Genomic DNA, 116,079 nt, shown 5'->3' with positions numbered 1-116,079 from the left:
TTAGAGATGAACCAGTAACTTGAATCAGTAAGGGCTTTGGATAATTGAGAGTACACGTCTCTAGAGGCTTGTGAAGAAATTTAACTCTGCTGATATTGATTTTAAGGTCTCAACCTTAATCTCTTTTATACTTATATGGTACATCAAAGTTATGGCATAAGAAAAAATTGATCCTTTACAATGGTATCTGATTCTTTTTGCAATCTGTTTTTTCAAAGTTCTGTTCCATAAAAGTTAGGGATTTCAAGTTCAGTGTGTACGCAATTCAAATTTTAATGAAACTACATGTTTACTACACCGAGAATAACTAACAGATACTTCTGTGTGATAAAAGTGCAGAGTATTTTCATAACATGAATAAAACCAAGTTTAGGTTTTATGTGAGTTAAAATGAAACATACCACATTGGACACTCTAAAGAGGGCCAGCAGGGGTAGATACCATACATACAAAAATTCCACTTTTTACTTTTCTGAGTCATTAACTGATAATTTAATTGGGATTCATACAAAAAAAAAAGGATGATTGACATCAATAGTAGTTGTGTCTGAGGTAAACTGAGATGGCATTTCTTATCTGAGATTTGCTGTTCTTCTGCTAAACTAGTTTTACCATAATTAATGTGCATCTAAAAATAAAACAAGTTTCATTGTGTGTTTAAACTGATGTTTACCATGAATGCTACTTCTCTACAGACTTCACATTCTAGTAAGACATGATATATTGAAAATGAATAGGTGCTATGTTTGTACTTTCTGCATTACTTCTTGTTATGTTTATACTTGCGACTGATATAGTGAATTGCTAGTCCAATTTGTTCATTGTTTACCCAGTCTGGGAATCTGTATTGTTCCTCAGCCCATATTTATTTGCTAGTCCAAATTTTTACAGCTAATTAAAATTGGTTTTCACGGAGAATAATAGAAAAGATTGTAGAATTCAAGCAAAACTAATTAATTTACTTTTCAAATTAAAATATCTATCAGATTATTATATCTTCTGTTGATGAACTCACATGTTATGATCAGAACTCTTAACTGATTATTAGGTAGTGCATTAAGCAAAATAAACCAAATAAGGAAATGAATCTTCTCTGGAACTTTAAGTTTCCAGATTCATTTCCTATTTTCTGCACTCCCCAAATTGTTCAGGTCATTCAGAAGCCAAGTATATGTATGCTGAGGAAGCAGTGTAATGACCACTACCATTATTTATCCACACCAAATGATAATTTACACTCCAAGAGGATTTTAATGTTGGTGAACAACTGATTATGAGGTTTTTTTCAAGAGGATCATGTAACTCACAGTAGAGTGCTTAGTTAAACTTAGGCTATTGCAAAACTTGGTACTGGAAAACGTTTATAATATTACTTGAAAAGGAAATGCAGTTTCAATAGTTTCTGCTGTCAGCAGAATCTCAAAATTCCTGCTTCTCTCCCACTACTGAAAATAGATTCTGCATTCACAAAATCAAAAATTGATTACTAGCCAAAGCCAAACATTATCAACCTATCAGTAATGTGACCTAGTGTTGATTGTTCAACTTGGCAGAACCTCAAAAGAGAAGGAAGTTGTCACTTATCATGCACAAGCTGGAATTTGTACGGATAAATATGTTGAAATTATGTCTCAGTAGCTGTTTGAATTTCAAATTTAAGTTGTTAGTTTGAAGTTGTTATTTAAATTTGAATAAGTCATAATTCTGTTAGGATGATTAGTTAGACTATCTTTGAATTTGTTTAGAGTATCTTCTGTTAGTATTTCAAATCTAGCAGATTTCTAGTCAGTTTGTTAGTTACTCTTTGCCTTTAAAAGAGCAAAGTTCTGATCAATAAAAAATTGCTTTCCATCAGAAATATTTTCTTCTCTACATGTTAAAAAAACCAACAAAGTGGTATCTAGAGCCATCTTCTTACGGACCTGTGAACATGGATGCCGAATCAAATTTCTCCAAAGTTGCACCTCCAGTCTTTGATGGAGAAAACTACGATCTATGGGCTGTCAAGATGGAGGCTTACCTAGAGGCTTTGGATCTTTAGGAAGCTATAGAAGAGGATTATGAAGTTGTTCCGCTGCCTGCCAATCCTACCATGGCCCAGATCAAGAGTCACAAGGAGAAAAAAACCCGGAAAGCAAAGGCAAAATCATGCCTTTTTGCTGGTGTTTCATCAACCATCTTCACAAGGATCATGAGTCTCAAATCAGCAAAAGCAATTTGGGATTATTTGAAGGAGGAGTATGTTGGAGATGAAAGAATAAGAAGCATGCAAGTGCTGAATTTAATGAGGGAGTTTGAGTTGCAGAGGATGAAAGAGTCTGAGACCATCAAGGAATACTCAGAAAAATTGTTGGATATTGCTAACAAAGTAAGGCTGCTTGGAAGTGCGTTTGCTGATTCAAGAATTGTTGAAAAAATTCTGGTAACAGTTCCTGAGAGGTATGAAGCGTCTATTGCCTCACTTGAGAATACGAAGGATCTTTCTAAAATCACTTTGGCAGAAGTGATGCATGCATTGCAAGCCCAAGAACAACGAAGGCTGATGAGAGAAGATCGTGTTGTCGAAGGTGCTTTTGCAGCCAAGCATCATGACAATGGATCCAAAAGAAATAATTCTTTTAAGAAGAACCAACCAACCAGTTGTGAGAATTTTCCAAACAGCCAAAACAATGACAGAGGTAGAAAAAATTATCCATCTTGTCATCATTGCGGAAAGATGGGTCACCCACCGTTCAGATGTTGGAGAAGGCCAGATGCAAAATGCAGCAAGTGCAACGAGATGGGGCATGAAGCTGTAATTTGTAGAGACAAAATCCAGGAAAGTGCAGATGAAGCAAAAAATGCGCAAGAGGAGGAAGAAGACATGCTCTTTGTTGCTACTTGCTTCTCTAGCAATAATTCTTGTGAATCTTGGTTGATTGACAGTGGTTGTACTAATCACATGGCCAATGACAGAGTTGTTCAAGAGTTTGGACAACACCAAAGTCAAATGGGTCAAAATCGGGAATGGCGAAAAAAATCCAGTAAAAGGCAAGGGGACAGTAGCTATAGAAAGCTACACAGGTACAAAAATTCTCTCTGATGTTTTGTATGTACCTAAAATTACTAAAAACTTGCTTAGTATTGGACAGTTGCTTGAGAAAGACTTCAAAGTTATCTTTGAAGATAAAAGCTGCATAGTTAAAGATCCAGAAGGCCTTGAAATGTTCAAGGTAAAAATGAGGAGCAAGACATTTTCATTTGATTCAATAAAGGAGGAGAAAACTGCATTTCATGGTGATTTGGCCAACGAGCCTGTCACACTTCTTAGTGAAGGTGACAACGAAGAGAAAAAGAAAGGGAAAGCCAAGTGCAACAAGGACAACATGGGTGTTACTGTTGAAGATGATGGTGGTGTTTTTGCAGCCACTGGTGTTTTGGGTCGCCAGTCAAAAGATAAAGAGCCTCAAGGTCATGTTCATGTGCCTGGACCTCAAGGAACAGATCAAAATCCAAAACTACCTAATGAGAGTCCTCCATGTCATCACATGTACCCTACACATTACTATGTCCATCCACTTCCTGCTTTTATTTACAACAACTATAGTGTGGCGTATTTTGCACCTCCGCTACCATATTCTTATGCATACGTGATGTGTCCATGGAATGGAAGAGAACCTGCCGGAGCACATATTCCAGTATGGTTGACTTTTTGAACTTTGAGAAGTTAGAAGTTTGCTCCTACTGATCCAAGGAGGAGTGTTGAAATTATGTCTCGGTAGCTGTTTGAATTTCAAATTTAAGTTGTTAGTTTGAAGTTGTTATTTAAATTTGAATAAGTCATAATTCTGTTAGGATGATTAGTTAGACTATCTTTGAATTTGTTTAGAGTATCTTCTGTTAGTATTTCAAATCTAGCAGATTTCTAGTCAGTTTGTTAGTTACTCTTTGCCTTTAAAAGAGCAAAGTTCTGATCAATAAAAAATTGCCTTCCATCAGAAATATTTTTTTCTCTACACGTTAAAAAAACCAACAAAGTATAACAGGAAACTAAGGATGAGAAAGTCTGCTGCAAAGCATTTGCTTTTCAAGATAAGGAATTCTTGCTATTTGAGCAGAGATTCAGTATCTTATATATTATTAATTTATTTATTTATTTAAATACATGTTCATAATCTAAAATGATGCATTTCAATTTTTTTTTGATGAATTGATGGTTAATTTAACCACCTCGGATTTATCTTTGATCCCATTTTTACTCCTCATATTAGGGGCTAGGATTTTTTTCTTTCTTTTTGCACTTCGAAAAGTTAACAGCAAAAGAGAAGAAAAACTAAGGCACGCCTAGACTATCGTACAAAGCACATGAAAAATATTTTTATAATGATTAGTTAAAACTTGGTAATAATTATTTTAAATATTATTATTATTATAGAATTAAAATAAAATAGATAAATTTAATATTTCTATGACGATGTCGTTATCATGTTATAATTGTGAGAGATACCTCTCACACCATAACATGTGATTATAAGGATTGATCCCCCAGTAGACATGTCTTTTATTAGCTCAAAATGCCTGATTTGAGGGTATGAAGTAACGACAACGGCCCACGAAGGTGAAATGACTGATGAGGGTATGAACTCACACAATGGTTTATTAATGACGCTGACCGATATAATGATCAGGTCGTCTGAATACAGAAAGCTAGAGTCGGAGGAGAGACCTATAAAGAGGCCACCAACCAAAGAACGAAGCACACAACCCTCATCAGTATCACTCATACTCAAGTTCTTTAATTCTAGAGCAAAAGAAGGATTGTAGAAATAAAGTATGTATTCAGAAAAAAAAATGAAATAATCATCAAAAGATAAAAGAATCATACTATAATAATTGAAATAAAAATAGTAGCAGATTTAAGATTTTTTTCAAATTTAAAATTAAAAGTTAAACCTTAAAATTCTAAAAATATCTGAATTTAAATAAACGTATAGGGAGAATCTCATGTGCATAAAAATCGCTGAAAAAAGGGAGAAAATTGAAGATAATCTTACTAATTAATTAGTATTAAAAGAATATAAACCCTGTAACTTCACCCCCAAGTAAGGGTATTCTGGTATTCTAACAGAGTCTTCTTCTTCTTCTTCATTCTTCATACATCAACCACTGTAACGCTGCAAACCAAGCGAAGCTTCATCAATGGCGATGACAAGAACCTTGATTACGAGAAGGAATGTCACTCTCTTCTTCCCCTCTCTCTGCTCCTCTTTCAATACACGCACAATGGCAACTCTTCTTGGCCCACCTGAAATCTACACCCCTATACCAACCACCACCGCCGCCACCACCACCACCGTGTCTGACCCCTTCATTGACCAAATGGTAGCCAATTTCAACACCTTGTCAACCAAACCCTTACCCCCAATGGGGTTTACAGAGAACAATTCCCCTACATTCCTCTCCTCTGGGAACCCCTGTCTCGATTTCTTCTTCCATGTCGTTCCCGACACTCCCCCTCAAGCCGTCACCGAGCGCCTTCAACTGGCGTGGTCCCACGAGCCCCTTACCACCCTCAAACTCGTCTGCAACCTCCGTGGCGTTCGCGGCACCGGCAAGTCTGACCGTGAAGGCTTCTACGCCGCCGCGCACTGGCTCCACCACCACCACCCCAAAACTCTAGCCTCCAATGTCCCTAGCCTGGCTGAATTTGGTTACTTCAAAGATCTTCTTGAGGTTCTCTACCGCCTTATTGAAGGTCCTGAAGTCCGCACAATCCAGAGGGAAGAGTGGAAGCAAAGGAAGAGATCCTTTGGCTACTATCATCACAATCCAGAAACACCTTTTGGAATAAGAAAAACAACAGGAGAAGATGCTAAGGCGAAGAAAGAGAGGATTCATGCTGCAAGGGAAGAGAGGAGGCTTGCCATGGCCAAGAAGCTTATTGATCGTTATAATACTGACCCCGTTTTCCGGTCCCTTCATGATTGCGTCTCTGATCACTTTGCTGAGTGCCTGAAGAAAGATATGGAGTTTTTGAAATCTGGGCAGGTGACAAAAATCAGTCTTGCTGCCAAGTGGTGCCCTTCTGTTGACTCTTCCTTCGACCGGTCAATACTGCTGTGTGAGAGCGTGGCGAGGAGGATGTTCCCTCGGACGAGTATGAGGGGGTGGAGGAGGCGCATTATGCCTTCAGGATTCGTGATCGGTTGAGGAAGGAGGTGTTGGTGCCCTTGAGGAAGGCGCTGGAGTTGCCTGAGGTGTACATTGGTGCTAATCAATGGGATGTGCTTCCTTATAACAGGGTTGCCTCTCTGGCTATGGAGTTTTACAAGGAGAAGTTTCTGAAGCATGATAAGGAGAGGTTTGAGAAGTACCTGGAGGATGTGAAGTCAGGGTCAGGGAAGGCCACTATTGCAGCTGGTGCTTTGCTTCCCCATCAGATTATAAAGTCAGTGTGGGATGGAGATGGTCGGGAGGTGGCTGAGCTGCAGTGGAAGAGAATGGTGGATGACTTGCTCAAGGAAGGGAAGATGAAGAATTGTATTGCTGTGTGTGATGTGTCTGGGAGTATGGATGGGACCCCCATTCAGGTGTCTTTGGCATTGGGGATGTTGGTGTCTGAATTGAGTGAGGAACCTTGGAAGGGAAAGTTTATTACTTTCAGTAAAAGACCACAGCTTCATTTGATTAAAGGGGATGATCTTTACTCCAAGACAAAGTTTATGGAGGATGTGCAATGGGACTTGAACACTGATTTCCAGAAGGTGTTTGATCTCATATTGGAGGTGGCTGTCAATGGTAACCTGAAGGAGGATCAAATGATTAAGAGGGTATTTGTATTCAGTGATATGGAGTTTGATCAAGCTTCATTAAACCCTTGGGAGACTGATTACCAAGCAATCACTAGGAAGTACAATGAGAAAGGCTATGGTTCTGCCGTGCCTCAGATAGTTTTTTGGAATCTGAGAGACTCTAGGGCTACCCCAGTGCCAGCCACTCAGAAAGGAGTGGCACTCGTAAGTGGGTTTTCAAAGAATTTACTGAAATTGTTCATCAACAATGATGGGGTTTTAAACCCTGAAGAAGCCATGGAAGCTGCCATTTCTGGTCAAGAATATCAGAATCTAGTTGTGCTGGATTAAATTCAGTTCCTTCTGTTTACATAATGAAACATTAATATTAGAGGAATGGAAATAGGTGATACTGTTTATGAAGTACAACTTGATTAGATTGTTGGAAACAGTTTCATGATGTTTTTGGTTTAGATGATTGTTGATATTATCTTACTCCTTAATCGAAATGGCAGATGATTGCTATTTCAACCAAAATGGGTCATCTTTTTTCCTTTATGTTACCCTTTTTTTGTCATCCACGATCTTCACCCCTATCTTCTTTATGATGTTTGCAATTTGATTTATGTTTTGCTGTATTATAGTTGAGGTGGATCTATGTCGGGCTAGATAAGAGAATAAATCATTTAAGCTTAAGCTCTTTAGTTAATATCCATATCCGTGAAGGTGTACTCTTATAACTTCTGCTCTCTTTTTGCAGTGATTATGGAAGTTGAGTTATCTTGGTTATGGGAGATCTTTTTGTTTAGTTAGGTTGAATAAAGCTTCTTGATAAGAGAGGCACTCATTCTCACTTTATCACTCTGCATAAATTATGCTGCCATTTTCTTTTTGGCTTTCCTCCAAAATCATCGTAGTATTTAACTGCATACCTTTTGGTAATTTATGCTTGTGTTCAAGTCATGATCTAATTGCATGCCTTTTGACATGTTTGTCAATGCAAGTATGGAATAAATAGAAATGATAGTTTACACTCCAGAGGGTGAACAACTGATTATGAGATTTTCTTCAAGAGGATCATTTAATTTACAGTAGAGTGCTTTTTTTAAACTTCGGCCGTTGTAAAACTTGTTGCTGGAAAAAACGTTTTGGTATTTCTGTGAAAAGAAATGCAGTTTCAACAGTTTCTGCTGTCACCAGAAGCTGAGAGTAGATTCTGCTTTCACGAAATCAAATTTCATTTCTAGCCAAACACTGTCAACCTAACAATAATTTGGTTTCTCATCCATTGTGAATTATCTTTTTAGATGGGAGCTTAAAAGGTGGCGCCGCGAGCAGTGGCTATTTTAGGAGGCTCTCGTCCACTGTAGAGAAAATACTTTCATCTTTACCTTGTGTTGGTAGTTCAACTTAGCAGAACCTCAACAAAAGATTGTTATCATGCACTAGCTGTAAGTAACAGCCCATTGAAGATGAAAAATTGTTCTGCAAAGCATTTGCTTTTCAAGATAAGGAATTCTTGAGATTTTATAGTTTACATTTATGTCAAACATAGCATTCTTTGCATGAGTCAACTTCATCTGTGCAGAGAATCAGTGTCTTATCTATTAAACTTAGAGTCTTTGGTATTGTAGGAGTGTAAGGGATAGAGCATTGTTTATCACTCCATTTATGCACCTGGCAGGCAATGTAGTGCCTATCTCATTCTTAACATCATCAGATATATCAGCTGTTGTACATGGTTGTGACTGGTACACAATGTTTTGCTTGTTATTTTCCACTTTCTGTTGTAGTCTATCCAAGACACCCTAGAATAATAGGGCTTAAAAGGCTTGAACATATTTTTGGGTAAATTATTATAGTGCATTTGCACATGTCTTTTTTTTGGATAAAAATTTGTACCTTCTTTAGGCACTATATGATTCTTCTATAATAATGTGAGGAATTTGTCTAGCATAATTTCAATCACAACAGGATGGACGTGTTCATTAGTTTCATTAAGTGATTACATGTGGATTCATTATTCAGGATTCAGGCCTCGAGCACATTGGTGTAACTCCTCATCAACCACTGCATTGGTATGGACTAGAGAAAATAACAATGTATTGGGCCTTGGATATCCATTGCTCTAATATCCAATAATGATTTTCTTTCTTGGTACCCTCATTGATACATTGACAAATATTCTGTCCTTCTTATGATAATTGTTAAGATTTTTAAATAACAAGTATTACATGTGATAATGCAGTGAACAGGAAGAATAAGCTTTAAGAAAATTCCAAACTCAATCTTTTTGTATTTCAATGAACATGAGCATTTAGATATGTCTTTCGGGTTACATGTAGACGAACCTTAAACCCTAATTTAACCGTCTTCCATTACCACGTATCTAACAAATGTCGCGATTCGAGGGATGCGGAAAAAGACATTAATAAATCATCTTAATTATTGACCATTTTACAAGATTTGAGACTGTCAATCGTTAGTGGTTGCCAAAGGTCATAACAGGAGATTGGCTCGAGAAGTTTCATGGAACACATCACCCCCATATAATCCAAGTCAAAATTCTCTGGTTCATTCACCAGTAACGTGACCCAAGATAAGAATGCTAATTCTGATCGCTCCATTCCGTCCAATATGAAAAGTTGATTTTTTATGAGTACATTTTCATGATATAAAATGGCGATGAATTTAAAATTTAAATAATACATAATTTAATGTCAACACCAGTTTATTTTTCATGGCACTTTTATCTGCATATAATTAAGGTTATATAAATCATAGTTCTATGAGTGTTGACGGTGTGAAACGAAACGAAACATTGATGGCTATAGCCAATGGTGAGAAGTGTGATCAAAAGAATTGACATAACTATGATGTGTGGATTTCATTCAAGTTGTTGTTGGTTTTGAAGCTTGCAAAATACCTTGATCATTTTAGCCCATGTTTAGGAAGCTGAAATGCACGTAAGTTTAGGCTAAATAGAGGAGGGTTTCACTCTTGATTCTTGTGTTGTGCATTTATTCATCCCCGATTTGTCTTTGATCCCATTTTCACTTGCTCGTATTAAGGAACTAGTATTTTGATGGCGGATTTGTAGTGGATTAACAGGAGGCGTCTCGATCAGAGTAGCATCAGAGTACGTGAATCTATCCCCCTTTCGGGCCAGCCAATCCGTAGCTTTGTTACAATCTCGCGGGATCCAATGAAAACCACATCCCAATCCCGCCGGATCCAAGATTTTATCTCCCTGAGATTACTATAAAACCTGTATGAGTTCTCAACTTCCATCGCAAATACTAAATCTTTACAATCCGATTCAACCTCTACACACCAAAAGCCACGATTCCAAGCATAACATAGCCCATGACGGAGAGCTAGGGTCTCTGGCTCTCTGCTACGAATGGATTGCCGCCATCCTCAAGCCCTATGACCCCAAACAGTCAACTGCCAATTTCGTCCCGGCATAGACACCCAAACCCCATTCCCATGTTGTCATCAACATAACTGCCATAAATGTTCACCTTCATCTCGCCAGTCCTCTGCGGAGTCCAAACCGTGCTTAGCTGGTTTTTGCCATTCACAAGACTCTCAAATTATAAAAATGAAATTCCCGTAAAAAAAATTATAAAAAAAAATTTAAACATATATTAAAAATAATAAGCATAATTTTTTTATGGAAAAAATAATAAGCATAATTGAAATAAAAAATAGTTAGAGATTTTAAATTTGAATTTAAAAGTAAAAGTTAAACATTAAAATTAAAAAATATTGAAACTTAAATAACAGTTTAAGAGAATCTCATGTGTGTAACTAAGAATCGAAGAAAAAGGGTAGAAAATTGAAGATAATCTTATTAAGAGTATTAATTAATTAGGATTAAAAGAGTAAAGACCCTGTAACTTCAACCCCAAGTAAGGGTACTCTCCAATAGACTCTGATACGTCAAACGACGAAGCTAACAACAATGGCGTCGCCGGCGACGGCAACAACCATGATCACGACGCCGACGACGACGAGGGTTGCCACTCTCAACCCAAACAACCTCTTTCCTCATTCTCTCTCCTTCCCCCCTTTCAGCTCCTTCAACACACGCCTTCTACTCACCACACGCACAATGGCCACTCTTCTCGGCCCACCGGAACTCTACGCCGGTAAACCAACCACCGCCACCACCACCGCGTCTGACCCCTTCATTGACCTAATGGTTGCCAATTTCAACACCTTGTCAACCAAACCCTTACCCCCAATGGGGTTTACAGAGAACAATTCTCCTACATTCCTCTCCTCCGGGAACCCTTGTCTCGATTTCTTCTTCCATGTCGTTCCCGATACTCCCCATCAAACCATCACCCACCTCCTCCAATTGGCCTGGTCGGAGAACCCTCTTACCGCACTCAAACTCGTCTGCAACCTCCGTGGCGTTCGCGGCACCGGTAAGTCTGACCGTGAAGGCTTCTACGCCGCCGCGCATTGGCTACACAACCACCACCCCAAAACGCTAACCTCCAACCTCCCCAGCCTCGCTGAGTTTGGTTACTTCAAGGACCTGCTTGAGATCCTCTACCGGGTTCTTGAAGGTCCTGATGTCCGTGAAACCCAGAAGGAAGAGAGGTACTGCTATGGAAGCAGAGAATCCAGAGATCCACCACCAATCTTTGGAATGAGAAATGCAAGACGGGAACAAGACAAGAAGAAGGACAAGAGTGAGGAGTCTTTGGAGATGGATGCTGAGGCTGAGAAAGAGAGGCGTCATGCTGCGAGGGAAGAGAAGAGGCTTGCCATGGCAAAGAAGCTTCTTGATCGTTACAATAGTGACCCCGTTTTCCAGTTCCTGCACGATCGCGTCTCTGATCACTTTGCTGAGTGCCTCAAGAGAGATATGGAGTTTTTGAGTTCTGGGCAGGTGACAAAAATCAGTCTTGCTGCCAAGTGGTGCCCTTCTCTTGATTCTTCCTTCGACCGGTCGATATTGCTGTGTGAGAGTGTGGCAAGGAGGCTGTTTCCTCGGGAGGAGTATGAGGGGGTGGAGGAGGCGCATTATGCTTATAGGATTCGTGAACGTTTGAGGAAGGAGGTGTTGGTGCCCTTGAGGAAGGCGCTGGAGTTGCCTGAGGTGTACATTGGTGTTAATAGATGGGACTTGATTCCTTACAACAGGGTTGCCTCTCTGGCTATGGAGTTTTACAGCGAGAAGTTTCTGAAGCATGATAAGGAGAGGTTTGAGAAGTACCTGGAGGATGTGAAGTCAGGGAAGGCCACTATTGCAGCTGGTGCTTTGCTTCCCCATCAGATTATAAAGTCAGTGTGGGATGGAGATGGTCGGGAGGTGGCTGAGCTGCAGTGGAAGAGAATGGTGGATGACTTGCTCAAGGAAGGGAAGATGAAGAATTGTATTGCTGTGTGTGATGTGTCTGGGAGTATGGATGGGACCCCCATTCAGGTGTCTTTGGCATTGGGGATGTTGGTGTCTGAATTGAGTGAGGAACCTTGGAAGGGAAAGTTTATTACTTTCAGTGAGAGACCTCAGCTTCATTTGATTAAAGGGGATAATCTTCATTCCAAGACAAGGTTTATGGAGGACTTGGAATGGGACATGAACACTGATTTCCAGAAGGTGTTTGATCTCATATTGGAGGTGGCTGTCAATGGGAACCTGAAGGAGGATCAAATGATTAAGAGGGTATTTGTATTCAGTGATATGGAGTTTGATGAAGCTTCGGCGAACCCTTGGGAGACTGATTACCAAGCAATCACTAGGAAGTACAATGAGAAAGGCTATGGTTCTGCCGTGCCTCAGATAGTTTTTTGGAATCTGAGAGACTCCAGGGCTACCCCAGTGCCAGCCACTCAGAAAGGAGTGGCACTGGTAAGTGGGTTTTCAAAGAATTTACTGAAATTGTTCATCAACAATGATGGGGATTTATGCCCCGAAGAAGCCATGGAAGCTGCCATTTCTGGTCGAGAATATCAGAAACTAGTTGTGCTGGATTAATTTTCAGTTCCTTCTGTTTACATAATGAAACATTAATATTGGAGGAATGAAATTAGATGATACTGTTTATGAAGTACAGCTTGATTAGATTATCGGAAACAGTTTCATGAATGTTTTGTTTATATAATTGTTGATATTATCTTACTTGTAGAGTTATGATCTCTGGATTCTTCTTCAATAGAAATGGCAGATGATTGCTATTTCAGCCAAAATGGGTTATCTTTTTCCTTTATGTTACCCTTTTTTATGATCCACAATCTCCTCCCCTATCTTCTATAAGATGTTTGCAATTTGATTTATGCTTTCCTGTATTGTAGTTGGGATGGATCTAAGTCGGGCTAGGGAATAAATCATTTAAGCTTAAGTTCCTTAGTTAATATCCATAACCGTTAAGGTGTACTCATATAATTTCTGCTCTCTTGTTGCAGTGATTATCTATAGGGTAGTTTAGTTATCTTTGTTGTGGAAGTTTTTTTTTTTTTTTCGTTAGGTTGAATAAAGCCTCTTGATAAGATGAGAACTCATTCTCAATTTATCACTCTGCATAAATTCTGCCGCCGTATTTTTACTTCTGTCGTTGCAAAACTTGCTGCTGGAAAAACGTTTTGGTATTACTGTGAAAAGAAATGTAGTTTCAACAGTTTCTGCTGTCATCAGAAGCTGGAAATTCCTGCTTTTCTCCTACTGCTGAAATTAGATTCTGCATTCATGAAATCAAATTTTATTACTAGCCAAATACTGTCACCCTAATAATAATTTGGTTTCGCATTCATTGTGAATAATCTCTTTAGGGATGAGAGCTTAAAAGTTGGCGCTGCAAGCAGTGTCTATTTTAGGAGGCTCTTGTCCACTATAGAGAAAATACTGTCATCTTTACCTTGTGTTGGTATTTCAACTGAGCAGAACCTCAACAAAAGACAGTTATCATGCATTAGCTGGAATTGGTAGTGATATATGTAAGTAACAGCTCATTGAAGATGGAAAAGTCTTCTGCAAAGCATTTGCTTTTCAAGATAAGCCATTCTTGAGATTTCATGTCTACATTTATGTCAAATATAGTATTACCTGCATGAGTCACTTCATCTGAGCATAGAATCAGTGTCTTGTCTAATAAACTTAGAGGCTTAGAGATTTTAGGAGTATAAGGGCAAGAGCATTGTTTATTACTCTATTTTTGCACCTGGCAATGTAGTGCCTATCTCATTCTGAACATCATCAGATATATCAGCTGTTGTCCATGGTTGTGACTGGTAAACAATGCTTTGCTTGTTATTTTCCACTTTCTGTTGTAGTCTATCCAAGACAGACCCTAGAATAATAGGGTTTAAAAGGATGGAACATATTTTTGTAATTTTGTGTAAACTATTATAGTGCATTTGCACATGCTTTAGGCACTATATGATACTCCTAGTCGTTTACAGTAATGTGAGGAATTTGTCTACCATAAATTTCAATCATAAGACGATGGATGTGTTCATTAGTTGCATTAAGTGATTATATGTGGATTCATTTAGCAAGATTCAGGCCTCGGGCACATTGGTGTACCTCCTCATCAATCATTGCATTGGTATGGACTAAAGAAAATAACAATGGATTGGTCCTTGGATATGCATTGCTGTAATGTGCAATCACGATTTTCTGTCTTGGTACCCTCATTGATGCATTGACAAATATTTTTACGAATTTTAAAATAACAAGTATTATGCGTTCATGCGGTAAACAGAAAAACCAAGCTTACAGCCTTAAAAAAATTCCAAACTCAGTTTTTTTTTTATATATTGAGTAAAATACACTCACCCCCCTCAAGATTTGCAAGAATGACACTCCACCCCATTCTTTTTAAAAATCTACACTCCACCCCATTTTTTATAAAGGCAAAATTTAGTGGCGAAAACAAATTCGTCACTACTAAAAACAAATTACTAATTAGTAAAAATTTAAATAAATTTAATGCATATACACTATCATACATTAATTTATGAAAATAATTTTACTGAATTAAATTAAAAAAAAACCATCCACTCTGTCTGTTAAGTCCACGTCCCATCTATCTCCAAATCATATTTTTCACCACAAACGGCCACCACCAAGCCTTTACTCCCTTTAACACGGCTCCACTGTCCCACAATGTGAAACCACATGGCACCACCATGCCTTAAAGTTTTGTTGCGACCTGAACCCCAGAACGTGAATCGCACATTCCTAAAGTCACTTGTTCAACTACTTCTTGTGAATTTCACCCCTTTAAGTTGTGAGCGAACGCTCGGTTGGTGGATTTCACCCCTAAAGATATTGTTGGATTTTGTTAAAAACGATGCTCCACCGCCTCGTTGGGCTCTAATAACCTCAGATCCACTTCATATTTTCATAATTTTGTTTCTCTATTTTCTTCACCCATTTGTGTTGCTTTTTTGGCCTACAACCCAATTTTGAAAATTGGAGGTATAAAGAGATTATTTTGATTAAAATTGAATTATCACCAAATATGAAAACACAAGCATGTTTCACTATGTTCGAGATATGGTTTGTAAATCGGGCAGGTGTGCTATTGCATAATTTGCATTGTAAATTTACGGAGGAAAAACGCGATTGAGAGAATGAGGAGGATTGTGATGTTTTCATTTTTAAATTTATTGGATTATATTGAATTTTTTTTTGAAATTATTAATTAACAATTTAAATAATAACTAATTATTAATGAAGAATATTTTTCGTCACTAAATTTGCCTCTATATAAAATGGGGTGGGATGTAGATTTTAGATAAAAATGGGGTGGAGTGTAATTCTAACAAACCTTAAGGGGGTGAGTGTACTTTACTCTTATATATTTATTTCTGTGAATTTAAGCATTTACACGAGCCTTTTATGCACATATAGATGCGTCTTAAACATTAGTCTAACCGTCTCACCTTATCACATAGCTAACTAATGTCGCGAATTGGGGGATGTGGAAAACAACACCACATAATAAAATATTTTAATTTTTGACAATTTTACAAGATTTGAAATAACTAATATAAAAGACGAATAACGAGTGTAGGTTGTCCCAATGCTTGAAATCGTCAAGCTCTGGAGGTCGCCAAAGGCCTGTAACAACAAAGATTTGACCCAAGGAGATTAATAGAACGCATTATCCTCGTATAATCCAAATTCTCCGGTTGGTTCATTTATCAGTAACGGCTAACTTAGATCGCTCCATTCCAACCTAATATGCAAAGGTAGTTTTTTTCAAAATTTTCATGATACAAAATGAGCATGAGTTTAAAAATGAATATAAATAATTCCTAACTGTATATTATATTAAAACTTGATGGATTTTATATTTTGAAATCCACACTAGTTTAGCAAATAAGGGTATTACATATATAAATCACAGTTCAGCAGTTGTGTGTTGTGAGTGTTGACTGTGTGAAAACGAAACGAAGCATCGATGGCTATGGCAAGAGGTGTGATTACGAGGGTGAAGAATGTTGTGGGTGCTGCTCTTTTCCTACGCTCTCATACAACACCGCTAAACCCCCACCTTCACGCCTTCTCCTCCGTCTCTCGCCATACTCCAGGTTGGTTTGCTTGCTTCATTCTTCTTCTTCTACATTGAATCTTAATTGGCATATCTATGATGGGTTGATTTCATTGAAGTTGTTGTTGGTCTTGAAGCTTGTTCAGGAAGCTGAACTACGCTTAAGTTTAGGTTAAACAGAGTAGGATTTCACTCTTGATTCTTTTGTTGTGCATTTGTGTTTTGGGGTTTTGCAATTCCTAGTTTCTTACACGTTGCTTTGATCAGAGAAAAAATCCACCTTGAGAGTTGAAAACGTGTTGGTATACCTCACAGTCAACACAATCCATCATGAGAAGAGTTCCGTTTACTTTTTTTGCCTCGAAATGAGTGCTAACGCCCGTCAACATTGACAACAATAGATATCTAAACATACCCTTTGTAGTTTAAAAGCCTTGTCTCTGCTGACTTAGAGGCTGCTAAGCTTACATAGTGCATCATGTCCATTTTTAGTTTGCAAACCAAGATTTCTGACTGTTTTTAGCAGCTTGGGAACTACTTGTTGAAGTTGGCTATTTCAGATATTTGGTAAATTTTTATCAATTTTTGTGTAAAATCATTTGACAATTGACACCCACCATCTATGTCACCGGATTGTGTCATTCTCCCCTTCCTCACTTATGTGAATATCTTGTTATATTTCAGATGTTTCTTTTTTGTGCACCATTTGTAAGATCATTAATAGATTTGTGTTATTTGAATAGTCCTCTCACCAGTAACTACTTTGATATTTATCGGTTCAACCAGTGACTCCTTGGCTCGAATAGTGACCCATTAACTTACTCTGTGCTTCGTCCGAGTTGATGACCCCTCCATGTGTTATAGCATTGTATTTAATGCCTTTGTTTTGAAGGGGTTTCTGTCCTTTTTTGTTCTCTCTAATAAAATTCCATCGCTTAGATATCTAGGAGCAATTCATTGACTAGGATTCTAATAATGACAGGCATTTTATTGTTACAATTAGTTGACATTGAACTGTTTTGCTTCGCAAGATCTATTATCTTCACGAGGTGCTTATTTTTTCTTTTCTATTGCATTAATAGATGTTCCTTGCAAAAAAAAAAGGGCTGTGTGAAGCTATATATCTTATTTTTTTACCAGTGTTTTCATGAAACTATCATCTGATCAGATTCAAGTATTTTAAATTTGCAGAGGAGAAGGAGACAAGTGATGAAGGTGCAACGACAGATGGATGGGAAGAAGAAGATGAGGAGACTGAGCCTAAGGTGCCATGTCTTTAACTCAAGGATCATTGTTTGTTTAATGTAGATCTTTCATTTCAATTATATAATTTGTACAATCTAACATTGCTAAATCTTGGTGCTATATCTTCGTCTTACACATGTAGATTGGTGATGGGGGAAATGGTGGTGGAGTTGCCTTGCAAAATGTTCCCTGGGGCTCGCGAGCCCTCTCTATTGCTGAGGATGTTCTTACGCAGTTCAATGAGGACATCAAACTATATGCTTTCAAGACTAGTCCTCGTGGATATATTTATGTGAGATTGGACAAATTAACAAATGAGTAATGTTTCAACTTTTATCACAAGAATTTGAAGAAAATATTTACATCATTTTAAATAACGTATTTGGGGACTGGGGGGCGGTTAGCAAACTAATAGTGTGTCACTAGTCTAATTAATTATCCAACCTCTGGAAGGCTTGGAAGAGAAGAATAGAGAATCTCAAGGAAGCTAGTCAGGGTAAGGTAGGCAGATAATTGAAAGGGCCTCAAGAAAGTGGGAATAACTCTGTCTGAATGGCTCAGGGAGGTAACAGCTATCCCCGAGTTAAACTTAAGTGTAAATTTCCTAGCAATTTGAGTTGCCTAGAGCTGTCTGAAATATGAAGGGACCTGCTGTTGGTATTGATTCTTGAAAGCTTCAAGCCTTCATTGAACTAGGACTAGCGGTTCATGGTTAAATAATAGCTGCAGATTTGGCAAGGATGTGGAAGTGTGCTTTATTGTTAAGGTCGGGTGCCTTGAGCACTTAAGAAAGACCTCCTCTCTAGTATACTCAAAACAAGCAGTGAGGGGTCCTTGATGGCCATGGAATCCTGCACGAATGCTAGGGCATTATGACTTATGAGCACTCGTATTATGAACTTTCCAGTACTTAAAATTGTTGATCTATTTGTGAAACTTAAATTCCTGAGAAAATTATTTCCACATTCATCATTGTCTGAAGTTCTAAAGTTTTGGTGCATTGATGATGTTTCTTTTGTAGAAGCTGAACTTTGAGAAGCTGAGTTCATTTCATTTTTAAGATAAAATCCATTATTTACAATCCACATTCCTACTTAGATCAGTCAGTGATGCATGATTTACTATTTTATTTCCTTATCTATTTGATACTTAAGCTGTACAATTTGTTTTCTGTTCAAACTTCCATTTCTCTTATTCAGATATGGGTGTCCAAGCATGGAAGAGCTTGAAGGCTACAATCAAGAATACAAGAAAAAATTAGATGAAGTTGGAGCACTTGGAGAGATACCTGATGATTTGGCTCTTGAGGTAATGGAAGCCGTGTCCTATACTTTTGTATCTATGTGATTTTGTTCAGTAGAAAATGTCTGTTCCTCTGAAGCATATTTGGTACCTAACAAAGCATAACTTTCTCTGAAGGTTTCATCTCCAGGTGCTGAGAGGATAGTTAAAGTTCCGGATGATCTTAGTCGATTCAAAGACATGCCTATGAGAGTCTACTATACAGAAAGTATAGAGTCCAATTGCCCAGAAGTGGATGGAGTTTTCTTGTTAGATTCTATAGAAAAAGAATCAGAGATATGTGTTTGGAAGTTGGCGGATGTTAAAGAGAATCGAGATCCTCTAAAGAAAGGCAAGCCTTTAACTCGTAAACAGAAGGATTGGAGATTAAAATTGCCATTTAACTTGCATAGAATGGTTACTCTGTACCTTGGATATTTGTAAAATCTTTCATAGTTTATTCAGGAACATAGAATCTCTCTCTCCAATCCCCTGTGCCACCTAACCATCTTTATTTTCCTTGTTACAATGACTAGATATGATATTTGGAAGAGCTTTCGGAAAAGGATAGTTATTTTTGTTTAAGCTTGGTGTCAGTACACGGTGATTTCTGGTTGTCAAAATTTTACATGAGATTTGAATATACTTAGCTATTTCTTTGGATGTATGTTTGTGGTCTAAGTTATTCTGCAAGAAGTTCATAGATGAAGCTCTAAACATTTTAATATTTAGAAAACAAAGCTCTTACTGTAAGCATAGGTGCATAGCTACAAAGTTTACTGTGAGACCTCAACCTCTGCTCAGACATTAAGTTGTTTATAAGTACAATACCATTTTCATTTGTAACTGTGTCCATTTATTTATATTTTAAGACTTCTCTACAAGATATATCTGATTGCTTGGCTTGAAAGCTTATCCATTGAGGGACCATTGTTGTTACTTCCCTTTTTACATGTCTGTAATTCTTTAGTGTGGCTTGTTAAGTTTAGCTTGATTCCTCTCTCTACCTGATTTGATGTCAATAACATGACTAACTTCATGAGTTTTTCATTTGTTACCATTTTTATGGCTATCAGACTCTACACTCAGAAAAATTAGATTGTGAGTTACATGTTTACATTTATCACTTAATCATACAAGTCTTTTACTTCCTTTGCTTGATATAATGCATATTTTAATCAGTCATGAAACTATCCATGGAGGAGCTTGTTAGTTTTCCCTTTACATAATTGCTGTAGTGGTCCTCCTTTTAAAAGTAATGAACAGTGACAAGTAGATTGTAGGGTAACGTGGCTCAAGCTGCAGGACCACACCTACAATCTATTGATTGGTGCTTGCTTTGTCTTGTTATTTATCCCTCTCATGTTGTCATTATTTTGAATTTAGTTAGCATGGAACTATGTTTGTAGTTAGGGGGGTGATTAGTGTAATAGTGATATCTGTAAAGAATATAACATAATGGAATGTTTGATTTATATTTTTCATTACATGTTATTTTCAACTTTTAAAAGTGAAGTAGCTTTATCTGTTCATACCATCAAGAACTATTCTAGGGTGGAGTACTAGCTTTTACTTGTTTCACAAGAAGGAAAACATTAGTATAGTGATTTTTTTTGTTGATTTTAAAGATCTGTGCTTCATTCATATATCATTTTCGTGTAAAATTTGCCAGCTAGCATCATCCCTTCTTTTTAAAAGTTGATGTTTTCCAAGATAAGCTATATTTGGAGCATACCAAAATGCAGTACTTGTTATTTTTGGTCTATCTTCATTCTAGTCTTGTTTGGCCATGAGATAACATGCTTACCTTTGTTTCTCCTAATTATCAATTTCATTACCTGGTGTTTTTCACGAAGAGTGGATTTTATTGTGTCTCAAGTGTGACAATACAGTGTTGATCTGATGGTCAGCAAGTTGTCAGTGAACTTAAGAATTCATAAGTGGGAAGAAGACAGTTGAAAGCAAAGCATGATATTGAGAAGTTGTAGTCAAATTATGGTGTTTGTTTTTAGCCAACTAGTTGTCTTCTTTTATTTGCACTTATCATGTTCTAACATGTTTTCTTTTTTATTTAGAAATTTGTCTTTGCGCCACCAATCCTAGAACAAGGGGAATATGGTGTTGTCTAATATGATTCCCAAAATTTTTTTTCCCAATTCTCGCCAACGTACAATTAATAATTATCGATAGATATAATATATAATATTTAAAAATTATATAGTTATGATTAAGAGTGTAAATTATTAAAATATTTTAAAAAATTGTAGTGACAAGAAATTCAAAATTATATACATAAAAATATATGGATACATTAAAAATAATATATTTTTTAATATAAACCTCATGACCCGAACTAAATCTCCCCAAATTTTAATTGATTTGGTTTGAATATTTACCGATTGTTTTTTTTTAAACCAAACCAATTAAATTTGATCGGTTTGGAGTCTATTTTATGGCAAAATCAAACCAATTCAACCCGTGAACACCCCTCCCCATATTAGGAGAATGAAACTATCACTTTTGGTTGGAAATGGATGGTTTGGCGCGACTAAAGTGGAAAGTGCTTAGAGATGGGAAGTTGCATGCCTTCAAATTGGTTGAAAATGACGTAGGAATTTGAAAGCATTAACTGGAATTGTATGGTTTAAAGCTAAAGGTTAGAATCAAAGTATGAGCTAGGCATAAGATGGGTCCGTTTATGGCTCTTGTCTCTCCATTTTAAGACCCCATAAACCTCTTATGTTATTATACATACATTGCAAAGATTCCTGACATGCACTGGCAGACCAAGTCCTAATTAACTTGTCCTGTCATACCTAATGCATGTATGTGTTTTGTGGGGTTCTAACTGGTGTGTTTGTGTATTGCATTTTCCTCCTTCAGTTAAAGCTCTGGACCCCTCATTTGTTACTGTAGTAGCATGATTTGGATTGAATATATAGATTCAACCAATTTTCATCATTGGTTGATTCTATGGTGGTGGAAGCTGAAGAAAATGATGGCTGACATGATGCCAACACTGTGAAATAATATATACGACACAAAGTTGGTTATCATAATTACAGGATTGAAATGGCATAAATTAAACTTCCAATCATGAGAAGGAAAATACATACAAGACCAGAAGGGATGAATCGCATTGCAGGAGCAAGTCTATTACGTTGTGCATATCAAAACTTCAGGATAGTGATAGGCTTATCAAAATTATGCCAAACAAGTAATGACCATATGTATTTGAGCATCAACTTTTGAATTGCCCATTCAAACATTAAAATCTCAAGTTTGTAGACATTCTTATGATTTTTTGGCACGCTTCAGCATGTTATTGGAGTGAGACTCTGCTGACCTTCACAAGGGGTAATAGAAGAGACAATTCTCCCGCACCGATGATCCTCAGTATGTCATTGACATTCTGTCTGTCTCGTACGAAAGATGTAACGGCTAATATTTTTTTTAAAAAAATCTTCTATATGAAAAGTTATTGTTTCTCGATAACTAAGAATGTTTTGATGGACATATTTTCATATGTTGCTAAAACAAAAATATGAGACAAATAAAATAGATATGTGATATATAAAAACTGAGAAAAGAGATAAAATGAAGTGGAAAAAAATTAAAGTGCTTACGAATCAAAACTCTTGCTAAAATTACAAAAGTCAGAGTCCTTATCATTAGTGTTTGTTAAAAGTTGGCATTTGGCCCAACTAGATCATGATTTTCTAAAGAAGGATTTTCTCAAAGGAAGTCTATGAAGACCTTAATTCTTAAGGTGATAACTCGGAATGTTTTTAATGAATGGGGAGAGATTGATTTTCAATTACACAAATCAATATATGATTTGAGAAAAGCCAACATATATGAGGCCATAATGCTATTTATGTGTCAGTTTGGATTTATAAAACTAATTACATGTTCCAATTTTAACTCTCATATTTTCGTAGGTTTTTGGTAAATTCTCAGATGGTGAGTCTTTTCAAAGGATCTCCCGACACCCCTACTTAAAAGTGAGCATCTATTAGTCTTTTCAACATATTATTGACATCCTACTACTCAATAGTCACTTAATTTAAATGTATTAATGGAACACTATCTCTAACATTATTTCTTTTTAAAATTCATTTTTGAGTTCCACTAAAGACTCCATAAAATTCAAATAATTAATGAGATAATGTTGAAAGTTTTATAATAAAATAATACTCTTAATTAACTATAGACAATCCAAATCCTGACACATTTTTTCTTTTATATAAATAAAACTTGGTGTTCATATCATTATACCATACCATACCATACCCATCTTCAACATTCATCAGCTTCTTCTTCTTCTTCTCTGTGCCACCTCTCTTCTTCTTCCCTGTAAGCATTTCTCTCTTCCTTTCCCTTCTTCTCAAACGCACCGATTCTCTATACAACGCTGTTTCCACTCACCTTAACCTGCATGAAACTACCATTCACCTTCAATTCATAATTTTCTTATTTTTCAAGCTTTTGCTGCATTGAGGGTTTCAATTCGACATTTTTATGATCTGGGGTTTCTTTATTTCCTTCTGTAAATTTTTTCTGCGATCATGCTTTGTTCCTGCATTTTTTTTGGCATCGATCCCTGGAAATTTGGGTTGTGGCGATGATAATACCTTTTGTTGAATTTCATTTTTTCTTGATAATTAGACACTACACATGCAAATTGAATTTAGGGGTTGAAGTATATCAAGTAGTACCTTAAAGATTTATTTTTTATACTATAGTGTCATGTGGGCAATTGAGTCATGAAGTCAAATGAATAGTAAAATTATCTATGCATGTACTAATTGTCTTGATCGCCTATGAAGCAGGATCTTGGACAATTTTGGAATCCCATTTGTGTTTTTGGTTTAAGAGGGCTTATATTATATCAAAGCTGTTTGTGTTGTGAATTTTGTGCTACTGCTAAGCTGTTTGTATTTCAATTTTCAATGTCTTGTTATTTCTATGTGACATTGTTTTGATGCTATGTTTTTGTGCTTTTGGGTTTGTTGGTGTGAATTAGAGCTATCGGACTCGTCCAAACCATGGCTCTTTCGGATGGTGATAATAAGATTAGACGTGAGTTGAGGATTCATGAACGTTTGGATGACCTGAGGGCTGATTTGGCAGACTATATTGCTGAAATATCGGACGCGTCCGTGCAGGCGCGGGGAGTCTTTTCCATTGCTATATCTGGTGGTTCTCTCATTGGCTTATTGGGGTATCTGTATCTTATCTTTTTCATATATGTTTCTATGCTTTTAGAATTTGGTGTTGGATTAAGAATTTGTTGTTGCAAACAGAAAACTCTTGGAAGCTCCTTATAATAAGATAATGGACTGGTCCAAGTGGTATGTCTTCTGGGCTGATGAACGTGTTGTCGCGAAAGACCATGCTGATAGCAATTATAAGCTTGCTAGAGATGGACTTTTGTCTAAGGTTGTCCCTGCAATTCAAACATCTCATTGATTTATTCATTTATATAAGGAATAGTTTCGAGCATTAAACTGTTCTTTTTGAATTTACTTTCTTTCCTGATCCCTTCTCAAAAGGGAAAACCAAACAAAATGGGATTCACTTCTTCTGTTTTTGGCAGTTGACTGAGAAATTTGAATAACTTGTTTCAATTTTGAGCATTTACTAAATAACCTTTACAAAATTCTCATGGTCGGTCACATGGAACATTAGTTTATTGCTTCAAAGTTCAATGTGCTTTATTTTGAATGTCTGTTTACTTATACAATCATCATGAGCACTTCCAAGGAGGTGCTTAGCATTGGGTTTCATTTTACTATATTGAGATTCAACATTTACTCTGGTGTGGAAGTTGAACTGTTGCAAGTTGATATTTAGTTAATCCTTCATGGAATTAGTGACATATGTAGCAGTTTGCTACTAATTTCTTCTTCATCCTCCTCTGTTTCCTTTTTATTTTCCTTTTCCATGGAACAGGGGAGAAGGCGAGAAGGACTTAGGGTTCCATTATAAATATAAACCCACATAAGTTTGAAATATCAAAAGGCTTCTGGCCAAAACTTGTTTTTGTAGAGGAAATAATTGTGCTGAAACATGGAATGGTATTTAGTTTCCTTCTGAAAAAATTCCGACAAGCCTCTGTGCGAGGAAGATTTCCATATATGTTGAGAATACATAAATCTCGGGATCTCATCTTGATAATTTGATTTGGGTAGTTAGTATTCCTTTTTAATCCCTTGGCATTCTCGGATATCCTTTTATTCATTTTTGAATTATCAATTACTTACCTGGTCTGAACTTCTCTTTAAATTTTGATTGCTCTGAATTGAATGGAAGGAGATCAAGATTTTAAACACACCAATACCTCTTGGGGTCTCTTCTGGACAACCGTGATTGAAGCATGATAGATACGTCTAGTTGTCCTATAGGTGTGGGTTGTCTATAAAACTGGGGGTCTTATATGAAAGCTGTAAAATCTATCTTGGTGGCTGTGCTTGCAGAAAAGCAGGTTGATTTGAAATGATAAGGGTAGAAACAATGAATCCCAAACATCGAATCCTTGTCTAAAGGAATCTTTGTTTGTGAGGGCAACTGGGGAGCTCTAGCAAGACCGGATCGATTTTTTTGCGGCTATATTGCCACATGAAGCAAATACTAGGTCTGACCTGCTGAAAACCATGGACCAGAGTATTGGAAGTGATCACCATGCATTTGATAATAGTTACTGGTTTCACCTTAGAAACTACAGTATCCATCTTTCTTTGACTGAGATTAGCATTATATCCAGAAATTGGTATTCCCGGTTAGAGTTAATTAGTAGTTCTATGATGGACACTGCTGTATTCACTTTATGAAAACGATTAATTATCATGTATCTCTTCATAAATACTCTAGCTATCCGCTATCATTTGCTGGTTTATTTTCTCCCTTCTTTTCGATGACTTATTTGGTTCCATGAATTTCTATCTTGGCTCCAAGTTCTTCCCTTGGTGCTTTTGTTTATCACCTTCAGGTTTGTATATTAGACCAATAATACTGTACCCAGGGTATATTGGGCAGACAAAGGATCATACTGGGTTATTTTAACAACAAACAGGGGGATAGTTGCAATCAGGATCTAACTTTTGTATTTACGCAAAGTTGTCAAATTCAAGAGTCTACGTAATCTCATGAAGTGCCCGTAGACTTGTAAATTTGTAACATTTTGCCTAATATAAAAAATACATTTAAAATCCTAATGGAAGAACTAGAAAATCTTTCTTAAGCAATATAATTCTGTACATAATGTGCTTACCAGCTGGGTATAAAACTATGCAATATTATGTACAATGCATTTAACAAGCTTACCTTTAAAATAAGACTCCAAGTCCCCTACAATTTTGAACATACAAATATGAAGACAAAATTTACAAAACAAAATCTCTGCACAAATAATTGAACCCTAGGTATAAAACAATTTGCTTGACTGAACACAATTTATAAGTGAAATAATAGTTTGTGGATGAATTGATAATATAACAAATTTGCAGAAAACAATCTGAATGTGTGGTTTGGTTTCAAGAGCAATGACCTAGATTGTCGGGTCACTATTTGTGTAAATGAATTTCCTAGGTATGCAGAAAAGATTCATGTTGAATTTTTGGGCTACAAATGTGTAGCTTAGATTGTGCTACAAACATGTTCCGTCACGAGCAAGAGCTAAGACAATTAGGACCCTAGGGTTTGAAATGTGTTTTTTTATTGTCTTTTCAGTTGATGCAGATCAGTGTGTTGAAGGGTACAATCAAAACATGTCTTTGTTGGGTAAATTTGGGGTAGACTTTGATCCAAAATATAGGCTTGTTGACTTGCTATCGACTTGGCAATTTTATGCTACATTGAGACGTCTACTGAATTTTGCATTGTAGCAACATAAGATGCATTACAATATGCCAGTAGTGAACAACTTGCTGTTGATGCATTCACCTCAAAAGTTGTAGATTGTTAAAAGAAATGTTTTAACTGGGGTGTTGTAAAACTTTGTTTATCTAGGGTGGTTCTTTAAGCTTTATGTTACATATGGTATGTTGTGGTTGGGTAATTAGGATAGCCCTGTATATTTGGATTTGTAACATTTGATAATCACTTAATCAGGCTTCAGGTTTTATGTCTTTACTATCATCTTCTGTGCAGTTGTGTTCTTGGGTGGTTCTGTTCTGAGATTTGTAATTTCAAGATATCGTTCAACTTGTATGTAAATTTGTGACTGGTTCCCCGGTTGTTGAAGGTGCACTTTTTATGTATGGCACCATTTGGAAACCTCTGAATTGCATTTTTTGCTCTTCTATAAAATACTAAAGCTGCTTGTGGATAATTTTCTTCCCAATGATAGAAAGAGATGATTCAAAATTTGCTTGCTTTCTATTTAAATGTTGAGTCCAACAAATGCGACACGGGAGCTTCTAGTATAAATGTTATTCTTTGATATGTAAAAGTTACCTTTTCTGTGTCTCTCCATGTGTCTTTTAATATTCCATGAGATTTTTTCTGGTTCAGTTATTTCATTACTTAGTATTCACTTATATTCCTCTCCTAATATGTTCGTGACATTAGCAGGTGCCTGTCATCTCCAGTCACGTGAATTCTATTAATGATTCCGTATCAGCAGAAGAAGCTGCAGATGATTATGAGTTTGTCATCCGACAATTAGTGAAAACCCGTGTTGTCAGCGTGTCTGAGGTCAGTGACTGCCCAAAGTTTGATCTCATTCTGCTTGGATTGGGTCCAGATGGCCATGTTGCCTCTTTATTTCCCAATCACTCAGCACTCAATGAAAGGGAAGTATGGGTAACTTTCGTTACTGACTCTCCCAAACCCCCACCTGAGAGAATCACATTTACCTTGCCTGTTATCAATTCTGCATCCAATGTAGCCGTGGTCGTCACAGGCGACAGCAAAGCAGAAGCTGTACACTTGGCAATAGATGATGTTGGACCTGACTACCCAGTAATACCAGCAAAAATGGTCCAACCAGCTACTGGGAAGTTGGTGTGGTTTTTGGATAACCTGGCTGCCTCAAAACTTGATGATTCCAGTTTAATCAAATAATATGAAGTCCCTTGCTGAGGTGTTTGTATGTAGTGCTGTTAAGGGATTTGACAAGTGTTGATCCTGATCCTGGTATTTCTTTTCTCTTGGATAGGAAGTCTTTGTTTTGCCCCTTTTTTCCCTCTCTTGGGAGGTTGTTTGGGAGAAGTATGGTATAGTTTTTGCAAGCAGGCAATAAAAGATGAGAGCATCATAAAAACTTCTTTCTTTCCTTTCCAATTCCTCATTGGGTTATTGGTTATGGTGGTACTGATGGTCTCTCCTGTTTGCAATTTAGAAAGGGAAATTCAGGTTCATGTAATTCCAAGAGTTCACTTTTATTCACCCTCCCAATCTCTTGTTTAGCTATTTTTGTTTAAATTTCCAGTGTAGTCTGTACCTGATGTAAAATTTTAAATATTGGGTTGGGAGGTGTTGATTGATTAAATTTGAGGAATCTTTTGCCCCTTGGGAGAAGATGTCATGTGGCATCAAGTTTTCCCCCCTTTAAGCATTTGAAGCTATTGATAGATGCAACATGCCCCATCAAGAATGAGAAAAGACACTTGAAAAGATTTTACCATCTACAAGTTTCATATTATTTAGTAACATATAGCCTTTTGGGGCATATAGGTTGACATGCATTCATATTTACATTTAGTTTGGATGGATGGAATATAGAAAAGATCACATTACTAAGGAATGTAATAAAATTCAGATGCATATCATCGTTCTATCATTTGGGTAGCATAAGGAAAAGAAAGTGTTAGTGCAACTATGAGTTGGAAAACAATAGAATAAATAAAAGAATGAGTAGAATTTTCATGTTTATTTAAAATTTATATTTTTCCACTGAGGGATAAACTTAGAAATGAATGAAATTCCATGGAAGAAAGTGCTAGTTCCTGTTACATGCTATCTGCTACTGGAAGGAAAAAAAATATGTATGGATAATGGTCAAGTACACGAGAAAAGTCAGTGCAATATACAACGTCACTCAATATATAATAAAGAATTGGGTCCAGACAAGATTTTATTTCTTTGATATTCTTTTCTATCCATATCATTATATAATGCATTCAAACATGAGATCGAATTGGTCTTGTTACTAATCATTAAGCATTTCATCTTTTAAAAGGAGCCGATAAGGAAACAAAAATCTAAGTTCACTGGGGAAGGTCGTCAAGACTAAAGAAAGGTTTAATAAAGAATTCAAAAGATGAAAACCAATTGTGTGCCAAATAAGGATATATTCCTACACTGTTTTGAAACTATCTGCATCACAAGACAGAATCCTAGCAGCATCTACGAAGGGTGCGGGATTGGCAAATATCTTAACACTATGGGACAGAGTTAAAAGAATGCTTGCCTTTTCATTTAGTCTCAAATAATTTTAGTATTTAGTCAAACAGGTTCAAAAACTGAGGTTCTAAATATCACGTTACTACCAAACTAAAAGACATGAGAAATGAAGATATAGAACATTAGTGAGAGTTTTGAGAACTCAATATTAAAATCTATGGGATTTGATTGCAGTATCATCACAGCAAAAATATTCATTTAAGTCTCTTATTTTTTGTTTAAATTTTAAATTGATGCTATATTTCATTTCATGTAATATGGATGAGTGTCCCTGTTAGGGACTCCCTACCAAGTGGTGTTTGTAAAAGTCTCCCTGTTGGCTTCAGTTTACATGGACGGTCTTAAGAGCCTTAAAAACACTGTTATAGGTTCCAGTATTTATACTTTTTATGTTGGATATGATCATAAGATTCATAACCTTACATATAATTGACCAAAGTTCCGCAAATTTATTAGTGAAAAACAAAGATGCTGGAGAAAAATTAATAGAACGTCAACATTTAATAACATCTCATAATGAGAAACGACATAACAAGCCACAGGGACAGGAGAAACGACATAAAACTGCCAAAACAGATGATAAAGTGGAATCTTGATCTTTGATTATAATGGCAATGCTACAACCCAAAAAATTGGAAATACAAAACCCTAAGCACTAAGGTAATATAACCTCTAGCAGTGGATAACACAGAAACAAACAAATCACTAAATAAAACACTCAGTTATCTATACAAGGAATGAAGGCTTCACTATGAGAAATACAAGGTACAAAACTTATGTGACTCGGCGAATCACCTGGATTAACTAACAGGTTCTAACACCGTGCGGTACTCTGTTTCTGTAATTGACTTTATACCATAAGGATCAGGAGTAACATCCTCCATATCTTCACGTGGAGGAAAGCCACGTACTCGGCCGAGGATCCATTGATCTATAACACCACAATCAATTGCGTACTTAATGGTATGCTCCAGGTACCCTTTATCAGTTATCAATTCAGGTTGAACTGACAGCATCCGCATGATAGCTGAATACATAAGAAGAGAACTTAGAAGTGGGGCTTAGTTTGGAGATCCTGTTTCATCTTAAAAAGCCAGTTAAGCAAACTCAATCATGGTCTGAGAAAAAGCAACTGAGATCAATTTTCCTATATGTGAGGTGAGGTGGCTCATGCCAATTTACTCACCTATTATAAAACTGTTTTAATGCTATCAAAGTCAAATTCTAGATAACAGATTCCCCTTGATAGATTTTTAGAACAATAAGACAGCAGAGTGACCAAAGTCTATGAAATTGCAGAGTTAATAAACAGGCGTTTGTTGCGTTGCTTCAGAAACCATCCCCATTTCAAATGATTCTTCTCATAATAGGAGACATGATTTCAAACAGGTTTTCTTTTTATTTTTCTAATAAATCAATGCTTTCTTTGGAAAAAAAAATGCAGGGCTATGATTAAAATTTAAGATGTAAATTCTCTATAACGTACCTGCAACAATGCCATCTCCAGTTGCTGACATATCAGAAGTGAAAGGGGTAATCGGGGGATCCTCCATCCCACTAACAGCACCATCGAGCTCACTAGTGTAGTAATGTATCTTGGAAGTTCCATTAGTCACAAACAAAACCTTGAGATTTTCATGCCATAGTGGTGCAATCACTTCAGGTTCATAATGGACAAACTTTGACCTGGCATTACTTTTTGTGTCAAATTCTTCAGATGGTGTGATCCCACATAAGAACTCCAGTTCTTGCTTAGTGACCTCAATAATGTCTGCAAGATTCCACGCTTGCTGAATGAACATCTTAGTTTCTTCCAGAGAGTGCCATAATGGCATAGGAAGGTTTAAATCGTAGAAAACAACCGCTCCAAAATGCTTTGCAATCTTAATGGCTTGCATTGTAGTTGATCTCATGTTACGATCAAGCAGGGAATGAGTGTTGAAGTAGAACATTTTTGTCTGCATGAGATGTTCTTAAAATACTCAATAGCGTATGGGAGTAATTTAAATTCTCAAGCAGCTAAAACAAATTAATTAAGAAGCATACACCTAGGCGAGGAAACATGCTCAAACATGTTAAATATAAAACCATTCATATACTTTTACCTAATAGCTTAATTTCATAGGATTTTTGGTCGATTACATGATATTAAAACCTCAATGCCTAAGTGGTCTTCAGCATAAAGTAGGGTGAGTCTGTGAGTTGCCCATGTTTCAAGCCCAAAGCAACATTGTATGAGGTGCAAGCTAAATATACAACTACCGAAGTGCTTTAACTCAATAGCCTAGCTTTCAAAATAGCTAGTTCATGACGGAATGGAACATAGAACAGAATTGTCAGTGTTTTTATTTTCTACTCAAATGCAGACATTGCTGTATTAGTTAACAATGCACCATTTCAACAGATGACATGGCTGTAAATATAGAACAGTAAAATACAAGAAAAGTAGAATGATGAAATAGTTTATTGGTTAGACTTTCCAATTTTGTGACTAGTAAAGCACATATCAATTCAAGCTCAATATTGTTGCTATAGTAACAATCATGACTTTACGAGGCTAGAACCCATCCCTTAATCTAAAGAAATATTTATTTACTTCTTTTAAATCCTATTCTTCAATGGGTTTTAAGTTTCATACCTCTTTCATCACATCCATATTTATCTCTGGCTTTGTCAAGCAATCTTCAGCACATGGTTTTATACAACTCATTTTAAGTCGACTCCGTTTACCAATCTTCATCTGTGATACGGCTGTTGCCCTTTTACCATCAATACAGACTGATCGGGTTTGAACATTATTTACATTCATATAGTACAACATTGCTTGACCATATTCATCATCTGCAAGTTTTCCCATGAAAGCAACCTTGCCACCCAAGCTTGCAAGAGCAATGGCAACACTACCAGCAGAGCCCCCAGGAGCCCTAACAAATTTTTCAGGGCTCCACAGGGTTTCCTGCATTGTTTCATGGATTTCATGATTTATAAGCCTATTGGAAGGCCTCCCTGAAGGCACAAAAGCATGCTGTGCAGATCCAAAGCAACAAACAAGGGGAGGCCAACCATAAGTAAAGCTAATGTCCTCTCCATCGTCTTTTATCAGTTCCAAGCCGACGTCACTCTCATCCTCCACGTGATCAATAAATGAAGGCTCATCTTGGTCATTGACCTCAACCTCATCAATTTTATCCTCTAAAACTATGTTCTCCTCTTTAGGTTTCCTTCCTCTTCTACTAACCTTTTTCTCTTCCTTGAGCTCCTTCTCTTCTTCCAAGTCAGCAGAATTAGACGTATCTATAAATGACAGCAGGGCTTAGCTAGCACTTATAAGCACAACACATTTTCATAGATAAAATTCCCAGCTTAAGATTTAAGGCAGGGATCAAGGATTACCTTTTCTTCGAGTCTTTCGAGTTTTCTTCTTAGAATCAGCACTGGAGAGAGACGAGCCTTCTACAATATCGGTGTCATCTCCATCAACCAACAAATCAGTATCCCCCTCAGGAGACTCAGCTACTGGTTTTTTCTTTTTCCTCACAGTGGCCTTCTTAGTTTTAGTTGCCTTCTTTTCCACAACAGATTCATTTTCACTGGGTTCTTCTACAACAGAGTCTAGAGAAGCTGCTTTCTTCCTTGCCATTGCCACATGACCAGATTTACACCTAGACCTGAGTTCCCCAAGCTTCACTACATTAAAAGAAGCATAACAATAGGACCATGTCACCTGGCACCTGCACAATTGCATAGACAAGACTATCACATTCACACTCACCCTACACAAGAATTATCATCTAAATCCAACTAAAGTTAGATTCTAAAGCCCAGCAAACAGAAAAATCCATCACCAAAGCTGAAACTCATTACATGGTTTAGCAACACTCATACACACTAAAAGAGAAAAATTGGATAAGAAATAACTTTTTTTAGAAAAATGATATTCTTTGCAGAATATAAGCAGAATGTACTAACTTTTTTCAATAAATTCACTAAATATCAAAGCTTTCCCTAAAACCCATTTCATGATTAAACCATAGAAAGTAAAAATGAAGAAAACTCAACAAAATAAACTTGTTTAAAGTGAAAATTTAATATTCTTATGAACAACAAGCAGAGTGTTTTTCAGTGTATATATAGGGAGAGAGAACCTGGTAGGTAAAAGAAACTGTGGAAAAGAGAGACACGCCATGGGAATGAGCTCAAGTTACAATCACTGATGAGTTCTTCTTGCTTCGGACATGTCAGAAAAACACTAGCTAAGGTTTGGCAGAGATAACAGCTCAAGAGTTAGAGAGAGAGAGAGAAAGAAGGTGAAGGGTTTAACATGTCTCAAAACGACAAGGGTTTTAACGTAAAACGACATGAAGGGACTAAAACGTCATCGTTTGCGTCACGCTCGAATATTGGGAAAGACACACATATAGTTATTAATAATAATCCCTATCACAACTCGAAAACTGTCGTGTCTCACCACGCGCCGCTAGTCTAGACGGCGAACGCCGCCGTGTCTCACTGCGCCGCGCCTCCACCAGTCACCGTTCAGTTAGAAGCACATTTGAATAAGGATTCAAGGATCCAAATCAGGTAATTTCAATTGCAAAATCTATCTAAGTTCATCAACTTCATTGCTGATTAGTTTTTTTACCTTGTGATCAATTGCAGGTAGTGTATGTATTGAATAATATCAATGCATCAGGTCTAGAGCTTTAGGATATTTGCTTCATATACATTTTGGAAAGCTCTCCTCAGATGTGTATTCTGAAGTATCTAGGGGCTCCCAGGAATCAGCCTTCTGCTGCCAGAAAGTACCTTAAAGGTAAGTGTTCAAATGAACTCAATCAAACTGCTATATTGTGTATCAGTGAATCTAATGGTTGGTTGTTTTAGTAATAGTGAATTGGTTACCCAGATCAGTGAATTGGTTACCATCAATTGATACTTAGGGAGTGAATGGATTTAGGGGGTTTGTAGAATGCATTACTATATATAGTTGGTTATTTTAGTAATAAACTCTTTTAGCTTTCTGGGTCGTCGACGCTACCTAAACCGTGTATTTGTGTTACCATATGTTACCATATCGAAACTAGAATGAAGGTTGCAGAGCTCATCATTTTTGGATAATCCAGTCATCACCAATCAGGCTTTCTTTGAACTTTTCTTTTCTTTTTTGCAGGATTGGGGTTTTCATCTCTTCACACAGCTCCAAATTCCTCTGTTGAACTTCACTCACAAGATGAGGAAGTAGTGATTGCTTTGGGAAGTAATGTAGGTAATAGGCTCCTTAACTTTAAGGAAGCCTTGAAGATGATGAGAAACTCAGGCATAAACATCACAAGACATGCTTGCCTTTACGAGACAGCACCAGCATATGTTACTGACCAACCTCGCTTTATCAACTCCGCAGTAAGAGCTATTACCAAACTCGGGCCACATGAATTATTGGCTGCACTCAAACGAATTGAGAAGGACTTGGGCCGTACTGCTGGTATAAGGTATGGTCCAAGGCCAATTGATTTAGACATTTTATTCTATGGTAAATATAATGTCAGGTCTGATACTCTCATTATACCTCATGAAAGAATTTGGGAAAGGCCATTTGTAATGGCCCCTTTGATGGATTTACTGGGATCAGCTATTGACAATGATACAGTTGCTAGCTGGCATTCACTTTCAGGTCATTCTGGTGGACTATCTGCATTGTGGGAAAAATTAGGCGGTGAATCCCTTATTGGAGAGGAAGGTATGTATAGGGTGATGCCCTTTGCTAATGGCTTACTTGACTGGTCACGAAGAACATTGGTCATGGGGATCCTTAATTTGACTCCGGATAGTTTTAGTGATGGGGGAAATTTCCAGTCTGTGGAGTCTGCTGTGTCTCAGGTTCGGTTAATGATATCAGAGGGCGCAGATATGATTGATATTGGTGCTCAGTCTACTCGGCCGATGGCAACTAGGATCTCTGTTGAAGAAGAATTAGATAGATTAATCCCTGTCCTGGAAGCTGTGATGTCAATGCCAGAGGTAGAAGGAAAGCTCATATCTATTGATACTTTCTACTCTGAAGTTGCTTCAGAAGCTGTGAGTAAAGGGGCTCATCTTATAAATGATGTATCTGCTGGGCAGTTAGATGCGAACATGTTTAAGGTCATGGCAGATCTTGATGTTCCTTATGTTGCGATGCACATGAGGGGGGACCCATGTACAATGCAGAGTAGCGAAAACCTGAAATATGATAATGCGTGTAAGGAGGTATCCTCAGAATTATACTCACGGGTTAGAGAGGCAGAAATATCAGGAATCCCAGCATGGAGGATTATTATGGACCCTGGTATTGGATTCTCAAAGAAAACTGAAGACAATTTAGATGTCCTCACAGGATTACATGATATCAGAACAGAGATTTCCAATAAAAGTATCGCGATCTCTCATGCTCCTATGCTAATTGGACCCTCAAGAAAGAGATTCTTAGGCGAAATTTGCTCTCGTTCTGCTGCAGTTGAGAGGGATCCTGCTACCATTGCTTCTGTCACAGCTGGTGTGTTGTCTGGGGCTAATATTGTTAGGGTGCATAATGTCAAAGACAATCTAGATGCGGTGAAGCTTTGCGATGCAATACTAAGACAGAGAAGTGCTCCCGTGAAATTTAGACAATGAATTTCAATTTGTCTTGCTTGGCCAGTTCTAGTGCTGATAAGTTTCGCCACGCTGCCCCTTTGTTCTGAATTTGGCTGTATGCAAAAATTCTGTTACAGTTCTTTCCGGTGTCAGAGCTAGCTTGCCTTGTGTTTAAAACTACCTGTTTAATAATTTAATAAGCAAGGATTGATCTATTATTGTATATGACAAAGATATATTAAGTTGCAAATGAGGGTTGGAATTAAATCTGTGAATCAAATACATCTCAAAGAATGAAATAAATACGACACAGTTTAGAATTCAAAAATGGTAATTGAATGACAGTGATGTCAATTCAATGTACTACATGCTTCTTTGCTCTGGAAGTGGCAGCAACTAGTACATGTTATCATTCCGATCATTTGTGAATCCAACCTAATAATAATCAGGTTCCCACCATTCTAGGTATATGGGGATAACATGTACTAGTCTTTTAACTATCACTAAGCGTCCATGATTAGGAGCATGATTTACATAACAAATTATGTTAAATATAACTTGCGAACCCTTATAAGACCAATAGGTGATTGGTTCAGATGCTATATAGGTATGATTCCATTGTTTTAATTACTAATGTGCTATTCTTTATTATATTTTTCTTGTATAATAACCAATACATTTGTTAATATTGCAATTTAGGGAGGGACCAACTTATACCGGTACAAGACTTTAATAATCTTAAACTGTCTATGTAACTTAAAATAGAAAGTGTTCTTTTGAATCCAACCATTGAGTTATAACTATTTATCATTCTGATCATTTGTGTCAATTATACCAGATTTATAGCATGTGTGCTTTTGTCTCGTGGAAGCCGAGAATCGGCTACGGAAGAGGTTTGTTTACGAACAAGGAAGTTATAAGTAATGCAACAAGGAATCTCATGGAGAGTTCGATCCTGGCTACTTTCGGTAGATTATAATATACACACTCAATTTTGGAAGATTTTCCAAAGAGTGAATAGCCAAAGGGCTGTAGAAGTTGGTGTATGTCTGTATGAATTGAAACTCAGTAGGTTTCTGCAGTAGGAGAAGAACTGCTTTTTTTTTAAATATACTGATGTAGCTTCTATAAATGGACAAATGATTGTGAAAGATCTTAAGGTGCTTGTAGCTTCATTCTAGAATTGATTTAAGAGCTATAATCTAACTCCAACAAACATGAAACCAAACATACACTTAATTTCATTCTTCATCTTGATTTCACAATCATCCAAAACATGTTTGAAATCAACCATCCTAAATTCTAGAACTATATCAGAAGCTATCTGTTTCAACTTTCAAGACACAACTATAGTAGTGCAGTTCCCATGCTAGAATCTTCACAATACAAGCAAGGCAGAAAAACAGGGAAGAACACACAATTTCACTGGGAAGCAAGCCCCTAGCAATTATCATCTTGTATCAGAATCATCTACAGCAATTTCTATTTCTCTGATCAGATTGATCTCACAAGCTACTGATTCTGTTGAAGAACCTCAGCTTCAGCCTTTGCCATAGGATCAACCTCCATTGCATCATCTTTCTCCCCTTCTCTATCCTCAACAGCTTGCTTCCTCCGCAAATCCTCAGCAGCCTGATTCGCCGCTCGACTCTCAGCTTCCAACCGCCGCATCTCCTCCTCCTGCTGCTGCCGCTCAAACCACGTATCCGCATCCGCCCAAACTGAACAAAAAAAAATCCCAATCCCCAAAAACTAGGTCAAATCAAAACAAAAACCAGTTAGAGAATCAACAATGGTAGTTAGGAAGCAGTTACTTACTTGGCTGCGCAGCCCAACCGTGTTCACCGCCCTTGATTTTCTCCGGGAGGGCGTAATTCACGGTGAGGACGCGGCCGTAGAGCTCGGCGGCGTCCATGTTGTCCATGGCGGCGGCGGCGTCTTCTCTCTCGAGGAACGTGACGAAGCCGAACGAGCGGTGCTTCTGTGTGGCCTGGTCGAGCGGCGTCTTCACGTCTTTGATGTCGCCGAAGGGGATGAAGGCGGCGTGGAGGATTGACTCGTTGACCTCCTCCGCTAACCCTCCGACGTAGAGAGTGTTCTTCTGCACCCCTTCCATCATCGCCATCTTCTTCTTCAACCGGTGTTAGGGTTCGCTGAATCTGAATCCACCATTGACGTTAACCTTCATCTTTTTTTGTTTGTTTCGTGTGTGGGCTAATGGGCTTTTCCTTGTTGGGCCTCAGAAGGTTTTGGGCTTTACGGAAACATGTTCTTTAGCCCAAAATCCTTTTAAATGTATGAAAACAATTACTAATAGTGATCAACAAGGTGTAGCACAACTGCACAAATATATAGTTAAGCTCCTTAAACATCTAGTCCATGGTTCGATCTCTGAGCGGTGCGTATGAAAAAATATTTGTTGGGAGAGACATATTTATTTAACATGATTTCAAAGTCTCGGGGAATTGGTCTCATGACTACCGAATGTGAGAATACCTCGGGGAAAAAAAATATGTTAATAATGCATTTCAATAGTATAAATGTTATTTATTAGTTGAAATTCATTTGAATCTTGTTAAGTTGAAAGTGATTTTCATATTTTTAGCAGAAATCACATGAATTTCAATTATTTAGAAAGTGAGTGTTAAGAAGAAATATTCAATGTTGATATTTGTTTTTTTTTTTTGACAATTCATTTTTATTAATAGATATGATTGGATGCCCCATTTGGGAAGACACTTTGGCACTTAAATGTAGTAGGACAAGGGACCAAAAATATGTTGGACCTGACATTTGACATGTGGTATTGTGGTAAGAGTTGTGATATACTCACACCTTCCTTTCTCTTACATATCATTTCCACCTTATTTTCTTCATTTCTTTCTCTGCATTTTCTGTCACATCACCTATCATATCACTCATTTACCTCTCTTTTCTTCATAATTTAATGAGGTGGAGGTGGAATTGGTTTGTGAAAATATTTTTACTCATTGTGGTAATGATACACCCTATATCAATGAGCTATGAGTATAGGAATGCAATTTTTTTCTATTATGGAATTTTTTATTATACTACACTACATGTCACATTTATTACTTATTTCTTATCACTTTCTATTTCTATTTCTATTTCGTGATTTACATTCGTTGTCGTGCATACAACAATCTTTTATTGATATCAAAACCAAGAAGACTTACAAACAAAGAACAAATACTCCACATTAAATGAGATAACACTCACAAAGAACAAATACTCCACATCAAAACTAAGAGGACCAGATGAAAGAAGAAAAAATTCATAAAATATGTGGATGAGAGGTAAAAATATTTTCACATTTTCTTTAACTCACGTTTTTAAATATTTAATTTTATTAGAATCAATTCTATAATCCAAACACACATTAAATTTAATATTAAAAATTCAAGAATGAGATAAGGAAAATGACTTGTGCACACTTGTCCACCCCCACTTAATGGAGAAATATATGAAAAGAAAATAGAGAATTGAGAAATATGATGAGTAATGCGATCAATTTTAGTTCTACTATTTAGACCTGTTGTGACACATAAGTGATATTAGGAATCACAATTCATTTTTGAATGCATTTTTAAAGTTAATTATACTCCACTACCTTGAGGTATTCCCATATACTACTGAACTTCAAACATACTCAAAAACTAGTATTAATCTCGCGCCATTCACGGATGAAATAAGAGTACTTTGTCGGCATACATCAAATATTTTCAAACTTCCTCTCTCAGCTTTCTTTTTTAAATATGTATATCACCTATCTAAGTTTTTTTTCTTTCTAAGTTACTCCTTCCGTTCCTTATTAACTGTCCACTTTGAAGAAAAAAGTTTGTTCATATCAATGTTCTGAAAACCGGACCGGTCATCAAACCTGTTGAGGCACAAGTTCAAGGTTCAAAGATCGAACCGGGGTCAAACCGGGGTTCAACCGTGGTAATATAATAATACATAACATATATATTAATATAGATAGTATATGTTATTTTAGTGAATAATGAATAGTTTATTGATAAATTATAATTATTAAATATAAAAATAAAATAAATATAATATTGCAAATTCACTCAAATTATTACTTAGTTTATGTCATTAATATGTACATACTTGTAAATTTATTTTTCTTCTATATAATAATAAATAAAAAATTATAATATAAAATATATATTAATGTTTGATAAATAAAAACAAATATATGTTAAGTAATATGCATATATTGTCAAAAATTGTTACTTAAGTTAAATATGTGTCATGAATGCATTTGTTTCCTCAATCACTATGTACTATCATAAATATAAAAATACACAATTTATCCCAGTAGAACTTGTGGCCTAGTGGTATACGAACCTTTTTGGAACTCCAAGGTCCCAGGTTCAACCCATAGTGAGGACAAAATTTATTCTAAAAATAATTTTTTCTCAAACCGTTGACCAGCCGGTTTAGACCGGTTTTCCCGGTTCTTCGGTCCAGAGACCGGTTCAGTAATCCCTGGTTTAATTACCCGGACCAAACCGGCCAATGGTCCGATTCCCGGTCTAACCTGTTCGGTCGGTCCGGTCCGGTTTTCAGAACATTGTTTCATATATATATGTCCACTTAGAGTTTCAAGAAAGCATTAAATGATGTTTTTCCAAGAAATACCCATGCAGGAACAATAAATGAGGAAAGATAATACACATTTCAAAGAGTGAAATAGGAAATCAAATAATACTTTTATGAAAAGTAACAAAATTAATTGCACTCCTTAATATGTGTGTTTCTTCTCTTCCTGGACAGTTAAATAGAAACGGAGGGAGTACATTCTAATTCTTTTTTTTTTCTTTCTAATTTGTTATACTTTGAATCAATATACCAAAACCATTTTAATCTTCTAGATGTATATACCAAAATATAAAATACAAAAATTTTGAGTTAATTTTCAAATAAAATCTTGAAAACTATTTGATATAATTTTTTGTGTCATATTTAATATCATTTTGAACGTAAGATATTACATTTAATTTATTTATTTTTTATATTGTTAGATAAAAAATAATCATAATCATTAAAAAAAATACTTTGTCAACATATATTTTAATGGTAGAAAAATCACAATTGACTTTTATTAATTATTTTAATGTCATTAAAACCATTAAATGTCAAATTAATACAATAGTTATTTTCGAAAAAAGTTACAATTGACTTTTGTTAAATATTCTAATGTCATTAATAACTATTAAATGCAATATAAATTTATTTATTTTTTATATTGTTAGATAAAAAATAATCATAATCAATTAATCATTAAAAAAAAGACTTTGTCAACATATATTTTAATGGTAGAAAAATCACAATTGACTTTTATTAATTATTTTAATGTCATTAAAACCATTAAATGTCAAATTAATACAATATTTATTTTTGAAAAAAGTTACAATTGACTTTTGTTAAATATTCTAATGTCATTAATAACTATTAAATGCAATATAAATTTATTTATTTTTTATATTGTTAGATAAAAAATAATCATAATCATTAAAAAAAAAGACTTTGTCAACACATATTTTAATGGTAGAAAAATCACAATTGACTTTTATTAATTATTTTAATGTCATTAAAACCATTAAATGTCAAATTAATACAATAGTTATTTTCGAAAAAAGTTACAATTGACTTTTGTTAAATATTTTAATGTCATTAATTTCTATTAAATGCAATATTAATACATTAATTATTTTTAAAAATATGAAATTATTTAATATTTAAATTATTCAAAAATCAGAAAATATGAATATGACATCATTTTCCTACTAATCATAGTAAGAGAGAGAAAACTTATGGAGAAAGACATAAAATTAATGAGGAGGCGACATTTGTCAGAGTTACCACTTTTTGGTATCACTTTTTGGTTTCAAAAATAGTATATATTATAGGATTATACTTTACTTCATTGTTGTTAAGTAGGTAACCATTTTTCTCAACAATATTCCCTTAGAGAAAATGAGGTGGAAATAAAGTGTAAGTGTGTGAAGTGTGAAACTATTATTATTCCATTAGTTTTAAGATATTCACACTTTCATTTTCTTTAACTCAACCTTCATTTTCTTTCTTTCTCACTTTTCTTATTTTAACACATCATTTATTAAATCTCACATGTCTCTCTTTTGTTGAAATGAGATGTATATGGATTTTTTCCTTATTCATTTTTTCCCATTTAAGGGCTTTATGTGTGGATTTTAGCCTGTTCTCACTTCTAAACAGCAAGCTAGCTCCACAACTTGTAGCATGAAACTCCTAAACTTCTTCTTCTTCATCTTCTTCCTCTGCTTCCAAGTAGAATCTGGAGTTTCTGTTACACCTACGCCACTAGCACACCCATTTGACCCTCTAACAAAAGAGGAGATCACTCTCGTCCAAACCATAGTCCTCAACAAATATCCCAAGGCCAACTTCCACTATGTTGGCCTAGATGACCCTGAAAAACCCACAGTCCTCAAATGGCTATCTTCTGGCGTCCAAACCTCGCGAAACGCCTTCGTCATCGCCATTGTCAACAACAACCAAATCCACGAGATGTTAATAAACCTTACATCCTCCACCATTCTCTCTGACAAACTCCGCATTGGAAACGGCTTCCCAACCCTGACCCTCGATGAAGAAGGCAAGGCCGGGAAACTGCCCCTGAACTACGATCCGTTTATTGAGTCAGTGAAGAAGAGGGGTTTGAACATTTCTGAAGTGGTGTGTTTTGGTTTAACAGCTGGGTGGTACGGCGAAGAGAAGAACCAGAGGGTGCTGAGGCTGGAGTGTTTCATGAAGAATGGCACAGCTAATATATTTGTGAGGCCTATTCATGGAATAGTAATGGTGGCTGATATTGATCACATGAAGATTATTGAGTACCATGATAGGTCTATTCAACCTGTCCCCAAGGCAGATAATACAGAATTCAGAGCTTCACACATGCGACCACCATTTGGTCCAAAGCTTCATGCCTATGGTTCCTATCAACCGGAGGGACCAGGGTTTACAATCAGTGGCCACACTCTCAGGTCAAGTTCACATCATCTCACTTAGCATATATGGTTCAAAATTGTTTTCATATTTTTTTCAATATTCTGTTGAGATATGATTGTGAATGCTTGGTTTTATATATACAGCAACTTAATTACTTAAAAAGAACATATCTGAACCTTATGTTTGGCTTTATAAAACAATCTATTATGATGATGTGCTAAATTCGAAAGAGCTATTTATTTATTTATTTTTATTTAATTGTTTTAAAATTCAAATGATGATGTGGTGAGTTTTTGGAGCAAAATATTTTGTTGACCCATCCCACTTGCGCATTTAGAGATAAATTGAAATAGAAGAGAGATCAAAAGATACATGTGATAAGATATGTAATATAAGATAAGAAAGAGATAATATGAGAATTTTGATGGAAATTGGATGTAAGAGAAATTATGTGTTAATATATCAAAGCTAATTGGCCAAAAGTTGTGGAGGTGTAGAAAGGGAATAATTATATCTTCACACCTATTTTTGAGGTGTAAAGAAGTGGAAAAAGATGGAAAATTGAAGGACTAAAACGGATGTAAAACAAAGCACTTGAACACTCTTGACCTGACTAGGTCTACCACATATGGTTGGTCACTAGCTAGTAAAGACCTGCTCATGTAAGCAAGCTATGTCATCATTTATCTTTTATTTAAAGTAATTTTTTACATGGATTAAAAGCTATGAACTTTAGGTCTTTGAACTTAAAATAATTTATAGGTCTATGAACTTTTTCCATAAACCAATTTAGATGCGACCTTAAAATAATGCAATTTCTTGTTCTCATTGATTTTATAGATAAGTAAGTTTTTTTTGTAAGAATTCTTTTAATCTTGAATATATAGGTCTTTGCTTTGGTACCCGTATAAAAATTAATTGAGTTTGATACCTTTTAGTCTATTGTTGAAAATATTTTAGGACTAAAATATTTTAAGTTATACAAATTTATTTCAAAAATAATATGACACATGCATCAAGTTAAAAAGGTAGGGAACCCCTCGATTTTAAATGGGAACTGGACAAATTACTAGTAAGCATGAAAAAAAAAATAGATGTTGTAAACTGTAAAATAATTTATATTTTGGAGAAAAAAACTTATAAAAATTACTTATAATGAAAGATGGAGTGAGTGTTGTATAATATTGATATCGGTTTTTTCAGGTGGGCCAACTGGAAGCTCCATGTGGGGTATGATATGCGAGCTGGGGTGATAATTTCAACTGCGTCAATTTATGACCCTGAGGTTCACAAATTTCGTCAAGTGTTGTATAGGGGATACATTTCTGAGCTGTTTGTGCCATATCAAGATCCCAGTGAGGAGTGGTATTATAAGACTTTCTTTGATGCTGGTGAGTTTGGGTTTGGTCAGTCCATGGTTTCTTTGGAGCCATTGCATGATTGTCCACCACATGCTCAGTTCCTAGATGTATACTATGCGGGGAGAGATGGTAGTCCACAACACTTGGAGAATGCATTTTGTGTCTTTGAACAATATGGTGGTATCAGTTGGCGTCATACAGAAACAGGGATCCCCAATGAAGAAGTAAGTATATCTATAAAATTTAGCTACATTGACGTCCAATCATTTCATGTCACATAAGCTTCAATAGTTAGCAAAATAAATATTTGATATCACTGCCAAAGATATTTATACTAAGAGCAGATATGCATTAAATCTTTATTCGTTTTATTTATGGGATAATATTGAATAATTTGAACATGTTTTTTATCAGATACGAGAAGTAAGATCTGATGTGAGTCTAGTGGTTAGATCAGTGGTTACTGTTGGCAACTATGATAATGTAATGGATTGGGAATTCAAGCCAAGTGGTTCAATTAAGCCTGCGGTATGTACTGCTAACTTCCTTACATTACATGCATTTTTAATTATATTTGTCATATACATGCAACACTTTTATTTAATATGAGGCCTTAATTTAATTCTATGTGCTTTGTGCAGATATCATTATCAGGCATGTTGGAAATTAAGGCAGTGGATATTAAGCACAAAGACCAGATAAATGAGGATCAGCATGGCACTTTGGTGTCAGAACAGAGCATTGCAATTTACCATGACCATTTTTACATATACCATCTTGATCTTGATGTTGATGGTGTGGACAATTCATTTGTCAAGACCAATTTGAAGACTGTGAAAGTCACAGACAACAGTTCCAAGAGAAAGAGTTATTGGACAATTGATACTCAAAATGTTAAGACTGAATCTGATGCAAAGATTAAGCTTGGGTTGAGCCCTTCAGAGCTAGCAGTGGTGAATCCTAACAAAAAGACTAGCACAGGAAATGAGGTAGGGTACCGTTTGGTTCCGGGTGCAGCTGTTCACCCCCTTCTTGTTGAGGATGATTACCCTCAAACTCGTGGTGCTTTTACCAACTACAATGTTTGGGTGACTCCATACAATAGGACTGAGAAATGGGCTGGTGGATTATATGTTGATCAAAGCCGTGGAGAAGATACATTAGCTATTTGGACTAAGCAGTAAGTATGCATAACTAATTTATTTGAATAATTTATCGGAAAATGATCGGTAGACATTCGCATAGTGCAGACATCCTAAAGACACTCACAATGAGAAAAGAAGAGAGAAGAAATAATGGATGTGATATATGATAAGAAAAAGAGATAAAGAGAAGAATGTATGTCTATTAGATGTCTGCACTATTTCTATGTCTGAGTATCATTATTGTAATTTTTTCACTACAAATTGTTATTAGGTATAGCTAATTAAAATTTCATATTTGTTTTGAAATTGAAAATCATTGCAGGAATAGGAGTATTGAGAACAAAGATATTGTGCTGTGGTACGTAGTCGGAATCCACCATGTTCCATGCCAAGAAGATTTCCCAATAATGCCATTACTGAGCACTGGATTTGAGTTGAGGCCAACCAACTTCTTTGAGAGGAATCCAGTCCTTAAAACCCTTTCTCCTAACCTTGTCAAATGGCCAACTGGTTGTGGGAAACCCTAAGATGGACTCATATGAGTCATGCACTCTATTGAAAAATAATAATATTGAATAAATGGATTCCTAAAATTATTAAAATTTTCTATTTCATTGTTGATATTCATATAATACTGCTCTTGAATGGATATAGATCACTCCATCCTTCTTACAGTTAGGGGTTCCAAACTCAAATCATATTGAAATTCACGCTAGTCCACTAACAGAGCATAGGCTGACTGAGTAGATAAAACTCCATTGCTAGTGTTGTTCCACAAAACTGCATCCTCACCAAGCTCCTGGTTAGGAGGAGTTAAGGCCAGAACTTTCGCTGCTACAAAATGCAGAAGGAATCCCACAAACAGGTCATGTCTCCATCCATAACAATCGTCATAAAAGGAGGCAACTAGTTGCTCCAACCATGCAACAGGGATGATAAACGAAGCCATGCCAATAAGAACAACACCATAAGGAAGCCATCAAACCTTCCAAAATCTCACCCTCTTATCCTTTCCAACCCTCCAATGGATTCCTTTGGCCAAGTCACACCACATTTTCCTAACGCCTTGCCATATAATTGTATGTAAATGAAAAAAAGTCTCATCCTCAACCTAAAAAGGCTCACATTGATTAGAGATATGACCAAAATAGTCATTCTAAAAGGTAGAGCAATCCTCGCCCCCTAAGCTAACTTTTGGGGTAGAGTCAAGCCTAACCCGAATTCTAATAAAAAGCTTAGAGCCTGGGACAGTTAATATACCGGAATTTTCACAACCAAAATCCAAAAACCACAAGGACTTCCGGTTTCAGAAGCATACATGCAAATTGAAACAATGAAATTTTGAGAATAAAATGAAAAAAGAATGATGAATGTAAAGGCACTTAAAAAAAAGGCATAAAAACCCTAATCAACAAAACCGCAAGAAACATGCTTGATCATCCATTCTTTGATCAGTACTTCAATGTAATGTGCAGCATAGAATCGATTACTATTTATGTTTTAAGATAAGCTAGTTTTCTTATAATTTCTATGCTTTCAGCAATACAAAATTTGCGACAATGCTTCAGTAGCAGTAGCAACAATGGAAAAGAATTGCCTTGTAAACTAATGTATTTTACTTCTTACGTAAGTATAAGAAACCAACAATCACTGAGATACCAACTAGGGCCATGGAAGCAGCCAAATATTGCTTTCTCAGCTGCATGAACTTTTCAGAAACAGGTTCCTTGGTGGAAAGTGGAGGTGGTGATGTGTCAAGCTCACCAATATAATACTCCGCCATAAGTTCTCTTGCAGTTTTGCTGTGGCCAGCATCTTCAAAATCATCTGTTGCATCTTTCCCTTCATAAAATACAAAGGTGTATTAACTTTTTGAATTCAGATATTGGATGGATTTTTCATGTTTGGTTATGTATTCCATCGTGAAAAAAATGTAGGAAGCTAAAGGATTAAGGATGTACCAGTTGCGGCAATGAGTACATCATCTCCACCAGGGTGATCATCCAAATATTGCGTCACATCGTATACCTGCATTGCCAAATGAAAACATGTGTATCTAATAGAGAAGCAAAGGAAGAGAGAGGCATAAAAGACATTGCTGGAATACATTTTTTGAAATTTGGGATCAAACACCTTAGAAGACAAGTTTGGAATAAAAAAAAAACAGAAGGTACTATAGGACTTGAGCCATCTTGGTCAACAGCCAGTGACCAGAAGAGAATTTAGCAAATCAGCCAGAAAAGATACAAAACAGAACAAGAGAATACAATGCAATGTGGACAGAAAACTGAGAAAAGTACAACCAAAACCAGCAAATGTTTCAGAATTCCTAATTTTAATATCTAGCCAAGCAAAAATTAAAACTAACCTACAATGTTTTCATAAAAAATAAAAAAAACTGGACTACAAGCACAAAATATTAACCAGATGTTATGCAGCACAGAACTCGTCACTAAATGGGCTGCAAAGCGCTTCCAAAGACTACTTCTAAATTAAATAACACACGTGATGGGACACCAATAGCTATAGGTAGAAAAAAATATCAACCTATCAGATAGATCAACTGCTTCCATAAAGGAAAGGAAATGTTATAACTTATAAAAAACTACTGAAGTGTAACAAGTGATTAGGGTGATTTGCAATGATACTATTGTTTATGTATTAATCATCGTTGAAACAAGATTTACGCCTTTCCTTTCCCTTCCCTCCCCTCCCCTCCAAAACTCAACTTACAAACACACCCTAAGAGGTGCAGTTGCAAACAGGTAGTCGGTAGTCATTCTGAAATCAAACTTTTCTATGCCAAGAATGACAAACATGTCAAGGGAATGACTAAGTTGCTGTCAATTAACCCCACGGTCTAGTAGCCTTATCAGTGCACAACCACGAATGCAAATTCTTTTTTTTTCCTATGCATCGTAGAATTTGAGTTAGGCCTGATTCTACCCAAAAGTTAGGTTAGCGATGAGGATTGATGTACCATTTATAAGGATTATTTAGTCATATCTCTATTCAATGTGAGACTTTCAACGATATAAGAAAACTTAGTTCAGCCAAAGCTTCTAATGTGTTGCTCTTGCTAATACCCATTCATGTACTCATTTGTTACATACTCACAGTGATCCACATTAAACAGTCCTACAGTGCCTTAAAATAGCTAGGTCAAATCCAGTCACAACATTAAACTGCAGTCCCTGAATAAAAGGAAAAGAAAATGGCAGCCAACAGCATCATCAAACAAGAAAATGAAAATCGAAAGCTAAAAATTGATCTTAAAGCAAAGGGCAAGCAATAATAAGAGAAAAGCAGAACAAAGCAAAATGGCATTACAATTACAATAGCAATTACCATAGGGTTTTTACACAGCACGCATGATAAACAGAACAGCAGCATAAAGCAAGAGATTGGAAATTAAGACCCAGATGGGAAATTTGAAGGAGAAACAAGTGATGGGTGGGAAAGTGGGTACCTTTCCATCGACAACGATCCAGCAATCATCTTTGGTGTTATGCAGAGATGCTTCTTGCATGGTGTAGAAATTGGAGATTGTTGGCATGTTGGTTTGTTGGTGGAGTTCCAAAGATGTTGGGAAGATGCAGGGAGAGGCAGAGATATTTGGATTGGTAGTGGTAGCTGGTGCTGTTGTGTAATTGTGTTGTGTGTTGTTGAACTTTGAATTCTTGGTACTTGGTCTTTGGGTTCATGGGTCAACAAGCTCTAGTGTAGTACTATTTACATGGGCTTCATTGCAAGAATTAGGGCCATCATGGATTTTGGCCAGAAACTTAAACACCAAATAAATTTAATTTTTTTCTAAAATATTCTTAAATAAAAAACATTTAGTTATATATTTTATTTACACACTTTTGCATTACCGGAATTTTAACAATTCTAGTTAGTTACTTTCAAATAAAGGTGGTAATGTGGGTCAACCCGAATCGACCGTCTTGATTTTGGAAGGAAAGATGATGGGTTGGGTTGGCTTATTTCAAAATATGGGTTGGAGACCTCACCCCGCCCCACATCGGTTGAGTTGGTGGGTTAATTATGAGAAAAAAAATTCGCCAAGAGAAGTGGAATCAGTAATGTAAAATAATAACTTATGAAATTTGAACTTGCAAAAGCATACACTTTTTTATGAATTACACTTTTAGAACTCGAATTTTCGGAAGCAAATGCTATTTACATTTCAGAATTTGAAATTCTAGAGCCAAAAAATTATTTTATGGAAATTAAACTTTCAGGAAAAAAATAAACTTTTAAAAGTTGAATTTCTGGAATATAATTTATTTTTTGCCGAAAATACCATTAATTTTCATCAACCATCTCTTTATTTTTTTACAACTTGGAAAATAACTTCATCAACCATTCAACCATGTCTAATTCTTGGCTTCATTTACGCTTTTAAATTACATTCTCTTTTATCTTCCTCTTTTTTTTTGGCTACATCGGAAAATAAACAAACACAAACAACTACAAAGCCGCAAAACAATCACCCATAATGAGGATCTCTAAGTCCAATGGCGGAGAATCAAGCACACAAAGGGGCACCGTAGGGGAAGAGGCTCCTTTCTTTGCTAACCAATCTGCCAGCTTATTACAATCACGCGAGACTCGAATCAGGGAGACTGACCACTGCCTGCTAATAAGCTCATGAATGTCATCCAGGATAGGTAGGCACATCCTACTCTCTTCATCCTCCAAAGACTTCAATAAGTCAGCACAATCAACATTGCATATGACATCTCTGAAGCCCCAATCCCAAACCAACTGCAAGCCAAGCTTTAAGGCCCAAGCTTCAGCCAAAAAAAAAATTGCATTCTCTTTAAAGAACTTCAAAGATTCCGAAGTAAGAACGTTACGCTTTCACAGTTCACACATCTATAAGCACAAACGAATGTTATATTGTCCTACTTGGCTTTGACCTCTCAAGCTTGATTGGAGTAACGTTTCCTTCAATTTGTGCTCTTAATTACTGTTTTATTGATACTAAAACGCTAGCACCTCAAGAGACGGGTCTTTAATTCTTCAGCTACCCTGAAGTAGAGATCTCTTTGGTTGGATCATGATTGCTATATGATTCTATTGCAAGTAAATGCATTTTGATTTCATATTTAAACTTCACAAATCATAAAACTCATCATATTCAGCTCTTTCCATGGGTGTGCCCCTAGTTATTCTCTCAATCTTCCTTAGTATTGTAGCTGCAGCAATTGAGTCTCCTAATGGGAGTCTCCAGGTGTGTTACTTACTCTAAGAACTTCTCCATGTGTTTGATCAATGACCCTCGTATAGTTAGTATAGCAAATTAGTTTCATTGTGGTGTATGTGCATTTTGTTTCTCAGTTCTCTTGAGAGTGATATTTAAACCCTTCAATCTTCAATCTTCAATCATATTGGATCTATTCTTGTTTGAAAATCAATGCACCAGTGCAAATAGACGTTAGTGGTTACTTAGCTGGCAAAACTATTTTTATGTATGAAAGTTCATTTTACACTCGACTGGTATCCAAACAATAGTTATGACAAGTTGTTCATTTTGGTAGCTCTGGGAGAAGTGTTCGTCCAATGAAGAATGTGCAGCAGGACTATTTTGTAGCTCTTGCCTTCTTGAATTTCAAGGGTCAAGATGTGTGAGATCATCAACCACAAACCCATTCAAGCTTTTGGTATCAACAATTTTTTTTTTATAGCTTAAATAAAAGAAAGATGCAATATTTATAAATTTTAGGTGTATTTTTTAATTTTATTTTGAAGTACTAACAAATTTCTATTGCACAGAATGGTTCTTTGCCGTTCAACAAATATGCATATCTGACTACTCATAATTCTTTTGCAATGAGAAATGGACCAACCCCTGATGGGGCTCCTCTTGTTACCTTCACAAATCAAGAAGACAGTATCTCTCAGCAATTACAGGTTAGATCACTGAGACATTGATTTTTTTCATTGTTGAACTTGATAAGCTTGATGGCTACAATTCTATTAATCCTCGTTATGCAGAATGGTGTTCGAGCACTTATGCTGGATACCTATGACTACAAAGGAGAAGTATGGTTGTGTCATTCATTTAAAGGGAAGTGTCATGAGTACACTGCATTTGTAAGTGATTCATAAAAGCTTTTCATCAACATGCAAAAACTTAGATTTAACCACCAAGCGCATAAATAAAAATGGCGTGAGGTTGTTATAGCTTAAGCATATGTATGGGATTCGAGTTCATAAGAGTACATGTTAATCCAGCCGTGTTAAATACTTGGTATGAAGCATATTTCCGCCCATATTCATCATGCCTGGCTCAAACAAGGTGGTTTAAACAAAACAAAACAAACAACTAGGATTTACAAGTAACTAGGACCACTGATTGAAAATTATCAGGGGCTTCTATGGAAGGAGTTTTAGTATTACATGCACAAAAAAAGTTAAATACTACATATGGTTAGGGGAGTAAAAGCTTATCCTTCTTTTTTCTTTTCCTTTTCCATTTTTTAAAAATAGGAACCTGCCATAAATGCTTTCAAGGATGTGGAAACTTTCCTATCAGCAAATCCATCAGAAATTGTGACACTAATATTAGAAGACTATGTTGAAGCACCAAATGGATTGAGCAGGGTATTCAAAGCTTCTGGATTAATGAAATACTGGTTTCCTGTCTCAAGCATGCCTCAAGATGGCCAAGATTGGCCCTTGGTGAAAGACATGGTTGCTAAAAACTACAGGCTAATTGTCTTTGGCTCAAAGAAGCACAAGGAACAAGAAAGCGAAAGAATAGCATACCAGTGGAACTACATGGTCGAAAATCAGTGTGAGCACCATTTACATGCATATTAACCATTCCATTTAGTGTCTCATTCTCTTACACACCAATGAGAGTTTGTCATGGAAGATTAGAAGACATAAGTGAAGTGGTTACAAATTTGTATGAGTACCCTTTTTGTCGATATGTCGAATTTTATCGGTGGGACATACAAATTAGACACAAGTTGGAACAGAAGATTTTGATCATACATACCATGTCCCAAGATTTTTTCTAAGTTTTTGGAATTAATGTTGACATTATGAGTGCAGATGGGAAAGATGGAATGGATGAGGGAAATTGCCCCAAACGTGCAGAGTCATCTGCACTCAGTGACAGAAGCAAATCATTGGTTTTAGTAAACCATTTTAGAACAATTCCAATCAAGCAAGCCACATGTAAAGATAATTCAGAAGATCTCATAAACATGCTTTCTACTTGTTATGGTGAAGCTGGTAATCGCTGGGCTAATTTTGTTGCTGTTGATTATTACAAGGTAAGAAAGTTATGCAGTTCTTAATTATTGTAGGTTTTCTTCTTACTTATGTTTGACATGTACTTTCATTTGACCACTGATGCAGAGAAGCGATGGAGGAGGGTCATTTGAAGCTGTAGATATGTTAAATGGGAAATTGTTGTGTGGATGTGAGGATGTGCATGCCTGTGTGGTTACTGGTGAGGTTATTTTCTTTGTTGGTTCAATGCATGGCCCTATTTCATGGCCGTTAGTGCTCGCTTTGGAATAAAAACTAAACGAAACTCTTTTTATGAATTGGGATTCTGTTCACCTAACTGGTCTCCAAACAGATACTAATTCATGTATCAACTTTGAAATAGTGTCCCCTGAATGTCTGACATGTTTCCAAGTATAATGTTCATTTTTGTTTTGTATATTGCTTAAATATTTTGCTGTGAAAACAGCTGAGATTTGGAGATCTGCATTTAAGTTTACATCTTGTTCATGTAGACCTGATGTACATAATTGTCTGTAGTAATTTTATGCTTGTGTTTTCTGCAGCTGGATCATCATGTACAAGAGAAAGTAAATAGTGCTATTACCTGAAAAGGGAGAATGCTGGAGATGCCAAGCAGAAATCACTTAACTTTTTGTTCAACTAATCCAAAAATGCTGGACTCTTTACTTGAAATATTTTTAGAAGAGACGTGAGTCTAGTCTACCGTCTCCTATAATTTTGGCTCACCGTGACTTTCCACCGTATATTAAAACATGCACAAAGTTTTGCTATGCAAAAAAGATATCAGCTTCTTTGAGAATCTATTCTTTAATAAGTAGGATCACTTGAAACTTACATATCCATAATAGACATATATGACTCAGAATTCATATGTGAAGTTTTAATACGGCACACGTCAGCTATTTTTTGACACATTACAATAGCTGATAGAAGGACAAAAATTGTGAAAACAGAAAGACAGATTTGTAAAGAAGTTGACACATTTGGAATCTGTTTTGTATAGACATATAAATGCTTTTGAGAGGAACAAACTGACACAAGTGAACTTTCAGGATCAAAGTGTGTATTAACCCTTTCAAGATTATTTTGATAATCCATTTGTGCAAACAACTGATTAATAATCCTTTTTATTAATAATTATGTAGGTAGATATCATCTTTATGATGAATGCATATGCTAGAGACATTCTGATGACGTTTAGTGTTATTTTTGGTGGAAATGTGCAGTCAGTAGGTTAACTTTCACATTTCATATATACTCATCCAAAATTGGAAAAACGTATGCTACTTTTGTGGGATTCTAGGATACACCAGTAAATAAGTGGTATAGTATTTAGTTTTCTATTTAGCTAGAATGATAGTTGCTGATTAGCTGGGAATTGTAGATAAAACTATTTATATCACTAATATCATCTGCTGGTAGTTTTCTGCTAGTGAATGTAATGAATGATATTAAACTATTTCTTCACTCCTCCCAAGTGATGTTTCAGTCATTATAATAGATCAAGAAAGTTTTTCATATCCACTGACTTTGACAAAAAAATCTTGTCTGAGTTGAGTTAATAAGGCTCAAAGATGCTTCTATATAGTACCAATTTCTTTTATTCAATTTTGTCAATTTTGAATTTAACTAATTGGATGGGACGATTTATGATTTTTTAAATCTAATCAAACGATGTTTTAATCTAAAAAGAATAACATTGCCATTAAATAAGGACACCAATAATTTGGAGATCTTATCAATCTTGTTTGTTTGAGGAAATGTAGCAAAAACACAGTTTAGCTTCGTGCTTCATGATTGATTACTGTGGTGATCTGAGGCATTACAGCACTAAAACAAAAAACCCTGTTTTGTTCATAAATCTTGAGAGAGATTTTAGAAAGTTTTTTTTTTTGAAAGTAGAAAATTTTGCAACATTGTGTGTAATATAAAAATTTCCAAAATGAGTCAGTAAAATTTTAAGTGCTTAAAATTAAGTTTCTGTTTAAACCCCTAGGTTAAAAGTTTGATATTTAGGCGCACGCACTTTTGTGGAGACTTTTGACCTTCACCGCACCTGGTCGGAATTGTGGTAGCAATTTGTTAAACATGTAAAGAAAAAAAGAAGGTAGTTTCTGGACTGGGCGGGATATAAGTATCCCTTATTCCCGCCCAAATCGAGCATTTAGATGAACGAAAGCAGCCATGGCGGGGTTTATGGAACAACGTCGAAGCCCGCCCTTCTTCTGGATGGGTCCACACGCCAGCTGGAAGATTCCTTTAGTTTTGTCTTATATGTATAGAGGCTTGGGCCCCGGTTGTCAGGCCCAAGTACAGTGACAGTCCACGTTATGATCATTCCCTCTATAAAAGGAGAGGTCAACCCCTTGTAAAAAGTACCTTTCGAACATTTAATGAGAATATTCCTTTTGTGATATTTTTAGTACTCTGCTAGGGTTTACTTTCTGTCAGTTTCCGACGTCAGATCTCCCTAGTACGGAACATTGGCGCCGTCTGTGGGTCTTACTTCGATCTACTACTTGACATAGAATGTGCGTTTTAAGATCCATGGAAACTCGTTCGTGTGGTGTGGGCCGCCGCGATCATCGCCGGAGGGGTGGTCGTCACGGCGGCCGCGGCTGTGGACGGTACAACAACCGCGAAGTACCTCAAGAGCCGGAGCAGGAGGCTTCTTCGGCGGGGGTTCACTCGGTGGCGCAGTCACCGGTCTCGTTGGTGAATGCAGCTCCAGGAAGACCTTCAGATCTGATAGCTAGATCAGATCCAGGAGTCAGGCGACGATCAGCACCGCCTGAATATGTAAATCTGGATGACCTCAAAACCAGCGTTCCGAGAAAAGCGCCAGAGGTGGTGACGGGAATCACTCCGGCGGCCTTGCAACAAATGTTGGACACTTTGCAAAAAGTACAAAGCCAGAACGAGCAGTTGCAAGCCTAGGTGCAATACTTAACTCAGCGACAAGACTATAAGCAAGAACAACGGCTCGAGGCCGAAGACGTTGTTGAATTCCAGCCTTTTGTTCCCGCCATCACACGGGTGGGCATACCAAAGCATCTGCAAACGATGGCGTTGGACGCCTTTTCAGGCGACTCAGACCCCATGGAACACTTGCGTTATTTTAACACGAAAATGGTTATTGGAGGAGCAACAGATGAGGTGAAGTGTAGGTTGTTACCATCAACATTCAAGGGGATGGCGATGCAATGGTTCATCCGTCAACCGCCCTTCTCCATTGACAATTTTACTGATTTGTCCACAAAGTTCTTAACTCAATTCTCCGCCAATAAAACTACCAAGGCAACCATGTTTGATCTTATCAGCATACATCAACAGCCAGGGGAGAAGCTCAAGAACTACATGGCGCGATTTAGTAAAATGGCGGTTCAACTGGAGGAGGGCAATCCGGATGTTTGCCTTGCGTCTTTCAAAAATGGTCTTCGGGCGGGTGATTTGAATCGGGACTTGACGAGGCGACCAGCAAAAGACATGATGGACCTTCGTGCTCGTGTTCAGGAATTCATATTAATTGAGCAGGATGATCAGAAAAAACAAGAAAGAGAGGAAGGACGCAAGCAAGCCCATTCCGGCGGGGTTTCGCAGGATAAACCTAAGGCGGGGAAGGAAACCAAGGTAGCACAAACCCCCCGTGTACCAAGACCGGGACCATATCAAAACTCCAAACCAGGATTTCAAAATACATGGCACCGCAATTCTCAAGGTCCCGCTGCAGCCACAACTGGTCAGCATGGTACTACGCCAGCTCCAGTTCCACTTACAAAGTTAAATGCGCCCTTAAGCACCATTTTAAGGGCCGTTGGGCAAACAAATGTTGTGCAGTACCCGCCACCACCGCGGCGACCGCCAGCTAATGTAGATACCAATAGGTGGTGCGAGTACCACAAAGCGTTGGGGCATACGACGGATAATTGTTGGAATTTGAGGCGGGAAATTGATCGTTTGATTAAGACTGGTCATCTGGCAAACTTCGTTAAAGACACAGCGACGCCAGAAGTCGCTAGGATCACCCAAGGAGACAAAGGCAAAGGCAAGGAGATAGTGGAAGAGTTGGGCGATCGTGTTGGGGAATGTTCATCTATTGCAGGAGGATTTGGCGGGGGTGCAATTTCAAGTAAGGCTAGAAAACGCTATGTGGCGGCAGTACACTCAGTACATGAGGCAAGCGAAAGCGAGTGTTGGGTGAATCACTCCCCTATCATATTTACCCCTCAGGATTTTGCGCACGTGATTCCCCATGACAACGATCCAATTGTGGTAACAATCAGGGTTAACAATTATGTCACGAAGAAAGTATTTTTAGACCAGGGGTCTTCGGCGGATATCATTTATGGAGATGCCTTTGATCGCCTGGGGCTAAAAGAGTCAGACTTGAGGCCGTATAAAGGAACCTTGGTAGGGTTTACAGGGGACCGTGTCACTGTTCGAGGATATGTGGAAATACCAACTGCTTTTGGCGAAGGAGAGTTTGTAAAGAAATTTCAAGTGAAGTACTTAGTCCTGGCGTGCAGAGCCAACTACAATGTACTCTTGGGACGAGACACCCTCAACAAGCTATGTGCGGTCGTTTCAACAGCTCATTTGACTGTTAAATATCCAGCCTGCAATGGAAAGGTTGGGGTATTACATGTGGACCAAAATGCAGCAAGAGAATGTTATCTAAGAAGTGTGGCGCTTTATGGGCGTAAGGCCGCCAAAGAAAGTCACAGAATCACAGAAATCTTTCCGCAAGAGGGATTCAGTTTGGATCCAAGAGACGATGCTGATGATTTCCGCCCACAACCTCTGGAAGAAACCAAGCAAGTGCAAATTAAGGATAAAATTTTAAAGATTGGCAGCAGTTTGACAAAGGAACAAGAGGAAAGGTTGATCACGCTGCTAGGTGATAATTTGGATCTCTTTGCATGGACCATCAATGATGTACCAGGGATTGACCCCAATGTGATCACTCACAAATTGGCTATTCGACCAGGGGCGACCCCAGTCATCCAGCCAAGGCGGAGAATGAGTGATGAAAAGAATAAGGCAGTACAATTAGAGACTGAGAAACTAATCAAGGCCCGCTTCATCCGTGAGGTGCAGTACCCGACATGGCTCGCCAATGTTGTGATGGTCAAAAAATCCAATGGGAAGTGGCGAATGTGCACGGACTACACAAGCTTGAACAAAGTGTGTCCTAAAGATTCATATCCACTTCCCAATGTTGATAAGCTTGTGGATGGAGCGTCGGGGAATGAACTTTTAAGTCTCATGGATGCTTACTCGGGCTACAATCAAATCATGATGCATCCATCGGATGAAGAAAGTACAGCATTTATGACCAATCAGGCGAATTATTGTTACAAGACAATGCCTTTTGGATTGAAGAATGCAGGAGCTACGTACCAACGGCTCATGGATAAAATCTTTTCAAAACAAGTGGGCAGGAATATGAAGGTGTATGTGGACGACATGATCGTAAAGTCCGCCAGGGCTAGTGATCATGGCGGCGATCTTAAGGAAGCGTTTACTCAATTAAGAACATATCAAATGAAGTTGAATCCTGAGAAGTGTTCTTTTGGGATCCAGGGAGGAAAGTTCTTGGGATTCATGTTGACATCGAGAGGAATAGAAGTGAATCCTGATAAGGGAAGGGCGATCTTCGAGATGAAAAGCCCAACAAGTGTCAAAGAAGTTCAGCGTTTGACAGGACGAATGGCCGCCTTGTCACGTTTCTTGCCAATGGCGGGTGACAAAGCGGCCCCATTCTTCACATGCTTAAAAAAGAATTCAAAGTTTCAGTGGACAGAGGAATGCGAACAAGCTTTTACCAAATTAAAGGAATCATTGGCCACATTGCCAGTACTTTCCAAGCCAACACCAGGCTTTCCATTAGTGCTCTATCTAGCAGTTACTGACAAGGCGGTGAGTACAGTGTTGCTCCAGGAAGAGGGAAAAAAGCAGAAAGTTATATATTTCGTGAGCCATACTTTACAGGGGGCAGAGTTGCGGTACCAAAAAATTGAAAAGGCTGCATTGGCGATTATGAAAACTGCGAGGCGCCTTAGGCCTTATTTCCAAAGTTTCCAAGTCAAAGTTAAAACTGATGTCCCCTTAAGACAAGTACTTCAGAAGCCTGATTTATCGGGGCGATTGGTTAGCTGGTCAGTGGAATTGTCAGAATATGATATACAATATGAGCCAAGGGGCCAAGTCACAGTTCAAAGTTTGATCGACTTCGTGGCGGAATTAACACCCACGGAAGGCGAGAAGACTCGAGGAGAATGGGTCCTATCTGTGGATGGATCCTCTAATAAGACTGGAAGTGGGGCTGGGATAACAATTGAAAGTCCAGACAAAATGATCATTGAACAGTCTCTAAAGTTCGAGTTCAAGGCGAGCAACAATCAATCTGAGTATGAGGCTTTGATCGCCGGCTTAAGGCTAGCCATTGAGCTGGGGGTCCAAAAGTTATTTATCAAGGGAGATTCGCAGTTAGTGGTTAAACAGGTGAAAGGCGAGTACCAAGTAAAGGATCCGCAACTTTCCAAATACTTGGAAGTGGTACACAGATTGATGATGGAGGTCAAAGAAATTAAGATAGAACATGTCCCGAGGGGCCAAAATGAGAGGGCAGATGTGTTAGCAAAATTGGCGAGCACAGGGAGATTGGGCAATTACCAAACAGTCATTCAGGAAACCCTGCCTCGCCCGAGCATTGATTTGGTAGAAATAAAGTTGAAAGCAGTCAAGTCAGTAATTGAAGGCGAGCCTTCTTGGATGGAGTCAATCAAGATCTTCCTAGAAAACCCTCCAAAGGATGACGATGTGATCACAAGAGCGAAACGAAGGGAAGCCAGTTTTTACACAGTGGTGGATGGTGAGTTGTATCGGCGGGGAATTATGTCCCCTATGCTCAAATGCGTTGACACCAAGAACGCCCATGGAATAATGGCGGAAGTCCATGAAGGTGTTTGTTCAAGCCATATAGGCGGGAAATCCTTGGCGGTGAAAATTGTGAGAGCTGGATTTTATTGGCCGACAATGAAGAAGGACTGTCTTGAGTATGTTAAGAAATGTGAAAAATGCCAAGTCTTCTCTGACTTGCACAAGGCTCCGCCAGAAGAGTTAACAACCATGATGGCGCCTTGGCCATTTGCTATGTGGGGGGTTGACATTTTGGGACCATTCCCAGTAGCGAAGGCACAAATGAAGTATATCATCGTGGCGGTTGATTACTTCACTAAATGGATAGAAGCCGAGGCGGTGGCAACTATCACGGCCGCCAAGGTCAGGAGTTTCTTGTGGCGAAGGATTGTTTGTAGATTTGGGGTCCCCAGGACGTTAGTAATGGATAATGGAACACAATTCACAAGTAATGTTACCCGGGAATTTTGTACAGAAATGGGAATCGAGATGCGATTTGCCTCTGTAGAACATCCACAAACCAATGGGCAGGCTGAATCGGCTAACAAGGTTATCCTGAAAGGTTTAAAGAAGAAACTGGATGAAGCAAAAGGGCTTTGGGCGGAGGAACTACCAGGCGTTCTTTGGGCATACAACACCACTGAACCGTCAAGCACAAAGGAAACCCCGTATCGTTTAACTTATGGGACTGACGCCATGCTCCCAGTTGAAATTGAAAACCAAAATTGGCGAGTGGTTCGGTTTAATGAGAATGACAACGGGGAAAATTTAATAGCAAATCTAATCATGCTGCCCGAGGAACAACGTGAGGCTCACATAAGGAATGAGGCGGGAAAAGTGAAGGTTGCAAGAAAATTCTCAACGAAAGTAGTGCCTAGAAAAATGAGGGTAGGAGACTTAGTGCTCCGAAAAAATACAATACCCGATAAACACAACAAACTTTCACCCAACTGGGGCGGGCCTTACAGGATTATAGGCGATGTTGGAGGAGGAGCTTATAAGTTGGAACAACTAAATGGTCAAAAGGTTCCACGAACATGGAACGCCTCTCATCTAAAGCAGTATTTTAGTTAATAGAAACAACCAAAGGTGAATGAAGCCGCACTCTTTTTTCCTTTCTTTGGAGAGGTTTTTAATGAGGCGGCATGTAAAAAGAATGGGACAATTGTTCTCATGTGAAAGAAAATTAATGAAAAGGTTATTTCAACAGAATCGCCTGTATTTTTTAATTCAATATAATTTATATTACGAGTTCATGCAATGCAAATCGTATCAAAGTATGCAATACTGCGAGTAAACCTTTCGGAATAAGAAAGTGTCGCCATCAAATGTTAAAAGCCTTGGCAATTCTAGTGGCCACTAGAAACCAAGCCTCGTCGAAAAATCGGCTAAGGTATGCAAACCAAAGTAACAACAAAAGTTGGTAACAACTCAAGGTAACAACGAATGAACTTAAAATGATATCCATTGAAAGTAAGGAAAAGGGGGCGACGCCCATACATGATTTGGAATGATGATAAAAGACAGGGCAATGCCCAAAGCAAAATTTTAACTTCATGAAATAAAAGAAGAAATTCAAGCCAGGTTCTCATTGTTGGCGTTGTTGCCCTGGCTTGTCCCAGCTTGAGGGTCTTCCTTCTCGTGATCCTCATTCTTGTGCTGCTCATTCCCATCCTCGCCATCTTCTTCAGGCTCACTTTCATCATCGAATTGGGGAAGGAGGTCGAGGCTAATGTCATCATCACCAACTACTTGACCATCCTTGATCTCCTTCAGCCACCCAATACGGGAAAGATCAAAGCCCGGCTCAACCACACTAATCTGCTCTTTGGCCGCCAGAAAGCCTTGAGCAAACTGGAGAGAAGCACGCCCCAAGATGGAAGCATTTAGGCGTTCGTACTTCTTTTCCAGTTTTTGGCACTTGGCCTGAACAGCAGTGTGTTTGTCGTTGATAGTTTCTTTCAGAGATTTGGTCTTTTGAAGAAGCAAGTCAGAAGCCGCCAAGTCATCAGTTAACTTAGCACACCTCTCCTCAGCAGCCTTCAGGTTTTTGTTGGCGGTCTCAGCATCGGCTTTTGCTCGCTCATAGGCAGTCTTATAATCAGCCGCCTTCTTTTCATAACGGTTCTTGGTTGCTATCAACTCCTTCACGCACTGAGCCATTCCCGCCACAGTACTGGCGGCAGAGAGCGCATGATGGATCGCCACAGAAGCAATGTTGGGGGGGCCTTGACCGGAAACATCCTTGTGAATCCGGTTGTCAAAGGTACGATTCATAAAATCCAATCCGTTGAAGCAAGGATCAGATAGGCTCAGCAAAGGGGGAAGAGCCTCGCCACCAATAGCTGAGCTAGGGCCAGCTTGGATGAATGGAGTTGACGGGCGGTTGATCAGTGCGCCTGAATCCGGTTGAGGTGGCGGGACATTGTCATGCCCCTTCTTTTTCTCAGTCGGACGACCTTTTGGATCAAGAGTTGATTGGTGAAGAGGTTTACCACCAGCAGCGCCCGAAGTTTTTTGGCGCTTTGGGTCCCTGACGTTATCAGAGCCCGAAGTACCTTCATTCTTTTTCTTTTGCTCAGTCTCGGCGACCCTTTTCTTCGCCGCCGCAGCAGACTGGGCGAGGTATTCCTTCATCTTGATGGGGTTGGCATCAACCTTGCTTTTTCCCATCGTGGCTGCATGGAAAACATCAATTAGGCGAGGTACATGAACAAAAAGAAAAACAAGTTGTGCAAAAATTATAAACTTACTAAAAAATTGATTTAAAGTGCCGGATTTCGACGCTTCAATCAAGTCATGACCAGAGATTACTGGTAATGTGCGGAGGTAATCGGCGATGGCCTGCTCGGACTCATCCAAGGCGTCGTATGAAACGGATATTTTTCGGCGAGGGTTTTTTATCCAGTAAAAGGGGAAGAGAGGGTTATTATCGGAATCCCGAAATAAGTTATTCATTTCAGGTGACTCCATAACTTTAAAGTATTTTTTCTGCCACACTTTGTAATGGCTTTTAAGGGCGGTGAATCGGCTCATGTTCTTGCGAGCCAAAAGGGGAACCCACTTGACAGATGTAGGTTTTGTGGTGACTGTCTTATAGAAAAGGAAAAACAAGGGATAGGTGGGAGTGCAACTCAAATGTTCACAGAGAATTTCAAAGCAGCGAATGAAACCCCAGGCGTTGGGCTGGAGTTGACAAGGCGCCACGGTCAAAAAGGTAAGAACGTGGCATATAAAAGGCGAGAAAGGGAGTTTGATATTCAAATCCAAGAAGAAATAGCCATAAACAAAAAAGAAGTCAGGCGAGTCATCAGTGGGTTCCTTGCGAAAAAGAACACAATCGTCCTCGCCACATGGAAGAACATTTAACAGGTGATCTTCGTTATTTGAGGTGGCGGGATTTATCTTGGTAAACCCTTGAGAAGATATTCGAAGCGAACTGATGCTTCCAAGGCTACCCCAGATGGAGCGCCAAAGACACTTATCTTCAACTAAATGCGCATTGGAACGCCATTCGGGCGAAGACAAATCTCCATTAGAGGAGAGAATAGAATCAACGGAGCCGGCGGGACCGGAATCCTCGTGAGTGGAGGGCGAGGATTGTATTTCGATAACGGTGGGGGCAGAAACTTCCCCCTCCGTAGAAGGGGAAGTGAGCTCTAAGGAGGAAATGCTAAAATTTTGTGTCGACATGCTGGGTAATTTCATAAAAATAAAAAAGAAGATGAACAGGTCCAAACACAAAGAAAGAAGAAGACACACAGTGTCAAGAAAAGAGAAAGGGGAAGGATTCACCGGAGGAAGAAGCGGAGGATTGAGTAAAGAGAACATCGGCGATGGGGGAGCACCGCGCAATGACGACGGCCGGAGTGAGCAAGGTTCACCGGAGAACAAAGAAGAGAGTGAAAGCTGCGATGAAAAAGTTTTCAGAGCAAAGGTTTTCAGAAAAGTGAAAAGTGAAAGGTGAAAAGGGTATTTATAGAAGAAAAAGGAAGAGAGAGAATGAGTGGGAAAGACTGCGAAGGATCGTGGGATCGTGGGATTTGAAATTTGAAAAGGTATGAAACGAAAAGACATAACTCCTCGAGACGCACAACTGCATTTATGGCAAATGATAACAAAATCCCGGAAAAGAAGGATACGTGCGTCAGTTGAAAAGACGTGTTTGACAGGTGTGATAACGGCGAGATATCGACAAAGATAAAAAATGGCGACATATAAAGGAGCACGAAAATGGCGAGAATTCATAAGCAAGAATGTGACGACAGGCCCATGACTACAAAGAATGGCGATATACTGTAAAGACGTCTCGACTCAAGGAACCTAAGTCTCATGTCTTGGGGGCATGTGGACTGGGCGGGACACCTACACAAATGAAAGAACGGCGACGCAATTATCAGAAGAACGAAGTAAATGATAAAGGCAGGCGACGAAGCAACATATAAAGACATTTCGACTCAACTTACTTAAGCCTCATGTCTTGGGGGCATGTGGACTGGGCGGGATATAAGTATCCCTTATTCCCGCCCAAATCGAGCATTTAGATGAACGAAAGCAGCCATGGCGGGGTTTATGGAACAACGTCGAACCCGCCCTTCTTCTGGATGGGTCCACACGCCAGCTGGAAGATTCCTTTAGTTTTGTCTTATATGTATAGAGGCTTGGGCCCCGGTTGTCAGGCCCAAGTACAGTGACAGTCCACGTTATGATCATTCCCTCTATAAAAGGAGAGGTCAACCCCTTGTAAAAAGTACCTTTCGAACATTTAATGAGAATATTCCTTTTGTGATATTTTTAGTACTCTGCTAGGGTTTACTTTCTGTCAGTTTCCGACGTCAGATCTCCCTAGTACGGAACAGTTTCGGCCCCTATTTATATGTGGGGGAAATTCCACTCTAAGCTTAGTCAGCTCAGGTATCCACAAGTATTGCTTCCAGTAAGGTATAGGTACATACACATGGATATATTCTTCTTTTCTAATCATTTCTATGTACGATAGAGCTGATTAAGGAATGTTAAAGCTGATTTGCAACTATATCAGTTACCATCAGTAGAAAATACACTTTGGCTATATTTGGCATGTCATTTCAGCTAGCTTATAGCTTATTTGACTAGCTTAAAAGCTCTATAAAAATGTTTGGTGAATGAGCTTATTTCAGTAGCTTAAAGCTTAAAGCTATAAGCTATCTCAGGTAGCTTAAAGCTTAAAGCTTATAGCTTATTGAATATATTCTCATTTTTATCCTTATTATTTTATCAAAATTTCACCTTTAGCCTTATATGTTTTTTACTAAACCTATTTACCTACTCATTTTCCGATGTACCAAGAAAAAAACTTATTTATTTATCAGTTATCACACTTGTCTCATATGTACATCGTTCCCGCACAGAAATAATTACTACTTCAGAATCAAATAAATAATTTTATATTACAAATTATTTATTTTATTCTATTTAATTTAATAAAAATATAGAAAATTAAATAAGTAAAAATTAATATTATATTTTTAAGATGATAAATAATTTGAGTGAAATTAAAATATTTATAATAATTTTAATATTAATATCATATAGGTATTAATGTGAAAATAAAGTAATGTTAAATATAAAAAAATTATACAAGTATGTCTTTTTATGTCATTTTACAATTTCAGCTTGTTCAAAGACTAGTTTTACCAAACACTTTTGTTCAAATTACGTAGCTTTTCAGCTATCAGCTTTCAGCTAGCTTATCAGCTTTCAGCTTTCAGCTAGCTTTTCAGCTATTAGCTTAACTTTTCAGCTTTCAGCTAGCTTATCAGCTAAACGTGCCAAACATACCCTTTGTCATTTTGTATATAATTAGTAGTGCCATTCAGACATTTCATCTCAATTCATCTTTCTTTTGCTTTAAGATGTGAAGGTGTGTCAAGTGTGCAAGCAACATGTTTTCAAAAGAAATCCATAAGTTTAGTTCTTCTTAATGTAATTTAGTATTTAAACAATACCTGTACACATTGGATGTTAAATTTGATGCGAGGTAAGGCTGACATCCCAACTCTACTTTTCTAATGAGAACCTTGTTATACATCATGATAGGTCTTTAATTGATTTTACATCAAAATAATTAAATTCCTTTGAGAAAAAATAAAAAAATAAGCCAAGAAGTATTTGGATTCATAGAATAATATTCATGATACACTCTTATCTTGATCAATGCAGAATATTGCATTCCATTGTGCACACATCTGAAGCAAATCTAAATTTAAATCTTCTATAGCATCACAATGAAGGCCAATTTGGAAATATCTGACATTCTCACTAATAAATATAGCTCGCACACAGTTATGAATTATGATCTTAGATTAGGTGGGTTGTATATTGTTTGGCCTACTTAATATTCCCTCCTATCCTATTCTCTTGCACCATTAAGGTTTCTTATTGCAGTGGCTTGGCCTAAACACAATAACATTCTACATGACCAAATTCTTAGCAAGCTACAGAAATTCCTGTGTCTTTTAGCATCATGTCAATACCAGAAATAGTGTGTTTTGTGCTGGTTTTGGCATTTTGTGCATTCTTTCTAGTGCTGAAATATTGGAATGAGGTAAGGTACAGTAGGAAAGGAATGCCACCAGGAACTATGGGTTGGCCTATTTTTGGTGAGACTGCAGGGTTTCTCAAACAAGGACCAGATTTCATGAAAGGCAAGAGAGCAAGGTATTTATTTCTAGGTGCCTTTTTTATAATCCCAATATTTTGTTATTTTCCTCTCACCACCCTCTTGGTCTTAGAGATGAAGTATTTTTTTAAGTATTATTGTTCATCTACAAACAATCAGCCACTGTTGTCCTCATAACCCTGCCTAATTTCTAGAGCAAATATTGGGATGTGGATTAACTTTCAATATACAGTAGGAAGTGGACTTCTTACTTTTTGTACTAGAAAGGAACTGGCCTACTACTCATTTTTTGCACCCTGGTTAGGTGAGAGTTATTACTTATCAGTATCATTTCCCAGTTTGGATCCTTTGCCGCGAATGTTCTCTACAGCTCCCTTTTGCACAATTATAGGCCACTCATTTTTGTAAATAGCTTATTAAATTTAAGAATTTAAGGTGATCTTTTGGTGGGAGAGGCTGCAGAGAATCTGAATTGATCATTTCTACCCTAGATGCAATCTAGCCAAAGGCAGAGCACTCACTTTAGTAGCTTAATAGTTTTTAACTCTTAAACCTTTCCTATATTTTCAGTTTTTCATACTATTTTCTTGCCTAACCATAATTTACCTCTTCTTGAGGCTTATGAGGTATTTAAAGTTTTTGAGACATAGAATGATGACTGGCATGTGTGAGGTATTTCTATATGCTAAAACAAGGTGATTTCATGTTACACTTTTTGAAGCTTTTCTTCCTATGCTATTATTTATGTATCTACAGGTATGGAAATCTCTTCAAGACTCATGCATTAGGCTCTCCTGTTGTTATCAGCATGGATCCAGAACTAAACAGATTCATCCTCCAGAACGAAGCAAATGGTCTAGTTCCTGGTTACCCTGTGTCCATGAGGAATATACTTGGGAAAGGAAACATTGCTGAAGTTCATGGTGCTCTTCATAAACGCATTAGAGGGTCAATATTATCATTCATTGGTCCTGCTGCAATTAGAAATCATCATTTGCAAGAAATTGACAGATTTATGCAGTCTTTCCTTGACAACTGGGATGGTAAAACTATTGATATTCAGCAAAAAACCAAACAGGTATGATAAAAAATCACAAAACATCCACTAAGATTATTGAATTAATCGATACCTCATAAGGTCTCATATTGACTAGAGATACAGCCAAAATAAGCTAGCTTTTGTGGTAGAGTTAGACCTAACTCAAATACAGATATTATAACAATCCATTTTAAAACAATTTAAGTTTTGGCTATTTAGAGTTGCACACTAATTGTTAACATTATGTAATTTTCTCGTTTCAGATGGCATTCTTTGTATCAATGAAACTTATTGTAGAAAATGAAACAAGTCCTTTCCCTGAGACCTTCAAAGCTACATTTGACAACATAGTGTCAGGAACATTTTCATTGCCTATTAAAATTCCTGGAACCAACTACTTTCGAGGACTTCAGGTATGTTGTTCAATTCATATACTCTAATTTCTGCAGATGAAGGGCATCTTTTGACCAATGTCAAATTGTTATTGATTGCAGACAAGGAAAAAAGTGGTTGGGATCCTTAAAGAGATTTTAACCAAAAGAAGATCTTCTTTGGCCGCTCATGCTGACATTCTTGATCAACTCATGAGAAATGAGGACCTTACATACAAACTTACTGATGAACAAATAATTGATCAGATAATCACATTCTTATACTCAGGTTATGAAACTGTATCAACTGCTACAATGATGGCTGTCAAATATCTCCATGATAATTATAGAGTTCTTGAAGAAGTAAGGGTGAGTCCTAACACATTAAAGAAAAGCTTTCTGCTCCTGGGAAGAATTATTGTATTAAATGTCAATTTTTACCTAAGTACACTGGTTTACAGGAAGAGCATTTTGCAATCCAGCAAAGAAAGAGACCAGAGGATGTAGTAAGCTGGGATGACTATAAGCGTATGGTTTATACTCGTGCGGTAGGTACTTGTCCACTTGATTCTAGCATTAGAATGTTAAGAAATCCTTCTATAATTGATTCTAAAGCCAAAATAAATTCTGTGGAGATGAGTAGATTATGGTTGGCAAAGTTGATTATGAGCAAAAATAAGCTGATACAAATATGCTATGAATCAATGAGCCATAGCCCTAATGTGACAAAAATGGTAGGAAAATATTTTGAATGTTGTTGTATTGTTTGCAGGTAATTTTTGAAACATTGAGATTTGCTAACATTGTTAATGGGGTGTTGAGGAAGACCACCAAAGACGTTGAACTGAATGGTTAGTTGAAATTATGTGTCTATATTTCTCTTCAGAAGTATTAAATAGATGAGACCCTCCAAATATTTATGTAGAGAAAGAAAGAAACAATAATTCACTTCACATTGTCATGTGACAAGAGGGGATCCTATACATTTTCATCATATTTTCAGTTAGCATTGATTATGGTTATCACTTGTCAGGATTTACCATTCCTCAGGGATGGAGAGTTTATGTGTACACAAGGGAGACCAATTGTGATTCCATTCTCTATCCAGAGCCTTTTAATTTTAACCCCTCCAGATGGCTGGTAAGTTTGTTGATAAAACATGATTTCTTATGTATAGTGTATATTTCGTGATGGAAATAAAACTAAACAAATGCAGGAGAAAGGAATGGAGTCTCATAGCCATAACATGTTATTTGGAGCAGGAGTTAGGCTGTGTCCTGGAAAGGAACTTGGCCTAGTTATAATCTCTCTTTTCATTCACTACTTCGTGACTAGATACAGGTAGAGTACTTACCCCATGAAATCTTGCCTTCTACTATTTTTCACTAGACCAAGGGTTGCATTTAGGTAAACAAGTCAATTAATGTCTTTTTATGGTTTTACACAAGCAAGAAGTACATGATAATTTTTCATTTATTGCAGGTGGGAAGTAGAGAGAAACAATCTCCTGAAATTCCCGAGAGTTGAAGCACCGAATGGACTACACATAAGAGTCAAAAAATACTAGAATACAATACGAATTTGTTGTTACAAAATATTCTTGCAGAAGTAATAACCAAAAGATGCACAAATAATCTTATGTTAGATGTAAAGTAGCACAATGCATGAATGAAGCTGTAAAAATTGTTCTAAATTTTATTGAGTTTGAATTGTTTACATTTAATCTTGTGGTCACCTAATATACTCAACGAAAACTTTCAGCAAAAGTTACATCGCCCCCTTTGGCCCCTTAGCGGTTAACCTTTTTTTATATAGTCTCAAATGTTTTGGTAATTATATTATAAGAACTCCATAATCTTTTACTATAGCCCAAATCTATGGTTAGTTTTGTTATGTAATTATACAAGGGCCTCAAAATCTTTTGTAAACCATTCTGGACCATTGGCTCGAAAAGCAAAGGGAGCCAATTGGGAGCAGTTTCTTTTCTTTCATTTGTTCATTTCTTTTAATTTCTTTTGCAATATTTTCCTTACTTCTTTTTATTTCTTAAATTCACTAAAGTTCTTCAAATTTATACTAATATGTGCGAAAAGTTCTTATCATTTGTTTTGATAGAAAAGTGACACTTAAGGGCCTGTTTGGTTTGAGAAAACATTTTCTGTTTTCATTTTCTATTTTTATTTTTTGAAAATAGTTTTCATTTTCTAAATTTCCAAATTTTGAAATCATGTTTGGTTTGATTTCCTATTTTCTATTTCTAAAATTGATTTAACCATTTTTAATAAATATCATTTTAAATAATGTAAAATCAATTTTTAAATAATACATAATATTGTTAATATATCTATACGATATTAATTTAAAAAACAAATATAACTATAAATTAATATCTATACGATATTAATTTATTTTATAATGCAAGTCTTATTATATTTACTCAAATGGTTTTTTTACAAACATATCCATACAAATATATATCTTATTATATACAATTAAATTATTATATATTTATGCTTTACAATTCCGATTGTTTACGACTTTATTGTGAATATCATATACAAAAATAATATATATATATATATATATCTTATATATAAACATGTTAAAAATCCTCATGCTTTTATTTATACTGTTGATGCTTAGAAAATTTCGATGGTCCCATGATTTGCTTTTTCTTTTTCACTGTTGCACGTTTCTTTGTGCATAAAAAATTATAAAATTGCACGGCTATGTATGCTCCATAGAGTTGAACCCGCGACGAGAGTGTAGTTAGAATGAAAAAACAACAGCTTTAGCTAAAAGTTTAATTATTTACCCTTATGCCACCGCGTTTTCAAATCAAGAAAATGGAGAAAACGATGATTTTTTATTTTCACAATCCAGCCCATTTTAGAAAATATTTTCTTTGAAAATGTTTTCAAAAATCAAACTAAACATGTTTTCTACATTATTTTCTGTTTTCTTTGAAAATGAAAATAGAAAATGGGCAAACCAAACACGCCCTAAGCTTTTCTAAAGAACCCAAAAGATTTGAATCCAATCCTAGATTGTCGGTAGATTCATTTGTTTACAAAAATCTGCGTAAACAATACTATTAATTGATATTATTTTCAAAGATAATTATCAATTTAAATATTTTAATCTATTTTAAATTATTTGTATATTGTCCTCGAATGATAGCTGCAAGTTGTAAGAGCTAGATGATATATGAGTTAGGAAGTGGAGGTCCAAAAATGCAATTTATCTTTCTAATGTAAAAAAAATATTAATTGTATATTGCCTTAAAAAATATAACATTATTTTTTTTAAAAATAGAACTATACAAATTACTTCATATTTTAATGTGATAAAATAATTTTATATTTTACTAAATTATTTAAGATGAGTGCAACATCGACAACGGTAAGTTAGATAGGAAAATATATATGATTATCAGATTCAACTCATTTTCATGAGGCGATTCCGGCGAACGTCAACCGTTTTCAAATGTCATATGGTGGTATCAGCAGCGTGCTCTAGGTGCTCTGCAACGCTGGAGGATTGTATACACACCCTGCGAGATTGTCCGCATTCTCATGAATTCCTGGGTGGACGAATTTCGGGTCCTTGAGTGTGGTTGATAGGATCATGTACCATCCGAGGAGCAACCATGCACTCTGCTTCCTTGTCGAGCTTTGGGGCGTGTGGAAGTAGCGTTGTAACATCTCGCTTGATCAAAATCCATGGACATTGGATGTCGCGTGGCTGAAGGTTTGCCAAGAACATGAGGAGTTCCTTCGCTTCTTACAACCAGACACGCTCACCTGGGACCTTGACAGACTGAGCACTGTGTGGAGAAATCCTCCGCAGGGTTCTTCAAGTTGAACGTGGATGGTAGCCACCGCAAGGATGCAAGCTCCATGGGAGGCAGTGAGGTCATTCGCAATGATGCAGGTAGTTGGGTTTTTGGTTTTATGTCGCATACGACGAGGGGAGCCCTTTCTATGCAAAAGCGCTAGCTATGCGAGACGGTCTCCATTTAGCTTGGGAGCGTGGGACTTGTAGGCTTATCTGTGAATCAGATTGTTTAGATTTGATTTATGCAGTTGGCGGCCATACAACATTGACGTTCACATCCACAGGCAGGTGCTGCAAGATATCATCGAGCTGTTAAACATGAGCTGGCGAGTGGATTTGGTTTGGGTGCTGCGTGAGGGGAACTCGGTGGTGAATTGGCTGGCTAAGCAAGGATCCCATCTTCCATCCCCTGAATTCTGTGTGTTGGAAACCCCCCACTGGGTTTAGGGCACCTTCCTTTGAAGGATTCCCGGGGTAGCTCTTAATCTTTTCGTTTATTCTGTCTTTTCTGATGCATTAAAAAAAAGTTAAAAACTTTTCAAAATAGAGCTGGAATTTTTTCTCTCTCGATACATCAGAAAATAGAGCCAGAATATTTTTTATACATCGAAATACAAAGTCAGAATATTAACCATTCTTGATAATTTCAAATGCCATAATTCTTAATATTTAATGTTTCAAATGCCAAATAAAGTTATTATTTTTTAACCCAATTTTTTTTTATTATAAATACTTTTATTGGTATTTCATCATCTTTGACTCCTTTAAAAAAAAAACATCTTTGACTCGTTGTAATTGTTTTCTCCACAAGTTGACTGATTAACTTTACATTTATTATTCAGTTGCAGCTTATAATATTTTATATTATTAAATATGATAATTTGTAAGATATGATTTTAAATATTATAATTATTATTTTTTCTTTTTTTTTTAAAAAAAGCATGTGACAAATGTATCTAATAGTTGTGCTTTCGGGAAAAAAAAAAGTAACTTGCACTCATATATATATTTTGGCTTATTTAACATTCCAACCTATCTTGTTCCTCTAAACGGTCTGAGACATTTCAGCATCATGTCAATACCAGCAATAGTGTTTTATTATGTCCTGGCTTTGGTGCTTTGTACATTCTTTGCACTGCTGAAGTGGAACCAAGTAAGGTATGCAAGGAAAGGAATGCCACCAGGGACAATGGGTTGGCCTTTTTTTGGCGAGAGTGCACAGTTTCTCACACAAGGACCCAATTTCATGAAAGGACATAGATCAAGGTACCCCATTTTACTTGCCTCTAATCACCTTCATATTTTACTAGGATGTCACTTTTTTTTGTATGTTTTATAAAACGTTAGGATTTAATTTCAATCCAAGTGTTAGGTGCTCCTATGTACTCTTTTTCAATTATTCGTTCATGCATCACTGAAAAATATACACAAAATATGAGAAAACTCACTTTTTTTTAGTTAGTTGTAACAAATGGTTGAGTGTTGATGTGTATGAGATACATTCTTTTGATTTTTATCATACTCGGATCGAATATGATTTTAGTTCAACAAAATAAAAATATGGTTAAACAGAAAAAACATTTTCATGAAGATTTTGAACAGCATAGGAATCCGTTCTAAGTACGCAATCTTATAATATCTAATATAAAGATTTTAGTTAGACGCTCGTATATGTGATTCAAAAATAAATAAACAATTCCAAAGATGTTAGTTGTAATTGTAATAAAGTGGAAATGATAAGGAGACATGATAGAATATTGCAAGTACATTCTACTGTAATTCATTGTTTGTTGTGCCAACATGATAAGATAAGTCAATCATATCTCTTATCTTGTCATGCGTAAATTTTATCTCGAGGGAGGAGTTGTATTAGTACTTATCCTGACAAGATAAGATATCAGTTTTCTATTCCTTTTCAATACCCTTAACACCAAATTAAATTATTTCAATATTAAAATTTTTAATTTTTAATTTATAAATGTAAAATATTAATTTTAGTAATTTTTTGATTTTATTAATTATCAATTCTATTTGTTACTATAATGTCAAGATTATTTAATTGCTAATATATTAATTAAAAATATATTGGTCTTACTCGTTAAAAATATATCTTTTTTCCTTATCACTTGCCATCGTTACTTATATTATGATAATAAAAATATAAATTTAATTATTCACAAGCACTAAAAAGATTATTCACGTATGCATATTGATATATTAATAATAAATATGGATTAATTTTCTCATTATCTACTACTACTACTATTAATTACTTAAAACTATTTCTATACTTATATAATTGTTTATAATTTAAATATTGAGTAATTTTTAAAAATAAATACATTAATAATATTTTTTAAAACATATATAGAATCATTTATAAAAATACATATATAGACTCATTTTGTAATTTATTTTAGTTAATTTTAAAACATATATAGGCTCATTTATAAAAATAAAAATACATACTAATAAATTTTCAAAATTAATTTAGAAAAAATTTAAAAAAAAATCAATTTTTATATCATATCCTATCATTATCTTGTTCACCTCAAACATAGAATATTGTCTATCCTGCTCTTATCCAAATCTTTATTTTATCCTGCTCTTATCAACCACCAAATGAGCCTTTAAACTTGTATGAAGAGTAAAGTGATGTTATTTTATTTGTTAAAAAGGGTCAAAATGGGTCTCATCCACGTACCGACTTGAATAGCTTGAGATATATTTAATCACATCTTCCCCACCTAAAAGAAATGGTGGAAGGTGAGATAAATATATCAAAAACACACATTTTTTTTTATTGTGAAGCACCTTGACGAAATAGGGACTAGAGTTTATGAATTGAAGATTATTGGTTAAACAAATTAGGGATTAAAACCCATTATTGTTTCAGAGTTTCTGAAATTAAAGAGTGAGAGTTTTTTATGTACTTTTTTTTAATTTAATTATTAATTTTTTTTAACAGAATTTAATTATTAATTATACACATATGAATTAAATATTAATAAAAAATGACATGTGGCTTGCTACGTGGCCTGTCACTTGACAATATCGTCAGAGCTTCAAACTTAAGCGAGGACGAAAGTCAGTATTTCTCTGAACACAAGGACAAAAAAATAAACTCTTTTTTTATTAATTAAGGACAAAAAATTAATTGAGCAACTAAGAGGAACCAATTTAATAGTTAACCTTTTATTGTTATTCATACTTGAATCCTTAAAAATCTTTCTAATGTGAGTTATCACCATATAATACCATATGCTCACCTCATGCTATTGTATAGTCTCACACCATGACAAATAAATAATTAAGAACCGTTTGCATTGTGTGTTCACTCTTCACTATAGGTTTGGAAATGTATTCAAGACTCATGCTCTAGGCTCCCCTATGGTTGTGAGCATGGATCCAGACCTCAACAGACACATACTCATGAACGAGGATGCAAAAGGTCTAGTTCCTGGCTACCCTGACTCGATGAAGAACATACTAGGAGTTAACATTGCTGAGGTTCATGGCGCTCTGCATAAACGAATTAGAGGATCACTCTTGTCTCTTATTGGCCCGGTTGCAGTTAAGACTCGTCTTTTGCCAGAAGTTGACAAGTTTATGAGATCTTTCCTTGATAATTGGGCTGGTAAAATCATTGACATTCAACATAAAACCATACAGGTAAGTATTTTAGATGCCTTATTATGACTGCAAAATTCATTCTAAGGAACTTATGGACATGCTACTTGTTCTGTTCTACTCTGCTTGCACAATTGGCTTGGAATTCTTGTTGATTGACTTCAAGCTTTGATTTATTGGAATTGTTGTACCTGCAAAATTTACCTTAGGATTGAACAAAGTGACAGTACATAGAAAGTGTTCATACCTTAATTGTGACGGATGATGATTTTGTTTTCCTAGATAGTTCGAGATACCCTAGAAATGATTCTATGAAATGAAATTCTTATCACTTGATTCAAAACGATATTCATTGTGTTTAGACCAAGCCGATCCATACCACATTTGTCCATGAGGCTGCTCGATCGGTTGGGCTCAGCAAGCTGGGCCAATGCTGGTTGGGCCGATTTAGTTTAGGCCTAATATGGAGCAGGCCAATGCAGGATTGACAAGAATCTTGTCCATAACACTATTAATTATATCATTAATAAGAATTTTTTTCTTAACAAAAAAAAGTGTTCTTCCTATTTTCAAACGAACAACTAATCAAAGATTAAAAGCATAAAACACACATGTTTACATTCTTTAAATTTGTTCTTTCAGATGGCATTCCTTGTTTCTATAAAAACGGTGGTAGAAAACGAACCAAGTTCTTTTCTTGAATCCTTCAAAGCTACATTTGACGACATGTGGTTAGGAACAATATCTCTCCCAATTAAAATTCCAGGAACCAATTATTTTCGAGGACTCAAGGTATGTTGCTGAGAACTCATTTTTACTTTGTTGCATTGTACTCCAAGTTCAAATACAGGAGCCATTTGGTTTTGGATCAAGGACAGTTTTTTGTTGATTGTAGGCTAGAGATAAAGTGGTTGCAATACTAAGAGAACTCTTAGCCAAGAGAAAAGCTTATTCACCAATCCATGAAGACATTCTTGATCAGCTTATAAGAAATGAGGATGTCAAGCACAAACTAGATGATGAAGAGATAATTGAACAAATAATCACAATCTTGTATTCAGGTTATGAAACTGTATCAACTACTACAATGATGGCTGTCAAATACCTCTCTGATAACCCAAGTGTTCTTCAAGCAATAAGGGTTAGTCAAAGCTTTATGCCTGATCAAGCTCTTTATTATGAATTCATCAAAAACTAAAGCTCTTTATTATTAAAAGTCATAAGATAATAGATAAACTCCAATAAGTGTTCTTTGATCCTTATCAGGAAGAGCATTTTGCAATCGCGCTTAAGAAAAAGCCTGAGGAAACAATCAGTTGGGAAGACTATAAGAGCATGAGCCGTACCCGTGCGGTAAACACTTCTCTGAACTTGATTTAGTTTAAAATTAAACCATGATCATAGCATATTTCAATTTATTTTACACCTCAATTTTCTATAGACAAAAAAAAACACAAAGCATGAAAAGCTTTTCTTTTGTTTGTGCACAGGTGATTTTTGAAACCATGAGATTGGCTAGTGTTGTTAGTGGGGTGCTGAGGAGGACAACTACTGATGTAGAATTGAATGGTACACTCTCAATTTTCAACCACATAGATTAAAATAAAAAAGCCCCTTAAATTAATTATATTTCCTCTGTTTTTAGATTGATTGACTATTGTATCTATATGTATCTTTGTCAGGCTTTATGATTCCTAAGGGATGGAGAGTGTATGCTTACACAAGGGAGACTAATTTTGATCCCATCCTCTATCCAGAGCCTTTCACTTTTAAACCCTGGAGATGGCTGGTCAGTAACTTATTTATAACAAGCATTAATTAATTAATTACTCTCTTTTGTATACAAATGGTAATTGATAGTTTGATACTTGCTCTGTAATGAAATGCAGGAGAAGGGCTTGGAAACTCATAACCATAACATGTTGTTTGGAGCAGGAGGGAGGGTGTGTCCTGGAAAGGAATTGGGCATGCTGAAGATCAGCCTTTTCCTTCACTATTTTGTGACTAAATACAGGTAGAGCACTACTTAACCATAGCTAATTTGTTTTCAAATTCTTTTTTTTTTCTGCTACGATTTAGTGAAAATAGGTAAAAATTATATTGAATTGAAAGTGGTTGTGAATGTATCAAATGTCTAGTACTAAAAATATGTATGATCTTAAGTTGAATAATTTTCCACCTTAATCAAAAGTTTAATTTTTTTTACCCTGCTTGCAGGTGGGAAGAAGTAGAGGGAAACAAACTTCGGAAGTTCCCAAGAGTTATAGCACCAAAAGGACTGCATTTCAGGATCGCACAGTACTAGAAGCCAATACTGATTCTGATCAAATATAAAAAACATTTCGATCTATATATCTTTTCATGGAATATATGTACGAGTAATATATATTTGTACTCAACACTAATACTGGTATTGCCAGCATTGTTGGTAGCCGATTATATTACTTTTGATTTGAATAATAGAACAACAATCATCTAGTTAAATAATAACATATTTGGAATGGAGCGCATATTGTCAATATTCCCTCGGCCATAGAAATGAAGTGTAGTCAGCTATTTATCTATCGTTTAGTGTAAGTACCCGCGATGAATGAGTTAGTCACACGGCGGCAGTGAATATTATGTGCTCACCAAAATAGTAACATATTAGCCTTTTTTTTTTGTCAACAACATACATATTAGCTATATACTTTTGTTATGGACCTACTACTGGGCTAAAATTCACGGCCCAAGACTTACCTTTGGTTTTGACCAAAAAATACCCTAGGTCATTACCTGATCATGCTTTAAGTGAAAAGGGTAGGAACACATCCTAACTCTTCCAAATAGGCTTAAAAGCATTTTTGGTCCCCACGAATGCGATGTGTGCAAATATGGTCCTTAAACTTTAAAAATAGCATTCTTAGTCCCCGACGTTACCTCTGTTAACCTTTTTTGTCCTTCTGTCAATTTTTAACGTTTTTCTCCTACGTGGCATATTTTAAATGACGTGGCACACATTTATCTGGGACTAAAATTGCTATTTTCATAATCTTCTTCAACATCTTCATCCTCAACATACTCACCAGTCACCACTTTCATCTTCATTCTCTCCATTCTTCAACCACACAAACCAAACCAGGTTTGTCCTCATTCACCCACCACCTCGTTTTTTACAGTTTGTTCTTTGCTATCTATTGGGGTTGTGCACTGGGTGTAGTTTAGTATCTCAACCTCCCTTTTTGCTGCACTTTCCATGGAGTTCTGGAAGATCAAGGTGTAAAGTAAGACTAAATGATAAAAGCAAGCAGGCTTTGTCATGTTGCAATGTTGACAGCGAAGCACATGAGAAGACATCAAGCTTTTTGCAATTTTGGCCTTATCCTCTTTGTTTTTCTGGGCTCTTTTTGTTCTGTTGCTAGGTGTTGTTTGGTGGGACGGTTTCTAGTAGATCTTCACCTTTCCAAATCTATTGAATTGTATCCTATTGTAATTGTATTTCCTGGTTCTTCAAATCAGGAAATTTCAAGCTTGGAAGCTCTATCCCCATCTTCCCCAAGAAAACCCTAGCCACCACCAACCTAGCACCCTCTTCTCCTCCTCTTCATTCTTTTCAACCACCAAATTGAAACCTCCAGCCCCCACAACAAATCTTCAAGCAGAGATTCAGATCTCGGTGATGGGTCACTGAAACCTCCTTTCCGAAACGGAAAATTTTGACAGAGACGGTGATGGGTCATCATTGCTACAATGGTGTGGGTGTTGGGAGTTGAGGGATTGGAGGAGGACGAATTATTCTGATATGGGGCAAGAGTTCAGATCTGGGTTTGTTTGTAATGAGCATGGAAGAATGTAGATGAAGACTAAGATGAAAGATGATGAATTTTTTTTTCTGGGTTTTCTGGACAAAATGATGAAGATGATGGAAGAACACTTGAAGATGATGAATTTTTTCTGGGTTTTCCAGAAAACGTTAGTTTTTTAACGGAAAAAGGAAAAGGGACCAAAACTGTTAACAGAGGGTAATGTTGGGGACTCAGAATGCTATTTTTAAAGTTTAGGGACCATATTTGCACAAATCACATTCGTGGGGGACCAAAAATGCTTTTAAGCCTTCCAAATAATATCGGGTCTCCTACTATTTCAATTTTCGCTAGATAACTAAGAGGTCTTATTTAAAAAAAAATTATAAATACGAGTTGCTTGCCACACAAAAGATACGTACACTCACTCTATATACTAACATTTTGTTCATTCATAAACTGACTTGAGCGTCATAATTCATTTTACAAGTAATTCTTATGTTTCGTATTGCCGCTGCAAAAAGGCCATCCATTTAGACTCATTGATCTCAACTTAGGTCAACCATGAGCAAAACCGAACAAGTTTAAATTATATAACTTTTCTTATCATAACTTAATATTTCAAAATAATGACTTTAAAAAATTTCCTTTTGCAACATCTAAAAAAATCTAGAATCCCAAAAATATTTGATTTTGCCAAAAAAATTAAGAAAACTTTAGGAATTTAAGACATTAAATTATTTTTAAAAGATAAAGTAATTATATTAATAATATAATGATCTCGAGAATAAACCCTCTTAACCGGAGAAAAAAGGAAGAATACCTCATCATTTTAGAACAAGTAAAAAGCTCAAAAGACTTGAACAATATTTGATATAAGTATAAATAATAATGCTCACTATTGTTGTAGTCAAATTAACTTCGTTGTCACAACTCACATTTCGGTCTTGATTGTCGATGCTAACTTAGCTTCGAGTAACTCGACGCTAAGTCAATGTTTCACACTTTCTGATATGACCGTCACTAATGTATTTTTATTAGGGTTGGCCAACATAGTCCACTCTAACTTAGGTTGAGCAACATTTATGTTGGGTTGACAACGTAAATTAGACGAGTTTGACTTCTTTATTCATTTCTTAAGGTCATCTAAGTTGGTAGGTATCGTGTACATACATCGGTTGCCAACCATTGAGAATCCTTGTGCCAGAAACATGTTTTAGGACGATTCTAAATGCCACCACAAAAAATAGTATATTACCCCATCTTCCCTCCGTCCCAACTCACAACCGCACCACCTTCAACAAAATTAGAGTGTGTGATTTGGGGATTTATGGAGTATGTCGAATGAGGTTTGATCAAGATGTAGCCTTAATGAAAAGCATTTAGCTAATTCGTTACTTGTGTAACTTATGGCGGTTAGCCATAACTACCTTTTTATCTAACTTGTTAAGCAAAGGCGCTTGTGCATACGACTGTAAAGTATATAAGTCATTAATCATGTTTTTCTTGAAGTGAACCTCACTTGCGACTTACACTATTTCCATAATTTTTAAAAATTCTACACTAGTTTGGTTAATTTTGAAAAGACATTATACTAGATAACTAAAAAGCCCAATATGCATTTAACCTATTTTGATTTATTTATCTTCACTTTCAGAAAGTTAAGTGCTGTATAGGGTGTGTTAGGTAGTATATAGTGGTTCTTTATTGGTGTTGAGGACTAATGCAACCAAAAATGTGCATAGATTCCGATGGAGAGCTTCCCAATGTCACGACCCCTAAAATAGGGGGCGGAGCGCAGCGCAGCGCCGTTTAATGACCTTTTCTTCTCTCCCTTTTGGCTCTTTATGCTTTTAATCAAATTGTTTTGTTTTATGGTTATGGACTTATGACATAACTTGACAACTTGTGGTAATCATAAATTATTTTGGAGTATGATATCCACCCTGGATATTATTGTTATGTGTGATAAAATTTTAGTTGTTGATGCTTATTGATGATAGAGATGACGATATTTAGAGATTGTGACCGACGAACGATAAAAATAATGGTGCAGGTTTTAACGCCTCTGCTTTTGAATAAAATTTTGATGATGCAGAGGAGAAGAAGAGATTAGAACCGTATGAAGGATTACCTTGCAAATAATGATAGGGCTTGTCTAAATGATCCTTCAAAAAGTTTGGGTTAAATCATCCAAGTCCTAGGTAAATCAATGATATTTAAGATAAGTAGAATTTTGAGTCCACTCATCTTAAATATCATTGACCTACCTAAGATTATGTAATTTAACCCAATTTTTTCTATGACCATTTAAACAATATTAACATTTAAAATTTATAGAAATAATAATATTAATACAAATATATGAATTTTGATTCCATCAGAGGCAGAGCATTGTATATTTATTGACACACGTCATATTAAGGAGTACACCTTATAAATCTTAAGGTGCACCAACATATATATACTATGACCACCAACTACATTCAAATTTGTTGCACTAATATGAATTCTATCAATAATAACAAAGGGTTTAGTTGGGTGACACACAATGAATATTAAAATTTGGATTCCCATCCTCACGTGATGTGGCCTCAAAATCTGGGATGTTGTTTTTTCCTTTGTTAAAAGCTTGTTGCTGCCACCCCATTATCTATCTTAAACAACTAGTTTCTTAAAATGTTAATTATTTTTGCCACCTTAGGTCACGTACTTACATCAAAGGGTCATGGTTTCACATTGCTTTGTTTTGTTTTTCTTCATTTTATCCCATCACTTTTCTCTTTCGTCAAGCTCTTTTTTCTTCTTTTGATGATTATGGAATGAGGAATAGCATTCATTCAAATTATGTTTTGGTGATGTTGTTCAAAGTCTTTTAGGCCACATGATTGTCATCTTTTTGTGGCAAATCATGCATGAATGCATGGTAACTACGAACAAAATCTATGACACTAGTTTTATATATATGTACGTGTGTAATGGTAATTAACAACAACACATTTGATCATTCAACTTCGTATAGTAAGAACTAGGTTGAGGGTTAAAATATGAAAGAAAAAAATACAATATGAAAGAGAGTTTGATAAGAGAACGGTGAATTCTCATCCTATGTAAGTTATGTGTTTGAGATGAGCTAAATAATGGTATGATAACATATAAATTGTTCATCCTGAATTTGGCATGGCAGGATTTCTTTGTCTCCTTGGTCCTGAAAAGTTCTTTCGGCATAGTGAAGGGTGTTGACACAATGGGGAAGTACCTGCAAACGTCACTCTGACGCTCAAGCAAGTATGAAAGTACAAAGAGAATCTTAAAATCATAGAAGAACAATAAGTAATGCTTGTGATTGATATTTATAGACATGATGATCGTTATTCTTGCAAATCAATATCTTTGTGAAATCATAGTGAAAGATATCCGAGAAGATTGTTATCTCCGAATAACCTTGTGAGATCATATTAATCAAGCTTGTGTTCGCCATACTGCTCTCTAGACAAGATGTTCATTAAAGTCTCTAAAGGATAATCTTGGCAAGATGACATAAATAGGAAGAAGGTGACATAGCGCCTAAGTTCCCAATTTAAAGACAACGAACCGGGGGGAAAATGATCTTTTGATCACCTCCCAAACGAGGGCATAGACAATCTTTCACGTCCTACACCCCTTCAATATGCTACCTTTAGAGAAGTGCAATGAATCAATTCTCATCAATTTAGAAGCCGCATGGGTTCACTTGTAATTCCATTAATGGTAAAACTGTGACGAGACATATCTCTTCACACTCCAGGGGACCTCGGACAAGGCGTTGATACGAAAGGTAACACCTTGTGGTTGTACGAATGCAGCTCGTATAATCCCGGATACGTGTCTTAAAGGTCTTAAGCTTATCAAGAATCACAAATATATCGCATAGGTCGGGTCAGATATCTCATTGTCGCGAACTAAATACTATCTCAAATCTTGACACTCCAAGCATCATGAGGTTAATTGTTAGGAAATAAAATGATAGGATCAATATACTTTGACCCAATATTGATAACGTCCTTCCATAAGATAATAATGACTCGATCTTAAATCAATGTGATGTCTTATATTTCCATATACAATTTGTTACATCTTGGTATATCTCTAACTTATTATGGACGATTCCTTTCAGGTTTGGTATATCCTAAGTATATAAATGTACAACAGGTACACACTTCTTTCTAATCTTAATCATATTTCTCTCTCATCAACTTTACTGACTTAAGCACATTGTCGCTCAAATATGAGAAGACGAGATCTAGGAATGAGCATTCTAACAAAGTATCCTGTCATTATACCTATAGTCTTCACTTCAATTAAGTAATCTACTACCAAAACGTTAAGTGATTCTTTATCTCATCACTTTATTTAACATATAATACGTATCTAAAAGATAAGAATATGGATAATTAGATTAATATACACATATAAGATATCTACACACAATAGTTAAATTTAAGAGAAAAAACCATCATAATCTTACATGTATAATTCTATCATCAGTATTAACTTATCAAGTTACCTCATGTATAAATATAGATAATGTTGTTGTTTAGTTTTGAACATATGTAGACAACTAAGCGTGCTTATGGCGCATGGTCTCTGTACAGGGGAAGCTTGTTATCTCGGCAATCCGCCATCATCTTCCATTATTTTGTTTCGATTAAGCCCTGCAGCACAAGCCCTAAACCCTGATACTTGCAGAGCTACCTTAAATTGACAGTCAAACTAATTGTAGTTTTATTCTAGCTAGGAACAGATTGCTTCTTCTTCTTTTCTTTTCTTTTTTTAATTTTTAAGCTTTGACAAATTAATTAAGGGTATGACTCTATCATCACTTGTACAACTTCAAAGAACAAAGCTTACCATCAATCTCAAACATTCGCTCCAATTCAAGAGAGACATTGTCAGTAAAAACCATTTTTCAATCACCCAAAGATTTAGCAAATCAAGCTAGTAAGGATGTGAAACTTTATATTGCATGTTGCTCTGAGAGAAAGGAAATGTTGTATTAAATGCAAGGATAGAAAATAAAAATAATTAATATTAGATGAGAAAATCAAGATATTTAGGAGTATTTTAAAATTTTTATTATATATTTTATAATAAAAAATCAAGATTTTATTTTATTTTCATTAAATTTAAATCAATTAATTAATTTAAATAGAAAACATTTATGAAAAGTGGAAAAAAGTTATGTTCCCGTAAGATAGCTCAAGTGGTAGGAGCGGGACATATAGGTTGGGTAGGGGAAGGTCCAGAGATCGAATTCTAGCAGGTGCAATTTATCTTTCTGATGTCCCAAAAAAGTGTGAAGAAGTTTTTTGGAGGAAAATAATTAGTGGGAAATTTTATAATTTCTAGTAGTATACAAAATAAACAATTTAAATTCAAAATGCGTTCACAATTTACATGATCGAAAAAGTGAGTATTATGATTTTAATCTGTGTTACTGTATAGAAAATCATTATCCATATATTGTGACGGGTTTTGTGAAGGACATATGGTTTTAGAAAAAATTATATCACAAAATTTTTAACTAAACGAGTAGCTAAAATATTGTGGGAAATTAATGGTGAATATTTTAGTGACGGAAAATTTTGTCACTAAATCTGCTGTTAAGCATTAAAAAATCTGAGTGTCGACTTAGAGACTACTCTGATATCCTCTTTCATTTCAAACATCATTTGGTAACTTACAAACCTTTTTTTCAAACTTGTTCATGATAGATTAATTTAGCACAGCTGATAAAACCAAATAGTTTCTTAAAAAAATAGCTAGTTGGATTTTTGCTGTGGTATTTGTAACTGTACCTCAAAATCTTATGACATAGTAACAGAACAACTTTTCTTCTCTAAAACTTTCTGAAAAAAGTAAGAAAAATGAGAGAGAGAGAGAGAGAGAGAGAGAGAGAGAGAGAGGGAGAGTAAAGTAATCAAGCAAAGTACTGAGCTGAAGTGCTGAACAATAAACAAACACCTTAATTCTGATATATATATGCAGCACAACCAAGTTACAGAGATATAAGATACCTCTCCTCACTCCAAGAAACATCACATGGAAGAGTCCACATTATTCTAATGGTTTTGCTAGCTTAGACACAAAGAAGCATCTTAGGTGTGGTGGGGTGGTGCTCTTCTGCTGCTGCTGCTGCAGATTTTCTGATCTCAAGGCATTAAATTTTATTTTAGTTTATTGGTTTGTGCTATCTTTTAACCTTTGTTTACAAAAGTGTTAGACTAGGGGAATGAGAAGAAGTGATACTCCTCTTTGAGTTTGAGTTCGAAGCAAGAAAGCACACCACCACATACACTCACAATATTCACTGAAGTAGAGGGAAGGTTGAGGGTAGAGTGCAAAACCCAATGACTCAAACCCAAGGAGAAAAGTTTGGAATTTGAGGCAAATGTTTCATGGTTTCAATTCAATGCTGAGCTCGAGGCAATCCTTCTACACCTCTTCCTTGTCCTCATCACTATTATGTATCATTCTTCTCCAAGCTAATCTTCTCTATGGCCTTGCCTTCTCTGCTAACCATGAAGCCTCAACTCTCTTCTCATGGCTCCATAGTTCTTCTTCATCATCACCACCCCCTCCATCTTTCTCTAACTGGAATATTCTTGATAACAATCCATGCAACTGGACCTGTATTACATGCTCCTCACTAGGCTTTGTCACTGAAATCAACATACAATCCACCCCTCTTGAGCTTCCCGTACTTTTCAATCTCTCTTCATTCCCCTTTCTTCACAAGCTTGTAATTTCTGATGCCAATCTCACTGGAACCATCCCAGTTGACATTGGTGATTGCTCTGCTCTCTATGTTATTGACCTGAGCTCCAACAATCTTGTTGGTTCTATTCCTGCAAGCATTGGCAAACTCCAGAAACTGGAGAATTTGTCTTTGAACTCTAACCAGCTTACTGGGAAAATTCCAGATGAGATAAGCAACTGCATTAGTCTGAAAAATCTTCTCCTTTTTGATAATCAGCTAGATGGGACTCTCCCACCTTCTCTGGGAAAGTTGTCAAAACTTGAGGCTCTCAGAGCAGGAGGAAACAAAGGTATAGTTGGAGAAATCCCTGAAGAGCTTGGAGAATGCAGAAATTTGACTGTGTTGGGGTTGGCTGATACAAGAATATCAGGTTCTTTGCCTGCTTCTTTGGGTCAGCTTAGAAAGCTTCAAACTTTGTCAATCTATACCACTATGCTATCTAGTGAAATTCCACCAGAGTTAGGTAATTGTTCTGAACTTGTTGACTTGTTCCTATATGAAAATAGCCTATCAGGGTCTATTCCACCTGAGCTTGGCAAGTTAAAAAAGCTGGAGCAGTTGTTTCTATGGCAGAATAGTCTTGTGGGAGCTATCCCAGAAGAGATTGGTAACTGTTCAAGCTTGAGGAATATTGACCTCTCTTTGAATTCTCTATCTGGAACTATACCTTTGTCTTTGGGGGGTCTTTTAGAGCTTGAAGAGTTCATGATTAGTGATAACAATGTGTCTGGCTCTATACCATCAAGTCTCTCAAATGCTAAAAGTCTTCAACAGTTGCAAGTTGACACAAACCAGCTCTCAGGCTTGATTCCACCAGAGCTTGGGAAGTTGGAAAATCTATTAGTGTTCTTTGCTTGGCAGAACCAGCTTGAAGGAAGCATTCCTTCAACTTTGGGAAACTGCAGCAATTTACAAGCGCTGGACTTGTCTCGCAACGCGCTCACTGGTAGCATCCCTGGTGGCCTATTTCAGCTCCAAAACCTCACAAAGCTACTTCTCATTTCCAATGACATATCAGGTTTTATACCATCAGAAATAGGAAGCTGCAGCTCACTCATAAGGTTGAGGCTTGGAAACAACAGGATCACGGGCAGCATACCTAAGACAATTGGCGGCCTCAAAAGCCTGAACTTCTTAGATCTCTCCGGGAACCGCCTCTCCGGGCCAGTGCCTGATGAGATTAGAACCTGCACAGAACTGCAAATGATAGACTTCAGCAGCAACAGCTTAGAAGGTCCACTTCCAAATTCTTTGTCATCACTGTCTTCACTGCAGGTACTAGATGCATCTTCAAACAAATTCTCAGGTTCCGTACCGGCGAGTTTAGGCCGTCTTGTTTCTTTAAATAAGCTAATCCTAGAGAATAACTTATTCTCTGGAACCATTCCTGCATCCCTTAGCATGTGCTCAAATCTCCAACTACTTGATCTCAGTAGCAACCAACTCACTGGAAGCATACCAGCAGAGCTTGGCCATATAGAGACACTAGAAATTGCTCTTAATCTTAGTTGCAATTCACTTAGTGGAGCAATCCCAGATCAGATATCTTCTCTCAACAAGCTTTCCATACTTGACCTTTCACATAATCAATTAGAAGGAGATTTGCAACCACTTGCTGAGCTTGATAACCTTGTCTCCCTCAATGTTTCTTATAACAAATTAAGCGGATACCTACCAGATAACAAGCTTTTCAGGCAGTTATCATCGAAAGACCTCACTGGAAATCAAGGGCTATGCAATTCAGGTGAAGACTCATGCTTTGTAAAGGATTCTGCCAAGGATGATATGAAATTGAATGGAAATGATGCAAGGAAGTCACAGAAGCTCAAAATAACCATTGGATTGCTGATAGCCTTAGCAGTGATAATGTTAGTTATGGGGGTAACTGCTGTGGTCAAAGCAAAGAGAACAATCAGAGATGATGATTCAGAATTAGGAGACTCATGGCCTTGGCAATTCATACCATTCCAGAAGCTAAGTTTTTCAGTTGAACAAATTCTAAGATGCTTAGTTGATAGGAATATAATTGGGAAGGGATGTTCCGGTGTTGTTTATCGCGCTGAAATGGATACTGGTGAAGTCATTGCAGTGAAGAAACTATGGCCAATAACAAATGATGCTGCAGTGGATGTTTTCAAGGAAGATAAAAGTGGAGTTCGCGATTCGTTCTCAGCTGAGGTGAAGGCCCTTGGCTCGATTCGGCACAAGAACATTGTCAGGTTCTTGGGTTGTTGTTGGAACAGGAGAACAAGGTTGCTTATCTTTGATTACATGGCAAATGGAAGTTTAAGCAGTTTACTTCATGAGAGGAGTGGGAATTCTCTAGAATGGGAACTCAGGTACAGAATCTTGTTAGGTGCTGCAGAAGGTTTGGCTTATCTGCACCATGACTGTGTCCCTCCTATAGTCCACAGAGATATTAAAGCCAATAACATCCTCATTGGCCTTGAATTTGAACCTTACATTGCTGACTTTGGCTTGGCTAAGCTGGTTGATGATGGTGATTTTGGTCGTTCTTCCAATACAGTTGCTGGTTCCTATGGATATATTGCTCCAGGTTAGTGTGCCTTCCACACAAACTTCGATCACATTCTTTTCAAATTCTTATGCTTTTATAGGTGTAGGTAACTAGTTATAAGGAACAAATTTAGCAAGTATTGAATTAGATACGGTTGACAAATCCCACATAGACTAGAGATATGGTCAAAATGGTCCTTATAAAGAGTAGAGAAAGAAAAACCCTCATCTTTGAGACTTTGAGCTAGCTTTGGGAGTTGAGTTAGGCCTAACCCAAATTCTAATAGATACAATTAATATCTTGGTTGAAAGGAAAACAAATGTCAGAAAACTGGACCATAGCATGATTTCCAAACATTCTACTACTCTTTTGTTTTAGAAAGCTTCATATAGTTACTTCCACACAACTGGTTGGATTTTTTCTCATCACATGTTACATCTCTTAACACATTTTACAAAATTTGTTTAGCATCTTGAAGCTGACTTTGAATTTATCTCAGAATATGGCTACATGTTGAAGATCACAGAGAAGAGTGACGTTTACAGCTATGGTGTGGTGTTGCTGGAAGTCTTGACAGGTAAGCAACCAATTGATCCAACCATACCAGATGGTCTACATGTTGTTGATTGGGTGAGACAGAAAAGGGGTATTGAAGTGCTTGATCCAAGCTTACTCTCTAGACCAGAATCAGAAATAGAGGAAATGATGCAGGCACTGGGAATAGCCTTGTTGTGTGTGAATTCATCCCCTGATGAGAGGCCAACAATGAGAGATATAGCCGCAATGCTCAAGGAGATAAAGCATGAGAGGGAGGAATATGCAAAATTTGATGTGCTTCTAAAAGGGTCTCCTGCAAATAGAAGCTGTGGAGGTGGTGGTGGAGTTCTGGCAACATCTTCATCAGTATCAAGAAGCAACAACACAAGCTTCTCTGTGTCTTCTCTGCTTCATTCATCTTCAAGTGCCAACCTGAGTTTCAAATGATGAATTGAATATTTAAGGAGAGTATAAGCTTCTTATTCATGTCACTTGCTTTCTCAGTGATCCTTCTGATATTGTTTTTATGTGATTGTAAAGTTTGTTATAGCTGAGTTGAAATCAACAAATAGATCCAACCAGAAACTACAAGTGTGGTTTTCTGAGTGTCGTTAATATTTATTCAAATCAAAATAGTGTGTACTTACTGTTTCCTAAGTTCTGTCAGCACAACAATAAAATCAGGCCAGAATTAGAAAAGGTGAGTGATTGAAGTGGTCTTCTGTTTGGATTTGAAAACTTTGTTTTAAGATTATTTATCATCGTGCTTCTAGCATTTTTATTTTTATTTTTTTTTGAAATTATTGTTATTCTTCAATGCAGCTCATCAGACTATATGATTCAAAAGGTATTTACGAGTTCTTAGTAGTTAGACAATTTGAGTTTATAATAGATTAGACTAGATATAATAGTTTGAGTAAATAAATATATATTAAAACATTTTTTAATTTTAAAATGTAATAAAATAAAAGTAATTGTGTCGAGACATTTTGATAAATAGTTAATATTACTAAAATGTAGTAATTTTAATATTCAGAGTAAAATGCACTCCCCTCCCTTGAGGTTTGCCAAAATGACACTCAGTCTCATTCTTAACTAAAATCTACACTCCACCCCACTCAATCTAACAATTTTTTTTTTTTTGAAATTTCAATCTAACAAGTTAACTACATGTTAAAAGATGCTAACGGAATATTCTCTTTAATTCTAAACTAATAAATTTAAATATTTAAATAATAATAAAATTAAAAATTCCCTTTATTATTTATTATTTCAAGAAGTTTAAAATATTTACAATTAAATATTTTCACAATATCGTATAGGAATATCAATAACATTTAAGTTTACAAATATAAATTTAAACTAAACAAATACTTCTATTTTTCTTTTAACTTATTTTCATGATTAATTGTACTAACAAAATTTCATGATTAATTAGATAACATTTATTCTAATAAAAAACCCAAAAAAAATTATGATTGTTCTGGTCACCTTCTCAATTAGTATATTATTAGCTTCATAGATTGGTTGCACTTGCAACATGCAATATTATCTTAGCAAATAAAATGGGAAATGCAACAAATAAGAGATGATAACTACGTGAGGTGCTTGGTCTACTAGAATAATTGAATAAGGTATAGTTTCATATCTCAAAAAAATGGATTTAAATTCTTAGTAATCTCAATCACATGATGTTGTATGTCCTCGAATGATAGCTCAAGTGATAAGAGTTTGAAGATATATGAGTTGGTTGTGGGAAGTCTTAGATGATGCAATTTATCTTTTCAATATACCAATAAAAAATTAAAATATAATTCATATATCTTGAAATTATATAATCCAAGATAAATTTTATGAAGAAAAAAAGTCATCTAATATTATAAATTATATTGTGAGAATATTTGTAGCTTTGGTCAACATATAATACTTTAAATAGTTTCAAATAGATTATTATAAAAATATTAATTGTAATTTCTTAAACTTTTTTATATAAAAATAATAATTAAAGATTTTTTACTATTTGAAAAATTAAATCTATTAGTTTGGAATTAAAGAGAATATTCTGTGAGCATCTTTTAAGATGTAGTTAACTTGGTAGAGTAGGTGGGGTGGAGTGTAGATTTTGATTAAGAATGAGGCTGAGTATCATATTGACAAACCTCAAGGGAGGGAAGTGTATTTTACTCTAATATGTAATAATTAACATTCGAAAATTTAATAATTTAATAACTTATTTATTTAATATTATGAAAAATAATTAAGTGCATGTGAAATATTTAAAATCAAGTAGTAAGTTTTTAATACCAAAAAATAAGCTTTTAACATTTTTTTATACTTTTTTATCAACAATAAAGTAATTTTTAAAATAATTAAGTGAATGTGAAATATTTTAAATAATTTTTTCAAATAATAAATCCAAATAATAGAGACATTTTTAAAATTTTATACATGCAAATAATACTTGTTTCGATATAAAAAGATTACTTATTTTAATTTAATATTATAAACTTCTTTAATTTTTTAGTTGTACTTGTATCTATAAGATGATCAGTAGCCACGGAAAAATCCGTCACGAAAGGGCATGGGATCATTCATTAAAAACAGCGACGGAATCATCCGTCACAAAATAGCAACGTAGGACAATAGCGACGGATAATTCCGTAACAAATTGGCGACGGATGAATCCGTCACAAATAAACGACGGATGTATCTGTCACAAATTAGCGACAGATAGTTCCGACACAAAATAGCAACGAATAGTTCTGTCACAAATGGTGACGGATATATCCGTAACAACTTAGCGACGGATATACTTCCGTCACAAAACAGCGACGTATATGGCCGTCACAAAACAGCGACGGATTATTCCGTCACAAAGTAGCAACGGATAATTGCGTCACAAAATAGCGACAGACAGTTCCGTCACAAACTTGCGATGGATAGAGATCCGTCACAAATATAGCGACGGAAATATCTGCCACGACGGTTCTATCTATCGCAATATAGCGACGGAAGTATCCGTCACAAATTAGCTGCGGAACCATCTGTCACAAATCAGGGACGGATGTGTTCGTCACAAAACGGAAGTCTTCACATAGAATAGTGACGGATGTTTCCATCACAAGATAGTGACGAAATTCCTCACAAATTTGGTGGATTTTTTTTTTTTTAATTTCCAAGTCAAATTTTTAATTAATTAAAAATAAAAATATTAATTGAAAAAATAACAAAAACCCATTACTCACCATATCACCATCATTCATCTTCATATTTAGAGGAGAAAATGTGGTCATATTGGTTTCTCAATTGGAGGAATGTGTTTATGTTGGAATTGTGAATCTCAGGCTCGGAAAAGGTATAGTGTGTGTAAGAGAAGTAATGTAAAAGAAAAGAGAAAGAAGGGAGAAGAGAAGAGGAAACAAAATGCATTAGGGTTTACTTTATAAATTATTGATTTAATATTATTATTTTTAACATACCATCTCATGAAAGAGTTTAAAATGTGGGCAATGCACAAAGCCACAAACTCACACCTATTATGCACTGAAATCACATTTTTTATTAGAATAATGAGAGCGACAAGAATTGAACTCTAGCTCGTTTGGTCATAGAGCCTTTGATACTATGTCAATAAACCAATTATTCCAAAAAATTAAACTAACTATTGGTAAGGATCACATGAATATAATAATTTTATATTATTATTTATAACGGTGTGAAACTCAGCAGTAAAATTATGAATATATTAGATGAGAGTCCCATGTGTGATGTTACCCATTTCAGTTATGCTTTTAAATAAGGAATGAGCTAGTTCATATTATTAAAAGTGCAACCATGATTAGACAATAATGTTTCTTTCACACTTTTTTTAGATGTGGAAAGATGTGGAATGATGAGAGAGATAAAAAGAAATGAGAAAGTAAGAGAGAGAAAGTATCAAATGTGATAAATGATAAGATGAGAGAGATAGAAATAAAAATAAGTGGAAATGAAATGTTTAGAAAATGAGGTGTGTACATATCACTGCTCTTTATTTGGCAATACTTATTTAGATGATAAGTTAGAGTCATCGTTTGAGTGTCTGTTAGTTAGTGGGTAAGCATGGACTTGTAGAGCAATACCTCTCACATAGTGTGCTATGCAATTTTGGATGAATCATTACATTTTATGTACATTCCAATTAGCGTCAGCCTGACCAATGCTTAAATTAATAAATTAAATTAACATCAGCTTGTGTGGCTGACATGAACTTTGGAACAATTAACAACAATTTTCTCTCATAACGCCAGCTTAAGACTAACACTAATGTGTTAGTGTCGACCATATTAGAGCTAGTCACGACTCTAATACTAAGTCGACACTGAATTGTGTTTGTGTCAGATTTTGTTTCATTAGCATTTGATCGCCGCTCTGAAACAAACACTATGGAGTTTTTAATTCTGGTAGAGAATTAAGAGTGAGATCAAATTATTTATATTGTAATTCAATTATTTATGTCCATTCAATATTATTCATTAGTTGTACATAAACGAGGCGTTGAAGGGGGTTCGACCTGTCTTGGACACGCGCTTGTCAGACTCTTGGGTTTGGGGGCCGAATCAGGCTAGTTCATATTCTGTTGTGACGGCGAATCACTAGTTGCTGAGCGTCGACCCCCAGCGGCTATAGGTGGCGATTGGCAGTGGTTGTGGAAGATCAAGGCACCAGAGAAGGTGAAGGTGTTTATGTGGTTTATCCTTCATGATGCGATTCAAGTTAATGAAATGTGATTTCGCTGTCATCTTGCTACCTTTCCTCAATGCTCTCGGTGCTCTCATCCTGTAGAGGATGCTTTACAATACTGCTCGCATTCGAGGGAGATCTGGTTGAGGTTACAGGCTTTTTCTTGGCCGCAGTTTGGAACCATGGATGTTCTTGCTTAGGTTCGAACTCAGGCGCAAGGCCAACGCTCCACCTTGTTTGTTTCGGCCCTATGGGGCTTGTGGAGGTGGCGGAACGAGAGGGTGCTTGGGGATGCTAAGTGGACATTAATGATGTTTACCTATTCCTTGATTCGTCACAAGGAGGAGTATATCCAGTACCTTGCCAAAACCCAAGAGAGGATCATGGAGCCTTTGCAGATTAAGAGATGGATTCCTCCTACCACAGGTTTTGTGCCCCTTACTGTTGATGGTTCGTATGATCATACTCGACACCGCATGAGCATGGGAGCACCGCATGGATGGGTGTTGTTCGAGACTCACGTGGAGCTTGGCAATTTGGGTTTTGCGCTGGTGCTCTTGATGGTGATCCTTTAGCTGCAGAGCTTACTACTTTACGCATGGGTCTCCATCTCCTTTGGAGGAGAAACATTCGTAGTGCGTATTATGCATATGATTGCAAGGAGATTGTTGATCTCCTTACTCAGGATCATTTTCGCTTACATGAGTTTGCCAGCATGCATGTTCATGGACATCCATCTTTTGCTTGCTCGACATTGAGATATTCGACTTCGTCATATTCCCTATGAAGCTAACAGGCTAACTGCAGACTGCTTGGCGGATTATAATGCTACTCATGAGTCATGAGAATGACTTTATTTGTTTAGATGTTCCCCAAACATAGTTGGTCCGTTATTGTCTTGGGATATTTTAGCCATATAGTTCGTCTGTTTATTTTTCCCATTAAAAAAAAAAAGGCATATACCCAACCTGATTGAGAAAGGTGTGTATTACTTAGGACTTAGGAGTGAGATCCCAAATGTCAGTCATGCCATGCTTCAAGACTTGGAAGCATATTCTTTTGTGCTAATCGTTGCTCCAAAACGCAAAAAAGGAAAGTTCAAAACTTTGTTTGTTTATTACATAAACTACCCTGGCATGGCAAGGCACAACAACACTGTTGATTAGTCGCTGCATGACAGACAGCAAATCACGACACATGCATGAATATGAATGGACACACATATATAGCAGAGTACAATATTTTAAATTTTTAACTACAGCTACTTCCCCACTTTCTATTTCGTGGATCCCATTACCTTTAAGTCACACAAGTGGAACGTTTCCACCTTCATCATGACCTGTTTTTCCTCATTTTATAAGGTATTCAACACTTTCCTCATGTGCTCTGATCCTCTAATAATCTTATTTTATTTTTTGAATCTGAGTTTTTTATAAATTTATTTTTCGTTTAACTCTTTATTTTGGTTTTTAAATTTATTTTAAGCTTGATTACATTTTTGTCCCTAAAATTTCAGGAATCTATAATTTTATCCTATAGTTATAATTGCTCGAATTAAATTTTCCTCTATTTTTAAAATTGAACAATATGTTGTCGATTTCATCAAATTACTTATAAAACGTTAATGTTAATCATAATTTTTTTTTGTACAAATGACAAGTTGAGACGGTTTATTATGTCATTTCACATATAAAAAGTTGTGATATACTTCCAAATTTTTTTCGTTAATATATTATTAGATGACAAATGAACATTTGAATTAAAATTGTCCGATTTAGAAAATAGAAAGACTTAATTTGAGCAATTGAAACTATAAAAAAATGGCATCTAAGTCTCTTTATTTTAATATAGTATTACATATTACTATAGTGATCTTAAAAGAAATTTATTAGAATAACCACTATATATAGGGATAATCTCTGTATAATTAATAAAATCACTCATAAAAAAATATAAAACAAAGTTGGAAAGATCACTAGAAAGTTGATTATACGTTTATTTTGTGCATTTAGTAATTGCGTGTCAATAATGCTTTCTTCCTTGATTTGGTTTTTCTCGTTTCACTTGAAAACAAATTAAAGTCACATACTTCATGTAACGTCATATATGCAGAAATTATCAAGTAGAGAATCGCGTACAGACAATTATATTTCCCTTTATGTGAATAATGATCATAGCACTACAAAGATTTTGTGGACAACATATTTTCAACTTTGAAGTTAGCACCTACATTTGGCAACTATGCAATTTTCTTTCTTGTTTAAAACTTACTACATAAAAAGAATAAAAACAAAATAGAAGGTTGAAGCAGCACAACCTTATCGGGTTTTTGTTAATCTTAATCTTAATGATGGTATAAAAATACCAATTAGGTAATCTGCATAGTTTAATACTTTAATGTTACATGATGACGGTAATATCTTATTTGGGGTTAATTTTCATGTTAATCCCTTTAGTTTTGATTATGTGTGATTTTGACCCCTTTAATTATATCGGAACAAATTAAGTCCCAATACTTTTTGTATTAAGAAAATTTAATTATTATATCTTCATTATCTTTTCAAATTTTATAGGGCTTACATGAACTTGATATATGATTATGGAAGCTAAGGGGCCTAACCTATCGGCGTTCGTTGATGCTTGGTGATGGAATCAGGAACCAGATGGTTGTTTCACGTCTCGTTCTGCTTATGCTTGGTTGAATTCTTGTGACAGGTATGATGTGGAACATCCAATTTGGTCTCAGATATGGCGTTGCGAATTCCAGAGAAAATCAAGTTCATGGTTTGGCTTGCGATCCATGTGCGCTACCTGTGAATGCCCACAAATTTCATTGCTCTCTTGCCCCCTAGTGTCGCTTGCAGCAGATGCTCTTCCCCTTTAGAAGACGTGCTTCACACGCTCCATGATTGCCCTCACTCAATGGAAGTCTGGTACCGTTTTGGATGTGGTTCTATAGCTGGTTTTTCAATGATGGATGTTTGGACGTGGATAGCTAGTTTGACGCAGCATGATGATTGTTCAACCCTCATGCATATCCTTTGGTGGGTATGGCGTTGGCGGTGTCATACAGTTATGGGCACTGAACCTTGGGATATTGAAACTGTGGTGCGTAAGGTTCAGACTGATCTGATTGAATACACCTTTCTCCTGACAGAGGATAACTCAAGTTTACAACAAGCTTCTAAATGGGTGGCTCTAGACAGAGGATGGGTCAAGCTAAATGTTGATGGCAGTTATCATAAACATGCGTCTGATATTGCTTGTGGTGGGGTGATTCGTAATCACCATGGAAAATGTCTTAATGGTTTCTATAGCTTCGAGGGACAAGGTGATGCTCACATGGCAGAGTTATTAGCAGTGGTGAGGGGCTTAACTCTTGCTGAGAAGGATGGACATAGGAAGGTGATATGTGAATCTGATTGCCTTTAATGTAGTTGAGAGTTTGGTGGGGAAGAAAACTGAAAACCTACACTCTTGTCCAGTCATTCTTACTGAAATTCGCTGCTTGCTGCTACATGACTGGGAAGTTCAATTTCAACATGTGGCCAGATAATACAATAGCACTGCAGACCTGCTTGCAAAGTGTGGATTGAAGGAAAAGTGATGTTTAACCACTTGGAAGGCTCCCCCGACTGATATTCTTCAGTTGAAGGAGTTTGGCTAGTTTCTTAGTTTTGTTTTTGCTTGCTTTTGTATTTCCTTAATTTACAAAAAAAAAACTTGATATATGATACAATTTTAAAATAAAATGATATTTATTAAATTTTGAAGGATGTTTATTTTTTATTATGAGTTAAAATTTGAAGAGGTGAAGTATTTGAGAGTTTTAAGTGGAGTAGTAATGATAAAGAGATTTGATTTGCAACAATTAAAAAGTTGAGTAACTAAATTTGGTAAAAAAAGTATCAAGGGACTAAAATCGCCCATAATCATAACTAATAACTAAAACTGCAATTAAACCTAGAATTTAAGCTTGATTACAACTTTTGTCCCCTAATTTAGACTATGTGATTTTGGTCTTAGTTTTATGAACTAAGTAAGTCTCTATACTTTAAAAAATAATCAAATATAGTTTTTTTTAATTTCATATAAAAATCTCAAATGTTTATCTTTTATAGTAGAAATATTTTTGGGATTTATACCTAGAGTTGTCCCAGTAGGATAGCTCAAGGGGTAGGAGTTAGGAGACATATGGGTTGGGTAGGGGGAGGTATATGGATCGATTCATGGCAGGTGCAATTTATCTTTCCGATTTACAAAAAATATAATAATAGATATTTCATATTTTAAAAATATTATAATTTTTTTTTTGGTTTTTTTAGTTTCCCAAGATATTCCCACAGCCGACAGCAATGAGACTAATCATTCGAAGCTCTGAGTAAAGTATAAACTATGTTTTAATAATCATTCACTAACATATGAAACCATTTTTATAGAAAGTTCCAATCATATTTTATTTTATTGCATTTTCAAAAAAAAGTTTATTTTTAATTTTTTTTTTTTCGCTTTCTGGGGCCTTGTCCCTCCATGTTACAAAAACAATTTATTTTATTGCATTAAATTTTTTTGAAACTGTTTATTGCATTAAATTTTAAAACTGTAAAAATCAAACAACAAGATAGTAAAACAATAAAACACCATTAGAGATATGCATAAAAAATCTTTGATAATCATGAAATTGTTTAAGTAAAGGCTTAATTGCATTTTTGCTCCCTCATCTTTCATCGTTGTGCGAAGTCCCTCCCTCATGTTTAAAATGAGCAGATTCTCTCCCTCATGTATTAAGTTGTTAAATTTTGCTCCTTCCGTTAGTCAGCCGTCTGAAAGCTAACGGCGGTTGCTATTTTCACCTCTCCTTTTACTATATGCACCACCCACACTAAATAAAAAAATATATATTTTATTTTTTTCCATAAAAAAAATATTTTTTATTTTTAAATTTATATATTCAATGTTATCTTCTTCTCTGCCCCAACCATGAACCACCACCGCCACCCAAAACGCCACCGCCAAGCCTAGGAAATTCACATCAAACAACCCAGAAAATTCTTTGTTGTTGCAGAACCCCAAACCCATCATTTTCTTCTCCCCACTTCTCCTTCAACCCACGGCCATCACCATGCCACTTTCTCTTCATCCATTTTAATTACAGCACCACTACATCCAAGTCCATCTCAATTTTTGCTATAGCACCACACCGCCACCCACAACGCCACCGCCCTCAATCCCAGCCTAGCCAAACCCAGGAAAGTCCATCAAATAACCCAGAAAACCCTCCATCATTCCTTCTTCTCCATCACCAAGAAAAGAGGGAAATTAGAGAGTGACCTGCACGCCCTAAGTGTTGACGTCGAGATGATCAGCGATGAGGAAACGGAAGCGAGAGGAGCCAAGGTTGGTGCCCGACCCGATAACCCAGTTCGATGGGAACCCGGAGACCTTCCAGGCGACGTAGGTGAGCACATCGACGGAGTTGGAAACGATGATGAGGACAGAGTCCGGGGAGTAACGGACTCGCCGGCGATCTGGCGAGCTCCGGCAGTGACGATGATGAGATCGGAGCCGGCGGTGACAGAGGCGCTGATCCGGGTGCGGGGGAGGAAGCCAACGACGTGCTGGAGGTCGAGCATCTCGCCATGGAGCTTGTCAGGCTTGTTGTCGACGATGGAGAGCTCGTCGGTGAGGTCTTGGGTGAGGAAGGTCTGGCAATTGCCATGCTGACGTTGCCGGCGCCGATGACAGAGACCTTGGTATGGCGTTTGATGGGGAGGGAGGGGCGGCGTAGGTGATGGGCTTGAAGAAGGCTTCGGTTAGGGGCAGAGAAGAAGATGAGTGGATGGGTTTTTTTTTTTACATTGAATATATAAATTTAAAAACGAATTATATATTTTTTAATTTAGTGTAGGTGGTGCAGATAGTAAAAGGAGAGGTGAAAATAGCAACCGCCGTTAGCTTTCAGACGGCTGACTAACAGAAGGAGCAAAATTTAACAACTTAATACATAGGGAGGGAATCTGCTCATTTTAAACATGGGGGAGGGACTTCGCACAACGATGAAAGATGAGGGAGCAAAAGTGCAATTAAGCCTTAAGTAAATAATTTAAAAAAAAATCATAGTAGAATAATAATAATAAAAAAAGTGTGAGAAAAAAAATATCAATATTCTTGTTCTTATATAATTCACACCCCACAGCAGACAAACACACACATTCTCTCCGCGTTGAACACCATCTCCACTCTCCTCCTTCCTTCAGTTCTCTCTGAATCTCCTTCAATGGCGACTACCCCATCGGTGCCACTGTTGAAAGATGAGCTTGACATCGTGATCCCCACGATCCGCAACCTTGACTTCTTGGAGATGTGGAGGCCCTTCTTCCAGGGCTACCATCTCATCATCGTTCAGGATGGTGACCCATCGAAGACCATCAACGTCCCTGAAGGCTTCGATTACGAGCTCTACAACCGCAACGACATCAACAGGATCTTGGGTCCTAAAGCCTCCTGCATCTCCTTCAAGGACTCCGCTTGCCGCTGCTTCGGTTACATGGTGTCGAAGAAGAAGTATGTCTACACCATCGATGATGACTGCTTTGTAAGTACCCGTTTCGAACTTTTGATATGTTTTCGTTTGGAATGAGTGATTTTGACCTAAAGTCGTTTGCTTTGGACTGTTTTCGTTGATGGGTCGTGAAATTGACTTGATGTTCTGTTTTGTGTTGTGAAGGTTTTGGTTTTGATTTGTCAATTTTGATCTGTTTTTGTTGAATTGACTTGCTTTGATTGACCCCATTGCAGGGTTTTTGAAATGGGGTTTAGATCTGGGTTTTTGTTAAGGGTTTAAGCTTGGTTTGGATAATTGCATCCTAGAGATAGCTTGATTTTCTCATTGTTCTTTAGTGTGTGTTTGGAATGACTAGTTCTTGTGAGGAATTGGTTTGAATTTTGAAAGTAATTCTTTGGTTGTGAAGGTTTGAAGATTCAGATTTGGTTTGAGTTTGAAATCAGTGAGTAATTATGAATCCACTCCAATTTGATTGATTTTGAAATTGAATTGACTTGATTTGATTTGATTTTAGTTTTAATTGTTTAAATTTTAAGACTTGTTTGTTTATCCATTCAAGCTGATATTTGCAGAAAATGAATTCTACTTTGTAGGTGTTCTTTAAGCAGGATTTACATTAGGTTTTTCAAACATGAGATTTGATTTCTGACTTGAATTGAATCGAATCAAATCCAATTGTAATGATTTCAAACACAGCTGGATCTATGATGGCTTTTAAAATTCATTTGGATCTGTTTTTCATTACCTTTTCATGTAATATATTTTAACTTTTATGCTTTTCAAAATCAACCATTTCTTTTCCGTTGTTTTTGGCTTTATGAACACAATGATTACCGGTCAAATTTGAAAGTGCATTTTCTTGTCTTATCGTTTCTTTTTCCTGTTCATTCTTTCTAGATCTACATTTTAAATTTTTAACTAAATGATTGAAATGTCGATTTGATTTGATGATTGCTATCTGTAGATTCTTTTATATTGTGATCCTGATAACCTGTTGATTCTACTGTGTTCAATGCAAAATTGCAGACTTAGTTTTCTCAATGCTTTCTATTTTCATGTGCAGGTTGCTAAGGACCCATCTGGCAAGGACATCAATGCACTTGAGCAGCACATTAAGAATCTGCTTACTCCATCCACTCCACATTTCTTCAACACCCTTTATGATCCTTACAGGGAAGGTGCTGATTTCGTGCGTGGATACCCTTTCAGTCTCCGTGAAGGTGCCCCCACTGCTGTTTCTCATGGCCTTTGGCTCAACATTCCTGACTATGATGCTCCAACACAGCTTGTCAAGCCCCGTGAGAGGAACACCAGGTATGTAGATCCTCATTGTGGCCAGTAGTTAACATAAATACTCTTATTTATAGACATTTACTGAATAATCGAGTATTTTTTTTCAGGTATGTTGATGCGGTTATGACCATTCCCAAAGGAACATTGTTCCCCATGTGCGGTATGAATCTGGCCTTCGACCGCCAGCTGATTGGACCTGCAATGTACTTTGGACTCATGGGTGATGGCCAGCCTATTGGACGATACGATGATATGTGGGCTGGGTGGTGCATTAAGGTATATTAATAATGTGTCCCTTTTCTGTTAACCCTTGCCAACCCCTTAAATCAATGAGTCCAAGACTACCTGTGGGTCTTTTTAATTATAATTGATATTTCTATTAGAATTGCTTAACTTCTGACTTATATGATGTTTGGTTTATGTTGTCTTGACATTTTTATTAAAAGTTCCAACATATACCTTTTGTTTTTTACTATTTTTTGTTTTCAAGAATTTGGAAAGTAATTGTCAAAGCATTAGCCTCTGATCATCTTTAGTTGTTTGAAAAACAGAAATGTTACTCCTATCCTTGTTTTCTACTTCGACTCTTCCACAGTTCTTCATTCTTCAATTTCAATCCCTTACCCTTACTTATTTTGGCCCCGTTTGGAAGAGTTTATTTGAACTTATCTTATAGCATAAGCCCTTAGGCAAGTATTTGAACTTATGTAAACAGCTTATGACCTACTCATAAGCTCTTTTGTGCTTATTTTCTTAAGTCCTTCAGATCAGCTTATGAACCTGTGATAAACGTTTATTGTATAAGTGTTTAATCAAGCTGTTTACCCAAACATACCCTTATTCTTTAAGGGAATATGTGATCAAATGCCTCCAATTGTTATAAATGGATGAACCACCTTTCTAGTTGCAATTTTTTTTTTCAAAGCTATTAACTCCTATGTTGACAGACAACTCATTTATGCTGCATTGATGAATTTACAGGTTATCTGTGACCATTTGGGCCTGGGAGTCAAGACTGGTCTTCCATACATATGGCACAGCAAAGCAAGCAACCCGTTTGTTAACCTCAAGAAGGAGTACAAAGGCATCTTCTGGCAAGAAGAGATCATTCCATTTTTCCAATCTGCTACCCTTCCAAAAGACTGCACCTCTGTTCAAAAGTGCTACATTGAACTCTCCAAGCAAGTCAAGGAGAAGCTTGGCCCTGTTGATCCCTATTTCAACAAGCTAGGCGATGCTATGGTCACCTGGATTGAAGCTTGGGATGAGCTTAACAACTCGTCTGAAGAGGTCTCTTCAAAGCCTAATGGGGCTGCTGCCAAGTGAACAACTTTGTAGTTGCAGGGCGTAGTTTACAAATGGAGTTAGTTCCATCTCAGTTTTAATTTATCATCTTGGTCATAGATATTTGTTGTCATTATTATTTTTATTGATATTGCTAGACTCTGCAGAGTGCCCAACAATTTTATTGATATTTATGTCGTTATTATATTGATATTATTATCCTTATTGTATTTCAGTATAACTTTTCACCATTACTGGTGGAAGCCTTGACATTTCATCTACCTTCGTGGATGAATTGCTTTCTATATTCATGCAGAATTTTGAAGAATAGAGACTGTGTTAGACGACTAGCTAAGGTGATAATCTTGAATCCTTAAACTCATCTGAAGTGGATGACCAAATACTTAGATCACCAAGTTATAGATATTGTATGGCAAATGCACTGACCCTGGAAAGTTCATTAACCGAACTCAAACGTCGAAAGATCATGAGTCTTTGGAGTCTATCTAATAAGTGCTCTTTAGTCGGTGTATCCGATAGTAAAATAGTGAATCATTCAAAATATTAAAATTTTAACCTAACATAAGGTTGTCCTGCTTAATGAGTCTATGTCAATGTCAGTTTTGCTGCATAGCTCAGATGAATTGAAGTTGAAGCCTGGACAAAAAAACTGTGGGCCTTCTTAACTGTGCCACCCTCTATTTTCAAATTTTGGTCACCAAATTTTGTTTGTACTTTGTCGTGAACGTTTTAATTCCAATCAATTTTTGAGAAATTTTACAGCTGCAAGTGTCGGTGACTCTGTGTGGCCCTCAACCTTGGCATTTTGTGTATTGTGAATGTTTTGAATTCAAAACTGGTGGAAGGGACAGCAACAGAAGGACGAGTGAGAAATGAGGGAAAATAGATAAAGGGCCTTTATCTAAACAATTAAAGGCTCATCATAGTGAAGAGTACTCATGAGTCATGACCGTGGGGTTATAATTGTTTAAATTTTGAAATCACTTACTTTTCTTTTTCCCTAGGCTAAGATTGTTATGCCACAGGATTTGGCAACCAGAATCTATGAAAGAAAGCAACAAGTCCATCCATGTGCATACTGTATTTCATCTCAATTATCATGTAGCAATGAAGGAAATTAATGAGGATTACTTTTATCACATGAGAATTATGACATTTGTCAGGTCCAATTTCACATGTATAATTGTCCATGGTTATTACTATTTCTTTCCATATGTTAAGTGAACCCAACAGTAGTCATCCTAGAAGAAAAAAAAACAGTAAAAGGAGTGAATAAAACAAAAGTGGCAGCAATGATTTTGCATATTTTTGAAATTCAGAACAGCTAGCTAGCACTCAGTAATGTTGAATGATTAAGCTTGTTTTGTTAAAATCAAACTCATAATAAGATCGTTATCCCAGTAACATATTTTATTTGCTTAATTTGCACCTCAGATTTGTAGTCCAACTCGTTCTCAAAGCCTTTGAAAAAGAGTGGAAAATAAAAAACCAAAAAACGCCGTTGCCGGGGATCGAACCCGGGTCACCCGCGTGACAGGCGGGAATACTTACCACTATACTACAACGACTCAGTTGAAAGGAAGAACTTAAATAAATTACATAACATTATACAATATTGCTTAATGCGGTAAATTATGTGCTTCTTTATAATATTCCTTTTTTTTACGGAATATTCTTAATAATATTATAATAACGTATTGATATAAAAAATATAGTATTGGGAAATCATTTAATTCTATCAGTTTTTAATAGATAATTAACACCTGTAAACAATTATGGCAATTCCTTCCTACCCGTTTCCACTTTCCATACTCATTTATGCCTTGATTTGTAAAATTTCTTCTATAATAAACTTTTATAATTTGTAATTTAGTCACTTATATTTTTAAAAGTGAATTGAAGGGTGCTATATCATCCTATTTCGATGTGTCGGAACAATGTCTTATTAGTTTGGTGACTTTATATTTCATAAATTTAAAATATTAAATAATTGAAAATAAAAAATGAGTTTAATTTTGATGCACCGACGGTGTAAAGTTTTTTTATACCGTCAACCAATCAGATTTCAAGGATGTGACATGTCAATTAAAGAAATTAAATGAAAAGAGAGATTTTCTCACATCCTTGAAATCTGATTGGTTGACGGTGTAAAAAAACTTTACTCTGTCGGTGCATCAAACTTTTTCTCATAAAAAATTTCAGTGAATTTGTTTTTATATCGGAAAGATAAATTGCACCCGCCAGGAATCGATCCCTGGACCTCCCCTACCCAACCCATATGTCTCGAGCTTCTACAACTTGAGTTATCCTACGGGTACAATTTCATTGAATTTGAAAGTACTAGAAGTCTAGAACAATGTTTCAAAAAGCAAATTACTAGAACAAGATAAGTCTACTGCGGTGACTAAGATAGTTTACTACTAATATATATCAATTAGTTATTGGAGTAACCCTTAAAAAAAAATTAGTTATTGGAGTAGCTTTTATTTATTTTGAATTTTTAAAGAAAAATATTAATAACTTAAAATAAAATTTGGGCCTACTTCAAGAGTTATGTTGGCCTTACTCTTGGACCAACTCTGCTTCCCCATACCATCTACTTCTAGTAGCAACTATTTTTGTACGTAATCTACCAACTTGAGAGGAGAAATCAATATGGACAAAAAAAGAAAGCATAAGTTATTTGAAATCTTCTTTTCATAATATTTTTCCAAAAATGAAATGAAATATGATTTTGACAAATCTCAAGGGGTGAGTGCACGTTATTTCATCATATTTTGTATTGTTTTTGCTGGTAAATGTTTTCTTCGATGCTACTCTTGGGTTAGAAATATAAGTTATAATCAATCAATTGAAATTATAAGACCATTTTATGGTATATTTGGTGTTCATTTTATATAATAAGACATCTATTAAAATTTAGAAATATATATTACCATGCATTTGCATTTATTGAACATTTGTAATTTCAAGATTTTTTTGGGTACAAGCTATAAAGAAGAAAGCAACAAAATGAACAAGAAAAATAACACATTATGACAACAAGGTCCAGACAAAGCTAGTCTCTATAGCATCTATAAAGAGGAAAGGCTCCAGCTCAGGATGGTGTCTTGAAAAATAAGGAAGTTCAAAGATTGTCGAGCTTCACATTTGGACATAAAATTTGCACACGCACTTTCTTCCTTAAGAGTATGAACTAGACGAATCTCCTATTACCTTATGAGCAGGTCTCTAATATTCTAGATATCAAAGGCGCATAGACATCATACTTGGAGGGGGTCTCAAAATTAATCTTACAGCATGCAAAGAATCATTATAGCAAATCACCACTTTGCATTCTTGATCCTTAGCTAACTAAAGACCATGTCGGTAGCTAACAGCTCCACACAAAGGATAGTAGAATAATTTCTTGAACCCAAAAAACACATGATCCAATCACCTCACTATTCTGAAGACATGCAAAACCAACACTAAGGGGAGATCCCCCACATTTACTATGATAGTTAACGACACAGGATGGAGCTTCATGCAAGATTCAAGAGACATTGAGAATCTGAGAAGAATTGCTCGATTGAACACCCAACACCATAAAGCTCTCTTTATGCAATATGATTGATGAAATCAGACCATCATTTGAGATCAAGTGTTGTTCCATATTCAAAAGGCATTTCTCACACACCAAAAAAGCCAAAAAATGGGACTCGCAAAGCAGCTCCCTCACTCACACCCGCAGGTCAACCAATGAGAAAGTCTAGTGGCAAAATGTATATACCCTTTGGCCTTTAGTTAAAGGGATTATAATTTCAGTGCTAACGTACGCACCAACCACCATGCTCCATTACGGAATCCCATAATAAGAGATTTCAAGTGTGTGGCTTTTTGACTTTGAGAGAGATCACAAATTGGGTATCTAATTAAGTGCGCGTGCCCTGATTTATGTTCTTCCTCCAACATTAAACTCTGAAGTAACCACTAACTTACAATTTTGTCAATACTCACTTGATATTCAACATTATAGCCTTGTCCTAGTAATATTCTACTACTACTACTATGGTCTATGGAGTATAAAAAGTTCAAATAAATCCACACTCAAAACATGAGATGGCTTTCTTCAAATTCATCGAAGTCAAAATATATTTAAGTATGCTCAAAGAACGAATTAAAATAAACTCAATTAGGCTTTTTGTCTTTTTCCCAAAAGAGTAATAATAGATAGTAAATAATAATAATACTAACCTTTCAGCTTTTACCTTAGTTTAGCTGGGTTAGTTAGGATTGGTTACTCAAGTTGGTTAGGTTAGTTAGCTGGTTAGTTAGCTAACTTTACTCTTTCACCCTCTGTATATAATCCTTATCCATTGTACATTGTATTCATTTAGTCATTCAGTGAATTGAATCAAGCACCGTTTCTGTTATCTCTCTCTTACCTTTCTCTGCAACTTCTCTGCAATTTCTTGTTATGGTATCTCTGCTTCCGCTTCGCATCCATGGCGGCTGAACTCGCCGCTTATCCCTTCACTGTGCAAGATGCACAAACTCCTTCTCATACCTTCTACATACATCCAAACGAAAGCCCCTCCACCGTTCTTGTTTCGCCATCGCTATCGGAGGGGAACTATCACAATTGGGCGAGAGCTATGAAGATGAGTCTTCTCACCAAGAACAAGCTAGGGTTCGTGGATGGGTCGATTGCAGAACCGCCTCAAGATCATCCTGTTTCTCCCTTCTGGCAACGTTGCAACATGCTTGTTCTTAGCTGGCTAATCAAGTCCATGAGCGTTGAGATCGCTCAGTCAATTTTGTGGCGTGATAAAGCTATCGACGTCTGGAAAGAACTTAGTGAAAGATTTTCTCAAGCAGACTTGTTCAGAATCTCAGAGCTTCAGGAGGAAATCTTCAGTTTGAAACAAGGTGATAATTCTGTCTCAAAATTCTATACGAGTATGAAGATTCTTTGGGATGAATTAGATGTTCTTAATCCACTGCCTGTATGTACTTGCAATCCTCGATGTTCTTGTGGAGCAATCAAGAACATTGAGGATGAAAGAAACAAAAATCAAGTAGTAAGATTTCTTAGAGGTCTGAATGATCAGTATTCAGGAGTTAGATCACAGTTGATGCTGTTAGATACCCTTCCTAATGTCAATCGAGTATTTGCTCTTATTGCTCAGCAAGAAAGACAATTTGCTGCTGAGAATGTTTCTGGGTCAAGAGCATTAATGGCTTCAAGAGAGAATTCTAATGATAATAGAGGTTCTAGTTCAGATCACAGTAGAAATTATCATTCCAATTCTGGAAATTCTGGAGGTTGTTCTTCTTCTAGTTCAGGGAACAATAGATACACCACCAAGAAGTGCTCATATTGTGGGAAGATGGGACATACCATAGAGGATTGCTACAAGAAACATGGTTTTCCTCCTGGATTCAAGTTCAAGAATCCAAAGTATGCTGGCAAGTCAGCCAATTTAGCTCACACTACTGATGAGGATCAGGAATCTACCAGCCAAGAGAATGCTTCAGGGCAAGAAGCAACTCGTTTTGGTTTCACTGCTGATCAGTACCATCATCTACTTGCATTACTTCCAGCACCAGAGACAAAGAGTTCAACATCTCAGCATGGAGCTAGTGTAAATTCTTGTGCTCAAGTGCTTCCTACAAAGAATGGTAATAACAGTACTAAATTTCTTTCATCTAGAGATAATGATCCTCTCAATACAATTTGGATCCTTGACACTGGTGCCACAGATCACATATGTAACAATCTTAGTTACTTTAGTACCTATAAGCATGTAGCACCCATTCCTGTGTCTCTACCTAATGGGATTGTTGAGATAGATAAAATCAAAGGCACAATTTGCATTACACCCTCCTTCACACTGACCAATGTGTTATATCTGCCAAATTTTGAGTCTAATTTGATTTCAGTTCATAAGCTGGTGAAAAGTTTGCATTATAGACTAACATTCCATGATGATCTTTGTCTAATTCAGGATATCAGTGCTTGGAGGATGATTGGCACAGTTAGGGCAGTCAAGGGTCTCTACATCTTCAACAGGAACTCAGTTACAGCTAGTAATTCTGTCCCAGCCTCTGTAAATTCATCCTCTACTCAAAGTCTAGTTAGTAGTTTTGAGTCAAATGCACACAATTTGTGGCATTATAGGTTAGGTCATCCCTCACTTGTTAAGGGTCATTCAATAAATGAGCTATTTCCATATGTACATTGTAGTAAAGCTCATGTTTGTGATGTTTGTCCTGTAGCTAAGCAAAAACGATTGAGTTTTCCACTCAGTACCACTGTATCTACCACTATTTTCCAATTAATACATGTTGATATTTGGGGCCCAGTTTCTGTTATGTCTTTGCATGGCTTTTCTTATTTTTTGACTATAGTAGATGACTATTCAAGATACACTTGGGTTTATTTACTAAAGTCAAAAGCAGAAGTTAAAACCCTTGTTCAGGATTTCTGTGCTATGGTAGTTAATCAATTTGAAACCACTGTGAAAGTCATTAGAAGTGACAATGGGAAAGAATTTGCATTGAGTCACTTTTATGCTGAGAAAGATATAATTCATCAAACCTCTTGTGTTGAAACCCCTCAACAAAATTCAATTGTTGAGAGGAAACATCAACACATTCTCAATGTGGCTCGTGCATTGTTATTTCAAGCCCACCTTCCTAAAATCTTATGGGCTCATGCTATTGCCCATGCTATTTTCCTCATAAATAGATTACCTACACCTGTGTTAGATAATAAATGTCCTTTTCAGCTACTCTATAAAGTGTTACCAGATTTGTCTCATTTAAAGGTCTTTGGATCCCTTTGTTTTGCTTCAACCCTTGCTAGCCACAGAACAAAGTTTGACCCTCGAGCCCACAAATGTGTTTTCCTCGGGTTCAAGTCAGGAACCAAAGGATACTTAGTATATGATCTCCAAACTCACAACATTTCCATCTCCAGAAATGTAGTATTTCATGAGAACATATTTCCTTATTATGCAAAGTCTCCTATTGACAATACATCTCAGTCCCATGACTTTCCTCAGCCAACATTTTCAGCAAATGATATTTTTGATTACATACTCCCTGCTCCACCTGAACCAAATATGCCATCACCAGCTCCTATCTCAGGATTCTCTGCAGATCCTTCTCAAGCTATTACCCAAAGGGTTTCTCATAGAGTAAGAAAACCACCCTCTTACTTACAGGATTATCACTGTACTCTGACTGCCTCTACAGCTGTGCCATCCATGCCATCAAGCAAAGGTACATCCTATCCCCTGTCCAAAGTCTTATCCTATAATAACCTGACTCCTTCTTACCATAGTTTTGTCATGAACATCACTACTGCTATTGAGCCTACAAGATACACAGAAGCAGTAAAGCATGAATGTTGGAGGAAGGCTATGGATCAAGAAATTGAGGCATTAGAGAGAAATCAGACTTGGATTCTTGTGGATAAACCTCCTGATAAAACACCAATTGGGTGTAAATGGGTTTACAGAATCAAGTATAAGCAAGATGGTACTATTGATAGATACAAGGCACGATTAGTTGTGAAAGGCTATACCCAAATAGAAGGCATTGATTTCTTTGACACATTCTCTCCTGTGGCCAAGATGACCACTCTTCGGGTCTTACTAGCTCTTGCATCATCCAACAACTGGTTTCTTCATCAGCTGGATGTAGATAATGCATTTTTACATGCCAGGCTAGATGAAGAAATATATATGTGCTTACCTCAAGGAATGCATACTGACAAATCAAATCAAGTTTGTCTTCTTCAGAAATCTCTTTATGGCCTCAAGCAAGCCAGTAGGCAGTGGTATACTACCCTATGTCAGGCTCTCCAAACACTGGGATTTACACAGAGCTCAGCTAATCATACACTATATATTAAGAAGACTGATGCAGGTTCATTCACAGCTCTATTGCTCTATGTTGATGATGTTTTATTAGCAGGCAATGATCTCAGTGAAATCCAGTTAGTCAAGCAATCTTTACACTCTCAATTTCATATCAAGGATTTGGGTGAGGCTAAATTCTTCCTGGGCCTTGAAATTGCAAGATCAAAGGCTGGAATTGTTTTGAATCAGAGAAAATATGCTCTTGAATTGTTATCAGACTCAGGATTGCTAGGAAGCAAGCCTACTACTACTCCTATGGATAGCTCCCAGAAGCTAGGCACTGCATCAGGGACTCCTCTTACAGATATTGGCTCTTATAGAAGGCTTATTGGTAGATTGCTCTACCTTACAACTACCAGGCCTGATATTGCTTATGTGGTCAATCAATTGAGCCAATTCTTATCAGCTCCAACTGATGTTCATGAAGCTGCTGCTCAGCGGGTTCTTCGTTACATCAAACTTAATCCTGGCTGTGGTCTTTTTTACCCTGCTGATTCCTCCACTACTCTCACAGCATTTAGTGATTCTGACTGGGCAGGGTGTGTGGACACTCGCAAGTCTATCACAGGCTATTGTATGTTTCTGGGTTCTTCCTTGGTGTCATGGCGATCCAAGAAGCAAACTACCACTTCCCGATCATCCTGTGAAGCAGAATACCGGGCCATGGCAGCCACGGTTTGTGAGGTTCAATGGCTCAGTTACTTGTTGCATGATTTACAAGCTCAACCAACAGCACCTGTCTCCATGTTTTGTGATAATCAGTCTGCTATTCATATAGCACACAACCCAAGCTTTCATGAAAGAACAAAGCACATCGAGCTAGATTGTCACATAGTTCGCGAGAAGCTCAAACAAGGCCTTGTGCATCTTCTTCCGGTTGCTTCTTCCTTTCAGCTTGCGGATATCTTCACAAAACCATTGAGTCCAGCTCCTTTTCGTCACATTTTCTCCAAACTGGGATTGTTTAACATACACTCTCCAGTTTGCGGGGGGCTAATAGATAGTAAATAATAATAATACTAACCTTTCAGCTTTTACCTTAGTTTAGCTGGGTTAGTTAGGATTGGTTACTCAAGTTGGTTAGGTTAGTTAGCTGGTTAGTTAGCTAACTTTACTCTTTCACCCTCTGTATATAATCCTTATCCATTGTACATTGTATTCATTCAGTCATTCAGTGAATTGAATCAAGCACCGTTTCTGTTATCTCTCTCTTACCTTTCTCTGCAACTTCTCTGCAATTTCTTGTTAAGTAATGAAGGTCAACGGAGCACTTGTCAGGTACTTGTGGGTCCAAACAACCCTTCATGCAGTGGAATGCTACGGATACCATTTTCCCACACTTGAGTGCAAGAAATCATAATCTGGATATTCATCATCTTATTTGTAAACTTCATAATGACAATTGCAAGTTTAGATATACGTATGAAATTATGGTGAGCTAAAAATTGAGGTGGTATTAGAAATAAGTTGCTTTAGTTTTGACTTTTGAGTTTTGAGGTTATTCACCGTATTTCCAAACATAATTAGATGAGATCGTTCAGAATTTTAGTTATAATTATTAATTTTATAGTTTTTTTTGCTTTTTATTTTTTAAAATTGAAAAATTAAAAACTTTGTTTTTCATGACCTTTTCGTTTGGATTGATGGAGGGGAATGGAGTGGAGCGGAAGGGAAGAGAAGGAGGAAAAGGTTCATTGTTTGATTTATTTAAAATTGGATGGAGTGGAACGAAACCCAGTGGTACACATTCCATCACATGCCACTCATTTCCCTCATTTTTTCTCCCCCCAAATTTGGGAGGAATAGGATGGAGCAAAATTTGTTGAAGCATTTAAATTATAAAATTACCTCTTCGCCCTCACATTAACACCAATCTACTGCCCCAGTTGCCGATTTTTGAAAGTTACTTCTCTTCATTTGCTTTCTTCTTCACCTGTTTTGTGCTAATTGATTTGTTAATTTTTTTCTTATATACCTGGTTAGTGTTCAATAAATAAGTCGAAAGTATATTTACGACATTACTATTGTGGTTGGATATTTAGCAAAAGGACGTAACATATCTAGTAAAAGGAACCCTCTTGTGTGCATTGTCTCAGCGTTGCAGATTGTGCTGATTGTTGGTTGTTTGAGTTCTTAGGCATGTTTGTGTCATGGGCTCCCTGGCTGGGTACATAGCTTGTTGGTTCTGCTGTATTCCACTGTCATGATTGTTTTCTTTCTTTGGCCTTGGAATGCATTGTTGTTGGTGTGGCATTCGAGAGTACATTTGGACGCCTCCTTGCCTTTGCTGTGTTGGTCTTGTTCTTATAACAGCCTTATTTTGCTTTTATTTTTTTATTTTTTATTTTGCTTTAATTGATGGTGTTCTCTTATTCAGTATATTTCATAAAAAGAATTGACATATTATATGTTTTAATGTAGATAGATGGTGAGAATATAAGCTAATTTGAGTGAGATTGCAGCAAGGATAATTATTTTCTTAATTATTTAAGTAGTTTAAAGATGATCTTTTATTTTGAAGTAAGGGTAATATAGGAATAAAAAGTTATAACTCATTTTGTTCCGTCCATCATCCAAATAATGGAGTGGTAACTTTGTTCCGCTCCATCATGAAATACCCAAACGATGGGATGAGATTTTTTTTTCCATTTCGCTCTGCTCCATTCCATTCCATTATACTCCGCTCCGTTGCGCTCCATTATGTTCCATCAATCCAAACATGAAGCAATAGGGTTGAGTTGTGCCTTCACCCCATACTGCCACATACTAGTACTTGTGCATGGTTACTCACTTTTGGGGTGGGGATTCTCGAGGTGAGAAGAGGGAAGGAGAGAAGGAGGAGATGAGAAGTTGGCCGGGGTTGCCGCGAAAGGAAAAGGCATGAATAACAAGCTGAAAAAGGAAGTTGCAAGAGGTTAAAGAAGATCTTTGATATTTTTATTTTAATTTACCAAATTATGACCAAAGAAATATCTTATTATCAAGGCTTAAATACTCTGAAGGTCCCTGGAATTGTATGCCGTACGAAAATAAGTCCCTGAATTTTTTTTTCCAATTCCGGATCCCTGGAATTATTTTTAAGCCTTTTTTAAATACACATGGATTAAAAAAAGAAAATTAAACATTTTAACTTTAAATTTAATCAAGAATTCTAATAATCCCTAATCCCTAAACCCAAAATCTTAAATGCTAAATTTAATCTTTCATCATCTTTACCATCACCATCCACCATCAAAACAACCAAACCCAGAAAATGTAGAACAATATTATTCAGGAAGAAAAAAAAACGGAAGTGACAATTTCTTCTCAAACCAAAAACCCCAACTGGAGGACTGAACAGGATGATGAAGAAGAAAGGCAGATGAAGGTGAAGAAGATGAATCCAGATAGAACCATCCCCACCAATGAAGAACCAGACCGAGTCTAAACAAATCCAGGTCGAGCCATCTCCACCACTAACGAACTCAGATCGACCTAGGACGTGACACTGATGATGAAGAAGGAGGACGATTCGCACCAGATCTGCCCCTTGAAAGATGAACGAGAGAGCGAAGATGGAAGGATCACGAGAGGGAGGAGACAACGTGCGAGACGATGTAAGAGTTGCAAATCCATGGAGGTTCAGGTCCAGTGATTCGATTGGGTGTGAATAGTTGTCGGATTTGGCTTGGTTGATGATGGGGGTTGTTGGGGTTTGGGTTGCAGGTGTGGTTTTTGTTTGGGTCAGTTCTGATTGTACAGTGGAAAGAGGGGCTTCGGAAGGAACAACGATGGTCTTGACATGGTTTTATGTTGGTTTTTGTTTGGGAGATGATGAAGGATTAAATTTAGTGTTTAAGATTTTGGGTTTAGGGATTATTAGAAAGGGATTAAATTTAAACTTAAAATGTTTAATTTTCTTTTATTAATCTATGTGTACTAAAAAAATCATAAAAGACACGTGGAATCAATGACTATGCAAAAATAGAGTCACATAAGCTGGTAACACGGGTAGGAACCTATTCACACCCAATCGAATCACTGGACCTGAACCCCAACAACCCCCATCATCAACCAAGCCAAATCCGACAACTATTCACACCCAATCGAATCACTGGACCTGAACCTCCATGGATCTGCAACTCTTACATCGTCTCGCACGCTGTCTCCTCCCTCTCGTGATCTTTCCATCTTCGCTCTCTTGTTCATCTTTCAAGGGGCAGATCTGGTGCGAATCGTCCTCATTCTTCATCATCAGTGTCACGTCCTAGGTCGATTTGAGTTCGTTAGTGGTGGAGATGGCTCGACCTGGATTTGTTTAGACTCGGTTTGGTTCTTCATTGGTGGGGATGGTTCGATCTAGATTCATCTTCTTCACCTTCATCTGCCTTTCTTCTTCATCATCCTGTTCAGTCCTCCATTTGGGGTTTTTGGTTTGAGAAGAAATTGTCACTTCTGTAAGATCAAGATTTGGTCATGTGGTACAACTCTATGTTTTGATGATAACAAGTATTTATTTGTGGATGAACAACTATGATACTCTAATGTTTGTATTGAGTGTTTTGACAAACAGGTTCTGATTCTGACACCAGAAGATATATTCGTCAGAAGATCAGAGGATCAGAAGATCAGAAGATCAGAAGATCTGAGGATCTGATGATCAGAAGATCTGAGGATCAGAGGATCTGATGATCAGAAGATCTGAGGATCAGAGGATCTGAGGATCAGAAGATCAGAAGATCAGAAGATCAGAAGATCAGAAGATCTGAGGATCAGAAGCTCTGAAGGACCAGAGGCTCTAAAGGTCCAGAAGCTCTGAAGGTTCAGAAGCAGAAGTAACGAAGGTCAGAGGATCCAAGCATCCCTCTGACTCTGATCACCAAGCTTCACAAGTTCCAACACGAAGCATTCCTCTGATCAGAAGTCATTGGTTAAAGGCAAATGTCTCTATCAAGAAGTACAAGAGCAGTGTACTATTCTGAAAAGCCTACCTACCAAGGTTCAGCCACAGCAGGTTCTGGAAGTTCCAGAAATGCCCTCCAACGGTCATATTCTCTCAACAGAAATATCCTTTGCACCTTGGACTATAAAAGGCTGAAGAAAAGAAGAAAGCTAAGAGAGAGATCAAGAGCTGCAATACAAGAAAAGATTCAAGCCTCTACTTTCTTCATCTATTCTTATTTAGTTTACACTCAGCTTATTTAGAAGCAAACCTTTGTAAACACCAACCTCAAACAGTTGTTTGATTTTCCTTAAGGGACCGGGTAGGTCAGTATCCTTAAGAAGACTAAGAGAGTGAATCTTAGTGGTGATTTCTTTAGGAGATCAAGGTTGATCGGATCCTAGAGAAGACTAAGAGAGTGAATCTTAGTGTGAGCTAAGTCAGTGTATTGTTAGTCACTTGTAGGTTTCAAGTGCAGTTGTAACAATTATCTGATTAGTGGATTGCCTTCATTCTAAGAAGGAAGAAATCACCTTAACGGGTGGACTGGATTAGCTTGAGGGATTTATCAAGTGAACCAGGATAAAATACTTGTGTGCTTCTCTCTTCTCTCTATCCTTATCCGCTGCACCATCTA

The 116,079-nt window shown here is 36.6% G+C and overlaps 14 protein-coding genes, 1 non-coding gene and 1 pseudogene across 19 annotated transcripts; 12 read left to right on the top strand and 4 right to left on the bottom strand.

The window, feature by feature from the left end:
• Positions 1 to 5,161: 5,161 nt before the first annotated feature.
• Positions 5,162 to 7,295, top strand: LOC130735698 (uncharacterized; annotated as a pseudogene).
• A 3,416-nt stretch (positions 7,296 to 10,711) lies between these two features.
• Positions 10,712 to 12,952, top strand: LOC130735697 (uncharacterized). The gene has a single exon (XM_057587609.1). It carries the CDS (start codon positions 10,738 to 10,740, stop codon positions 12,763 to 12,765), a length of 2,028 nt encoding a protein of 675 aa, XP_057443592.1. The 5' UTR covers positions 10,712 to 10,737; the 3' UTR covers positions 12,766 to 12,952.
• A 2,867-nt stretch (positions 12,953 to 15,819) lies between these two features.
• LOC130739724 (uncharacterized) lies at positions 15,820 to 19,474 on the top strand. 2 transcript variants are annotated; one of them, XM_057592107.1, is made up of 6 exons: positions 15,820 to 15,983; positions 16,150 to 16,325; positions 17,477 to 17,550; positions 17,673 to 17,848; positions 18,730 to 18,838; positions 18,950 to 19,474. In XM_057592107.1, the coding sequence occupies exons 2-6, from the start codon at positions 16,196 to 16,198 to the stop codon at positions 19,253 to 19,255; spliced, it is 795 nt and encodes a 264-aa protein (XP_057448090.1). In that variant the 5' UTR covers positions 15,820 to 15,983; positions 16,150 to 16,195; the 3' UTR covers positions 19,256 to 19,474. The 2 variants fall into 2 exon arrangements, with proteins under 2 accessions (XP_057448090.1, XP_057448089.1); XM_057592106.1 differs by having other exon boundaries at positions 16,142 to 16,325.
• A 3,537-nt stretch (positions 19,475 to 23,011) lies between these two features.
• On the top strand, positions 23,012 to 28,439 carry LOC130739723 (probable 6-phosphogluconolactonase 2). The gene is made up of 4 exons (XM_057592105.1): positions 23,012 to 23,167; positions 23,838 to 24,035; positions 24,118 to 24,253; positions 27,386 to 28,439. The coding sequence occupies exons 2-4, from the start codon at positions 23,860 to 23,862 to the stop codon at positions 27,875 to 27,877; spliced, it is 804 nt and encodes a 267-aa protein (XP_057448088.1). The 5' UTR covers positions 23,012 to 23,167; positions 23,838 to 23,859; the 3' UTR covers positions 27,878 to 28,439.
• Positions 28,440 to 29,798: 1,359 nt separating this feature from the next.
• Positions 29,799 to 33,529, bottom strand: LOC130739720 (fructokinase-like 2, chloroplastic). Its single transcript, XM_057592102.1, has 5 exons — positions 33,364 to 33,529; positions 32,612 to 32,949; positions 31,857 to 32,512; positions 30,705 to 31,176; positions 29,799 to 30,245 (listed from the first exon to the last, which is right to left on the bottom strand). The coding sequence occupies exons 1-5, from the start codon at positions 33,402 to 33,404 to the stop codon at positions 30,019 to 30,021; spliced, it is 1,734 nt and encodes a 577-aa protein (XP_057448085.1). The 5' UTR covers positions 33,405 to 33,529; the 3' UTR covers positions 29,799 to 30,018.
• A 116-nt stretch (positions 33,530 to 33,645) lies between these two features.
• Positions 33,646 to 36,097, top strand: LOC130739721 (folate synthesis bifunctional protein, mitochondrial). The gene is made up of 3 exons (XM_057592103.1): positions 33,646 to 33,799; positions 33,878 to 34,031; positions 34,389 to 36,097. The coding sequence occupies exons 2-3, from the start codon at positions 33,965 to 33,967 to the stop codon at positions 35,867 to 35,869; spliced, it is 1,548 nt and encodes a 515-aa protein (XP_057448086.1). The 5' UTR covers positions 33,646 to 33,799; positions 33,878 to 33,964; the 3' UTR covers positions 35,870 to 36,097.
• Positions 36,098 to 37,048: 951 nt separating this feature from the next.
• On the bottom strand, positions 37,049 to 38,004 carry LOC130739722 (uncharacterized). Its single transcript, XM_057592104.1, has 2 exons — positions 37,649 to 38,004; positions 37,049 to 37,551 (listed from the first exon to the last, which is right to left on the bottom strand). The coding sequence occupies exons 1-2, from the start codon at positions 37,953 to 37,955 to the stop codon at positions 37,343 to 37,345; spliced, it is 516 nt and encodes a 171-aa protein (XP_057448087.1). The 5' UTR covers positions 37,956 to 38,004; the 3' UTR covers positions 37,049 to 37,342.
• Positions 38,005 to 42,029: 4,025 nt separating this feature from the next.
• LOC130739718 (primary amine oxidase-like) lies at positions 42,030 to 45,958 on the top strand. The gene is made up of 5 exons (XM_057592099.1): positions 42,030 to 42,888; positions 44,057 to 44,438; positions 44,629 to 44,742; positions 44,856 to 45,394; positions 45,682 to 45,958. The coding sequence occupies exons 1-5, from the start codon at positions 42,122 to 42,124 to the stop codon at positions 45,884 to 45,886; spliced, it is 2,007 nt and encodes a 668-aa protein (XP_057448082.1). The 5' UTR covers positions 42,030 to 42,121; the 3' UTR covers positions 45,887 to 45,958.
• An 806-nt stretch (positions 45,959 to 46,764) lies between these two features.
• On the bottom strand, positions 46,765 to 49,045 carry LOC130739719 (cytochrome b5). Its single transcript, XM_057592100.1, has 3 exons — positions 48,829 to 49,045; positions 47,321 to 47,387; positions 46,765 to 47,201 (listed from the first exon to the last, which is right to left on the bottom strand). Exons 1-3 carry the CDS (start codon positions 48,913 to 48,915, stop codon positions 46,975 to 46,977), a joined length of 381 nt encoding a protein of 126 aa, XP_057448083.1. The 5' UTR covers positions 48,916 to 49,045; the 3' UTR covers positions 46,765 to 46,974.
• A 1,472-nt stretch (positions 49,046 to 50,517) lies between these two features.
• LOC130737054 (PI-PLC X domain-containing protein At5g67130-like) lies at positions 50,518 to 53,548 on the top strand. Its single transcript, XM_057588824.1, has 8 exons — positions 50,518 to 50,598; positions 50,906 to 51,028; positions 51,141 to 51,278; positions 51,363 to 51,461; positions 51,858 to 52,164; positions 52,428 to 52,651; positions 52,737 to 52,830; positions 53,174 to 53,548. The coding sequence occupies exons 1-8, from the start codon at positions 50,518 to 50,520 to the stop codon at positions 53,203 to 53,205; spliced, it is 1,098 nt and encodes a 365-aa protein (XP_057444807.1). The 3' UTR covers positions 53,206 to 53,548.
• Positions 53,549 to 65,745: 12,197 nt separating this feature from the next.
• LOC130735696 (cytochrome P450 85A-like) lies at positions 65,746 to 69,464 on the top strand. 4 transcript variants are annotated; one of them, XM_057587607.1, is made up of 9 exons: positions 65,746 to 66,251; positions 66,970 to 67,291; positions 67,516 to 67,665; positions 67,747 to 67,992; positions 68,085 to 68,171; positions 68,396 to 68,474; positions 68,657 to 68,763; positions 68,847 to 68,964; positions 69,106 to 69,464. In XM_057587607.1, exons 1-8 carry the CDS (start codon positions 66,058 to 66,060, stop codon positions 68,919 to 68,921), a joined length of 1,260 nt encoding a protein of 419 aa, XP_057443590.1. In that variant the 5' UTR covers positions 65,746 to 66,057; the 3' UTR covers positions 68,922 to 68,964; positions 69,106 to 69,464. The 4 variants fall into 4 exon arrangements, with proteins under 4 accessions (XP_057443590.1, XP_057443589.1, XP_057443588.1 ...); XM_057587606.1 differs by having other exon boundaries at positions 65,749 to 66,251; positions 67,747 to 67,986; positions 68,840 to 68,964; positions 69,106 to 69,460; XM_057587605.1 differs by having other exon boundaries at positions 65,753 to 66,251; positions 68,840 to 68,964; positions 69,106 to 69,427.
• A 3,068-nt stretch (positions 69,465 to 72,532) lies between these two features.
• On the top strand, positions 72,533 to 77,596 carry LOC130735695 (cytochrome P450 85A-like). The gene is made up of 9 exons (XM_057587604.1): positions 72,533 to 72,726; positions 74,811 to 75,132; positions 75,733 to 75,882; positions 75,986 to 76,231; positions 76,357 to 76,443; positions 76,581 to 76,659; positions 76,773 to 76,879; positions 76,980 to 77,104; positions 77,308 to 77,596. The coding sequence occupies exons 1-9, from the start codon at positions 72,533 to 72,535 to the stop codon at positions 77,393 to 77,395; spliced, it is 1,398 nt and encodes a 465-aa protein (XP_057443587.1). The 3' UTR covers positions 77,396 to 77,596.
• Positions 77,597 to 84,847: 7,251 nt separating this feature from the next.
• Positions 84,848 to 89,513, top strand: LOC130739717 (LRR receptor-like serine/threonine-protein kinase RGI1). Its single transcript, XM_057592098.1, has 2 exons — positions 84,848 to 88,228; positions 88,689 to 89,513. The coding sequence occupies exons 1-2, from the start codon at positions 85,303 to 85,305 to the stop codon at positions 89,171 to 89,173; spliced, it is 3,411 nt and encodes a 1,136-aa protein (XP_057448081.1). The 5' UTR covers positions 84,848 to 85,302; the 3' UTR covers positions 89,174 to 89,513.
• Positions 89,514 to 99,645: 10,132 nt separating this feature from the next.
• LOC130739715 (probable UDP-arabinopyranose mutase 2) lies at positions 99,646 to 102,820 on the top strand. Its single transcript, XM_057592097.1, has 4 exons — positions 99,646 to 100,043; positions 101,077 to 101,327; positions 101,414 to 101,582; positions 102,288 to 102,820. The coding sequence occupies exons 1-4, from the start codon at positions 99,726 to 99,728 to the stop codon at positions 102,630 to 102,632; spliced, it is 1,083 nt and encodes a 360-aa protein (XP_057448080.1). The 5' UTR covers positions 99,646 to 99,725; the 3' UTR covers positions 102,633 to 102,820.
• A 1,287-nt stretch (positions 102,821 to 104,107) lies between these two features.
• Positions 104,108 to 104,179, bottom strand: TRNAD-GUC (transfer RNA aspartic acid (anticodon GUC)). Its single transcript has one exon. It is a non-coding gene; the product is annotated as a tRNA-Asp (tRNA).
• A 2,919-nt stretch (positions 104,180 to 107,098) lies between these two features.
• On the top strand, positions 107,099 to 108,795 carry LOC130737053 (uncharacterized). Its single transcript, XM_057588823.1, has 2 exons — positions 107,099 to 108,275; positions 108,602 to 108,795. The coding sequence occupies exons 1-2, from the start codon at positions 107,099 to 107,101 to the stop codon at positions 108,634 to 108,636; spliced, it is 1,212 nt and encodes a 403-aa protein (XP_057444806.1). The 3' UTR covers positions 108,637 to 108,795.
• Positions 108,796 to 116,079: the final 7,284 nt, after the last annotated feature.

The sequence above is a fragment of the Lotus japonicus genome, chromosome 2 (genome assembly GCF_012489685.1).
Source record: "Lotus japonicus ecotype B-129 chromosome 2, LjGifu_v1.2".
Lineage (NCBI taxonomy): Eukaryota > Viridiplantae > Streptophyta > Magnoliopsida > Fabales > Fabaceae > Lotus > Lotus japonicus.
This window is presented reverse-complemented; position numbering and strand designations above follow the sequence as displayed.

Excerpts from the sequence above, each read along its gene's own strand:
- LOC130735697 (XM_057587609.1), top strand. The coding sequence starts at position 10,738 with ATGGCGTCGCCGGCGACGGCAACAACCATGATCACGACGCCGACGACG.
- LOC130739724 (XM_057592107.1), top strand. The coding sequence starts at position 16,196 with ATGGCTATGGCAAGAGGTGTGATTACGAGGGTGAAGAATGTTGTGGGT. Across the intron at positions 16,326-17,476 it reads CGTCTCTCGCCATACTCCAG|AGGAGAAGGAGACAAGTGAT; the intron begins GTTGGTTTGCTT and ends TTAAATTTGCAG. Across the intron at positions 17,849-18,729 it reads TTGGACAAATTAACAAATGA|ATATGGGTGTCCAAGCATGG; the intron begins GTAATGTTTCAA and ends TCTCTTATTCAG.
- LOC130739723 (XM_057592105.1), top strand. The coding sequence starts at position 23,860 with ATGGCTCTTTCGGATGGTGATAATAAGATTAGACGTGAGTTGAGGATT. Across the intron at positions 24,036-24,117 it reads TCTCTCATTGGCTTATTGGG|AAAACTCTTGGAAGCTCCTT; the intron begins GTATCTGTATCT and ends TGTTGCAAACAG. Across the intron at positions 24,254-27,385 it reads GAGATGGACTTTTGTCTAAG|GTGCCTGTCATCTCCAGTCA; the intron begins GTTGTCCCTGCA and ends TGACATTAGCAG.
- LOC130739720 (XM_057592102.1), bottom strand. The coding sequence starts at position 33,404 with ATGGCGTGTCTCTCTTTTCCACAGTTTCTTTTACCTACCAG. Across the intron at positions 32,513-32,611 it reads TCGAAAGACTCGAAGAAAAG|ATACGTCTAATTCTGCTGAC; the intron begins GTAATCCTTGAT and ends TGTCATTTATAG. Across the intron at positions 31,177-31,856 it reads ATATGGATGTGATGAAAGAG|ACAAAAATGTTCTACTTCAA; the intron begins GTATGAAACTTA and ends CATCTCATGCAG.
- LOC130739721 (XM_057592103.1), top strand. The coding sequence starts at position 33,965 with ATGTGTATTCTGAAGTATCTAGGGGCTCCCAGGAATCAGCCTTCTGCT. Across the intron at positions 34,032-34,388 it reads TGCCAGAAAGTACCTTAAAG|GATTGGGGTTTTCATCTCTT; the intron begins GTAAGTGTTCAA and ends TCTTTTTTGCAG.
- LOC130739722 (XM_057592104.1), bottom strand. The coding sequence starts at position 37,955 with ATGGCGATGATGGAAGGGGTGCAGAAGAACACTCTCTACGTCGGAGGG. Across the intron at positions 37,552-37,648 it reads CGGTTGGGCTGCGCAGCCAA|TTTGGGCGGATGCGGATACG; the intron begins GTAAGTAACTGC and ends TTTTTTGTTCAG.
- LOC130739718 (XM_057592099.1), top strand. The coding sequence starts at position 42,122 with ATGAAACTCCTAAACTTCTTCTTCTTCATCTTCTTCCTCTGCTTCCAA. Across the intron at positions 44,743-44,855 it reads GTGGTTCAATTAAGCCTGCG|ATATCATTATCAGGCATGTT; the intron begins GTATGTACTGCT and ends TGCTTTGTGCAG. Across the intron at positions 45,395-45,681 it reads TTAGCTATTTGGACTAAGCA|GAATAGGAGTATTGAGAACA; the intron begins GTAAGTATGCAT and ends AAATCATTGCAG.
- LOC130739719 (XM_057592100.1), bottom strand. The coding sequence starts at position 48,915 with ATGCCAACAATCTCCAATTTCTACACCATGCAAGAAGCATCTCTGCAT. Across the intron at positions 47,388-48,828 it reads GGATCGTTGTCGATGGAAAG|GTATACGATGTGACGCAATA; the intron begins GTACCCACTTTC and ends TTGGCAATGCAG. Across the intron at positions 47,202-47,320 it reads TGTACTCATTGCCGCAACTG|GGAAAGATGCAACAGATGAT; the intron begins GTACATCCTTAA and ends TATTTTATGAAG.
- LOC130737054 (XM_057588824.1), top strand. The coding sequence starts at position 50,518 with ATGGGTGTGCCCCTAGTTATTCTCTCAATCTTCCTTAGTATTGTAGCT. Across the intron at positions 51,279-51,362 it reads GTATCTCTCAGCAATTACAG|AATGGTGTTCGAGCACTTAT; the intron begins GTTAGATCACTG and ends CTCGTTATGCAG. Across the intron at positions 52,831-53,173 it reads GCATGCCTGTGTGGTTACTG|CTGGATCATCATGTACAAGA; the intron begins GTGAGGTTATTT and ends TGTTTTCTGCAG.
- LOC130735696 (XM_057587605.1), top strand. The coding sequence starts at position 66,058 with ATGTCAATACCAGAAATAGTGTGTTTTGTGCTGGTTTTGGCATTTTGT. Across the intron at positions 67,993-68,084 it reads GAGTTCTTGAAGAAGTAAGG|GAAGAGCATTTTGCAATCCA; the intron begins GTGAGTCCTAAC and ends ACTGGTTTACAG. Across the intron at positions 68,172-68,395 it reads GTATGGTTTATACTCGTGCG|GTAATTTTTGAAACATTGAG; the intron begins GTAGGTACTTGT and ends TATTGTTTGCAG.
- LOC130735695 (XM_057587604.1), top strand. The coding sequence starts at position 72,533 with ATGTCAATACCAGCAATAGTGTTTTATTATGTCCTGGCTTTGGTGCTT. Across the intron at positions 76,232-76,356 it reads GTGTTCTTCAAGCAATAAGG|GAAGAGCATTTTGCAATCGC; the intron begins GTTAGTCAAAGC and ends GATCCTTATCAG. Across the intron at positions 76,660-76,772 it reads TACTGATGTAGAATTGAATG|GCTTTATGATTCCTAAGGGA; the intron begins GTACACTCTCAA and ends TATCTTTGTCAG.
- LOC130739717 (XM_057592098.1), top strand. The coding sequence starts at position 85,303 with ATGTTTCATGGTTTCAATTCAATGCTGAGCTCGAGGCAATCCTTCTAC. Across the intron at positions 88,229-88,688 it reads CTATGGATATATTGCTCCAG|AATATGGCTACATGTTGAAG; the intron begins GTTAGTGTGCCT and ends AATTTATCTCAG.
- LOC130739715 (XM_057592097.1), top strand. The coding sequence starts at position 99,726 with ATGGCGACTACCCCATCGGTGCCACTGTTGAAAGATGAGCTTGACATC. Across the intron at positions 101,328-101,413 it reads CCCCGTGAGAGGAACACCAG|GTATGTTGATGCGGTTATGA; the intron begins GTATGTAGATCC and ends ATTTTTTTTCAG. Across the intron at positions 101,583-102,287 it reads GGGCTGGGTGGTGCATTAAG|GTTATCTGTGACCATTTGGG; the intron begins GTATATTAATAA and ends ATGAATTTACAG.
- LOC130737053 (XM_057588823.1), top strand. The coding sequence starts at position 107,099 with ATGGCGGCTGAACTCGCCGCTTATCCCTTCACTGTGCAAGATGCACAA. Across the intron at positions 108,276-108,601 it reads AGTGCTTCCTACAAAGAATG|GATATCAGTGCTTGGAGGAT; the intron begins GTAATAACAGTA and ends TGTCTAATTCAG.